Source organism: Chiloscyllium plagiosum, unplaced genomic scaffold (genome assembly GCF_037043375.1).
Source record: "Chiloscyllium plagiosum isolate Xiang-an unplaced genomic scaffold, Cpla_swu_hap1 HiC_scaffold_7, whole genome shotgun sequence".
NCBI lineage: Eukaryota > Metazoa > Chordata > Chondrichthyes > Orectolobiformes > Hemiscylliidae > Chiloscyllium > Chiloscyllium plagiosum.
In genome coordinates, this window is record NW_028270145.1 from 57,279,347 (window position 1) to 57,423,525 (window position 144,179).

The 144,179-nt window shown below is 39.9% G+C and overlaps 2 protein-coding genes across 9 annotated transcripts; one reads left to right on the forward strand and one right to left on the reverse strand.

Annotated features, from left to right (window-relative positions):
• Positions 1 to 9,775: 9,775 nt before the first annotated feature.
• LOC122551591 (tRNA N(3)-cytidine methyltransferase METTL2) lies at positions 9,776 to 58,743 on the reverse strand. Of its 6 annotated transcripts, XR_015757687.1 has the most exons (11): positions 58,700 to 58,743; positions 54,135 to 54,339; positions 53,429 to 53,520; positions 52,128 to 52,498; positions 48,187 to 48,236; positions 36,197 to 36,257; positions 35,689 to 35,831; positions 19,285 to 19,391; positions 15,958 to 16,023; positions 12,127 to 12,832; positions 11,354 to 12,001 (listed from the first exon to the last, which is right to left on the reverse strand). XR_015757687.1 is itself a non-coding variant. In XM_043693721.2 (10 exons), the coding sequence occupies exons 2-10, from the start codon at positions 54,293 to 54,295 to the stop codon at positions 11,342 to 11,344; spliced, it is 1,206 nt and encodes a 401-aa protein (XP_043549656.2). In that variant the 5' UTR covers positions 54,296 to 54,339; positions 58,700 to 58,743; the 3' UTR covers positions 9,776 to 11,341. The 6 variants fall into 6 exon arrangements, 4 of the variants coding, with proteins under 4 accessions (XP_043549656.2, XP_043549657.2, XP_087845183.1 ...); XM_043693721.2 differs by lacking the exon at positions 12,127 to 12,832 and having other exon boundaries at positions 9,776 to 11,496; XM_087989057.1 differs by having other exon boundaries at positions 11,354 to 12,829.
• Positions 58,744 to 58,882: 139 nt separating this feature from the next.
• On the forward strand, positions 58,883 to 113,460 carry dcaf17 (ddb1 and cul4 associated factor 17). 3 transcript variants are annotated; one of them, XM_043693718.2, is made up of 15 exons: positions 58,883 to 58,932; positions 61,520 to 61,809; positions 63,000 to 63,103; positions 65,528 to 65,618; positions 71,087 to 71,223; positions 75,265 to 75,343; positions 76,647 to 76,736; positions 81,479 to 81,586; positions 83,231 to 83,336; positions 83,431 to 83,573; positions 89,229 to 89,338; positions 90,387 to 90,474; positions 94,103 to 94,183; positions 102,626 to 102,781; positions 111,354 to 113,459. In XM_043693718.2, the coding sequence occupies exons 2-15, from the start codon at positions 61,624 to 61,626 to the stop codon at positions 111,474 to 111,476; spliced, it is 1,602 nt and encodes a 533-aa protein (XP_043549653.1). In that variant the 5' UTR covers positions 58,883 to 58,932; positions 61,520 to 61,623; the 3' UTR covers positions 111,477 to 113,459. The 3 variants fall into 3 exon arrangements, with proteins under 3 accessions (XP_043549653.1, XP_043549655.1, XP_087845181.1); XM_043693720.2 differs by having other exon boundaries at positions 102,681 to 102,781; positions 111,354 to 111,491; XM_087989055.1 differs by lacking the exons at positions 89,229 to 89,338; positions 90,387 to 90,474 and having other exon boundaries at positions 111,354 to 113,460.
• The last annotated feature ends 30,719 nt before the right edge of the window (positions 113,461 to 144,179 follow it).

Below are 144,179 nucleotides of genomic sequence, written 5' to 3' on the forward strand. Positions count from 1 at the left end.
AAATAAAGGCCAACATTCAATTTGCCATCTTGATTACTTGTTGACTCTCCATTCTAGTTTTTTTTGTGATTTATGCATGAGATCTCCAAAATTCCTCTTTTCTATAGATTTCCGTACCTTTCCCCATTTAAATAATATTCAGCTCCTCTATGCTTCCTGCCAATAACCCCAAATGTTCCACATCATATTTCATCTGTCAAGATCTTGCCCACTTGTTTAATCTATCTATATTACTCTGAAGATTCTGTGTCATCCTCACCATTTACTGTCCCACTTATTTTTGTGTCAATTGCAAAAGTGGCTATAGTACATGTGCTTTCACTTACACTGATCTCTGTGGCACTCCACTAGTTACAGATTGCCATCCTGAAAATGTAACTCCTTATCCCAACTCTGTCTTCTATTAGTTAGCCATACTTCTATCCATTCTAATATCCTAGTTCCAACACCATAACCTCTTATTAAATAGCCAAACATGTGATGTCTTAGTAAACACTTTCTAAAAACGCAAATATATTACATCCACTGTTTCCCTTTTAGCCATTATGCTTGTTACCTCCTCAAAGATTTCTATTAAATTTGTCAGGCATGATTGCTCCCACATGAAGCCATGCTGATTGCTTAAACATATTACATATTTCTAAATGTGCTGCTATTGCATCCGTTAAAACAGACTCCAACATTTTCCCAATAACTGACCTGTTTTTTTTTGTTCCCTACCCTTTTTAGATTTTGTTTTCACTTACAGGATGTGGGCATCGCTGGCTAGGCCAGCATTCATTGCCCAGAGGGCGATACAGAGTCAATACATTGCTGTGGGTTTAGAGTCACATGTAAGCGAAAGTTAGAACTGCAGATACTGGAGATTAGAGTCGAGAGTGTGTTGCTGGAAAAGCACAGCAGGTCAGGCAGCATTTCGAAGAGCAGGAGAATCGACGTTTCGGGCAAAAGCCCTTCATCAGGAATGTAGACCAGACCGGGGAGGATGGTAGATTTCCTTCCCTGAAGGAATTAGTGAACCGGATTGTTTTTTCCTGACAATTAACAATGGCTTCATAGTCATCAGTAGGTTTAATTCCAAATCTTACTCTATTAAATTCAAATTCTATCAACTGCCATGGTGAGATTCGAACCCAGGTCCCCAGAACATTAGGTGAGTTTCCAGATTAGTAGTCTAGCGATAATACCACTGGGCTATTGTCTCCCCACTACTTTAGCAGTTTCCCAATCCTTTGGGCCTTTTCCAGAATCGAAGAATTCTTGGAAGATTATAAGCAGTACATCCATTATCTCTGTAGCAAATTCTTTTAATATCTTAGGCATGCATCCTGTCAAGTCCAGGGGATTTATTGGCATTTATTTCCATTAGATACACAAGCATATCTTCTCTAATGATTGTCATTGTAATTATTTTCACTTCTTTTTGACCCTTGATTATGTAGTAACTTCAGAATGCTACTATTGTCTTCTACTATGAAGACGGCTGCATCCTATTTATTTGACTTCTTTGCAAATTTCCTGGGTCCCCATTGTTATTTCCCCAGTCTCATTAAGTTTGGTCATCATTTTTCTTATTATGTATTTAAAGGAGTGTCGCTTTCCATCCTGATTTTACTTGCAAGAGTCCCTCAATGTTTATTTTCTCCCTCTTTCTTTTTTAGTTGTCTTTTGCTGGTTTCTAAACCTTTCCCAATGCCCTGACTTCCCACCAATCTTTGGCACATTAGGGTATGGCTAGCATTAAGGATGGCATTAAATTTCTGCCAATTTGATGCTGGCTTTAACTTCCCTGATTAACTACGGCTGACTTATCCTTTTCCTAGATTCCTTCTTTTTCACTGGGAACTTCTTTATTTTGAGCCATGAACCATTTCCTTCCTGTTTTCTTGGTTATCTTTGATGATGAACCTCTTTTACAGCCACCTAACTCTGCCCCCATTCTTTTATAATTATTCTTATTTAAACCTAGTGGTTGTTTCCAACACAAGTTTCTCATCTCAAACTGAATGCTAAATTCTATCATATTATGGTCATTGTTTCCCTAAGGGATTTTTAAATCTGGCATCATTTATTGAACCTCCCTCATTAAACATCGCCAGATTTAAAATAGCCTGATCCCTGATTGGATCCAAACATATTGTTCTTGAAAACTCTTCCAAACAATGAATTCTTTCTTGTCGCTACCTCTGCCAGTCTGACTATCCTAATGGACATGAACATTAAAGTCACCCATAATTAATATATTACTGTTTTTACATGGGCTCATTGTCTCCTGATTTATTCTGTCCCACTGCAAAGCTACTGTTAAGGGGCCTTTAGATAACTCCTCAGTGACTTATTCCCCTTTTTTATTTATTGCCTCTACTTATTGGAATTCTACATTTTCTGATCCATGATCTTTTCTTGCTATTGTACTTATTCCATCTCATACAAACAAACGATGCCACCATCCTTTCCTTCAAAAACAGTCCAGTACAGGAACGGGCCCTTCCTCCTGCTTGCCTTTTCAAAAAATCACATACCCCGAATAATTAGTTCCCAGTTTTGATCTTCTTGTAAATCATGTCTGTGTAATGGTTATAAGATGGTACCCATTTACCATTAATCCAGATGTTACCTGCATTCAAGTAAACAGCCATTAATTTGATCCTATTTTCTGCCATTTTTCTGTGTTTGTACACCTTTTCTTTCTGTCCCACATCCTCTATCGTTATCCAACTTGATACCCTGAAATGCTTTGTACAGCTTTAGTTTTTGATTAGCTAGGACACTAGTCCCAGCATGGTTCAAGTAAAGCCCATTCAACCAGAACCATTCCCTTTTACCCTGGTGCTGTGTGCCAGCGCCTCACAAACTGAAATATGTCCTTTTCAATTTTCAAAGCATTTCCAAAATATCTGACATACAAGTCAACTGTGTATTGGAAAAAGCAATAGTTTCAACACTGGCTTTTGAGAAACACTACTACTTGTATTGATCCACACTGAAACCAACTTCTAGTTTAAAGCAAGTAGAGTTGAAAACATAATCTCTCTACCAATTCTCTTTCCATGCCAAATGAAACACATTCTTACATCTGTTTCCATAGCTCACTTTTCCCAGAGCAGGTATCTGGCCTATTACCAGAAGCTCTTGAAACAGAAATAAAAATTGAAGCAGGAATAGGGCATTTGGCCTTTGTATCTGCTATGCCATCCAACGTGATCATGGTTGATTATCCAACTCAGTACCATGTTCCCACTTTCTCCTGATACCCGTTGATCCCTTTAACTCCAATAACTATATCTAACTACTTGGTGAAAACATTCCATCTGTTTCTGTGGGTTTGAAGAGCCACACTGCATCAATCATTGCTGACCAAGGGTCCTTTCCATCCTGACCATCAGCCATAGTCATATTGGGAACATTTGCAGATTGATAATTAACTTGCTCAGCCGCACTATAAACACACCTTCCTCATACATCACCTCCTGGAGTGAGGCTCAAATTTATCATTTTGTGGTTCAGGAGCAGTGCTGCTTTGAAAACCACATGATAACAGTGCAGTTGTTTACAGTGACTGAAAGTTCTTTTAAATGTTTAAAAGATGGGAATGATAAACATTTTTTTATGAATAGTTGTCCTAATGTATAGTCTATATGAACCAAAGCATCCCAGCTTCAATCCTCAGTCTGTACTGAACCAGCTGTTATTAGCTATTACAGCATTTGGAGATATCAGAATTCTAGGATGGCAGGGAAAAAAAAAGTCAGCAAGCAATTCCACTCTTTATTTTCACCATGTGACTACTGTGACAAAGTATGCATGCATCCAAGAACAGTACCAAATTTGGCCACATTACCTTGCATAATCAATTAGAGTACTGACACTCTTGATCTTCAACTTTTGACCCAGACAAATTTGGACAAGTAATTAGGGCTGCCAACACCTTTAGAATCATATCACATGAGCTGGGAAAAGATTCAGAATTAATATTTTTTATATTTACTTTAAAAAAGTAGCAAAATCAGCCCGCTAATGTTGCATCAACAACCAGCAAAATAACAGAATCCATCATTGAGAACAAACGTGAACATTCTCTGATCATGGTTTCAGAATGAAAAGATCCCACCAGCCTAATTCGAGGGTCAATATAAGGGGCCAACATGATGATTGATTTAAAGATTGTTAGAATTAATGGAGATAACTTATGACCTATGATAATGGAGATAAGAAAACACCTTTAAAACAGAGTTGAAATATAACTAACGTTGAAATTCATTATACATTTTAAAAGGTTGAGGAAAGAAGAGAAAATCTTAATAAAAACACAATAGCTACTTTGTTTTACTCCGAGCAAGTGAAGGCATCAACAATGTTACTCTGTTCACAGTGATTAGATGTTGATGCCTTCATTTGCTCGGAGTAAATTCCTGTGCTAGATGGTCAAATACGTAATCGACTAATTGCATCCAAGGTGTTATTTCCCATTGATTTTATTGATAATGCTCAATTGTATTTCTCCTACTGACACCTGGATAGGTTTTCTGCTACCCTGAACTGCAGCGCTGATCTATTGATAAAGATCTCCTTTGCATTCAATCTTTTCTCCCCTTTATCAGGGAATATAGTTAACTCCAGAATGATGCAGATCAGGCAACCATTTGTCAGACTCAGAGCAAAATGATGTAAAAACAAAACTTCCGATGGTATATCTGAATATGAGCCCATTAACTGATCAATATTAAAGCAAATGATTTAAAACAGGGGATTACCTGCTTGGAACACTGAACCAAGCCTTACTGTGATTCCAAGTCTTGCCTTCTTAAACTGTAGCATTGGTATCTCTCATTGACTCAAAGTCTAAGACAAAAGATTTGTAGTTACATAGGAGAATGTACATTAAGTCTAGATTACGCATTGATGCACAGAAAGCCATTGTTCTGCACCACTTTCCTATGTTGTTTATTCTTGGCTGCTGGTTATCAAGTGGCCTTTTCAGTTGTTTACAAATGAATGGGGAGACATGAATTGAGGGACGGAAAGATGCGAAAAGGGTGATTTGTTGTTTACAGGACTGCTAATAGCATTGTGAACTAACAGTTAAACACCGTGTGGGGACAGAAGCAAAATGGCTCATGCATGAGATTCTAAGATAGTTGCATTGATAGAAGCAAAGTGATTCTTGCAACAGCCTGGACAACAATTAGTTCCTTTTGCTGAACAGTCAAAAGGAGATGTAGCACAGAAAGAATTCATTCTCTCCACTTAGTCCGTGCCTATAGTGGGTGCCATAGATCTGAGTTTATTTTTCAGCAATTAGTTTTAATTTAATTATGTATAATAATCAAATGGGGCATTAGTATCATATTCTGTATAACTGTTGTCAACATAAGATACCGTTGCCACACATTAACAACTTTTTTTTAACTAAGATATCTTGATAAGCTTTGGAACTCTTCAAAACATTTTGATGTATCAATTAGACATATGTAATGTTATTTAGTCATTAGCATGTGATTTTACATATCCTGTAGGCAGACAAATTATTTTGTAATGCTTTATTATCTTAGTATGAATAATAAAGTTAGTAAGTTAAATGTTAACAGCTGTAAGGTGAAAGGATGGTTCCACAAATGACATCTCAGAATACTACTCAGGAGATAACAGGAAGTGATATCAGTAAGATGGCCAATACCCTTAGGAAACCAATCAGAAATTTAGCCAATTTGAACTGATAGAGCTTTTCATTGCGTTTGGTAGAAAATTTGAATTCAGGGCTTCCATTGTGCACCGTGAATAATGGCTAGTAAGGGTTATTAAGGAGTAACTCAACAGTGCACTATAAGACAACAGAAAAACTTCAGTCAACAGAGCAAAATGAAATATGTGTGCCCTGACACTCAGAGGTTGTGAGCTGTACTTTTAACTAATCCACTGCCTTATTAAGTATCACATTAAGAGCAAAACAATACTCAACTTAATAAATTCGATGACATGTGTGAAAACATGCTTGGAGTAGTCACATAGTTATTCAGGTCTGGGAATCTTTTACAACATGATCCAACTGACCTAATTCTTATCAATTGTAATTGAATTGAAAAACCTACATCTTGCAGTGATAGTGGTGAATGCCATTCATCACCTTCTGCTTTATTTGCACTTTATAGAATACCCCAGGGTTCTATGCCTTGACCTTCCTGCAAGTTCAAACTTTACTTCTGAACAATGATGAGCTTTGTGTGGACCCTGAATGGTCCCTGCTGAATGGCATTTGTTCAACACTTACTGAAATTCAGCATTATGTCTTGTTTTGATAGACGATTGCCATATGAAAATCATTATAGTCTTCCCTGACTTGTTCTTCGAGTAGCTGAGAAATGTCATCAACCGTGTTTTAAGTGATGTCACTTGCCTCCAAGCTGCCAGCAGATGTCTTTGTATCTGAAAGCAAGGTTACCTAGAAGATGGATTGCTGAGGGACAAAAGGACCAGCTAAGTCCCTGGGAATCCTGTGCATTCACGTATTAATATAATTCTATAGCTACATACGAGTTGCACAATAGTACACTTTAAATTGATACCCCTGGTGATGTGTAGTTACCATAACTATAAGGCAAGTGTAGTGTGTTATGTCTCTGCACCTCCAGGATGCCAACTACAGCTATAAAGCACCTATTCCTTTGGATTGGTGGCATTGCAGACAAAGTTGATCCAATTACTGGCCCTGGCAAACAAGCCATCAATTAACTACTTAATGAATTTGTGGACTGCCAACTACAAGATCTTGCAAATGTCTCCAGCAGAGTCCTGAAATGACCCAGAGGCAAAAATAATTGTTGATGACTTTGGCAGTAGGTCACAAATAAAGTGCAGCTAGCTGGTAGTAGTTCTTGTTTCACCAACACATGATTACTGCCACCACCTCACACAACACCGAGCCTCCTAACACACTAATATTCTTACACATCTGGAAACCTACCCTTTGTAATTGACCTTGTGTTGTGAATATAAACTTCTACAAATTACACTTCTCTGATCATCCTCTTTCCTGTGAGTTACAGATCTATGACCAGCAGTCTGTGACTGCTGCTGTTCATTTAGATGTTCATTGTTTGTTGAATTAAGGTTGTATTAACCATATAGTATCAGAGTCCCAAAATGCAAATCAAATCTTCAAGACGAAGATGATTTCCTCCAAAGTTCATAAAGTAACTTCTCAGCCAAAGACCTGTGAAAAACCCGGTCTAACAAGCAGGTAAAATAAGCCTGTATCTGTATGGAGTATTTATGATGAACCACATTCTTGAACTGTTGCAATCCATATGGTATTACTTAGGGAGGGAGTTCCAGGACTTTGACTTAGTGACAGTGAAGAAACAGGAATATACTTCCTGGTCAGAGTGTTGTGTGACTTGGTGTGGAACTTGCAAATGGCATTCTCGACCCATATTCTGCATGTTTTTTGAAGATAGCAGTACAGTGTAACAAAACAGTTAATAAAGCAATGGGATCCTGGAGTTTATAAACATTAGCCAGAAAATTATATTAATCAGACATAAAACTTTTTTTTGGCCCTTGCTGGAGCATTATCCAATCCTGGACACCGCACTTTAGATAAGACGTGAAGGTCACAGTAAATCAACAGGCATTTTCCGACTAAGGAAAACAAGAGGATATCTGATCAAGGTGTTTAAAATCAGGATAGAGCAAACAAAGATACCACTTACAACGGCTGAATAGATTATAATAAGGAGGAAAAGATTTCAGGTGATTGGTAGAAGAATGATATATGACATGAAGAAAAATATTTTTATGCAATCAGTACACAACCTAACAGTATGTTGGATACAAATTCAGATCACAGTAAACAACAAAAGTGTACTGAGTAAACACTTGGATCAGAAAAACATGCAGGGATATATGGGTAGTGTGGGAGGTGACTCAATGGATCAGAATTACCTCTTTCTGTATAATAGACTGCGATCTTATCATTATTGGCATTTCTCTGATATGGTTTCAACCATTTTCGCTATAATCCGCTCATTGTGCTATCACTGGTGACCTCCAGGAAGTCCAAAAACCTGTAAACTCAAAGTTAAACTTCAGAGTCAATCTCATTATCTAACGAACTGAGCAATTCACATATGCTCATTGCAAACTGTTTCTGCTCTCCGGCTGCTCATACATAGCCTAATGCACTACAGTGATAATCGGATGGAAGGATTGAAGGCAACATCAGGAAGAGAGGAGGACATGCCCCTATCTATATTGACAGAGCTGAGGCGCAGATGGTTGATTGTCAAGTTTGGAGGAAGATGATAACCAACAACCTGTCCTAGACCTCCCACATCGGTGTGACGGTCAAGAAGGCACATCAGTGCATCTTCTTCCTCAGGTGGCTGAGGAAATTCAGTATGCCCATAAGGAGCCTCACAAACTTTTGCAGATGCACCATAGAAAGCACTTTATCTGGGTCATAGCAGCTTAGTACAATAGCCGCTCCGCCCAGGACCATAAAAAAAACTACATAAAGTTGTTTGCACAGCCCAGAACATCAGGGAAGCCAACCTCCCAAGACTCCTCCCACCCTGGTAATACTCTGTTCCAACCTCTCCTGTCAGGCAGAAGATACAGAAGATACACGCACAGGTTCAAAAACAGCTTCTTCCCTGCTGTTATTAGACTGCTTACTGGACCTCTCTAATATTGATCTTGCCATTTGCACCTCCTATGCAGCCATAACCTTGTATGACTTGCTCTATCTAAGCATCTTATGATCCGTGTATCCTTGTTTGCTATCATCTGCCTGTAGGATTTGCAAAACAAAACTTTTTATTGTATTTAGGTACATGTGACAACAATAAATCAAATCAAATCAAAAATGCTATCAATTTAGTCAGTTTTAATTCCCATCAGCTTTCAAATTATTATATTTGGCCACTTTAAAATCCAACTCCATAATTTAACAGTTGCAAATAATACCAAATTGGAGGTAGCAGGAAGCAGTTGATTTTAAAGCAATAGTCAAAAAACTACACAAAGTTTGTAAATAGGCAGAACTACTGCAGATAAAATTCAACTTAGACTAAGGTAACCTGTTACATTTTGAAAAGAAAGTGGGACTTTTTTGAAAAGAAAGTGGTTTCACAATGTATAGTGTTCTGGGTATCAATACATAAAGAGGAATAGCAGTCAGGGGAATGAACATATAACTGATCCTCAGATGATTAGGTTATGTTACACCACTAAAATTGCAGATTCCTTAATGCTCAGGCAAGTGTGAGGAGATTGTAAAAAGAGAAAAGATCAATCCAAGAATTATTTCAAGTCACACCATAACTCTAATGTAAGAAAACAGGCTTTAAACTCAGTTAAGATATGTTCAGAACACGTTAGGAACTAATTCTCCATAAGAAGCATGATTAATAACTGGTGCTGTCTTCTCCGTAGCTTGAAGAGATAAAATCTCATTTCGTTCATGAAGAGACTGAAGGTCTCATGCTGAGAATGCAGGTTTCTACAGGATAAACTACAATGGTCTCATTGACACTTTTCTTTCAGATAGGAATGTAACTTACAAAACTTTCTTTCAGTTACTAGTTGGCATAAAAGAGGGTAAAAAAACCTCAAAAATCAATTGTTAGGTTAGAAAAAGCAGAAAGACTTGAAATTGACTTTGCAACAGCATTTTCTGACAAGAATAATTCTCAAAAAGTATTTAGCAAAATAGCACTTATGTAATTGTCTGCATATAAAGGGTAGAGCTAACCACAATTAAACAAAGTTAAAAATCACACAACACCAGGTTATAGTCCAACAGGTTTAATTGGAAGCACTAGCTTTCGGAGCGCCGCTCCTTCATCAGGTGGTTGTGGAGGACACAATTGTAACACACAGAATTTATACCAAAGGTTTCCAGTGTGATGTAACTGAAATTATACATTGAAAAATACTTGATTGTTTGTCAAGTCTCTCATCTGTTAGAATAACTTCTTTCATATGGCAATCACAAAACTCTTTTTAAAAGTTACATTCTCAGGTTAACTGTAACAATTGGTGTCAGGCCAGATAAGATGTTGGTGTTAGCCCAGTGTTCTATTGTCTGTGCCATAATGTTTAGACTGATTCTAATCTAAAAAATGAGTTAACAGAGTCTTACATGGATTCATGCAGTTTTTGAGCAAAGTACAATGTAACTCTGCAAGTACAAATTCACCCCACAAATGTATATGTGCATGTGGGTGTGTGTGGGTGTCTGTGAGAGTGAGTGTATATGTGAGTATGAGAGTGTAAAGGGGTCGGAGTCTGTGAGGGTGCATGTGAGAGTTTAGGAATCGGTGTCTCTGCAGGAGTGTCTGCGTGTGTGTGTAGTCACCTGTAGTGTGACATGAACCCAAGGTCCCGGTTGAGGCCCTCCCTATGGGTACCGAACTTAGCTATCAGCCTCTGCTTGGCCACTTTTCGCTGCTGCCTGTCCCGAAGTCTGCCTTGGAAGATGGTCACCCAAAGGTCCGAGGTTGAATGTCCTGGACCGCTGAAGTGTTCCCCAACTGGGAGGGAACATACCGGTTTGTTGATTGTTGTGCGGTGCCCATTCATCCGTTGCCGTAGCCTTTGCTTGGTTTCCCCAATGTACCATGCCTCAGGGCATCCTTGCCTGCAGCATTTAAGAGCGACAACGTTAGCTGAATCACATGAGTACCTGCTACGTACATGGTGGGAGGTGTTCCCACGCGTAATGGTGATATCCATGTCCACACTCTGACATGTCTTGCAGTGCCAGGGTTGGACTATAACCTGGTGTTGTGTGATTCTTTAACTTTGTACACCCCAGTCCAACACCGGCATCTCCAAATCACAAGTAAACAGTTTCTGACAGCGAGCTCCACTGGCATCAACCTCGTAATTTCCCATATAGACGTTTCAAATGGATTTTCGATTCTCGACTGTAATTGAATATGGCAGTGCATTCTCCTGTAATAAACATTGGTGGGTTGTTAGGCTCTAACAATTCCTATTTGCTGCTACAGTTATTCTCTTATAACAGGAATGATAACAACACATCTCGATGCTAGAGAGGATGCACTCAGGCATGTAGTACCTTTGAGAGCGATTTGAAATATCTTGTGAACATGTAAAAAAAAGATACAGAATAACAAGAATCAAATATTTCAAACAAAATTTTAATCGCATCTTTCAGGTTCACTGTAGTATTTAAAGTAAAATTAGATTTTGAAAAAAGGAAAAAATATGCCTATACATTCAAGGAACAAAAATAAATTAACAGCATACAGTAGTGAAACTTTTCCACCTGGAGCAACATCATTTAAAAAAGATGCAAAAATAACTATCTTAAATCTTATCTTAAATAGTTTACAGACGGCTTTAGGTATTTGCATTGCACCCAAACACGATGCATTGCAATTCTTTTTTTGCGGTTAACTTGAAGTCGTCGATCCATTAAGTTTTGAACTTCCTTCAATCCAGCTGAAATGAATATATTGGAAATTTCTTCTGTTGGAGAAGAAACAAACTTATTAAAATTTATTACATTTTTAAGTTGCATAAAGTTAGCCTGGTTAAAGTAAGTACTTTGTGCCTATAATTATGCTTTAAATTCTAAACTAAATTATAACCTTAAACTAGATAAACAATTAGTGCGAGTAAGAAATGTGTCTGTCTGTGTGTGTAAGAGTGCCTGTGTGTGTGTGTGTATATATAGTGCAATGGTAGTCACCTGTAGTGTGACATGAACCCAAGGTCCCAGTTGAGGCCCTCCCTATGGGTATGGAACTTAGCTATCAGCCTCTGCTTGGCGACTTTTCGCTGCTGCCTGTCCTGAAGTTCGCCTTGGAGGATGGTCACCCAAAGGTCCGAGGTCAAATGTCCTGGACCGCTGAAGTGTTTCCCAACTGGGAGGGAACCCTCCTGTCTGTTGATTGTTGTGCTGTGCCCATTCATCCGTTGCCGTAGCCTCTGCTCAGTTTCCCCAATGTACCATGCCTCAGGGCATCCTTGCCTGCAACGTATAAGATAGACAACGCTGGCTGAGTCACGAGTACCTGCCACATACATGGTGGGAGGTGTCCCCACATGTAATGGTGGATACAATGTCCACACTCAGACACGTCTTGCAGCACCTACCATGATAGGGTTGTATGGAGTTGTCCTAAAAGCCGGGCAGCTTGCTACGAACAATGATCTGTTTGAGGTTTGGTGGTTGTTTAAAGGCAAGCAGTGGAGGTGTGGGCAAGACCTTGGCGAGGTGCTCATCCTCAATGATAATGTGTTGCAGGTCACGAAGAACATGGTGTAGTTTTTCAGCTCCTCGGAAGTACTGGACAATGAAGGGTACCCTGTCGTTTGCAGCATGTGTCTGTCTCCTGAGGAGGTCATTACGGTTCCTTGCTGTGGCACGTCGGAACTGGCGGTCGATGAGTTGAGCATCGTACCCCGTTCTTGTGAGGGCATCCCTGAGTACTTCCAGATGCCCGTCACGTTCCTCCTCATCTGAACAGATCCGGTGTATGCGTAGGGCTTGTCCATATGGGATGGCTGTTTTAATATGTTTTGTGTGGAAGCTGGAGAAGTATAGCATTTTGAAAAAAGGAAAAAATATGCCTATACATTCAAGGAACAAAAATAAATTAACAGCATACAGTAGTGAAACTTTTCCACCTGGAGCAACATCATTTAAAAAAGATGCAAAAATAACTATCTTAAATCTTATCTTAAATAGTTTACAGACGGCTTTAGGTATTTGCATTGCACCCAAACACGATGCATTGCAATTCTTTTTTGTTTTGAACTTCCTTCAATCCAGCTGAAATGAATATATTGGAAATTTCTTCTGTTGGAGAAGAAATTTGCGGTAGTGTGGTGCTGAGGTGTCCATCCTTGTTGGAGATGCATGTGTCCAAGAATGAGACAGATAATCGAGAGTAGTCCATGGTGAGTTTCATGAAACTTGTTGATATCACTGTGTAGTTTTATCAGTGACTCCTCGCCATGGGTCCAGAGGAAGAAAATGTCGTCAATGTACCTGATGTATAATGTTGGTTGGAGATCCTGCATAGAGAAGACGTCTTGTTCGAACTTGTGCATGAAGATGTTGGCATATTGGGGTGAAAATTTGGTCCCCATAGCTGTTCCGCGTGTCTGGATGAAGAACTGGTTGTCAAAGGTGAAGACGTTGTGATCGAGGATGAAGTGGATGAGTTGTAGCACAGTGCTCGAAGATTGGCAGTTGTTGGTGTTGACTACTGAGGCTGTTGCCACGATGCCATCATTGTGGGGGATGCTGGTATAGAGTGCTGAAACATCCATTGTGACGAGGAATGTTCCCAGTCCGTGGGTATTGAGTATCTGTAAGAAATCCGTAGTGTCACGACAGAAGCTGGGGATCCCCCATACAATAGGTTTCAAGATGCCTTTAACGTAGCCGGAGAGATTCTCACACAGGGTCCCATTGCCTGATAAGGTGGGATATCCTGGTGTGTTGGCTTTGTGTACCTTTGGAAGGCAGTAGAAGTCACCTACACGAGAAGTACGTGGGATGAGGGTGCATAGGAAACTCTGAAGGACTGGATCCAAAGTCCTGGTCAATGTGTTTAATTCACGGATGTGTTCTTTGCTCGGATCAACTGGGAGTTTTTTGAAGGAGTAACAAAGAAGATTAATGAGGGCAGAGCAGTGGATGTGATCTATATGGACTTCAGTAAGGTGTTCGACAAGATTCCCCATTGTAGACGGGTTAGCAAGGTTCGATCACATAGAATACAGAGAGAACTAGCGATATATACCTATCCCTGCCCATTGCTACTGTAAACATAACCGAATCGTGGTCACTATCACCAAAGTGTTCACCTATCTCCAAATCTAACACCTGGCCGGATTCATTCTCCAGTACCAAATCCAATATGGCATTGCCCCTTGTTGGCCTGTCTACATACTGCGTCAGAAAACCCTCCTGGACACAATGAACATAAACTGACCCATCTAAACTACTTAAACTATACTATTCCCAGTCAATGTTGGGGATGTTAAAGTTCCCCATAACAACATTGACAAAGGGTCAGTTAGACTCGAAGCATTAGCTCTTTTCTCTCCTTACAGATGCTGCCAGACCTGCTGAGATTTTCCAGCATTTTCTCTTTTGGCCCCATAACAACTACCCTGTTACTCTCGCTCCTATAGAGAATCACCTTTGTCATCCTTTTCTCTGCATCCCTGGAACAATTTGGAGGCCTACAGAAAACTCCCAACAGGGTGACCTCTCCTTTCCTGTTTCTAAGCTCAGCCCAAACTACCTCAGTGGATGAGTCGCCGCATGTTTTCTCAGCTGTAAGACTACCCTTGATTAACAATGCCACCCCTGCACCCCCACACCCCACCCCATCTTCTCAGTTCTTATCGAAACATCTACATCCCAGAATCTGCAACAACTATTCCTGTCCCTCCTCCAGCCATGTCTCTGAAATGGTCACAACATCGAAATCCCAGATACCAACCCCATGCTGCAAGTTCACCCACTTTATTTCGAATGCTCTTTACATTGAAGTACACACTTTCAAACCAACATCCTGACTGCCGGTGCCCTCTCATGACCTTTTAAACCTATCCCTGACTTCACTACCCCCAACCTCCTGTACACTGGAACTACAATTCAGGTTCCCATCCCCCTGCTGCATTAGTTTAAACCCTCTGAAGAGCATTAGCAAATTTCCCCCCAGGATATTGGTACCCCTCTTGTTCAGGTGAAAACCATCCTGTCTTTAGAAGACCCACCTTCCCCAGAAAGAGCTCCAATTATCCAAGAATCCAAAACCCTCCCTTCTGCACTATCCCTACAGCCACGTGTTCAGCTCCGCTCTCTCCCTGTTCCTTGCTTCACTAGCACATGGCACGGGCAACAAACCAGAGGTAACAACTGTTTGTTCTCAGTCTAAGCTTCCACCCTAGCTCCCTTTTAAGGTGTCTTAAATGAAAAATGAGGAGTCAAGGCAGAAAAGTGTAGAGAGTGAATTTCACAGTTTAGGGCTTTAGCAGCAGCTAAAGGCAGAGCCACCAACAACGAAGTGGCTAAAATCAGGGGTGCTCAAGAAGCCAGATCAGAGGGAGGACTAATTTTGAAGATTGGAAATGAAGATGATTAAAGAGGGAGAGTGATAGTCATGGAGAAACTTGAAAATAAAGATAAAAGACAGACATTTGGAAAACTGTTTTACACAATGTTGAGTTCAAATTTTAAATGCACTGTCCGATAAGGTGGTGAATACAGATTCAATTATAACCTTCAAAAGGAGATAAGTAAAATGCAATGTGGAAAGAACAGGACAGTCAAATGAAATGAAAGAGTCAGGGTAGGTATAAGCTGGAAGGCCCTCTTCTGTATTGTAGTATTCTATGACTCGACGTTGGTATGAAAATATATTTTGCTGATTCATGTAATACCAGCAATATGATGAGTGGTTAATTACCACTGTTAGAGGAGTTTATCCACTAATATTGACAAGAGTGATTTCTCTTGAACGGTGTTCAAATGAATTCGCAGTATCTACATATTAAGTTCTTGCCAAGCTCAGGATCCAGTGTTATTTCAATGAAGTTGCAGTTAAACCATTACCTTTGTTTTGCAACTCAAGATAGTCTGTTTCAAGCCAATTTTGACATGAATGTCATTCTTCCATCTTCACTGGAAGAATTTAACATTTCAACCACAGATTAGCAGACAGTAGACAGGGGGCTTATACTACCCAATGAGAGCTTTTAAAACACTCTTTGCTTGTGTTAACATTTTCCACGGAAGATTTATTTGGCTTTATTATGAAAAGTATAAGTAAAAATTTAATGAAAACACTAAATTATTTATGCCCTTGCCATGTATTTGTTCTGAAGAGCTCTTCACTTGGGGAATATATGTTGTATGTCTCTCAATAAAGCATACTGTTTCAACTTCTCCACTAAAATTCATACCTTTTGTAAAGAAGTAAACACAAGTACCATCTCCCCGAACATAGAAGTTCCCAAATAAGCAACGACCTAATAACAAAATTTAAATATTTAGATTCTTGAAATTAAACTGAAATAATCTTGAGTAGCTTTTGCACATACATTCATATTGCTTCAGCAAAATATTTCTGATGAAGTAACATTTATCACTCAGTGTCCTGATATGGCCAAAGATTCCTACTGGGTGAAACAAAACTGAGATGGTATGACATAAATGCAAGGATTCCTTACAATACAATTTTAAATTAGGATATTAAATGATGATACAATCACAAGTGCACCAATTGCTACACACAAACCATGCAAAGCAGGGTTTTGATCTTAATTTGTGAAAAAATGTGAGATCTCAGACTACACTTCTACAATTCACTTTACACTCGTAGGGTAGGAAGTAAAAGAAAAACCTGCAAGAACTCTTGAGCCTACTGTTACCCAGTGACTTTTGCTAGGGGTGATGTGTGTCATTTCTTGAATTGGACTGGGCTCAACAATGATACTCCTAAACTGAAATTAATCGTATACACCCATTGCTCAAACTCTTGTAGGAAAGACAGTTATTTTGATAGAGCTCCTGTTTAATGGGAAATTGTGCAACAACCAGCCAGTGGTTTGACCAGAATTATTTAGAAAGTTACAAACATCTTGTACAATATTATTCCCAAGCAGTAGTTCTGCAGCCAGATCTCCCATTCATCTAGGTGTAGATAAGTATAGCTTCAACTGTGCGACCAGTTAGACCAACCAGAAAAGCCAATACATTTATTTGTGCTGGGGCAGCCAAGGAAATTTCTGGGAGAAGTATAAGTGTACCCATATCACACGGCAAAACAAATACCAGCCATGAAATCTTTGTTTAGGAACTGCTGATTGTGTATTCTTTTCTCGCTCAATAATTATGGCAAATACTAAATGTGGAACTCTTTTGGAAAACAAAACAGAAGAGGGGACATGCAGATTTTTACTATTGTTTATTGTTATGATGCCATAAATCAGCTTAATTGATGAAATTTAGCTGGCAAAGCAGGGGTAGTTCAAATATGGATTTCGCACATTGTGAGAAGAGTTCTGATTGCCGAATTACCTCCAATAAAAGACTGGAAGTCAGTAGGGATACAACAGTGTTTTTTTGCAGAAAGAAGAATAGGTATCAGGTCATGTAAAAAGAGAAAACAATTATTGAAAATAAGTGCCAAATCCAAAATTTTGCACAGAAATCTTAAGACAAAGTATAAACCTTGCCAAAACACAAATTCAATTTGCTATGTCTGCACAACGACAGCAACTATTTCAATGGCTTCACCTGCTACCTGTACCTGAAAACCTGAAACCTGTATTCCTGATAGCTTCAGAACTCATGAAAATAGTCTTTAAGTCAGTGAAAGCAAGCATGAGTGCAAGAGACAGTTTTTCATTCATCGTGTTAAATTCTGACTTTTGAAAAGCATTTCAAAGAAAAAAAGAATCATTTTGGCAACGTCTGTAAATGGTATAGATAGAAGTGACAGAAGGTGGTCAGACAATAACATTAATTAAAATGAGTAATTTGCTGTCTTTCAAAGAGAAAGATGGAAAATGCAGGCATTAGAAGAATAGGCTTCATTATCTGACAAAATAAATACAAATGGCCATGAAATAGGAGCAAAGTTTTGAAACCTTGGATTGACTTAAATTTAATGTTCTATGTCAGCTGGAAAACATATCCATTTCTAAAAGGTACAATTATACGATCTCTCACTGTAGAATGAACCAGCATGCATCACAACTGACAGCTGAAGTATGATTGGATCAAATCCAGAATTTGCTTTTTCAATACAATTGCAGATATTACTTTAATAAGTTTTGAACATGTCAGAAAATTGTTCTGAATTTTGCAATTGGGGCATCTGGTAGGAAAGACTTCCCAGTGCAATCTGCACCCTTGGAAGAACACTAGTGGTATAACTAGGCCAGCAGAAACACAACCACTGAAATAACAGGTGGAACTTTCAATGCAGACATCTATTTCAAAATTACTTATCTTTGCTATGCCTAGCAACAAGTTTTAGCTAATGGTGACATACTACTTTATGCAGCAGCAAATCTTGATGACGACCTGCTGAGGTATTGTTTTCCAAAGAGCTTTTATATCATTGCAAAATAGGCAGTTATAATTTGAAAGTTGCATTATTTTTTTAAAAAAAGGTCCTTAGTTTATTTACATACCATATAATCAAACTTTGAAAGTCTGTTGTTTATTGGATATTTTACTGGCTAATAGGAATTTGGTTGTCTAATGTTTCATTAAGAGTATTGGACTGGGACAACACAAACATCTTAGGATAAGCCAAACAAAGACACACAAGAATTCCTACAAGCATGGCATTCTAACCGGAACTCTATCAACAAACACATCGAGTTAGACCCCCATCTACCACCCCTGAGAAAAGGAACAGGAAGTGACTTCACCATAGGAAATAACATTACCAACGCAAATAAACCCAAACAGATAATTTTCAGCATTGCTTCGCTTCAGGCCCACTGAAGATGTTACCTAGTAGGGTAACAAAATGTCTGGAAATGAACCTTCCAGCTCAACAAGCAAACCTACCTCCAAAACCTCTACATGAGCTACAAATCTTCTCAAAACCCGCTATTGGATATGGTGTTTATTTGCAGTTCATTATTACAGTGCTCCAAAAGGACTGGAAGGATTTAGTTAGGACACCAGAGACAAAAGTCCTTCAATGCTTAAAGAATAAGGAGCTGTAACGGCAGGTTACATGAATGTATGACCCGGGTAAGATGATTAACTTGTCTCATTTGCACATACCTTTGTGGTCATTGTTAAATGTAAAGATCTATAGTTGCGTGTAAGTTCTCATTTATTCTCTAAATTTTGGAATCTGAATGATCTTGCTGAAACTAACCCCAGAAAGAAATTATTTTGTTACAATAACTTTATCAATGATTTATTTTTTAAATCATGAGTAGTAAATAAAATTTTAGAACCATTTTAATGAATATTTGTTGTGTTCTTGCCACTTGAATTTCAGTTAGTCCTAAGAACAAACCCTTTATTATGTGATGACAAATGGTGACCATCTTTTCAATCACTAAATATTCTAGATTGCATCCCAAAATTCAGGGACCATCATTTCAGAATTGCAGCAATGTTGGAGTCACCACCAAAAAAAGGAAGAGAAGAAAATGAAGATATAAATTCACACAAAATGATAACCTAATTGCAAACATCTAAAATGATTGACCTACAGAATTTTCATAGAAATTTTAAATAAAAATTTAAAAAATTACCTTTCTTTAATCTTAGTTGAGTCATATCATATCTGCCATAATCCCGGAATAATATCATCCCTCCAGGTTTAAGCAATTTGCTTAGTCGATTTACGACATTCTGCATTCTGAAGGCATGGAAATAAATTTCAGTTAAATGTGCATAAATTAAATGATTGATAATTTAACTGCAATAAAAATGTATTTAAAACATGATAACTATTTGGTACAAAAAATGATTTGGTATCAAAATATTGCACAGAGTTCATTTTGAAGGATGCAATTCCTTGAATTATTTTGAAAAACTCGCAAGAATGTTTTTAATTTACAGTGAAATTGCTAGAAATCAGACTATGTAGTTAGCTTCTGCACTTTTTTGAAGACTTGCATGTTGTAAGCATTGGCTGAAAATGGGAACTTTGTTTCTCCCTTCTTAGATGTTTGCTGAATCTACTGTATATTCACAGCACTGTTTTTAGAAAACAGTCCACTTTTCAAACTGACATTAATTCTGTATGCCATGTTGAATATTTAACAAAAATCAGGAAAACAATACAACACAAAGTCACCCCTAGAAATATGAAAACACACATATTTCTTAAAGAAACTTTAAAAACAGCAACCAGAAATTAATGAAAATAAATATGAAAATGTAATACAAGTTAACGAAGTGCGTATGCAGAAGTTACGGAACACACAAAAAAATGGACTTTTGAAAATAGTTATATTTCAATTCTTTACTCACAATTAAACTAGGTTATACTGGTCTTTAGCAAGTATAAATTTATCCTTTGTCCTACTTTCATGTCATTTATTTGCCGGTTCAACAATACATGAAATGAAGTAGAAAAATAACTGGGAAAGATTAATGCAAAGTGTTCAATGGGCAAAGAGGCCAATGCAGGCTCAGTCGCTCAGTTTCAAACCTTTGATTCATAGTGATATCAAAATTTATCAAAGTTATCACATCTACCTACGCATATCTATCAAAGTGTAAGCAGATCTAGCATGGCATTTTCATAGAAAAGGAAAGGAAGTTTGTGGATTGCAACAATGTGGTTTTGTACGTTTAGATCATAACAGAAAGATAACCAAGATTGGAAAGAATTGGGATCTAGTGGAATGAATAAAAGTCAGGAACATTTGTGGTATCGATAGATTGGGGGGTATCTGGTGTTTTGAGGATGAGGTAAAAGGAGAACTAAGGATATAAGTCTTCATGAATTCTAGGAAACCACAGAAGTTTTGCAATAATCTGTTCCTCAGACTGATCTGGTCAGCCAGCTTTAGTTAAACAAAATCCTAAGTGTGTTTATGCTGTAGTTGCCAATGTTACATCAGTAATATCAACATAAATACATGTAAGACTTTTAAGCAGTTAAAATTACAGCTCCAGATATTTCCTATTTGTATTAATGTAAAAAAATGCAGATTGATAATTCATCTAGAAAGTTGTTAATATTTTGGCTCAAATTTCTTCTACCAACTGCAGCAAATCATGTTGGGTATTCATTCAGTAACAACATTTAGAAAGTAGAAATGAACTCAGAAATAAATGTTGCAAACAATTAATAGACATATGGGAATTATATACTATTATTTTGCATGCGATGTGACTGTGATGAGTTCTTCAAAAATCTTGCTCAACTTCATTTGAATACTCAACAGAATTTACAATCTTCTGGTTATCTTCAGGAATCCAAGTTAGCTGCAGAATATCTTTTAATTAAAGCCATATAATCTGCTTTTGAATTATGTTCTTCTTTAGTGTCAACAGATGTCATACCATTCTGTCTTATGTTGCAATTTTGCATTGTAATAATTGTGATTTTGTCTTGAAGGCAAAATTGTTATATAGAATCCTGTAATAGACTAATTAGTACGGCAGTGGTTCATTGTTTCCTTGAATTTTGCGAAGTTGGCTGCAGAAGACGCATCTTTAAAATTATTTCCGGCTCTTAAAAAGGTTTAAACACTGAAATTTTGATTTTTTGCAGTTCAATAAGCACTTTTTTTTTTACATGAAATGATATACAAGATATCTTCTACATTTTCCACATGGAAGCAAAAGTTAAGATAATGAAAACTCACCAATGAAGAAAACATGCATGGAATATATAACCATCATTGTGAATACAGTCTCAGCTACGTGACACACAGTGTAGTGAGAAGTGCAAAAGAAAATGCATGGTGTGAAGCGCAAATGTAGTGATGTTAGCCAAGGACAGCTGTCCTACGATGATCATGTAGAAAAATTATTTTCTGTTAGATAGTTTATAATGTTATAATACTAGATTCAACATTTTCCAACAATAAAGTAGCAGCCAGTAATTAATTTCAACAATACTGTTTTGATGGTTACATACAATTCCCAACATCACACCATTGAGAGATGACTCACTGTGATATCTAAAGCTTCATTCCCTCCGCCTTCCTTTGCACAATCAGGGCATATACCTAAGGTATACAATAGGGAATTTCTTACTCGCACATGAAAAAAAATTCACCTCAAGATAGTAACATAAAACATCTGGTGGACTGAGTTCCCATCTCTGACTTAAAACAGGGAGGGAACAGAAAAAACTAATAAAGGAACTGTGCCTCACTCTCTCAGAATCAGAGGTGATGCGTGTACTTGCAACAGCAGCCTGAAGCTGTACATATATTAGAAGTTGTGTATAGTTTTACTTCAGAAGCTTAGCTGCAGGTTAACTAATTTCCAAAGTAGTAATAGATTGCACCTTGATTTTTTTTTAACTGAGTACAGGAACAATGAATGTCTTCCTTATGAGAATTACATCCCCTTCATTCATGTTTTTATGTGCATGAACAAGTTAAATGGTTTGAAAAAGTTAAGTATTCTGAACATGAAATTATTACAAATTATGGACAAAATGATGGGAAGGAAAAGACCAGCTAGACCATCAAGCCTGCCCCATATCCACATCATGATTAGACACCCTCTATCTGCAATGAATCTAATAATCTCCCGAGTAAGCCAGAAACCCAATTTCAATTGGGGGAAAAAAAATCTGCAAAATTCCTCTCTGACTCAATAATTGAAACTAGTTCATATTGACCATAGTTTTATCACTTGGCATTTCATTAACTTTTTGTCAGGTTTGCTCTCCATCCCAAATAGATATTGACTTAGTTGTCGCTTAAACTAACAGGCACAGTGGCTCAGCGGTTAGCACATTCGCCCTGTGTCTTCGTGGGTTTCCTCTGGGTGCTCCAGTTTCCTCTCACAATCCAAAGATGCGCAGGTGAATTAGCCATGCTAAATTGTCCATAGTGTTAGGTGCATTAGTCAGGGGTAAATATAGGGTAGGGGAATGGGTCTGGGTGGGTTACTCTTCGGAGGGTCGGTGTGGACTTGTTGGGCTGAAGGGCCTATTTCCATACTGTAGGGAATCGAATCTAATCTGAAGTATGGAGAGTCAGCAACCTAGACCATAGGGCTATCATAACCTTAAAATGAACCCAGCTATGTCCTTGTGTAATTTTGTATGTATGACCACAGGCATTCCCCAGTCTATCAAAATGAAATCATCTCAGAAGAATTACAATCAAATATTTATCTATTTGACGCAGCTCTATCAAATCACCCTGAGTCCAGTCATTTTTTATGTGAATAGATACAGCTTTATAAAGCATTGAGTGTAATTAGGGGTACTGGGAATCATTCTTGTAGACCTATTCAACAATTCAGCATCCAGGGAACAGGAGATTCGACGTTTCGGGCACAGGCGAAGGGCCTGTGCCCGAAACGTCGAATCTCCTGTTCCCTGGATGCTGCCTGACCTGCTGTGCTGTTCCAGCAATAAAGTTTCAACTTTGATCTCCAGCATCTGCAGACCTCACTTTCTCCTTAGTAGGAGTGACCACTGTACAATCCTATGGAGGATGAAGTCTATCTGACAATGTGAAACAATGCGCAGGTATGTCCTGTGCACAAAAAGCAGGGCAAATTCAACCTCGCTTTTAAAAGAAAATTACACCCTACTCTCCATCACTGCAATGTGATCAAACGTATTATGAACAATATTATCACCTGGCACTTGTTCAAAGATGTTTTGTATGGATTCCACCAGCGTCACTCAGTACCTGAACTCATTACAGCATGAACAAAAGAACCAAAGAGGTGAGATGAGAGTGACTGCATTGACATCAAGGCAGTACTTGAATACGACCCTCCATTGTCTGGATGAATGAAGCTTCCATAACACCCAGGAATCTTGAGATGAGGCAGGACAAACTATCCCACTTGACTGACATCCCATCCAGCACTTTGAACATATTGCCCATCACCAGTAATGAACAGAGGCAGCAGTGTGGACAATGTATAAGACTTAGTGCGCTAATTCACTCTTCCAATCACACCTTCCAAATCCTAACATGTATTAGCTACAAAGAATAAGGGCAGCATAAATATGGGAATACCAAAATCCTGTTCAAGCCATACACCATCTTGACTTTGAAATATATTACCATTCCTTCAATGTGACCTGGTCAAGATTCTGGAACTTCCTTCCGAATAGCACTGTAGCTACCCTTACATCTCAAGGACTGCTGCAGTTCAAAAAAGCAGCTCACCACCACCTTCTCCGGACAATATGGACAGACAATAAATGCTAGCCTAGCCAGCAAGACCTACATCCTATCAATAAATTAAAAAAAGAAACTCAGCAGATCTGGCAGTTTCTGTGCAGAGAGATACAGAATTAATGTTTTGAGCTCAATATATTCTTTGGAACTACAAATGGTGGAAATGTGAATTCATGGAATGTTTTCTGAACCGTTTCTTTCAGCAGCACTTTTTTTTTTATAGATATTTTTATTAGAAATTTAACATTTTTACAAGTTTACAAAAATAAACAAAACTCTCAGATATAAACATTGATATACAATTAGCTCAAATATACAATAACCAAAATTTGACAAAAAAAACGAAAAGAAAAAAAAACACAAACAAACAAAACTCAACTATCTACTAATCTAACCTACAACTAACCAGGGTGTATATTTAAGTCTCTTACATGCTCGGGATGTGTTAACATCAGATATGATAAAACCCGTATTCGTGCGGGATTCCTCCCCCGAGGGGCCGCGGACCAGCCAGGTTTGTAGTCTCAATTAAATAAAAGCCCTTGTTAGGATAGCCGAAATATCTGTATTTATGTAATTCAAAAAGGGCTGCCATATTTTATAAAATAATTCGGTCTTTCGGTGCACCATATTTGTAAGGAAGTCAAGGGGAATACATTCCATAATTAGTCTGTGCCAATTTGAAAGTCCAGGGGGGCCCTCCGCCACCCAGTTCATCAAAATATTTTTCCTTGCACAGAAAGAAAGAATAGAACATGTCCAGGGAGGGAAAGTTCGAAAAGCCCAAGAGGAGAGATACGGGGTCCACTTTTATTTCCATTCCTAAAATTTCTGTCAGGGTGCTTGCTACTTTAGTCCAATATCTACGGATCTTATGACAGGTCCATAAGCAATGTACAAGATTGCCCATCTCTATTTTGCATTTAGGACACATTGGAGATGCTCCTGCCTTAAATTTTGCCAATCGAACCGGTGCTATATGGGCCCTATGAAGTATCTTCAACTGGATAGCCTGGGTTCTGTTACAAATAGTAATTCTTCTAGCATTTTCCCAGATATCATTCCACGTTTCTGTGGAGATTTCTAGTCCCAGATCCTGATCCCATGTTTTAAGCAGATTATCCATATCTCCCGATACTTCATCATGTAGCAAATGATAAATATTACTGACGGAAGATACCCCCACTGGTCGTAGGACACTACATTCTCTATCGGATTTATAAAGACTATCTAATAACGTAGTCTTCTTCTGTATAAAATCTCGAATTTGGAAGTATCGAAAGAGGTCTCCATTGGGTAATCCGAATTTCTGACGCAGCTGTCCGAAAGACATCAGGACCCCATCTTTAAATAAATCCCTGAGACATGAGATACCCCTGGATCTCCAGAGTTTAAAAGTGGCATCTGTTAACCCCGGTTGGAATCCCCATGCTCCCACTATCGGTGCATAGGGGGATGTTTTATGTGAATTACCCTCATTTTGCCGCATTATAATCCAAGCCTTGATTGTATTCAGTATTATAGGGTTTTTACAGTGATCTGTAATGATTTTCCTCTTGTCTGAGAATAAAAGGTTAATAAGTGGGTATTTTACTTGAGAAGCCTCGATGTCCAACCAGATTGATTGTGGATCAGACAAGACCCAATCAGCTATATAACTTAATAGGGAACTTAATTGATATTTCCTAAAATCTGGGAAGTCCAATCCACCCCTTGCCTGTGGAAGCTGTAGCTTCTTCAACTTAAATGAGGGGCCGCCTATGGTTCCAGATAAAGGAACTCAGCCAGCCGTATAATTTACCTAAAGCTGTCCTCGGCAGCATCACCGGAAGCATTCTCATAGGATATAGGAGACGGGGCAGGATATTCATTTTGATTAATGCTATTCTACCCAACCAGGAAATTGGCAGGTCTCCCCATCGCTGGAGGTCCTGCCTTATCCTTTCCAATAAATACACAAAATTAGCCTTATACAACTGACCAAATACTGGGGTAATAAAAATGCCTAAATATAAGAAACCCTCCAGGGACCAGCGAAAGGGAAAAAGGGAACCGTCCGCTAAGCGGGGTATCACAGCAAGGCCACCCATTGGCATAGCCTCCGATTTTGAAAAGTTAATTTTATAGCCTGAGAATGCGCTAAATGTATTAATAACTTGGATTAAGTGAGGTATGGACATCAGAGGGTTACTGAGGAATAGAAGAACATCATCTGCATAAAGGGTAATTTTATGTTTACCTGTACCAATCCTTGGGGCCACTATATTAGGATCAGCTCGTATAGCTTCTGCTAGTGGTTCAATTATTAGCGTGAATAACAATGGCGAGAGGGGACATCCCTGACGGCAGCCCCTACCCACACTGAAGCTATCCGAGCCTAATCCATTGGTAACCACAACTGCTTTGGGATCACTATACAATGTTGAGATCCATTTGGTAAACACCTGTCCAACACCAAACCTCTCCAATGTGTAAAACAAATATGACCATTCGACCCTATCAAATGCCTTTTCCGCGTCTAATGAAACCACTACTCCTGGTATCTTTCCCTGATGACAAGCTTGAATCATATTCAGAGCCCTTCTAACATTATTGGATGATCTACGGCCCTTAATAAACCCCGTCTGATCCTCCTTTATAATATGTGGCAGTATCCTTTCTAATCTCAGTGCTAACGTTTTAGAGAGGATTTTAAAATCTACATTTAGCAAGGATATTGGTCTGTATGATGTACAATCTTCTGGGTCCTTTCCTTTTTTAAGGATAAGAGAGATATTTGCCTCTTTCAGCGAAGGCGGGAGACAGCCCTGACTATTTGCATAATTATACATATCCATAAGTGGACCAACCAGTATTTCTGTAAATTCTTTATAGAATTCAGCTTGGAAGCCATCTGGGCCCGGCGTCTTACCATTTTGAAGGTGCCTAATTGCATCAACTATTTCTTGGGGTGTAAGAGGAGCATTTAGGACCGATATTTGTTCCGGAGTTAGGTCTGGAAAAGTCAAATTTTTAAAAAATGACTGCATCCTCTTCGTACTATCTTCACAATCCTGTGATTTATATAACTCAGAATAGAATTTTCTAAAGGTCGCATTAATCTTTTTATGATCATGAGTCAAAATACCCGTACTTTCCTTGATAGACATAATAGTCAGAGGGGCCTTTTTTTTCTTTGCAAGAAATGCTAAGTATCTACCCGGTTTGTCGCCATATTCATATAACCTTTGCTTTGCAAATAATATTTCCCTCTTAGCCGTTTGAGTAAGTGTAGTATTTAGAGCTGTCCTAAGAGCTGTAATCCTTTGCAATTTAATAATAGAGGGTCTATCAGTGTATGCTGTTTCAGCCGCTTTTAAGCGGGCTTCAAGCAGACGCTGTTGTTCTCCCTTTAATTTCTTCTGGGTCGCTGAGTAGGAGATGATCAAGCCTCGCGTGTAAGCTTTGATGGTCTCCCACATCATTGACGGGTTGCTAGCTGTACCTGAATTAATTTCTAAAAAAGTTTTAAATTCTTGAGAGAAGTACTTTACAAATTTACTATCTTTCATTAAGAAGGGGTCCATACGCCAATGCCGAGGGGATGTCCCACTGTTCCTCGCCTTAGTTTCCATATATACAGCAGTGTGGTCAGAAATTGCTATATTACCTATTTTACAGGATGATATGGAATTTAAAAAAATTGAGGGGGCAAAAAACATATCAATTCTGGTGTGACATTTATGTGGATTAGAGTAGAAAGAAAAATCTCTACCCTGTGGATGAAGACATCTCCATACATCTACTAATCCTAATTCTTTGTTCAGATCCATCAATTGTCTAGATCTGGGAGATACTCCTGCAGTACTCTTGGGAATCCTATCTATTTCCGGATCCATAATACAATTAAAGTCTCCCCCTATAATTATATGACGGGCATCAAAAGCCATCAATTTTGAAAAGGCTTCCGTTATAAATTTAAAGGGGTGTGCCGGGGGGCAGTACAAATTTAAAATCCCATATTCCTCTCCATTTATGAGAGCTTTAATCAAGATATATCGTCCAGATTCGTCTTTTATCTGCTTTAGGATTTTGAAAGGGAAATTCTTCCGAACAAGAATAACAACTCCCCTGCTTTTTGAGCTAAAAGAAGAAAAAAAAGCCTGATCAAATCCGCCCTGTCGTAATTTCAAGTGTTCTTTATCTGACAGGTGTGTCTCCTGTAGGAGAGCTATATCAACTCTTTCCTTCTTAAGATTTGATAATATTTTCTTCCTTTTAAGTGGCGAATTACTCCCCTTGACATTCCAGGTGCACCACTTAACCGATTGATCAACCATAATCCTCTGGGCCAATCAGAGACCCCTCGGGAGGGGGGACCCTATCCAGAACATCCCGAGCATGGAACATGTAAAATTTACAAAAATAAACCCTCTTTAATACACCCACAACAATACAGTAAAAAACTATTTCTAAATAAAAAAGATATAAAACGTATCTAAGTGGAGACTTTCCCCCTTGTTCCCAGGGGGCATCACTTCCTCTCCAAAAATCCCTCATATCCTCTCCCAACCAATGCCCCACCCTTGACCCAGGCACTCCTCAATAAAATGAGGAAAATTCAAATATAATACAAAGCTAGAGTTAACAGTGAGCACCTCACCCCCACCCCTACCAACACCTGGGTATATTTGGTAATGTTAATACCATATATAAACATATAACTATAAAATTACCAGTTCAACAAATAATAATTAAATATGATAATACAAAATAACGAAGGGAAAAACAACCCCGCTCCTAAAGACAGAGGTAAAATCGAATAAGGTAACCACCTCCCCCCACCAACATTAACCAAATCCCCCAGCTTATATATACATATATATACATACACATACATATATATATATACATACATACACACACACACACACATATACATACACCCCTCATATATACATAAAATAATAACAGAAAACAACTCCAAGGGGGGGGGGGGGGGGGAGAAAATCAAATCCCTCTCCCCACCCCCCATAATAATATTAAGCAATAAGGTAAGAAAAAAAAAGGGAGGGGATATAAACCAAAACGGGGGGGGAAGGCAGACCAACATCCATTATGTCCTACAGTTTATCTAAGAGAGTCCAAGAATTCCTTAGCCTTTTCTGGTGATCCAAAGTTATATACAGATCCTTCATGGTTAAAGCGTAACATCGCTGGGTAGCGTAAGGAGTACTGTACATTTAAGTCCCTTAAACGCTTCTTCGCCTCGTCGAATACCTTCCTCTTTCGAACCAGAGCCGGGGAAAAGTCCTGAAATAGCATGATCTTGGATCCTTTGTAGATCATAGCTTGGGGGTCTTTTCCGAGATTTCTAGAGGCTTCTAGGAGTATCTGCCTCTCCCTGTAGCTCTGCAGCCGGAACAGGACCGGGCGTGGGCGCTGGTTCGAGCCGGGCCCGCGTATTGCTACCCGGTAGGCCCATTCCACCCTTACCTGGCCTGATCCAGCTTGCAGATTTAAAAGTTGTGGCAGCCACTGCTCCAGGAATGCTGTAAGCTGGCCTTCCTCTTCCTGTTCGGGAAGGCCCAGCAAACGAATATTTTTTCGACGACCTCGATTATCGAGGTCGTCAATATGATTTTCCAAGGTCCGGACTCGCTGCTCGAGAGTCCGGACCTGATCCACGGCCGATTGAGCGGTTGTCTCCGAGGTCGCGGCCTTTAGCTCCGCCCCTCCGACTCGGCGTTGAATTTCTTCAATTTCACGGTCGTGCTTCTGCAGCGCGGCCGAGAGCGACTCCCAACGATTCCTGGATTCGACGATAAAGGCATCGATCTTCGAGTCAAGCTTGGAAAGCATTTCTGCAAGGCTTGCTACTGTAGGTAAGTCCCCCGGGGCGGCTGTGGACGCCTCTGCTGCAGCTGGAGAGTGTGGGGGAGGGGTTCCTGCTTGCTGAGAGCTGCGGGCTCCCTTCCCTTTAGTCATTTTAACTTAGGATAAAGTTGCTTAAATGTAATATTACACAACTAATTGAGTTACTAAACTATTATAAATGATTTATAAATGATTTGGTGAGCTTGGTAGGGGATAGGTGACCCACTGTGCCCAAGTCTTGGGAGGAGCACTATAGACTCAGTCTTACTGGGTCGCCGCCATCTTGGATCCCCTCAGCAGCACTTTTAAGAGCCAACGAACAGGCTATACTAGGTCTGGCAATGTGCAATGAGACAAGATAAATTTATGACATAATAGTGAAGGCACCCCTAGGTAGTAATTATTATGAAATGATCGAATTGCACATTCAGTTTGACAGCAAGAAGAATCGATCTAAGATTATTTAAAAAAAATGATTTAAGAGCAATCTGGTGAAGTTTGGTGAAGTGAACTGGGAAATTAGGTTAAGGGATAGCTCAGTAAAGCTGCAGGGACAGACACCAAAAGAGATACAGTCGACCCCCAGCCCGCAGGGAATGTGTTCCAAGACCTACAGCGGAAGCCTGAAACTGCAGACAGGAGCGAATCCATTCACGTAAATGGGCAATTTACCTTCCTGGCAGCCCTTTGTTCCCCAAATGTTCACTGTTATATGTTCGGGCCATGGTAAACCGCGAGTACTGGAACCGTGGAAACCAACTCCACGGATACAGCCGTCACCCTGTATTTCTGAATACCCAGTACAATACATTCCATCGAGTAAGAAGGATTCTAACAAAAGGAGACATCATCTGTGGCTAACTGAGGAGTTAAAGTTAGTACAAACTGAGGGAGAAAACATATTTCCATAAAGCTGAGTGGGATGTCCGAAGATAGGCCAGGATATATAGAACAACACAGAATAATTAGAATACTTATAAGGACAAAGAAATCAGAGGACAAGAGAAAGCTATAAGGAAATATAAAAAGAAAGTAAGAGTTTGCAACAGAAAAAAGAATAAATCAAATGAGTGCTGGTTTTCTAATGCGTGTCTGGGAAATTAATAATGGAAAGTAAACACTTGACAGATGAATTGAACACATTTTTGCATCTCTACTGAGTCCTTGCCTGAAGAAGGGCTTATGCCCTAAACGTTGATTCTCCTGTTCCCTGGATGCTGCCTGACCTGCTGCGCTTCTCCAGCAACACATTTTCAGCTCTGATCTCCAGCATCTGCAGACCTCACTTTCTCCTCTATAAAGATAGGGTGCTTTGCTAAAGTTCTAAAGAGCAATGTTGATACCACATCTGGAAAACAATTTGCAACCACGCTCTCCTTATGTTAAAAATGATATAAATTAATTTGAAACAGTTCAGAAGGCGGCTCACTTGACTGGCTCCATTCTGAAGGAGGGTCACTGGACCCGAAACGTTAGCTCTTTCTCTCCACAGATGCTGCCGGATGTGCTGAATTTTTCCAGTAATTTCGGTTTTTAATTGATACCTAGGATAGAGGTGCTCATACAGTGGTGAGACATTGAACAGGGCCTGTATCCATTGAAGTTTAGAGCTTACTGAAACTTGCAATAGCCTGAAGAGAAAAAAAAACAAGAACTTTAGATGATGAAAATCCAAACATAAACAGAAATTGCTCGAGAAACTCAGCAGGAGTAGCAGCATCAGTAGAGAGAAAGCAGTTGCTCACAACATGGCCCCCTGTATATTAAAGTGATGAAACACAAACTGAATAATGTATGTTTGCATAATGTAAAACTTATCCCGAGCTTTTAGTTGCCTACCACTTCAATACACTACCGTGCACTCTGGCAACATTTTTGTCACGGGCTTGCTGCAGCGTCCAACAAGGCTCAGGGCAAGCTGGAAGATCATCATCTTTTGTTCAGCTTGGGAACCCTGCATCTTTCAAGACTCAATATAGAGTTCAATAATTCTAGGGCCTTCTTCTCACACCTCCTTCCATGTACATTTGAAGCTGTAACACTATATGGGCTGTTTTCAGCACAGATAACCCATTTTCATCAACTTATAGTCCCCACTGTAAACTTTGCTCCTTTTCTGGCTTACTATGACCCATCTGTTTTTCTGCATGTTGCCCTCTCCCCCGCTTTGGGCTCCATCTCCACCTACCCAGTAACTCCTCCCCTCCCACACCGTCATTAGCATAATTACCACCTTTTTCTAGCTAGCAATTCTGAAGATGCATCAAGGGACTCAAAATATTAACTCTGCTTTCTCTCCACAGATGCTGCCAGGCCTGCTGAATTTCTTCTGCAATTTCTGTTTTTGTTTAAGTTCCTGAAGGGACTTGACAGGTTGGACGCTGAATGAATATTTCCTATCGGGGGGAGATTAGGACTAGGGACAGAGTTTGAAAATATGGGGTCGCCAACAGAAATGAAGCGATTTATTTTTCTCTCAGTGGGTCATAAGACTTTGGAACACAATTACCCAGACAGCAGGGGAGGCAAGGTAAGTGAATAGGCAAGGTAAGTACATCAATATTAACTAACAGAGAAGTCAAAGTTTATTTCTTGTTGGTTGGGATATGGAGTTTAGTCCCCAAACAGAAGTTATTTAGTGGAATAAAAAGTTCAAGGGGCCAAATAGCCTACTTCTACTTGGTTCATAGTCCATGTTATGAGGTGACCAAAACAGAACACAGGCGTAGTTAAAAAGAATCAGAATTTCCTGGTTAATGCTTTACATCCTAAATTTGAGAATAGTGGTACTTTTCTCTTGGCTTCTACAGTAACTAGAGATCAGCAGTGCAGGGAGAAAGTGCTGCCAATCTTTAATTTAATGGGTAACATTACCTGTGCACTTCAAACATCAACTTTGTTTTGAATACACTGTGAAAGTTCACATTTAAAATTTGAGGACTTATGAAAGTTTGAGAAAAAAATGGATCTATTTCAAGTTTGTGGAGATACCTTGATTTTATTTTCAAAAGAAGATCAATGAAAAAACAACTTGTAATTCTTTTCTCAGAATACGTGGCCTCAGCTATTTGCTTAGATGTACTTCTTACAAATAACATGCCAAGGTTTTACAGCTGTCATATATGAGAAGTGTTTTTCTTGACGATAACTTGGTTGCCAGTTGAGGAAAAGGCTATTCTGCTCATCTCTCTCCTATTTCTGAAACACTCTACTTGTGCATTCCAATGTGAAACCAGATTGCTCAGATGAAGCAAATCCAGAAATCTCAAGACTACTTCCTGAGCAAGCAGCATATGCCAAGACCCCAGAAGAAAGTGCACATATCTAGGGACCCATCTACATGTGCCGGAACTGTAGCCTATGAACATTCCAAACCGTATCATTTCTCTTCCTTTGAGAACTAAGTATTATTGGCCAAAAGTGTTTTTTACTCTGAATCTTTTCAGAGATATATCAGCTTTTTCCCATAGTGTGGGTATGGTTTGGGTTATTTAGAGGGGGCAAACATTCATTTTTGCATATTACAAACTGCTAATCTGTTTTGCATTTTCATTGAATAAGTTTTGTTTATAATACATCGATAATTTTGTGTTCATTAAAGAAAGCTGGTTAATGGATCTTTTATTTCAAGTCTAATATACAGAAAACATATGATTGGCCATATTTGGAACCGGGTAAAACAATCAATTTATATTGGGATGCATGGATTGGTTGGACTAGTAAAAATAACAAAGAACATTACAGAGCAGGAACAAGCCCTTCAGCCCTCCAAGCCTGTGCTGATCCATACCGTCTCTCTAAATCTAAAAAAACATGCACTCTTCCCATTGTGCTAAATGGGGAGCCAGAGGCAGGCTGTTCTGCAAGCAAGAGCTCACAATGCACCCATTCTCATAAACAACGCAAGAAATATTATATGGAGACACTTACAAAGAATGGCTTAGACAGTGATGACAAAGAAACTCTGAGGTAATGCATAAAGCGTAGATCACAAAGGAGCAAGATGGAAAAGGAAGAAAGAAACTACTTCAGAAGAAAACATTTTCTGCTTTATTCACATTCTATGATGTGAAGGCTAGAGCAGCTCCACTGCTACTATCTATTACTTTACATGAAACATGAAAAAAGGCAAAGCAATAGACTTAACATAATATGCAAAAAACATTAAAAGCTTTCATATAGCCACTTAAACTCAAAATCTTTCATCATATAATAGTTCCATCTTGGAATTTCTTGACAGACAGCAAGAATACCAGAAAGGAACAGTAAATATATTCCCAAAAAGCAAATTGATCAGTATCACGAGGCATAATTCAAAAGCCAGATTCTTCTGTCAATATCATTTCACTGATATTCTTAACTGTCACAATATACTTCATTTTTGAGAACATCAAAATATCTGCATAGTAATATAAAACTTGTATTAAAAAAAACAGACATCATAAGAAATAGAGATTTGCTATTATGACTCAATTATTTGTGATATTTTTCAAACACCCATAATTTGACTTTACAAAACTGCTAAGCTGTTAAAAAAAAACACATCACAATTTGTTTCATTTATTGTTGTTACTCTTTTCTCTTCCTCCCGCCACCACAATCTATTATTTATGTTCGACTACAAAATTCAACATATGTATATCATTGGTTTTTTTTAGTAAACCATGGTCAACATGCACATTATCATGTTAAGTCCTTTAAATGAGTACCATCAAAATCTCAGTATCTTTTTAAAATGGTTCTTTTACAACAACATATCTTAAGTTGAAATATGAAAACCAAAACATCATATTTATTGAATTTTTGGCTGTTTAAATGAAAGCGACAGGAGGAAACAATCAGTAAACAGTCGTGCATTAAATGCAGAAACTGAAAGTAAATTGTAAAACTGTAATTTGGTTGCAGACATATATTTATAGATCTGAAGGAGCTTGTGGCAGATAAAGACTGTTCAACTATGGCAGAAAATTTTCAGGGTGTGATAACAATTTGATGCTGGCCAGCCAGCAACACCCATGTTCCATGAATAAATAAAATAAAAGCTTCTTTAAATTTTTCTTCTGCTTGTTCAAAGCTACCAGCATGAATAAAAGCTCTAAAAACACTAGATAATAGCAATCTTTTAATAAAAAAGAGGCATGTCTGTTTCTGGGATCCAACCGTGGTACAGAAAAATCACAGATGAATTTGAAATTCAATTATGCCTTTAGATTGATACCATGCTCAAAAGCACGAAAAATGAATTCAGTGTAAATTTAATGTCAAGAATGACATTTAGATTAGATTGATTACTAACATTTTCAATTTTAAAAGCCATTTCTTAGCAGCTTTAATTGACCTTTGTGATCTCATTGATTTTGTCATATTGATAAAGTATTATTTATTATACTTCTGTATTTGATTTCTAGTTATGGAAAAAAGATAAATACAGGACTTTGACTATGGATGGCCATATTGTAAAAGCCGTAGATTTCCTCAAGATTCTACAGTAGTGCAGATGAATAGTACTCAGATTTATACTGCTAAAATGGTTTTGGTCATTTATCGTTTCATTTTAAATCTACTAAAATACTGTCCAATACCAAGGCTTTGTTCTCATTCTGGCTTTTGTCCAAATCACATAATCATTATTTCAACTGCTGTCACATGTCATCCTGTACAGCATACACAAAAAAAACAGTACCTTTGTACATTTGCTGGATCATTTGCTGGATCTTTTTTTTTTAAAAGGTATCTTCAGGAGTTCAGTTTCAGCTTGCAAATAAGTGTACCAATGCATAATAGCTTACAAATTATTTTTTAAAACTATTTATTCAAAACATTTTTCTTAAGTCTTCTCTGCTTTTTGAAGCAATAATTGATGTGAAATGAAATTCTATGTTTCAGCCTAATTTTGAATGAAATAAACTCAGATGATCAATGAGCTGAAGATCTTTGTCGTGGCCCTTCATCTTTACCTACCTCTTTGGGTGAATAGAAGAAAGCACAAATACAAGAAGAATGATATCAATACTTCCATCAGGAAACGGGTAAGTGGCGCCTGCTTCATTGCACAGATCGTGAACAAAGGCATAACATCGGGTTGGATTGTATGAGGGGTGAGACTACAAAGCAATGAGACAAACAAAGGCTAAAACAGCTAATTATTCAGATATAAATATTTGTAATTTATCAAACTGGTATTTCATACGATAGTGCGATTAGAATCCAGAGAAACATACATAAGGCACAATTTTTTTTGTATTGTCTGTTCCAAACATACAAAATTAACTTAATCTGTTTTACATTTGCCAGTTTTCTTTTACTAAAAATACAAATAATGATTTACTTAACTTAAAAAAATCTGTAACCATGATCATAACGTTCCAGTGTAGAATTACAGTATATTTGACTAACTACAATTGTTATTGAAAGTGAAAGCAAGGTGATTTATAAAATTATACAAAAAAACCGAAAATCAGATTTGTACCTTCACCAGCTCTACTGCACACTCTGAGAAGTCACAGCAATAAAGGAATGGTCTGGGATTGCTGCAGTGAACAGAGAGAAAAATATTAAATCTTTTCATTTCCTTCACTATCATTCCACAGTTTTCATCTGTATGCTAAACAATTATGCAACATGTAATCATTAAACCAACGAAAATTAGAGGAAAATTTTTCAAGGCATTTTTCAAGGTACAAAATTCCAAATCGCTATGAAGTTATTATGATGAAAGTTTAAATCTACAATTCCCTAAAGATTGCAAGTTGGCATCATGGAAGAAATGTCAGTCTGGCTCCTTTACAGTACCTTGGCTTGCAGCAACTAAGGTAAAGATCTGAGAAATAGGATATCCACCTATCCTCTGATTAGGATAATGATAGTTATTCCAAAGAAAATAGCAGGAAGGGATGAAGGGCTTAAAAATAATTTATGGATCAGTTGATCAGGGACAAGAACTATAATCTGATGGAGAAGCAGCAGTATCTCTGCGATAGGCAAAGTACTAACTTATTTACCCAGAGAGCTCTACTAACCTTTTATTTAAATTCTCTGGTGTTGTGTTCGCAATGTATGTGCGCTAACTGACTCCACTAACTCATATTCGAAGGTGTGATTTCACCACAAAATAGAGTTCCAAAATTTAACTATCTTATTAAAATTAGCTTTTCCCAACTATGGCTTCTTGCTGCACAAGGAACATACTTCAAAATAACTGAAATGCAAAAAATGGTGATATCACTCTTGTTGTACTATTAAATATTTAATAAAATACACCTCCTGGGTTCTTAAAGGTTATACGCCTCGTGTGATTCGAGACAAACCTTTTTATCCCTCAGCCATAAATGTTTACCATGAAAACGTGCATATAATAAACACATAATACTCTTACAGCCTTTACAAAAACTCAGTGCCGTAAACAAAAATGTCAGAAGTTTTATACTGAGGCCACATGTCATATAGCAAAGGAAATGAAATAAGTGCAATACAATTGTTAAGGCAAACACAATCCAGGACAGTTTTCCAAGCAGGTACTAAAAAAAACCTGAAACAGATGAAGAGGGAGATGGCATGGGGCAGGGTGACATGAGGCACATGGACACACAAGATGGCCACTGAGCCAACAGTTGACCAACTTGACACATAAGATGGCATGGATTAGAGTGGTGCTGGAAAAGCACAGGTCAGGCAGCATTCGAGGAGCAGGAAAATCGATGTTTCGGGTAAACGCCCTTCATCAGATGGCCGTCGGATCACAACACTGAGAGAAACAGCAGAGCAGATACAGACACTGCCCGAGGTCACCAGAATGCGAGCACAATGCACTTGATTAGTTTAAGGCAGGTGGGGGAGTACCCGAGTAACGAATACTGCTTGCTGAAATGTCTGGGTCCAGCCAGCACCTCTTACAGAAATGCTAACAACTTGATACAGACTCAGTACGAAATGTTAACGGCCAGGGCTGCAGTAATTGCCCTTCTCAGAAAGGGTGATTAGCGCCCATTACTAGCACCCATTCCATGCAGATATTGAAACTGACATTGTTTACACTGGAACTGACAATGACTGCACGGAAATTTACAAAAGCTGTGCTGGGACTGAAAGACTGTATCAAAACTATCAGTGATTCTGTAACGATTACTACAAACAAACCATGTTACAAAGACAATAATCTCATTACTGACGTATTGTATCACAATATGTATAAAAATTTCTCAACATGTGCTCCGGGTCAAGAGAAGACTCGCAGCTGACTTCTGTGCTGTTGGTGTATTTCTCTCTCTGGAGCTCCGGTGTTTTCTTATGCAATAAACTCTGTCAATGAATCCAGACTCTGACTCCAAGACTGGTGATTTTCCCCACACCACAGGTATGAAGGTTATAATTTCAAAGTTGAAAGTAAGTTCACACATAGTGCATTAAAAACAACAGAAACAATGCGGGGATTCCTGTAAGTCTGAGAGTGATGTCGTCTAAGGGGAGTCTAAATTGGATAACCAGTGCAGTGAGGCCCATATTAGCATCAGTTGCAAATTATGCCACCTTTTACACTTTTTTGCAAGTAGTGTCCCAAACTTCTTGCTTGACAGAAGCAAGATGCCAATTAACGGAGATTAGTGCTTGTTCAATACCATGTTAACAGCACAGCTCACCTCATTAATATTCAGCCTCCTGTCTTACCAAATGCACCGAACAAGCTAAACATCATGAAAACCCAACAAGGAAACCAGAGCCAGCATCTGGAGATTCAACTCACTGATTGATCTGAATGACTGAAAGGAAAGACTGGTAGGTGTAGAGAATGCTGGATGACTAAAGAAATTGAAGATTTGGTTAAGAAAAAGAAGGAAGCATATGTCAGGTATAGACAAGATAGATCGAGTGAATCCTTAGAAGAGTATAAAGGCAGTAGGAGTATACATAAGAGTGAATCAGAAGGGCAAAAAGGGGACATGAGATAGCTTTGGCAAATAAAGTTAAGAAGAATCCAAAGGGTTTTTACAAACACATTAAGGACAAAAGGGTAACTAGGGAGAGAATAAGGCCCCTCAAAGATGGGGCAGATACTAAATTTTGCATCAGGATTTACTATTTACCATTTTGCATCAGGATTTACTGTGGAAAAGGACATGGAAGATACTGAATGTAGGGAAATAGATGGTGACATCTTGAAAAATGTCCATATTACAGAGGAGGAAGTGCTGGATGTCTTGAAATGCATAAAAGATTATAAATCCCCAGGACCTGATCAGATTTCCCTGGAACTTTGTGGGAAGCTAGGGAAGTGATTGCTGGGCCTCTTACTGAAATATTTCTATCATCGATATTCACAGGTGAGGTGCCAGAATACTATAGGTTGACTAACGTGGTGCCACTATTTAAGAAAGGTGGTAAGGACAAGCCAGGGAACTATGGACCAGTGAGCCCGACGTCAGTGGTGGGCAAGTTGTTGGAGGGAATCCTGAGGGACAGGATGGACATGTACTTGGAAAGGCAAAGACTGATTAGGGATAGTCAACATGGCTTTGTGCATGGGAAATCAAGTCTTTCACACTTGATTTTCTTTTGAAGAAGGAACTAAGAGGACTGTCGAGTGCAGAGCGGTGGATGTGATCTATATGGACTTCAGTAAGACGTTTGACAAGGGTCCCCATAGGAGACTGGTTAGCAAGGTTAGATCTCATGGAATACAGGGAGAACTAGCCATTTGGATACAGAACTGGCTCAAATGTAGAAGACAACAGGATCTGGACCAGATGGGCCAATGGGCTGAGAAGTGGCAGATGGAGTTTAATTCAGATAAATGTGAGGTGCTGCATTTTTGGAAAGCAAATCTTAGCAGGACTTATACACTTAATGGTAAGGTCCGAGGGAGTTGTTTTTCAGACTGGAGACCTGTGACTAGTAGAGTTCCACAAGGATTGGTGCTGGGTCCACGACTTTTCATCATTTATATAAATGATTTGGATGCGAGCATAAGAGGTATAGTTAGTAGATGACACCACAATTGGAGGTGTAGTGGACAGCGAAGAGGGTTACCTCAGATGACAACAGGATCTGGACCAGATGGGCCAATGGGCTGAGAAGTGACAGATGGAGTTTAATTCAGATAAATGTGAGGTGCTGCATTTTTGGAAAGCAAATCTTAGCAGGACTTATACACTTAATGGTAAGGTCCTAGGGAGTGTTGCTGAAAAAAAGAGACCTGGGAGCACAGGTTCATAGCTCCCTGAAAGTGAAGTTGCAGGTACTTAGGATAGCGAAGAAGGCATTTGGTATGCTTGCGTTTATTGTTCAGAGTATTGAGTACAGGAGTTGGGAGGTTATGTTGCAGCTGTACAGGACATTGGTTAGGCCACTGTTGAAATATTGTGTGCATTGCTGGTCTCCTTCCTATTGCAAAAATGTTGTGAAACTTGAAAGGGTTCAGAAAAGATTTACGAGGATTTTGCCAGAGTTGAAGGAGTTGAGCTATTGGGAGAGGCTGAACAGGCTCGGGCTGTTTTCCCTGGAGGCTGAGGGGTGACCTTATAGAGGTTTACAATATCATGAGGGGTGTGGATACATAAAAAGACAAAATCTTTTCGCTGGGGTTGGGGGAAGTCCAGAACTAGAGGGCAAAGGTTTAGGGTGAGAGGGGCAAGATATAAAAGAGACGTAAGGGGCAACTTTTTCACACAGAGGGTGGTACGTGTATGGAATGAGCTGCCAGAGGAAGTGGTGGAGGCTAGTACAATTGCAACATTTAAAAGGCATTTGGATGGGTATATGAATAGGACGGGTTTGGAGGGATATGGGCCGGGTGCTGGCATGTGGGACTAGATTGGGTTGGGATATCTGGTTGGCATGGACGGGTTGGACCAAAGGGTCTGTTTCCTTCCAGTACATCTCTATGACTTCCACTCTGGAAACCATGCACCAACATTTCAGCATGTGCTGCAAGGCCAAATGCACTCAATGTCCACAGATACTGACTTCCACTATGCATCAGCGTTTAACAGCTCTCCGATCCACAGGATACTTCTGCAGTTCAATGCTGCACCTCAGGCTTCAAATGAAATGATCATTGGAATGCTAACAAGGACACTGCGTGCAGAGGGACACATACCTGGTCCATGGCTTGGATACACCTCTGGATTCTTTGTTTTCATAGTGCTCACTCATTCTGAGACCACCCAGATGCTCACAGCATCCCTGTCATGCATTGCCTTGCGTTTTTGCATTTTCTCCCCCTCAGCCATAGATTACTGTTCATATTACTGCTTGAGCATGTCATTTAGTACAGACACAAAGCTAGGAGGTTTGTTAGAGTTGTCAGCAGGCTGTCAAGTCAAGGAAAATAAGTGGTAATGTAACAGAGATAGAGTTAATGTGACATACTGGAGAGAATGCACTGTAGCAGAATAGAGGAAGGCACTGGCTTTCTTCTTACAGTGTCAGGCATTCCCCAGATGATTGAATCTGCTTTAACCTGGGTGCAAATCCCAGAACAGGCAGACAATGGTCCAGTCTTGTAGCCTCCACTGTTGGTTCTTGGGGAGGAGTGCTGACATGACCCATCCAGAAGGATCTCCCTTTCTGCAATGTGGGGTGCCGATTTCCTCATCTACTATGTCTGAGGCAAATCTCAGCGACTGTGCAGGACAGCTCCGGCCTAACAGTGTTTGTTCAGGTACACAATAGCTTTTTAACAATGGCATGAATGCAAGGGATGCAAGTCAATTCTGGGATATTACTGAGTGCAAGTTGCTGCAGGAACAGTACATGGTAAAATATGGTAGAAGTTGGGCATGAAAGATGCCAGAGAGGTATGGGAGGTAATGAATGAGGCAAGTTTACTAAGATATGGCAATAGAACTTGCAAGGTCTCTCCGGGTCAAATTCTCCAAAGATTCAGCCAGTGGATTCAACAGACAATACACTGACACTTTTCTCTAATATCCAATTCTATCTCCATGTCCTAGATTACTCCAAGGCATCTATCTCAGCATTGCTGCTATAGTCTCTCATAATTATTGGAAACTTGGATTATACAAATGGACAGAGCCATGCACAACTTTAAGTTCTTTTGCATTTCTATATTGTGTGCCTTAAGAAAGTTTAATTTTTGAGTTCCAAGAGTGGTCACACATTGGGAATTTTTTGCATGACTTAAATGAGGCATTTAAAAACACCTTTGAGATGAATAGTTCTGGGTTTTTTGTATTCACTTGTGGGATGCAAGTGTCATTGACTGGCCTGCATTTATTGCCTGTATAGCTGCGCATGAAAAAAATGGAGGTTTAGAATAAAAAGTAGTAAAAAAGTGAAAAAAAAAATTGGGCTGTTGCACAGCAACAAGGCATCCTATGAATCAGGTAGATAGAAGCAAGTTTTCTGCTAGAAAGACTGATCATCTAAAAGATTAGTGAGTGGGTAGATTTTTTTTTCAGAAACACAAACAGATCATTCAAAGAGAAAAAAGGCACGGAGGAGGAACAGTATAGTTTAGCAGTCTCCCAAAAGAGTCAGGGCAGAAGAAAAGAAACCATGAATGAAGTAAGGCACAGAAAAGCTGTAGCAAAGAAGGCGGCATTCTCCACAGCTGTTCAACGCAATTTAATGCGCATGTTAAGAAGCAATTGAGCTGTGTTAGCTTTTTGTTAAGGTTCTCTTCTAGAGACATCGACTAAACATCGGAACAGGACTAGGCCATTCAGCTCCTTGAGCCAGTTCTGCCATTCAATGAGATCATGCTTGATCTGTGACCTAACTTCATATGCCTGCCTTTGGTCCATATCCCTTAGTATCTTTGCTTAATAAAATACTTTTAATATCAGGCTTAAAATTAACAACTGATTTAGCATCAACTACTGATTACAAAAGAGTTTCAAACCTTCATCACCTAGTATGTGTAGAAGTGCTTCCTAACTTCCCTCGTGAAAGGTCTGGTCCTAATTTTTAGACTATCCCTAGTTTTCAAATCTCCAACCAGCGAAAATAGTTTACCTTTATCTACCCTGTCTTTTTCTGCTATTATCCTGAAGTCTTCGATCAGATCGCCCTCTAAGTTCTGTTTAGGCCTAATTTGCATAATTGCTCCTCATAGCTGAACTAATGTCCAGATATTATTTCTATGAACCTACATTGTACTCCCTCCCCAAAGGCCAATATATCCTTCCTCAGGAATGATACCCCAAATCTATTCTCAGCACTCCAACTGGAATTAAACCAGGGTTTTGTACAACTGCATCAAAACCTCTGCATTCTAAACTTCAGCCCTCTAGATATAAAGGCCAGCATTCCATTAGCTTTCTCGATTATTTGATTAGAATAGATTAGATTAGATTAAATTACTTACAGTTTGGAAACAGGCCCTTCGGCCCAACAAGTCCACACCGACCCACCGAAGCGCAACCCAGCCAGACCCATTCCCCTACATTTACCCCTTCGCCTAACACTACAGGCAATTTAGCATGGCTAATTCACCTGACCTGCACATTTTTGGACTGTGAGAGAAAACCGGAGAAAACCCACGAGACACGGGGAGAATGTGCAAACTCCACACACAGTCGCCTGAGGCAGGAATTGAACCCAGGTCTTTGGTGCTGTGAGGCAGCAGTGCTAACCACTGTGCCACCGTGCTGCCCATGCTGCATCTTTTGGTGACATTTTAAAGATCTATTTATCTGGACTCCCAAGTTTCTTGAAGATATCCTTGAGTTAATGGAGAAGTTTGTAGGAAGAAACCAGTATAGCTATGCTAACTTAACAAGGTGACCCTACACTCAGGACTGAGCATCTGTAAAGTATTTGTTGAGAGTTGAAGAGTGGAATCCTTATTTCTGATATTTCCAATATGATCTTTTCAATGTTTGAATGTAATGGAATTTTTTAACTGAGTGTGTAATAAAGTTGAGTCTTTGTTAAAAAGTACAATAGCAGCCTCTTATGAATGTGTTTAGCGACTGGCCAACATGGATAACAAATTGCAAAAATATCAAAACTAATTTGGGGATCTGATATATCCATTATTACCATCAGCTGGGAACGCAACTATATGTATAGAGTATGCGCTTCCGCACTTGGGGATCTCCTACACAACACCACAACTCCATTTCCCAAAGGGAGGAAGCTGAAGCTAAGAAAGCAATTTTTTTTTCTGCTTCAGATACAACAACTGAAAAATGTTAATGGGTATAACATCCTCTACTAGGTTATGGTGCTATAAATATGGCCAAAAAATACCAAATAAATACGTAAACATTGAAAACACACAAATACATTTTGTATCCAAACATTTTATCCCTAGAAATCCATCTTGCAAAATATCTTGACTTGTGGAAGCAGTATTTATGATACATCTGAATAAAATTTGGATTAGCAAATTTTATGGCCAGAGTTATGCCTATAGTAGTAAAGGAATCCTCTCCTATCATAGAGTGAAACAACTGACTTGGTAGTTAGCAAGTCACTTCCATTAGACACATTTTATGCATGCAACACCAAATGGTATAGGCTTGTTACAAGTGTAATAAAAATTCATTCTAAGGAAGACTGACACTTCTGTCAGTACTGTATACATAGATGGATATACGTGCCATGAATACTGGATATCAAGTAAATCGGTTGGCAACTTATATCAGGTCTGCAACGATATTACATTATAATGAGAAATATAACAAAATAAGAGATATGTCAGTAACATTTTTGATGATATTTATTTATTTAGTGATGAAACTTTTCTTTTCTGCACGTTCCATAATTTAGGAGTAAATAGGAATTCCAACTAATTTATAGACGTTTTCCTTTTTTTCATATAGAATTTAAAAAATATAAGTTTCACATTTTATCTTACTTCAAAGAGACACTGAACGTGAAGGAATACAGACACCAGAGACTGGCAGCAGAAACTAAATACTGGAGGTTTACTTTATTATTGTGATCTACCGCGATGTCTGAGTAGTCAGTTGAGGGTGAGAGTGAGGAGGCTTTCTGTCGGTAAGTTTCACTGAAGGCAAACTTGCATTATTATTTAAGTGATTTATGCTGTAAACAATTTATAACGGTGATGTATACACTTCTATTACTTAAGGGCCTCTTGCTGAGATATTTGTATCATCGATAGTCACAGGTGAGGTGCCGGAAGACTGGAGGTTGGCTAACATGCTAAAGGAGGATGGAACTATAGACCAGTGAGCCTGACGTCGGTGGTGGGCAGGTTGCTGGAGGGAATCCTGAGGGACAGGATGTACATGTATTTGGAAAGGCAAGGACTGATTAGGGATAGCCAACATGGCTTTGTGCGTGGGAAATCATGTCTCTCAAACTTGATTGAGTTTTTTGAGAAAGTAACAAAGAGGATTGATGAGGGCAGAGCAGTACATGTGATCTATATGGACTTCAGTAAGATGTTCGAAAAGGTTCCCCATGGGAGACTGATTAGCAAGGTTAGATCTCATGGAATACAGAGAGAACTAGCCATTTGGATACAGAACTGGCTCAAAGATAGAAGACAGAGGGTGGTGGTGGTGGAGGGTTGTTTTTCAGACTGGAGGTCTGTGACCAGTGGAGTACCACAAGGATCGGTGCTGGGCCCTCTACTTTTTGTCATTTACATAAATGATGTGGACTGAGCATAAGAGGTATAGTTAGTAAGTTTGCAGACGACACCAAAATTGAAGGTATAGTGGATAGCGAAGAGGGTTATCTCAGATTACAACAGGATCTTGACCAGATGGGCCATTGGGTGGCAGATTGAGTTTAATTCAGATAAATGAGAGGTGCTGCATTTTGGGAAAGCAAATCTTAGCAGGCCTTATACACTTAATGTAAGGTCCTAGGGAGTGTTGCTGAACAAAGAGACCTTGGAGTGCAGGTTTATAGCTCCTTGAAAGTGGAATCGCAGGTAGATGGGATAGTGAAGGCGGCGCTTGGTATGCTTTCCTTTATTGGTCAGAGTATTGAGTACAGGAGCTGCGGCTGTACAGGACATGGTTAGGCCACTGTTGGAATATTGCATGCAATTCTGGTCTCCTTCCTATCAGAAAAGATGTTGTGAAACTTGAAAGGGTTCAGAAAAGATTTACAAGGATGTTGCCAGAACTAGAGGGCATAGGTTTAGGGTGAGAGGGGAAAGATATAAAAGAGACCAAAGGGGCAACTTTTTCACACAGAGGGTGGCACTTGTATGGAATGAGCTACCAGAGGAAGTGGTGGAGGCTGGTACAATTGCAACATTTAAGAGGCATTTGGATGGGTATATGAATAGGAAGGGTTTGGAGGGATATAGGCCGGATGCTGGCAGGTGGAACTAGATTGGGTTGGGATATCTGGCCAGCATGGATGGGTTGGACTTAAGGGTCTGTTTCCATGCTGTACATCTCTATGACTATGACTATTACTCTAAAAACACACATTAAATATGATCAAGAGTTCCACAATACTTCAACAGAATATTTGATCAACTGACACACTCTTGGTCCCATTGGTGCCCGTTAATAAAAGTTTTGCTCTACAACACAAAGCGTCACAATGAGCTTGCTAGCAAGTTTGAGTCCACAGAATTAAAAGGCAAACATTCCAAAGTTGGCTGATTGACAGGAAACAAAATAATACACCAAAATTGCAGCGGCACGGTGGCTGAGTGGTTAGCAATGCTGCCTCACAGCACCAGACAACTGGGTTTGATTCCAGCTTTGGGCGACTGTGTGGAGTTTGCACATTCTCCATGTGTCTGAGTGGGTTTCGTCTCTCAGTCCAAAGGTGTGCAGGTCAGGTGAATTGGCCATGTTAAATTGTCCATAGTGTTAGGTACATTAGTCAGGAGTAAATGTAGGAGAATGGGGCTGGGTGGGTTACTCTTCAGAGGGTCGGTGTGGACTTGTTGGGCCGAAGGGCCTGTCTCCATGCTGTAGGGAATCTAATCTAAAAGTATAGGTGAGCAGTTGCTTTTCATAATGCAGGAAGATACGCAATGAGATTCCTCAGTGGTTAGCATCAGGATCACTGATTTTCGAGATATGTTAATCTTTTAGACTCAGGTGTACAAGGCAGAGCTTCAACATTTGCAAATGACACAAAACGTGAAAGCATAGTAGTTGTGTGGAGGACAATAAAAGGTCTTAGACAGACTGGTGAGACACATGGGCCTGTGGCAGAATGGAAATTCATACAGAAAAACTTCCAAACATTTGGAGGGAAGCAGGACAAGTGATAAAGTGCGATTAAAAAGTATCATTTTAAACAAGCTCAAAAGCAGTGTGATCTGGGGTTGCTATTTGTCCATATGACAAGGCAGATTCAGAAAGTTGTTTAGAATCCTGCATGGCGTTCTAACTCAGTGTGAAGGGAGAACGAGAGTAAAAATGCAAAGAAGTTATGGCAAACGATTATAAAACAATGGTTCAGCTTCAACTGGAGCGGTGTGCCCAATTCTGTTTAATGAGCTTTGAGAAGAGCGTGTCATCTTTACAGTAAGTGCAAAAAGATTTATAAGAGTGATCCCATGGATGAGGGATTTGAATTACATGGATTGGAAAAGCTGGGGTTGTTCTCATTGAGAGAAGGCAATGTATGTTTTGATTGAGGTATTCAAAATCATGAGGTACTGCACAGAGTACACATAGCAACTGTTCCCATGAGCAGAAATGTGAAGATGCGAGACAGCAGAGAACAACATTTGCCATTAATTGGAGCATTTTCTTTTGCGCCTGTCCTTTATTTTTAAATTATCTTACTTTTGTTTCTTATGCATATAGTCACATTCCTAATTTCACATAGCACTACCTTTACCTTGATTCTCTGATATGATACCTTATGAAATCCATTTCAGAATTCAACAGAATCCACAGCATTTTTAAAAAAATTTCTTTTCAAGAATATTTTTGTCTTGATCAAAAGGCCTGCTGTTTAGAAATTAATTCTAGCAGCCCAGAATAACTTAGGACTTTTTTTCTTCCAACTGTTGAGATTTTTTTCCTGTATTATGGACTTCAGCAATTCACGAGCAACTGAAAAATGAGCAAGTGGCTGATAATTTACTGGTTTAACCTCATTTTCTTTCTTGAGGGAACAAGGTGGAAAGTAAAGATCAAGTCTGCCATCCTCTAGCAAACCTTTCTGGTCCTGTCACAAAAGTAACTATGTAATTAATGGCACCAAATTATTCTTGCACTCAACAAAAGCCAGAGGAAAATTAAATTTTCCTCAATCAAATAAATCTATTCCAAATCTTCTAGCTGACAGTTAACTGTTTCATGAAGTGATTTGCACACACACACACATTTTGCTTTTGCTTCCTAACGCAAGTTAATTTTTTCATAAATAACTGCTTTGTAAAGGCAGTTATATCAAATTACTTTATACATGAATTTATGCTTAAGTGAAGTAATATTTGAATTATTGTTAATGAAATACTTTATATCAGCTTAACTCTCTATCATAATCAAAAATTTAGTTCTATCGTTTTAGACTTAATATCCATGCTTTACTTACCAAATTTCATCCAGAACAGGAAAAACACTGTTCCCAGCACCACATCCAACCTGAGGATATCAAAATCAAGTACAAATTTTCATTATTAAAATAAGCTTATTTTAATGTCATATTATTAAAGCAAAGTTCAAGTAGCATTTGTATGATTCTGAAATAAACTTCAAACTTTATAGTTCAGTAGGTGAAGACTGAATACCACATACTTTAGACTCAATCCCTAATCCATGGTTTGACAATGTGTTTCAGGCAGGAAAGCAGGGCCTACAGCAACACGTCTCGCACCTTTTGGCAGCAGACTGGCTAAAACACTACTTTTCAATGCTACATGTATCTGCATATATAAAATATGTGTGCATTATAGAAAAGTAAGAGTAACTGCGATAGTCCCAGACGGTCATAGCGCTGCTGTCATAATAGACAGCAACAGCTAATGGAGAGTTTAACCTGCGAAGCATCACGCTTCATGAGGGACAAGGCTGTGAAGGTGGGACCTTCATGGCAACCTCAGCATTATAAACCAGCTGTTCAGTCAACTGAGCTAATGGACATCCACTGTAACTATTCCAGTGACCAACACTGATAAGTAATTTTGTGAAAGAGAAGTGAGCACAGAATTATTTTTGGCAACATAGTGACATTCGGACATGAAGAATCAATGATCAAATAAACTACCAGAGAGCTTCTGAAGCTTGCAGAATCACGAGTCAACGACATTAGTACATCAGGAGAGTAAAGGTCACAACATTAATTTTAAAACATTGGCTTTTTTTATTTATAGGAACAATAGCACACAACAGTCAATAACAGTAAAGGCCAAGCAATCCCACAGGCAATGGATCAGATCCAACCTCTGCAGTCTAGCCACATCCAGCCATGAATTGTAATACACAGTTAAACAACTAATTCTCCACAACTGCCCACTCTCAAAGATGGGGAAGCCAAGTCTTCAATCAATATGATTCACTCCACTGATATCAAGGAACAATTCATTCCACTGATATCAAGAAACAGAAGGCACAGGTGTGTCGCACAAGTTACTGGCCCCGACAACATTCCAACAAATAGTACTAAAGATCAGTGCTTCAGAACTATTTGCAACATGAGTCAGGCTGTTTTTGTACAGATACAACACTGGTATCTACCAAGAAATATGGAAGACTAGCCAGGTGTGTCCTGTCCACAAAGTAGAATAAATCCAAACCAGCTAGTTAACGTCCCATCAGTGAATTCTCAATACATCTTTGAAGTTCAGATCTTTTAACCATGCCTGGACCAGAGGTGAGGTGATAATTACTGCCTGTGATATCAAGGTAGCTTTCGACCAACAACAGCATCAAGGATCAGTAGTAATACTGGAGATGTTAAGAAATTGGGTAAATTCTCCACTGATAAAGGGCATCAATTTAAGCCTGAGAGGAGGAGGAATTTCTTCTCAGTGGGTTGAGTTTCTTTGGAACTCCTTGTCACAGACAGCTGTGGAGTCAGAGTCCTTGTGATGATGATTGTACTTTCTGGAGTTCCAGAACTTCTCTGCATTAGCTCCTCACGATATAAAAAAAATTCTAGTCAACCTATTCTGAGATATTATTACATACCACTGGAGCACGTGGAAATTAATCTCAGGCTCAAAGATGGGGATACTATCACTGCACCATAAGTGACCCTAAGTAACGTCCTACGCCTCACCATCTTCAGCTGCCTCACCAATGACATCCCCTCCATCATAAGGTCAGAATTGGAGATGTTTACTGATAACTGCATAATATTCGGCACCACTCACAACTCCTCAGATTCTGAAGCAAACTGTACATATGCAGCAAGACCTGGACAAATTCCAGGCTTGGCCTGATGAATAGCAATGACCATCTCCAACAAGGGAAAATATAACCATCGCCCCTTTGACGCTCAATGGCATCATCATCACTGAAACTCCAACATGCTGAGGATTACTACTGACCAGAAATTGAACTGGACTAGTCACAGGAATACAAGAGCAGGTTAGAGGGTCTGACTGTGCAGCAAGTGAGTCACCTTCTGACTCTCCAGTACCAGTCTACCACCTATGTCAGGGATTTGATGAAATACTCTAAACTTGTTTGGGTGCGCAGCTCCAACAGCATCCAAGAAGCTCAATATCATCCAGGACTAAGCAGCCTTTGTGAATGGCACCATAATCACCACCTTCAACATTCACTCTTTTCACAACCAATGCATATTTGCAGCATTGTGTACAATCTACATTATGCACTGCAGCAACTCACCCAGGTCCTTTTGACAGCATTTTCTAAACCCATGACCTCCCAATTAGAAGGACAAGTGCAGCATAAACATAGGGACATGAAACCTGTAAGTTTGCCTCTAAAGCTATATCACCATTCCTTGACTGTTGCTGGGCCAAAACCATGGAATACCATTCCTAACAGCATGATGGCATTTATGTCACCAACCCCCCAATACTAGCTGAGATGAGCAAGAAGGCCCTGTTGTCTCAACTTCGCCCACTGCCCGAGGTGTGACGACCTTCAGGTTAAACTGACGACCAAATATCCCTCTTTAATGAGAGAGCAGTCGATGACTCTCTGGTACAATGGTAACTTTCACTTCACATTAAGAATCATTAATGTACATAAAGTCAGCCTTGTTTTGAGCATTTGACACATTAAATCTACCATCGTTAAATTCAATGGAATTATAAACCACCAGGCCTGAACAAAATGTTAACATAATTATTAATAATTCAGACCTCTAAAACAGCTACATGGACAAATACATGAACAAACAATACTCAGATCAGAAAACCTTGCTGTTGTTTCTGGACAATCCATAAGAGTCAGCTCTACAAACGGAATCCAGATAGAATGCATTTGTTTTTGAGATTGCTCTATCAAACTGTTTCCAGTAAAGTTTCTTCTATCTTTCCCTACTTTAAATTTTCTTTGTGCATATAAAATCTTTTTCCTTTAAACCAAATATTAAAACAATGGAATGGACTTGAAGGTCTGAATGGCTTACTCCTGCTCCCATTTTTTACATTCTTAGCAGGGCCTGTGGGTTAATCATCTCACTATGTAAAGTACACAAATCAAAGCATTTGCAGAATGCTAACTAGAAGGAAAACCAAAAATGACAAGAGATGAAGTTGCTGTAGTAATACAATTATTTTCAAAATAAATTAAAGCAATAGTGGGCGAATGTATTCTTTCTCCCTTTCTTTGAATCCTAACAAAAGCACAAAAATGTTCAGAGCTGAAAGTATAAGCAAGTTATCTAAAACATTATAAGGCAAATGAGAAAACTTAACTGTGATATATACATAAGCTTCTTCAGTAGTTACCATTGGAATGCCACATTACAATGAAAATAGCACATCCTTGAGTTCAGTTGTAGTGTGCAACTGTGATTTATATTTAAACTATTTTGGTCAACTGCTATTTTATTTACTTACATGGCTTGCTTAGGCATATTACACCTCTCGACACTCCTTCCCTCTAGCAAATAGAACAAATATATGCAATAATATTCTGTAACAGCACCAAAACCAATCATACACTCCAGTAGAACCACAGCTGAGATCAAATACCTCAGCACATACCAAAAATTGAAGCGGAGACATCAAACCAGTGAAGATTTAATTTTTGAAAAAAAATCTTTATATTGGTCTTTTTGGATTTCTTTGCACTTAATTGCACTCCAGCAACTTTGCAACTAAATAGTAGAAGATTCAATAAAGAAGTAGGGACATTTTATATCCTTGCTTGTATGAATCACCAAAATCCTGCTTGGCACTACTTCGTAACAGCAAAGCTGATATTGAGTTATCGTCACATTGGGATGGAATAAGAGCATTGTTTTCCAAAAATGCTTATATTAAACTGAACATGCAAGAAGCTATTGAACATGGCTGAAAATGCAGATAAGTTTACTCTGTTTTGCAAAGATACCTCAAAAATTCTGAAGTTGAAATCAATACCAGGAAAATATTCTGGATTTTTCCACATGCCTGTCCTCCTCGTGTCTTGCTTCATATATTCCAAGTTTTTGCCACTCTTTGTTTGTTTTACAGGATTTTCTTTCTGTACAGTATCAGCAATATTTTGTTTATCACATGTCTTGTTAAAACAATCCAACTTTGCTTGACCCAAACTTGCAGAATTATGTGTTGATTCCTCGACCCCTTCATTCCCATTGAATGCTCTATTTGGAAACAGTTCAGGAAACTCCTGGAACAACCATCTACGATCTTTGAAGAATTTATTTTGATGAGCTCTGTAGAATTTGTCCCAGTAGACACTGGCATCTTTGTCATATTGGACTGCAGCAACAAATTGTAGTAAAAGAAAAATGAACAGGTATCTATTAAAGCCTGAAGTGTAGAGGATCTATGGAATTGTAACATGGCATATTAAAACATGGAACCACTAATAACAAAGGATTATGATCATGATGGAATATATAAAAGATTATAAAACTATTCTTAAATTTAGACAGTATAAGTTACAGTTTCTCCCTTAGGAATATAATTTAATGCATCCATAAAATAATTCCGAGGTTACAAAAAATGTTTTCCCATTACTTTCTACACATTTTAGAATAATTTGCAATCATTTCATTTAAATGCACTCACCTGTACATTTCCATCTCATTACACATATCTCATTTAGTGTATTTGGAGGTCCAAGACAAAAATTACAGTAAAAGTATCATTTGTCAAGAATAATGTCCATAACTGGATATCTGTTGACTGCCAGGATAAACTGTGCCATGATTTATATAAACCATCCCACCAAAGTTTCTGCTGCATATAACAAAGTTGAAAATGTTTGCCTTAAAATTTACTGAAATGAAACTGCATATATTTTGCCAATTTGTTGACATTTTTTGACATTATCTAAACATTTCTGTTTTAGCATTTTTGATATAAAATATTACTTTCTTTTTGGCCATAAGTGTTGCTATATACATACAACTTGACACTGATTCCTTTAAACATAGATAAAATAATCTCTGCATGTGTTTAATTTGACTATTCTATCTGATACCGAATGTTTCGACAAGGTTTAGTCTCTATTAGAATCATCTTGAAAAGCAAAACTTAGTTGCAGCACTCCATATGTACACTATAATGAGAATAGATGTCTGTCATGATTATTCTATTACAGAGTACCATTTGAACCTATGTCTTCCACTTGTTGCACCTCCAAAGAATAAACCACAGGGTTCAGATAAAACTTGAATAATTTACCTTGGTCTTCCATTGAAACTTTAATGCTGGAATTTTCTTCAGCTTTTTGTCTAGCAAGCTCTTCCTGTTCAGGTGTCCACTGGATGTGATCCCTAGAGAAAGAAGTTCTTTTTTTTTTTAAGGATTGTAGAGGGAGCTACACACGATATAGAGTTACAGGTTTATGTTCTTCCCATACTGAAATAGAAGACAAAAAAATTTGGAATGTTTTGGGCGAGTTATTTGCCACCCTCTTGTTTTATTCATAAAACTTCCTACATGTAGAAGAACTGGGATCATTTTGTGAGAAATTCATTAAAAAAGAGCTTGTCCCAACACATTCGAGAATATTATTAATTCATCTGATTGTAGAAGATTAACATAAATTGATACCACTTTTGCTTATGTTAATGACTGTCATATCAATGTTCAGACCTAAAGAACATAGCATTAAATTTCATTACGACATAACTTCCTTCAGAACATTTTAAGCATGGAAAAAATATAAACTTCAAATTCAAATTAATAACTTGATGAAATCATATTAAAAGTTCTCACATTGGTGTTCATTTCCATTTTGAGCAAAATGACCAACAAGGGAATAAATGTTGCATAACTAAGGTTTCCTGTAACACGTAGTCTGAAATTACATTTTGACATCAGATTTCCAGCATCCGGAATATTTTGCCTTTGTAAATACAATCTGGTTTGGAAAACATGCACTTACCACATATTATGTTCATATACTTTGCTAGGATCAGATAAAATCCGGGAACCAAGAGGAGCAGTTGGTCGTCTACCACTTTGGAATTTACACTGCAGGCCAAGTTTCCTCAGCAATGCTAAATGCAGTGTGTGAATTAACCCCACTTGTGATCGCCTCTTCATATTGATCTAATGTCCGTTCCAAGGAATACAAATATATCTAATTACTGAAATCAAAAAAGATCCAAAACAGTTAAATGTAATAACTGTGTTTTGAGAAACAAAACTTAGCAAACTGAAGTGAAAAAAATGATCCTTCACCTCATTTTCAACAACAGAAAACAGCAAAGTATTATGATGCTTTCCTTACACTTAAAACTTATATTCATAAGGAATCACAGAGAGCTGGGTGCTTGGATGTAAAGAAGCTTATTTGTCTTCGCTATTGCTCAAATAATCTATCATAAGGCGTTTTCTTCTTACCAATAAATAAAGACCAGCTGCTTAATTTTAGTAAGAGGCAAATGAGCCAGTTGTAGTCAGACTCACACTTTTGATATTGGAGGAAAGATTTACCTCAAGTTCTAGTTTGCAAGTGCTCTAACATTGGTATTTATGTGTGTTGCAGTAGGTGAAATGCATGTGTGCTGCGGATGTTGCCCTTTTCCGTGGTAGCCGTTTTGAGTTTGGAAGGTGCTGTTGAAGCAGCCTCGGTGAGTCGTTGCAATGCACCATGTAAATAGTGCACATCACAGCCATTTTGTGGCAATGGTGAAAGGGTACATTTTACTAGGCTGGTGCATTGATCAAGTGGACTGCTTTGACCTTGACTGTGTCAGGCTTCTTGAGTTTTGTTGACTCTTTACTTATCAAAGCAAATGGGATATATTTCATCACAGCTTGCACTTTTAATGATGGACAGCCTTTGATGTGCAAGGACACGAGTTACTCACCACAGACAATTCAACCTTTGATCTTCCCGCATAAACAATTTATTTTTATAGCTAGTCCAGTTTGGTTTCTGGTTAAATATGGACTCTAGAGTGTTGATTTTGGAGATTCCATATTAGTGATGCTGTTGAATGCACCAAGGGCAGATGATTGTTGTTTAGTAAATACCACTTAATAGTACCGTTGTTTACATTTTCCATAATTTTGTTGATGATTAAGAGAAGACTAACCACGTGGGAAATAGTTGGACTGGATTTGTCCTGCATTTCAGACAGAATGTACTTGGGCAATTTTTCACATTGTCAGGTAAATTTCAGTTTTGTAAGTTGTAGAGAAATAGCTAATTTAGATGTGTGGCTACTTTTGGAGCACAAGTTTTCAGCCAGGATGTTGTCAGGGCCCATAAATTCTGCTGCGCCCATGAAGTCAGCCATTTCTTGATATCACAATTTAATTGGATGCAACCTAGCATCTGTAATGTTAGGGACCCCAAGAGGAGGCCAAGCGAGGTCATCCACTGGACACTTCTGGTTGAAAATGGTTACAAAGGTTCGGCTCTGTCTTTTGCAATCACGTACTGGATTCTCTATATCACTGAGGATAGAACGTTCACAGAACCATAAATGAGCATCATTCAAGTGGGAAAATTGTGGAGACCTGACATATATCCTGATCCTTTTATTGCTGGATTGCTTAACTATCTGGAGCACATTGGTTTTACTGTTTAACGTCCATGTATTCCTATGTTGTAGTTTCACCAGTTTAGCACCTCATTATTAAACATGACTGGTGCTACGCCTGGCCTGCTTTCCTACACTTTCCATTTAAACAGGATTGATAGCTTAACAGTAATCGTAATATGGCAGTTCTGTGGACCATGAGGGCAAGGTTATGGTGGAACACAATAATACAGTTGTTGGCCCATTGCCACTTGGTTTTTCACTGCTAAATCTGCTCGGCAACTATCCCATTTTAGTACGTGAGCAGTATCATACAGTGCAGTATCTGAACTATTGTGGAAGCATAGGTTAACAAGAAAGAAATATGTTTTTATGAAATGATAAAAGATTTTTGAGCAGAAATTCCAAGCTCAAGCAACAGATCCCCATCATCCCTTAGAAGATAAAAAGTTTCTTCCAGAAGGCAGACTTCCCACACAATGATAGAAAGAGGGCCATTGAGGAATAGGTTAATATTTAAGGAGCGACATTTTCTGGATTTATCTAATAGATATGCAGGGCTTAATACATATGGGATGGACAAAGAAGGTAGCATAAGGAGAATAGACTTGAACACTATGGTAGTATAAAATAAGTTGTAAAGCACATGAAAAAAAATCTGAAAAAAAAAGACAAGTTCTGGCTTTTGGAATTCCATAATAAACAGTCTCTTCTGCAATCCCTGAAGAAATACAAGATATCATTTGATGCCCTCCTGACCACAGATTGTCCCAGAGTACTTTACAAACAATACTTTGATGCCATCACTCTTATAATGTAGGAAAATACAGGTGCTAACTTGGTTAGAAGGTACTATAAATAATAATGAAATAACGACCAGGTAATCTGTTTTAGTTACATTGGTTGAGGAATAAGGTATTGGATAGGATGAGAGAAACCTACACTGCCCCTCTTTGAAACAATGCATAGTATTCTCTATGCTAACCTAAAATGGCTGATAAGAGTCTGGGCTTAATGCATCAGAAATAAGTCATCTCTGAAGCATTCACTCTGTGGTGCCTGAGTGGAGTGCTAGTCAAGATTTTGTGGTCAAATATCTGGAGGGTAGCTATATTGCTTTGGGACTGTATACAAGAAATACACATCAGATTGTGGGATATAGGTAAAGCAGTGTTACTTCTGCAATCATAATTGCTTATGCAAGGTAAATGAACTCACACCAGTGTATAATTGTTTCAGCCAAGAGCTGAGTTAACAAGAATGAAAATTATGTGAAGGAAATATATAATTGTTTTTGTATTAGCAAGAATGTGCTTGAAACGTGCCTGCAAACAATGGTAGATGTTACAGACAAATAGATAAGGTACTATAAGGGGAGGGGGGTATAGGTTAAACTAGATATGCTTGTACAAACAGTAGTTATAAGCATCTGTTTCCCAATTCTGCAAAGACAAAAAAGACCACAACCAAGAGTTCATAAGGCTCAGTATGGGCAAAGAATGGAAGGAAATATTGCTTTAGCAAGCAAGGAAGCAGATGGCAGTGGAGGAAGATATATGACAATGGACCACAGCAGGATGTGGTGAAATGGCCAAGCAGGACATACATTTTGTTATGCACAAGGACGGATGACCCCAGAGATAAACAGCCGGGTTTAGAGTAGTGGGAGATGTAAACAGGGGAGGAGCAGTAGGAGGAGGGAAAGAGAAACGAATTGTATATAAGATATGTACTTGCTAAACTCTGTGTGTCTATTTTAGACACTATGCTTGCAAGCGTATAATAAACGATACAGCTGCTTCAGATCTAGTCTCGGACTGAAATTATTGAAGTGAGTGGGTTCTATTTCCCACAAGATGAAGAAAGCAAGCATTCGGATTTCGTGGTTTGTGTAAAAATAATTACAAACTTGGTAGTCACAACAGTAAATTGCATGAAAGATGGAGCAGGCATAGGAATGAATAGAAAGGAAACATTCAACTATAGACAGGTAGGTGAGATGAAACATGGCCCTGACAAATTGGAATGGACATGGTTGGAAGTGGGGAAGGAGAAAAAGCGTTTTCAAAAATCCATTTTTATGATCAGACTTCATTGGAAATGGCAACCTTTGTTAACTTTCCTAACTCATCTCAAGATTGCGCAGTTAGTCCTTTTCTTGAATGACTGCAATCTATTGCAGCGCAAATTACAACTCCAACACCATGCTAAAGTACAGATAATTTAGGACCCAATCAAGAACCTAAAATTAATTTTCCTATTCACCCATATGCATCATATTCTAAGTGATGGAGGTCATGTGACTGGAATGTAATGCCAAAATGCTTGTGGCAAGTGGCTAATGCATCTTGTAGACAGCACAAAGTTCGGCTAAGGTGTGTTGTGAATGCTTTGGCTGAACTATCACGGTTTTTGCTTTGTCTAAGACGACACCAAACACATTTTTGAAGTCTTTTTTAACAAGTAAAACTTTTAACCTTCAAAAATTAGGAGATTGGACCACACGTTGTTATTTCCACGGAAGAGATTATAGAAAAAGTTATAGAAATTTGCTTGTCTGCATTAGGACATCTCAAATGCGCCCCCACCGCACCGAGCTATTGAGATTGTGTGAAGATGCCCTCTCGAATACTGATCCCCAGCAGGGGAACCCTCTCCCCCGCTGAACCAGCCAAAGACAACATCAACCAAGTAACATAGTAACAAACACACACAGTTGTGTTGACCCTTTGTTAGCATGCAGCAGAGAATTAATGTCTAGATACTGCACGTCGCGACACCAATGGGGTTCTGTGCGCTATGTCCCGACGAGCAGCAGGACTGTACTGGTTTTCTTGAAATTCTGCAGCCCTTTCCAATTCCCAAATGATACAAAGGCACGGCTCTGAAATCAGAATCACCCACTAGTTATCAATTCCGAAAAGCGATAGAGAACCCTATCTCCAGGAACACTTACCTTGCCGTGGACTCAGGCACGAGAACTACTTCCGCTGAAGGTCATGGCAGGAATTGTGTGACGCTGTGCCTTCTGGGGAATGTAGGCCGGACGTAGCGGAGTGTGACTACAATACCCGGCAGGCCCCGCGGCTTCCCTCAGCTGTCAATCAGGCGCGCGGGTCCTTCCTGCTCACACTCAGCATCCGGCTTGAAGACGCGCAGAGTGCAGCCTTTTTTCTACTTTGGTACTGGGTACGCGCCCAAAAGTATTTTTTTTAATTATAAACGCTTTGTCGGAATTAGAACCCTTTGGACAAGAGGACAGTGGGTATAGAGTCATCTGATTGACTGTAGAAAAAGGACAAGGAGCATTTCAGAATAAAACGTTCATTGTGCGATCGTCAGTTTCAAGAGATGAGTCCAACTGAGTGCAAGATTTCCTGGGACAGTCCTGTATACCACTCCTGGTGGTTGTCCAACTTGTTGGTGACCGAGATACATTGTGTTGTTATTTTTCACCTGTTAAACTTGTGCATGTGCAGAATTGCAACTGCCCTCCCAAACTGCCTGTTTTTTTTAACCCCCCACGGAAGTTGTTATCCTAGAGGTTTTAATGTCGTGGAATCAATGATGAGTAGTAATGTCACTGGACTTTATTGCTGGAACAGCACAGCAGGTCAGGCAGCATCCAGGGAACAGGAGATTCGACGTTTCGGGCACAGGCCCTTCTTCAGGAAGAAGGGCCTGTGCCCGAAACGTCGAATCTCCTGTTCCCTGGATGCTGCCTGACCTGCTGTGCTGTTCCAGCAATAAAGTTTCAACTTTGATCTCCAGCATCTGCAGACCTCACTTTCTCCATGTCACTGGACTTGTCATCTGGAGTCCCAGGAGAAAGTGAGGACTTCAGATGCTGGAGATCAGAGCTGAAAAATGCGTTGCTGGAAAAGTGCAGCAGGTCAGGCAGCATCCAAGGAGCAGGAGAATCGACGCTTCAGGCATAAGCCCTTCAGGAACCTGGAACAAGGGATGAATGCAGATTTCTCCTCCCCCCACCATATCTCAGTCCCAACCCTCGGACTCAGCACCGCCTTCTTGACCTGCAATCTTCTTCCCGACCTCTCCGCCCCCACCCCCTCTCCGGCCTATCACCCTCATCTTAACCTCCTTCCACCTATCGCATTCCCAACGCCCCTCCCCCAAGTCCCTCCTCCCTACCTTTTATCTTCGCCTGCTTGGCACACCCTCCTCATTCCTGGAGACGGGCTTATGCCCGAAACGTCGATTCTCCTTCTCCTTTGATGCTGCCTGACCTGCTGCGCTTTTCCAGCAACACATTTTTAAGCTTTAAGATAGGGCATTTTGAGAAAACAGTTAAACGTGCACACGAGGTCCTGACCTTTATAAATGGAGGCATATAATAAAAACAAGGAAATTATGATGAACCTTTATAAAACGCCTGGTTTATTTTCAACTGGAATACTGTGTGTATATCACATTTAGGGAGAGCATGAAGGCTTTAGAGTGTGCAGGATATTAGAATGATTCCAGGAATGAAGGACTTCAGTTATGTGGATAGAGTCGAGGAGCTGTGATGGTTCTGCTTAGATGAAAGTTGAGAGGAGATTTGCTCAAATCATGAGGGCTACACAGGATAGGACAGGAAACTTTCTATTCACAGAACAGTCAAGATGCAGAAGATGCCAATTTGAGGTGATTGGCAAAAGAAATAAGAGTAATATTTGGTAATAACTTTGGTGATAGAACTTGATCTTTTGGGCTAGAAAAGCCATTGATTGAGCCACTGGATTCAGAAACCAGTAGAAATCACCTACTTGACTAATCCATAAGGTTAGTCCTTCCTGAAGAAGGGCTTATGCCCGAAACGTCGATTCTCCTGTTCCCTGGATGCTGCCTGACCTGCTGCGCTTTTCCAGCAACACATTTTCAGCTCTAATCCATAAGAAACCTCATGTTTCCTTTTTCTGTCTTGATTGTTAATTTTATTGCCATTTTATGGCAGATTTTCAACTCTTCGTGGAAGTTGACAACATAGATTTTATAAGACTGAGGTGCTGCAGGACAGCAGGTGGTAGCTACTAGGAACATGCTGCCAAGGAAAGTGGAAGACTCAAATACGTTAACAAGTTTAAGTGCATCTATACGGGCATGTGAACAGGCAAGGAATAGACGGATATAGATCATGTGCAGCAGATGGGATTAGTTTAGAATGGCATCATGGTCGGTACAGACATGGTGGGCTGAATGGCCTGTTCTATGTCTATCACAGTAACTCACCCAATTAGGAGGTCTGTTTTCATGCTGGGGCTTGTGCCTTTCTTTTTTCCAGCTATTTTGGTGGCTGCAATTGATGCTAATCAATGCCATCTGTAACTTGACTATTTTAAAATCCATATTGTTCTCACTTTAACAAGGTGCTAACAGCTGAAGGAATAAACGAGTCTTCCCAAAATAGCTAGCATGCTTTATGCATTAAGAGCGGTTAGTATTAATTTGTGGTATAGAGCTGTTCACCTTACATGTGGGTGGTATTGGTGGTGTTACCTGTATTATAGTTTTTCCAGTTTGTTTTCTTATAGCTAACATGCATTCCCATAATGATTGCTACAGTGTTGTAATTATATTGGAATGTGGTAATAGTACCTGACCTAATTACCCCACTGAAGCTCATTCTATTATATACATTATATTTAATAAAAATGTTAGCTGAAACAATTTCTTTGTTGGAAATGATCAAAATTATTGCCAACTAAATGTGAAAAGTATTTGCAATATGTTTCAAAAATATTCAGACTTCTGCATTATTAAATATCTTTCACAGACCAAATCAACAGGGGAGAACTGGATTTCCACTTCACTGTGTCAGAAATGCTGATACACAAAACATAATCTTAAGATCCATTGAAAGGACATTTGGCAGCCATCATGGATAATTCAGTCATCAAACGACCTATAAAAGCACATGTTACAAAGAAATCTAATAGCATTTCATCTTTAAGAAGAAAAAATAATTGTTGCATTTTGTCAGCAAGAGCTCTTGGTTTGTATGGAAATGAAGATGGTTCTGTGCTCAGAAAAAACTTGACTATCCTCCGTCAGTTAGTATGTCAGGTAAGTTGTGTTTATTGTACAGAATGTTTACTCAGGATTTTGCATTCTGCATGCACTTTCTTTTTTGCACTTAAACATCTTTATATCATCACACTTTGACAGCAATAAGGGAATACAAATTAACTATGAAGAATAGAGGACGTCATTGTTTTACACCTGCTTATGAATCAACTGCATAGAAAACTAAATACAATGTTTTAGTGATTGGGACTGCTTAAACTTGAGCTATAGATGTAAAATTACATATGTAATTTGAGTAACAGAAGAAACTATTTTCTTTATACATGGGGGGGGGGGTTGTGAAGCTTTGAAGTATACAGCTTGTGCTGCTGGTTAAATAGGCAAAAAAATCAACTTTTAATAATAGGTTAGATTAGTGATTTGAGGTGAATAAAGGAACATCCGAAGAGGGCAGCCTCATGAGCTAGGACAACTGTTTATGGAAAAACTGATATGTCTTGGCCTCTTTCTGTACTATAAATTTGATGTAAGTTAAACACAAGTAATTGTACTGAACAAAAGCAAGAAAAGCAATAAGAAAATCCCCAGCGAGGAACTACTGAGAATTTGGAAACTAATCCAGAATAATCTTTACCATTAGTACTAAAAGGAACCAGATGAATTATTTAACACCTCTTTGAAAACTTCATCTGCCTTCTCCCCCTCATCAACTGGAAATTTTAATATCCAAAATAAAAGCTTTTAACAAACTAAAATGTAAATGGCTAATGTGGGTAAAAGTCCTGTATAATGTGGCTAAATGTATCCACCGGAATGAACTTTGCATAACTTTATTAAAGTGTTTCAAGTAAAGTTTTGCTATGCCCAAAAATTAGCTTGTCAGTGGAAATGGAGCAACTTTTGTGAACTGATTTAGAAGAGCCCATTGCTGATTTGAGAATAAGAGATGATGAATATGAGGTATAATCTATGCTATATGTGTACTGAGAATTTTGTAATGTGGTATTAAACCTTTTTTAGGGTTTCATACATGTTTGGAATCAATTTCTAACATAATTGCCAAGTTTTGTTTTTAAGTAATTGTAAATGCTGGAATTGATTAGTTAATTTGTGTGTTAAACTTTGAATACCCTTCTATTATTTTGCATTGTGATGCAACGCTACTTCCTAAATAAAGTTTAAAAAGTCTTTAGAAAATGATCTAGCATTATTAATATGCTATATTTCAGAAATCTACAACTTTTGAGTGTGTTTGGACAAAACAATCAAATTCACCAGTGGTTTATGAAAAAGGAAGGATTTACTTTGACAACTACAGAAGTTGTTTTTGTAGGTAAGTCAAATATCATTAACATAAAATGATGACAAAGTTTGGATCACACCACCTTACATAACTGCATGAAACTATTACCATATAGATATGGCTTGAAACCATAACCCCAACCAAGTGGAGATTGCCTCGAGCCCTACGCTATTGTAGCAGTATGCTATAGACAACTAAGCAATCCCAACAAAATGGATCATATCAAAGCTCTGCAATCCTGTTACATTCAATTACGAATGCTGGTGGACAATTCAACAATTAATTGAAGAATGTGGCTGCACAAATATTTGATCCTGATTAATAGGAGAGCCCACAATATCAGCGGAAAAAACATGGCTGAATACTTGTAACATTTATCAAACTGATGATCCACCTTGGCTTTCTTTTAAGATCCCACGGCATTACAAAATCCAGTCTTCAGCCAATTAAATTAGTTCCATGTCATGGCATGAAAGAACTGAATTCACTGGTTACGGAAAAAGCTAATGGCCTTGACAATATCTGGCTGTAGTACTAAAGTTGTGTGCTCTAGAACTAACTGTGCCTCTATCCAAGCAGTTCCAACACAGTTATGAACCAGGCATCTGCCTGACAATGTGGAAAATTGCCCAGATATATCCAGTCCACAAAAAGCTGGATAAAACCAAATGGTCAACTTCTGTTCAAACAGCCTACTGCCAATCATCTGCAAAGTAATAGAAATTGCTGTTGAGAGTGCGAGTGAGCACTGACTGAACAATAATCTTAAATTTTGTTAGGGCCTTTCCACACTTCATTAACGCTTTGGTTTAAACTTGAGATAAAGAGCTGAATTCCAGAAGTGGAAGGAGGAAGACACAAGCTTGCTCAGTTTGATGCAGAGTCTGAGATGTGAGAAAATCTGTTTAACTCAACAATGTTCCTGCAATACCTTTCATTCACAGCTGCCTTATCAATAATTATTTCTTCCCTATCAGCTGCAAGTGTATCAGCAGTGCTGTAGTGGGTAGTCCGTATACCGTCTGGGTAGTCCGTATACAGTCTTCCACACATTGTAAAGGCATAAATCATGTCTCTCAGCTAGACATTGCAGCCCATCAACTTTTGTATTCCAGCAATCATTCTGTATTTCCCATAAAACGTGCCGTGTTTGGAATTTTTGTAGTTACGATGCTTAGATGTTGACTGTGGAGCTAATAGAAAACTTGCACAGAATCATGTAGCACAGAAACAGACACCTCAGTCTAACTTGTCGACCTTTAGATTAGATTCTCTACAGTGTGGAAACAGGCCCTTCGGCCCACCAAGTCCGCACCGACACTCCGAAGAGTAACCCATCCAGACCCATTTCCCTCTGACTAATGCACCTAATGCTATGGGCAATTTAGCATGGTCAGTTCACCTAACCTGCACATCTTTTGACAGTGGGAGGGAAACCGGAGCACCCGGAGGAAACCCATGCAGACACGGGCAAAATGTGCAAACTCCACACAGGCGGTCGCCCAAGGCTGGAATCAAACCTGGGACCCTGGTGCTGGACCTTGATTAGATTAGATTAGATTAGATTACAGTACGGTGTGGAAACAGGCCCTTCGACCCAACAAGTCCACACCGACCCGCCGAAGTGCAACCCACCCATACCCCTAACCTAACACCACGGGCAATTTAGCATGGTCAATTCACCTGACCTGCACATCTTTGGACTGTGGGAGGAAACCGGAGCACCCGGAGGAAACCCACGCAGACACGGGGAGAACGTGCAAACTCCACACAGTGGAGTTTGCCTGAGGCGGGAATTGAACCCGGGTCTCTGGCGCTGTGGGGCAGCAGTGCTAACCACTGTGCCACCGTGCCGCCCACGCCTTTCCCAAACCTAGTTTCCCAAACTAAGCTAGTCCCACCTACCTGCTTTTGGCCCATCTCCCTATAAACTTTTCCTAATCATGTAACAGTCTAAATGTCTTTTAAATGTTCCTCTGGCAGTTTATTCCACGTGTGAATTGCCCTCTGTGTGAAAAGTTTGCCTCTCATGTCCTGTTTAAATCTATTTCCTCTCACCCTAAAAACATGCCCCCTAGTTTTGAACTCTGACACCCAAGGGAAAAGACCTTTGGTATTCACCTTATCCGTGCCTCTCATGATTTTATAAACCTATATAAAGTCATCCCTCAACCTCCTACACTCCAAGAAAAAACTGCCTGTCACTGCCTATCCAGCCTTTCCCTCCCATCCTGGCAGCATCCCAGTAAATCTTCTCCAAACCCTGTCCAATTTATTAATGTCCTTCCTTTAGCAGGGTGACCATGTGTAAGCTGGTTCTATTTGAGAGGATGGATGATTTATGATCAGTCTCATCAGGCTGGTCTTGGTGCTTCCATTTGATGAGAAGACTATCAAGTATATGCTGCAGCTACAAAAACCTTTGTTTTCCTTACTTTTGTCCTTTTGTGTCAGCATTGGTCCTAAGCCAACTTTGTTGTACGAACTACCGAAACTTCACAAGTCTCAGAAAATTGAGGATGCATTACTTTGTGAGTCTCCATTGGTGAGTTCCTAATTCTTCCTTTTATTAGGTACTAAGTTATTAAACTCTCTCATTAAGTCTATAGTGTTCCTTTAGCTAGACTTCCTACAAACCTATAACACAACCTTAGATATTAAAATGTGAAATACTCTTTTTGGATACTTTTGAGAAGCCGGAGACTTCTTTGATTTTCTCCGTAGGCTACTTTAAGACCTGAGAGGCCAGGCCAGATTCAAATTATGATTGAGCAATGCACCTTTGTCATGTTGCTGCTAAGATTGGGGTCTTTTTGTTGCCATTGGAGATAGAAATTTTCCATTAGAGTTTTAAAAGTTATGTTAATACCTGGCCCATCTCATTTCTGGTCTGTCTATTACTGACCTCCTCTTTCCGATTCCTCTGCCAAATAGGCAGCCTTTCAGAAAAATGGATCGGAGGATGGGGATAACACTTCAGTCTCATTAAAGTAACTATAGCACCTAGACCAGTTCAAGATTATAGGGTAAACTCAGGGAATCCTGGGCAACAATGGTAAGGCACAGAACTGACATGATGAAACTTAAGTTCTTTTTCTTTTAACCTGTGCTGTTATGTGTCCCCTATATAGAGGCAGAGGAAAATTTAATAAAACTGCTGTGCCATTGAAATTTGTGTGACCACTTGTCATTCTTCTATTAAATGTTGTGGAAATAACTAAATTGTTTTAACAATCAGTAGGTGTTTTATGAACAATATATGAAATTAGCAAATTGTTTTAAAATGAATAAAGCTGTTTAAATTAAGGCCATTTTTATGCCATTACTGTGGCTGCTTGATTAGCATGATTTGTAAGAAAATGAAAAATGTTATTGAGCCCATTCAAATTGCTAAGGGAAAGAGGGACTGATCATTTTTGAGAGAATACTTCAATTTTCATTTTGCACCAGAACCAAGTCTAAGTCTTAACACTTAAGTGGGATCATGCTCAGTTTATATTGTGCTGGGATAAAAATAAGTTAATTCTTTGAGGTTAGTGGCAGTTTGATCTTTGTTTCTTAGATCTTCAATTGCAGCTCAGATAGAAGCTTCAAAGTGGAAATAAGTTTAATTATATCTACTTATTAGCCTTGCAGTGGTCATATATGAGATATGCCTTGAAGTTTCACAGTGGAAATATAGTATACAGATGTTTAATGTGTACTTCACATATTCCTGTGCCACTTAGTTCCATGAACATAGACATAGAACATAGAGGAGTACAGCACAGAACAGGCCCTTTGGCCCACGATGTTGTGCCGAGGTTTAATCCTAATATAAAATATAGTAACTTAACCTACGCATCCCTCAACTCAGTGCTATCCATGAGCATGTCCAGCAGTCACTTAAATATCCCTAATGACTCTGCTTCCACCACCACCACTGGCAACGCATTCCATGCATTCACAACTCTCTGCGTAAAGAACCTTCCTCTGATATCCCCTCTATACCTTTCTCCTAATATCTTAAAACAATGACCCCTCGTACCAGTCAATCCTGCCCTGGGAAATAGTCTCTGGCTATCGACTCTATCTATGCCTCTCATTATCTTGTATACCTCAATTAGGTCCCCTCTCCTCCTCCTTTTCTCCAATGAAAAAGTCCGAGCTCAGTCAACCTTTCTTCATAAGGCAAGCCCTCCAGTCCAGGCAGCATCCTGGTACACCCTCTCCAAAGTCTCTGTATCATTCCTTTTAGTTGGACAACCAGAACTGGACACATTATATCAAATGGGGTCTCACCAGGGACTTGCAGAGCTGTAGCAAAACTTCGCGGCTCTTAAACTCAATCCCACGTTAATGAAAGCCAAAACACCATATGCTTTCTTAACAACCCTATCAACTTGGCTGGCAACTTTGAGAGATTTATGCACTTGCACACCCAGATCCCTCTGTTCCTCAACACTGCCAAGAATCCTGTCTTTAATCCTATATTCAGCATTTGAGTTCGACCTTCCAAAATGCATCGCTTCGCATTTATCCAGGTTGAACTCCATCTGTCATTTCTCAGCCCAGCGCTGCATCCTGTCTATGTCACGCAGCCTGCAGTAGCCCTCAATACTATCGATGGCACCTCCAACCTTTGTGTCATCTGCAAATTTACTAACCCACCCCTCAGCCTCCTCATCCAAGTCATTTATAAAAACTACAAAGAGCAGAGACCCAAGAACTGAGCCCTGTGGGACCCCACTTGTCACTGACCTCCAGGCAAAATACTTTTCATCTACAACCACTCTGTTTTCTGTCAGCCAACCAATTCTGAATCCAGATAGGCAATCTCCCTGTATCCCATACTTCCTGACTTTATGAATGAGCCTACCATGGGGAACCTTATCAAATGCCTTGCTGAAGTCCACATGCACCACATCCACTGCTCGGCCTTCGTCGACCTGTCTTGTCACCTCCTCAAAGAACTCAATAAGGTTTGTGAGGCATGACCTGCCCCTCACAAAGCCATGCTGACTGCCTTTAATCACGCTATGCTTTGCCAAATAGTCATAAATCCTGTCCCTCAGAACTCTTTCCAAAACTTTGCTGACCACAGACGTAAGACTGACTGGTCTGTAATTGCCAGGAATTTCCCTATTGCCCTTCTTGAAAAGAGGAACAATATTTGCTTCCTTCCAATCCTCCGGTACGACTCCCGTGGAGAGTGAGGAGGCAAAAATCCTCGTCAGCGTCATAGCAACCTCCTTTTTCACTTCCTGGAGCAGCCTAGGATAAATCTGGTCTAGCCGTGGGGACTTATCAATCTTAATGTTTTCCAGACTTTCCAGCACATCAACGTCATCAATCTTGATCTGGTCAAGACTGTATCCCGACTCCTCAAAGATTTCATTCACAATAACGTTCCTTTCCTTAATGAAAACCAAAGCAAAAAACTTATTTAGGGCTTCCGCTATCTGCTCAGACTCCACACACAAGTTCCCGACGCTATCTCTTTTTGGCCCTATCTTCTCCCTGATCATTCTCTTATTCCTCACATATGAGTAAAATGCCTTTGGGTTCTCCCAAATCCTTCTTGCCAAGCCTTTCTCGTGCCCCCTCTTGGCTCTCCTCAGTCCATTTCTGAGCTTCTTTCTAGCAAGCCTGTAATCCTATAAAGCTATGCTAGATCATTGCTTTCTCCACCTTACGTAAGCTGCCTTCTTCCTTTTGACGAAAAGCTCCTCTGTTCTCGTCATCCAAGATTCCTTAATCTTACCCCTTCTTACCTGTCTCAGAGGAACAAATTTGTGCATCACTCGCAACAGCTGCTCCTTAAGCAGCCTCCACATGTTTGCTGTGCCCTTTCTGTGGAACAATTGCTCCCAGTCTTACTTCCCAACTCCTGTCTGATAACGTCATAACTTTCTTTTTCCCCAATTAAATATCTTCCCTCGGTAACTGCTCCTTTCCCTCTCCAAGGCTATGGTAAATGTGAGGGTGTTGTGATCACTGTCATCGAAGTGTTCTCCCACTGTGAGATATGACACCTGTCCTGGCTTGTTGCCAAGTACCAAATCCAAAATGGCTTCTCCCCTCGTTGGTCTGTCTACATACTGAGTAAGGAAACCCTCCTGAACACACCTGACAAAAACGGCTCCATCCAAACCATCTGCACTAAGGAGGTTCCAGTCGATATTGGGAAAGGTGAAATCACCCATAACAACAATCCTGCTATTTGTGCATTTTTCCAGAATCTGCCCGCCTATGAGTTCTTCAATGAAGATGTCATTTCATTTCTAAAGGGTGAACAAGTTCTCTAAAATTGAAAATAGAGAGTGGAGATTAATACGTTTGATGTTCCATGGTCTTATTCTATGTTTATTTGTGTTTACTTGTTCATCTGAACCAGAAATGCTGTAACCTGAAAGGCTGTGAATCGGGTGCTGGGAAGTGGGATGAGAATGGATGGCTAGTTAATTCAGGCAGCACGGATACATACACTGAATGGCCTCTTTTTGGGCTGTAACTTTCATATACTTCTCTTCTGTTGTTAGCCTTCATTATTTAGTGGTTCTGACACATTGACATGGCTCATCACAAAAACATTTTCAACACTTAGAATGGAAATGTTAGAAACAAGTTTCTTTGTATGATTTGGCCACTTATGGAACTCTGTAACTATGAATTAATTAAAAGTTTAATGTAAAGGAGAAAATATGATTGATCAGTTGCAAAAGGTGACAATAATTATTTTACTTAGTTTTCCTACAGTTCCATTTATCACAACAAATCCGTATCAATTATGAGTAATGTTTTGACAACCAACTTTGACAAAGGACATGTAATATTTATATCCCGTCGTTTTTTATTATTTGTTCGTGGTATATGGATGCTGCTGACTAGGCCAGTGTTTATTTCCCACTCCTGACTGCCTTTGAGAAGGTGGTGGTGAGCTGCTTTCTTGAACTGTTGCAGTCCTTGGTGTGTAGGTACACAGGAAGGGAGTTCCAGGGTTTTGACCAAGTGGCACTGAAGAAATAGCAGTACAGTTTCAAATGGATTGGAGAATTTGTAAGTGGTAGCAATCACTTGTATCTGTTTTCCTTGTTCTTCTAGCTGGTAAATATTGTAGGTTTGAAAAGTGTGACCAAAGGAGTCTGGGTGAGTCATTGCAGTGTATATTGCAGACGGTACACACTGCAGCTATAGTGTGGTAAGAATGAAGGTGGTGAATGAGGTGACACTCAAGTGGCAGCTTTGTCCTGGATGGTTTTGAGCTTCTTAAGTGTTGTTGAAACTGCACCCATTAGGCAACTGGAGAGTATTCTATCACACTCCTGATTTCTGCATTGTAGATGGTGGGCAGATTCTGAGATGAGTTACTCCACTTTGAACTGCTCTCATAGCCACAGTTCATCATTTGGTCAGTGGTGATCAATGTAATGACAATCTTAAACAAAAGAACATCCAAATGCCTGCCCTTTATCTTCAACAACATCGCTGTCAAGTAGCAAACTGTCAGTATCTTTGGGAAGAAAGGGTGAATTGGTGACAAGAATTTAATAAGTATGGAATGGATATTATTTGTGGAACTTTTATGAGGCACAGCGTTGTTATCTTGAATTTGCAGTTGTACATTTTGTTATCAGTATTGATACTGCCTCCGTGCCCATCGTCATTTCTGCATCTTTAAAAACCTTGGATTTATTCTGAATATTTTTACTCGACCGAATAATGCACAAAGTGGTGTGGCTACAACAGAATTGTGGAGAGATTCTAGGAAGATGGGGTAATATTTGAAAGCAGTAATATTTATTGACTTATTCTTTTTCACCCTTGACCCACTTTTCCAAAGCCTTGTCATCTCTTTTTTTTCCCTAAACCCTACCATAACCAGACCATGTCACCTCGGTGCCACATGATTTCATATGTGTTTTACTGTAACAGTGTTTTTTTGTTAGGATTCTTTTGTTTGTATAAAGTTATAGTGCATAAACATTAAATTTTAAATCATTTTCAGAATTCAATTTTTTTTTAACATTTAAGGGAGAAATGTTGCCCAAACCATCAGACCATGTACCATCACTTCTCGCTCTGACTGCAAACAACTGGCTCATTCGTATGTCAATTAAGACTGCAGAAATTCTAGAAAAAATCTACCTCTCGTCTCAGTGGAAATTCAGGTATTCAAACTATCGTTTCTTGTAAAAGATTTGTTTGAGTGATAAAGCATAATTTGTTTCATTATGCAGTCCAATATTTGCTGTTGTAGAATAGCTTACTATTTCTTCTACTTATTTTCTTCAAATTTAAAAACAAGGAACATTTCATAGGTACTTGTGGAGTCTTTATTCATTTGTGCCAATTCAAGTACATACATAGAAACAGTCTATTCAACATAGCACAGAATGAGGCCATTCACTCACCATGTCTATGCAGGCTCTTGGAAAGAACTATTCAATACTCTGACACTCCTGGGTGCAATTTACCTTTTTAAGTATATCAGTTCCCTTCTGAAAGTTATAGATCTGCGTCCAGTCCCTGTTCACGTGTGTGTTCCAAATTGCTGTTTGAAAATAAACTTCCCTGTACTTTGCCGAATAACTTTAAATTTTTGACCTCTCCTTCCTGACATTTCTGTCAGCGGAATCAGTTTCCGTCCAACTTACCACATCAAAATCCTTCTATTAAATCTCCCTTTTACCTTGTTTGCTTCATGGAAAATAACTCCTGCTTCTTTCATTTCTTCATGTAAATGAATTTGTGCTTCCATTCCAATTAATCGACACTGAACCCTCTTCCAAAGCCTTGCTGTTCTTCCTATATTGTGGTGTCCAGATTTAGCCACACTACTCTGAGTAAGACCTGGTGAAACTAAGAGAACAAAAAACAATTAAAGACATAAAATAGAAAGGCTAACATAACTGATAAAGAAATCAAACTGAGAGCATAAACCTTTGATCTGAATAGCTTGCTTCTACATAACAACAACATTTGGCAAAGAGATGGCAGCAACATTACTTATGTACAATGTATTAGAAAAAAATATAGTAAAGAAAGCAGCTACTATGATTCCATACATCATAAAGGATATAGGGAGCAATTTTACCTTTTTTGAAATGTGTTGGGGTGGGCATGTTTGGTGCCTAACATGCCAACCTCAGTGCTGAGAATATGCAACTAATTCTGCTCCTTTCAGCTTATTAAATGCTGGCACGTAAGCACGGGTGAGTTTCCCAGCTTATTGCAGGCCTTCTTACTCGTTTTGAGATTGGCTAGCAGCTTCTGGAACCTAAAGACAACTGATTGAGTCCTATTCTTTGGTGGATCCATTGACAGGAAGCCAGGTCTATGTTTAGGGAGAGGGGAGTTGGAGTCAAAGGCTGGTGTTGGTTAGCCCTCTGATTGAGCAACTGGAGGCCTCTCCACTAACCCAGTAGTCAAGTTATCCTTTGAAACTGGTCATCAATCCCACACGCCAGGAAAGCAGGTGATCAGGGAGGTGGTGAATTGAGGCCCGTGAGTAACCATTAATTGTGGACCTTAATTTGTGGTGAGTCAAGTACATCATGGACCTTATCACTCTGTCTCTCTCTCTGCTTCTCTGACTGTCTTTCTGTCGCTGTCTATCTCTCTGTCTACAGGAAAACGTGACCAATTATTTTCCCTTTTGACACCCTCAATGGAGGGGAAAGTTTCAGCCATAAACTGAATTCATGAAACTATAGATGAGTTAATTAAGCATAAGTGGTAACAAAAAAATTAAGGAATCATTGAAACAGATGTAATAATAAAAACTAGAAACCGAAAATACAATGGAGATTATTTTCAACGGAGAGTGCTATGCTCAACCAACTTTTTAGAATTTTACAAAGAACTAACAGATTAAACAAGGATTGTGTAGTGGATGTAATAAATTTGAATTCTAAAATAACCTTTGATAAGTTCCACATAATAGACTTGACTTAGGGTCAGTCTATATTGAATCAGGATTGTACTTGTGGCACAGAGGTAGTGTGACTTCCTCTGGGCAAGAAGATCTGGTTTAAGTCCCACCTGCTCCATAGATGTGTCATAACATGTCTGAATAGATTGATTAAAAATGTCTATAGGGAATCAGGCAAAACATGGCAGAGTTAATAGCAAGATTTCTACAAGCAGAAACTGAATGTAAAGGTTAAGCTCAGCTACACAGACTGGCAAAAGATGAGAGGTGGTTTTTCGTTGCTTCTAGGAATCCAGCTGTTGATGATTCATGTTAATGGTTTAGCAAAATAAGCTCAAAATCTGTGAAGATAATAGACCAAAGTGTGACAAAATGGTGCTTAAGATGGTGCTTAACTGACAAATGAGTTTTGATCAAATATGGGTGAGACAGATCATTTTGGTAGATAAGTCAAAGCTGCCATCTACTGCTGGATATTAACATTCTTAATGGGCAAAAGAGCAAAGAGATCTTGGGTTACCAAGATCAAAACTACCAATGCAAGTTAATTAGACCAAGCAAACCAATCACTGAGTTTCATTGCTAGAGGGATAGAACTTAAAAACAATAAATAATGGAAACTTTATAAAAGTTTGGGCTACAATTGGAAACGGAGATACATATGTATGTAGAGTATATAGAGTCAGCAAGGCTCTGTGGTACAGTGATAGTGTCCCTGGTAGAGCCGACGTTCATGTCATCTTCTTCTGAGATGCGTCAGAACATACCCAAACAGGTTGATTTAAAAATACATAGATGACAGTTGCTTTACTATACATCATGCATAGTGTTAAAAAGAATGTAGAGGTATTGGAGAAGGTGCAAAAAAGATTTACAAAGATGATACTAGAATTGAGAGGTTACAGATGTTAGAAATAGGCAAGGTAAAAGATTTTGGTCCTTGAGGGGAATTCAAAAATAGGTAGAAATAAAAACAGAAAGAAGCTGTTCCCTAAGAAATACAATTGGGAATTCAGGGGAAAAAAGCTTATTTACCCAACAGATGCTCAATATATTAAATGTGCTACCACATGGAGTGTTACGACATGGGCAGTGAACACTTTTGTTAATTAGACCAAACATCCAGAAAAGCTCACCTTGCCTCATAAGCTGTTAAAATAGAGAACTCCCAAATTCCAGTATTTAAAGAAAATAATATAAATTTATTCTTTAATTCTAAAAGTGAACATTAAACAACAACTATTTACAACTGTTAGCTCCCCTTTCTCTTAACTGCTTATTACCTGCCTCCAACTCTATAACAATATACTGTTCGAATAAAACACTTATTAAAATTACATCAACTTAATTTCAAAGCCATACCGCGGCAATTGCCTTCAGTGTCTTTCTTCTTCAGGTTGAAGATCTCCCTGGGTCATCATCTTTCTTTTTACTGTGAAAATGTTTCATATGAAAAGGTACCTTTTGATTGAGAATGTTTCAATGTCTTAGGTTTCTCTCAATGGCAGTTGTTTCTTTCTGATTTTCAAACTGCCTGCCTTTTTTATATCCCTAACATCGGATCATATCATTGGTTCGATGTTGGCAAAACAATAAATTCAAACTTGATTGGATTGTAGTATCTTGGGGTATAATTTAATCTGATTAAATTCAAATTGTTGTCAAAACAGCAACCAACCAACTCAGGTATCTATTTCACAGCCAAATGTTACATATTTTCAATTTTCCAGTATAATCTGAGTCTGCTGTTGTAAGCTGTCAGTGCAGAACAGCATTCACTCTCTCTTTAAACATACAGTACACACCTTCAACTTCATAACAAAAGTAATTGAAACACATAACCTAGATGCAGTAAGGGGAAGCTAGATAAATACATGAGAAAGAAAAGAATAAAAGAGCATGATTTAAAGCAATGTTTCCCAAACCTTTCCTCACAGTGACCTCAGTTCAAGTCTTGAAAATTCTTGTGATACCAGTCAGAACTGATGCCTGGGGAGGGAGGGTCTGGATGAAGGTGTCTGTTAGTATGTGAGCACAGCTGTTGTAACGGAGTCAGCTCCATAGTGGCCGTTGCTGCCTTGGAGTTCATAACCTTGTGTAGGGTCCCAACTTCCATTTCAGAAAGCCTTAATGTAAAGGTTAAACTAACAGTGATGGGAGGAAGCTTTTGAGGATCTAACATCAACATGGACTAGTTGGGCCAGATTGCCTTCTTGTGTTTCAGACTCTGTATAATTTGATGTTCTATGATGTTTGTACAATTAATTATAATTAACAGGTATTTGACTTGGGACGATACTCAAGAGACAATAGTAGCCAAGACTACACAGAATAAAGTTACAGCTGTAGCTAGAGCGGTGAGTTGTGGCGATGATCTACAGTGTGGAGGTGATGATTTAAGTGCGATCTTGGTATAAAACTACACTGAATTTTCTGGAATTCTTTGCTTCTTGGTGTTGCTAATTAGCTGCTGTTGATAGTCAACATTTATTTTGAACATGCTTGGAGGAAAGACTTTTGAAATGACTAAGTTGTGAAAGACTTTTTTTTGTTTTTGCTGTAGTGCTACTTATGTTTTTCTGCAGATGAAGATTAACAATGTTGTTAGCAATCCTCTACAAAGCATTTGCTACCTATAATTGCAATATGCACTCAATAAATATCACTTAATTTTGATGAATACTGGCTACTGCGTCAATTTAATGGCAGTTTTTTTTAATGCAACCCATTTCAGAAAATTGGTAAATTTCCGAACGAGAATGAGAGTTGTTCTTTGGCAGTATTCGACCAATTCGTAATGATTACACCAGAATGTTTAATCCTAATGTGCGGGGTGGTAACAAACAATGAGTAACATTAAACAATACCTTAAGGAAATCAACTTGGCAAAATGTTTTAAATAGATTAATTAATTTGGCCAAATTGCTTTTGAGCTATCTGCAGAGAAAGCATGTTTAGACTTTTTTTTTGCATCAGGGAACTACTTTGCTTCCAACTAGGGAATCTATCACTACTTTGAAATTACTGGATTAGGTATTGCAGGCTATAGTTACTCTTGTCACACTGTGGTGCAACTCATTAATGTACAAATGATTCTCATTACTTGGCCCTTGAAGGCATTCTTAAAAAGACCTTCCTTTTCTTCCTATTACGTGTTTGTGGTGTTTAATTTTAAACCTACGTTTGCACAGCTTATTTATTACATAAACTGGCTTTAGTTGTGCTATTAAAATGTTCTAGTTTTAAAGTAAAATAAGCAGATAAATTATTATACAAGCTGACTGTACTAGAGTTATAACTCAGCACCCTTTCACATTTTATGTATATATCGCTTACCGAGAGTAGCAACATGGGGTTCAGTGAGCCAATACTCTGCTTGATTTGTCGGGTATGCAGACAACACATCTGCACTGGTACTTAATTTAACTCCTGGTATGTTTAAAATACATTCAAGAGATCCCTTGTGATACCCAAATTGACATGACACTTGCAATGTTGAACCCAAATGAATTATCTGCCTGAGGATATTCTCTTTACTTCTCTTGGGACAAGGTGATCCCTGATTTAGAATTGTTGAATATTGGAATGGTTCTTGCTGTACACAAATTGGATTGTTTTCTGTTTGCCTTACTTTAAATAACAATTGTTACTGTCTTTCAGGCTGGAATTCAACACTCAGTTCTTTTACATTTAGCTCTGTTCAGAGTTCTACCTCTTACATTTGTAGGGATGCTGGCTATTGATAAAAATGTAAGTTTCTTTATTTTGAAAGGATCTCTATATTGTAATTTGCATTAATTACATCAAAACTACTTCCTGCACGTTTTCTGTCCCTGATTTAACAATTACCCCAATAACTGAATTGTTTAGATCTGAGAATCCATAAAACAGTAAATTCTCAATGTTGTAAAACTAGCTTTTCTCCCTGTATCTTCTCATGTATGTCATGTATTTGTCATGTATAGGATTTCATCCAATTTATGTCTTGTCTGCAGCTCTCAGTAGTTTGTGCTGACCATCTGCACATACAAATCGCTTATACTTGGCTGATTTTTATTCTGTGCGTGTGGACTACACACTCCGAGCTGCCTGTTGTGGTTAGACCTTGATCCTAGCAGCTGGACCCGACTCATTTCTGAGAAATAAATTGTCATTCAGTTATTTCGTGCATGCCCTCCGTTTCATCTCATTGAGGCTCAAGTCTACCGCCTCAGACTGCCCATATCCACCTCTCTCACATCAAGACTTGGAGTTCCTCACTTCATTATCATTTGCTTCTATGTTACTGAATTGTTTAAAAAAAACTTGTTATTCTGCATGGTCTTTTAAATTTCACCTTCAGGTGACTGTCTTTGTGTGGAGTTTTCAAATTCTCCCCGTGTCTGTGTTGGTTTTCTCTGGGCGCTCTGGTTTCCTCCCAGTGTGCAGGTTGGGTGGATTGGCCATGCTAAATTGCCCATGGTGTCCAGGGATGTGCGAGCTAGGTGGATGATGGGAAATGCAGGTTAACTGTGATAGGCTAGGGGGTTGGGTCTGAGAGGGACAGTTTTTGGAGGGTTGATGTGGACTCAATGGGCTGAATGGACTGCTTCCATACTGCAGGGATTCTATGATTTTATGATCAGATTTCTTCCCTAAAGGAAGTTAATAAACAAGATGGGCTTTTACAACAATCGATGATAGTGTCATGGTCACCATTAATGAGACTAACATCTGATCAAGATTTATGAATTATACTTTAAATTCCATCAGCTGGGATAATTAATTTGAAACTCTGTCCTGGCTTTTAGATTACTAGTATAGTGATGTTATCATTATGCCACTGCTTGCATTCAAATAATTAAGTGACTTAGCGAACCACTGTTCACACTGACTGAAGGACCTCGAATTAGAGGTTCTACTATACGTTTTTGGGTTTCCTTAGATTGTTTAGAACATTGAGTTGGATAAACTATTGTTTTGTGATATGATCAGTGCCACTGGAAATCTGCTTGCAGTATATAAAATTTCAAGATGAAATCATTAGTCTTATGTTTGTAAGTATGGAATAACAATGTGGCGAATTAATATTGAGTTTGTTCAATAATGTAGGTTGTCTTTGGAAGATTGTGCATCAGTTTGCAACAGTGAATTGATATTAGACAACCTGAAAGTTACCTTAAAAAGAAAGGTGCTGTTGAAACTTTTCATTTTATATTTAACAGGGCATGAGCAAGATTGCAAATTTCAAAGGGAGTGAGAATTTGTACTTTGAGAACAGGATGTTGCTAGGTTGATTCTTGATTGTTCTAGGTATTCAGATTAGATTACTTACTTACAGTGTGGAAACAGGCCCTTCAGCCCAACAAGTCCATACCGATCCGCCAAAGCGCAACCCACCCATACCCCTACATTTACCCCTTCATCTAACACTACGGGCAATTTAGCATGGCCAATTCACCTGACCTGCACATCTTTGGACTGTGGGAGGAAACAAGAGGACCCAGCCATGTTATGCCTGTATGTTGGACTGTAAGTCCCAACATTTGGCCGATCATATCAAACATCATGTTCCTTCAATCAGTTGCAATAGGCAGATTACTGACAGTACACAGCTAGCCAGTGCTTGTAAAACTCAGAATTTAGGGCAGAATATTGTTGGGATTTCAGCAAAATGGACTATGGTGAGATGTGTGGCCAAATAAGATAACAAGTGCGGTGATACCCATCTCAACCATCTTTTATACTTTTTCCAAGCAGCATGGTGAGATTCTCCCTAGGTAGAGTGAGTTGCCAACTGACTGATTATTGGTTGTTAAAATGCCTGCAAACAGCCCAATACGCCTCATTAATACTTAGCCTCCCAACTTAGCAAATTTGTCAAACGAAATGCGATGTCAGGACACACTGCACTCAGGGACACGCATCCAATCCATGGATTGGACCATACTACATCTTCGGGCCCTGTTTTTGTTCTCATAGTACTCTCTGTCTCACACTCTACCGAGATGCTCATAGCACCCTGCTTTACATTGCCTTGTCTTGACCTTTTTGCACTTTTCCCCCTCAGGCAAAGATGCCAGGCTTACATTACTGTTACCTTGCTATGCTGACTAGTGCAGACACAAAGCTAGGAACCTTGTCATCAGGCCTCAGTCAAGGCAAGGGGTGGGGGTAGCCTTTGCTCAGGCATTTAGGATAGACAATAAATAGACAAATAAACACACCAGCCAGGGGTACTCACATCCCATAAGTGAATAATAAGATATTCAGTTTGTATGCAGACACCTGGTCCACAGTCTATGAATGTATATAACTTCTAGCAAATTAAGTGAGCCATATTGTGAGCCAGACTCATCATCTTAAATTAGTTGTTAGTGTAATTCCTCGACCGCCTGGGATTTTTCAGCAGGTGTTTCCAAATCACAGAATCACATCTTAAATTAGACATATTAGACTGAATCTTTTTTGGTTAAGTCGGAGTTACATCATGCTTTTTTGAAGGTTTGTTGCCGCCAGTTTTCTCCAACCTCACCTCATTAATTTTCTACCATGTTCCTATGGCACCTCTCACTTCCAATTTCTATTCCATTTTACTATGCACCATTCCTGGAACAAATCACCTCCCAAATATCCCAGAATTCACCATCATCCCTTGCATCTATGCCATCTTTAAAAAGAAAATTCTGCATCTGGACAAGCGCTGTCAGTCCAAAGCTTCCCTGTGTGATTCCTGATATTTGCCCTGGATGTGCCGGACAGATGGAATTCAGTAGCCTGCTTTGTGGACAGGTCATGGAATTCCTGCTGGAGGGATAGTGCAGCTATGGAACTTTCTCCTCTCCCGGGACCAGTAGTGGATGTCATGTTAGCCTGTTCAGAGGTTGCAATCCATGTTGAAGCAGTCTCAGCATCTGGAGGAATGCTCAGTGCTGTAGGAAGAAGGTCAACATCCTTCTCAAATCCTCCAGAGTAAGTGCCACCATCCACTCTCCAATACCCACACTCTACTACTACATCCAACTCCCACCAAAACTCATGCTGTCACTCTCACTATTGCATGCAACATCTTCTGTTAATTGCTCACACTCACCAATATCACTAACATTGCATGGACTCTGTTGCTGCCCACTCATTCATGCTGAGTATATCCCCTTCTGCACTAACAATATTAGCTGTGTCACCCACTTTCATCTCCTGTAATATCTGCCTCTAATTTCATAAGGAAAATAGGGTGGAAAGGGTCAAGGCAATCTGGACTGGTATTGTAGGTTGCTCACATTCTGTGAGCTGCGTTCCTGAACCATTAATCCTTATGCTTTAGGTAGAACCACAAAAGCTGTTTGGAAGGGAGTTCCAGGATTTTGCCCCAGTGACACAGAAGGAATGATGACATAGTCCGAAGTTTGGATGGTGAGTGGCTTGGAGCAGAACATGAAGGTGGTAGTGTTTCCAAGTATTTGCTGTTGTTGTCCCTCTAGATGGTAGGGGTCATTGGTTAGGAAGGTGCTGTCTAAGGAACATCCAGGCATTATGCCTTTTTAGGGTTAAGCAAAAGAGAGAGGGGCAGTGGTGCAATCTCCATGGTAACCCATTAGCAAATTTACTGCCTGTGAAATTTGACATTCTTGTTTGTTCTAATGAGTCAGAAAATGTCAACAGCCTGTGAATTATTCAGCAAGACTGAATGTAGATTCAATCAGGAGAAACTCAGCTGGTCTGTAAGAGTCTGTGAAGAGTGAAAGCAGAGCTTAACCTTTAAAGTTCAGTGACACTTCTGAGTCCTTCAGACTCTTCATCTAAATAAGGGTCACTAAACTTGAAGCATTAACTCTCCACAAATGTTGTCAGATCGGCTGAGTTTCACCAGCAAATCTTGTTTGATCTCCAGCATCCCGTGTTCTTTGTTTTATTTTAGAATTCAGTGAGGTACTATTGAAGACTGACATTTCCACGATGCAGAGAGAATTGAAAAGTTTGGGTTTTACATCAAACCGTACAACGGTTATAGTGTGCGGTGAGGAAGTCTTCAGAATTACAAAGTGTTACACTGAGATAAATATGACAGTTTCTAATGGTCCTTAGGCTGGTAATGAAAAATTTCAAATTTAGCATTAAAGGGTTGGGTTAGAAGTCAGAATAAAAAGAATTCACCCTAGAGTCTAAAAGCTGACATGGATCAGTTGAAATGAATGGTTTGTTTCTGAATAATTGTGTTTTACAATTCTATTGCAGCTGTTTAAAACATGTGACTATGTAATGTATGTTAACGACTTATGGGCGGTGGGTTGTATTTATACATTGACACTACATTTTCCAAAAGTATATTTCTGGCCAAAACTAGGAGTTGCACATCCATGAATTAAAGTTGTTTCAATTAGAAAACCAACTCAATTTTGTAACATTAAATACAACAATGAGTTCGACAGAGTTCAAATAGTATGCCAAAATGTGATGCCCATGATTGATATAACTTAGTAAAATGTTTTAATACTGTATTCTTCAACTTATAGATTTTTGGAAACAATGTAACCGATGCCACAGTTTCTCATGGTTTACTCATTGTGATGTACAGCATGGGATTGGTCAAGCTTTACAGTTTGCAGTGGATTATTGAGAAGGTAAAATAAGAATACAGTGTATATTGGAGAATGCTGAATCTGTTGAGCATGAAGCATATTAGTTGGAACAGCTCTGCAATCTGAAAAATCATAGCTTTATTCAAGAGGTTTACAACAATGATAATTTAACCACAGAGAAAGTTTTGATTGACAAGTGCAAAGAGCGTAATCGGGGTAACAGGTGAATAAAGTGAGGTATTGTATTAGGTCAAGGGCAGATTAAACAAAGGTAAACTGATACTCTTCTGGATTGGACTTTGATATAAGAATCATTTCCCAAGGTGAAGTCGAAGTGCTAAAGAACTGAAAGTTGGGTCTTAATGAGAACAGGAAATGAAGTCAGGATACTTTTGATGGAAATTCACAACATTTGAGATGTAATAAATTTATGTCAATAAAATAGTGTCTCTTTTTTCAAGTCTGTTTCTTGAGTTCTAGTAAGCACAAGGCAAATGCTTCAACCTCTATCTCTTTTCAGCAACATTTAATTTAGTACAATTACAGGCTAATGCTATTAGAATATTGGATGTTCCTTTGACTTAAATGTCTCATTGGAAGGATATTATCTTCACCTTGGGCAGCACTACTTTTGGAGAATACTAGACTATCAACTTTGTTTGTGCTTAAATTCCAAAATGCAACTTGAATCCACAACCTTCTGATTCGAGAGGCAACTATGTTACTTATTCAGCTATGTTTCATGTATGTTAATAAGTGATTCCTTTCACCTCTAACCTTCGATTTCTTCCAGCAATTCATTGATATTTTACAATATATGTACTTTCTGGTTCCTTCTATGTTAAAAGTATGGTTCAACTTCTTTCTCTCTCACTTCTCACAACACAGTATTAAGATCAAGGATCACCACTGTTTCTCTCTTGAGACTTTTTTTAACATTTCAGATGATTCTCTCTTACAACCTTTCCATTTTTAAATTTAAAATGAGAATACTTAAACACATTTGATTTTGTGATGTTTTTCCTTTCACTTTTTATTTTCAGTTTTGGCTGTATTCTGTACCATCTTGGTTCTTTGCCTTAGTTTCTGAGTAATAGTTTTAAAGGTCCTGGTGCAGTAAAAAACGTAAAAAAATAAAGTTGAGCCTGGCCAAATGTTTCAAAACAATCTTCCCATGATCATAAAAACTACAGTCAGTTCTTCTTTAAGGTGATGGTTGCATTCTTGTGCAACCCTGCTTTATAGAGAAATGGTGCTTTAGAAACAACGTTTAAAGTGTTGGCGCTGTAATTGTGTTACAGCCAACACATGTTTTAAAAGTTTGCACTTTAGAAACAGTGTCCAGAGTTCGTCAATCACATTACTGAAAATTCGTGTTGATGAAATATGCGTTATAACAGAATGACGTGTACTATTTGTGGTTTTTGTTACTTTGTAAGAAGTTATTTGTAGAGCATGGTTATTTTATCTTGTATATTGTTTTGGTTTAACTGTTTTATAATTTGTAGATATTAAATAAAAGCTAAGAGAAATTTCAGTGTACCATTATGAAATCTATGCTCGATCACTTTGTTTTTTTTAAAAGCATATAACAACTTTGACAGTTAGAGCAAAAATCAAAGTATTTCACTTAGCAGACTGAAATGTTCTTTACAAATAAATATCAACATTCTTGTCATTACATAGTTTACACAGAAACAGTGTATTCTTGGACAACATTGTGAATGGAACAACACAACCGGAATTGTGGGTGCTTCTCCATTTGGAATTCCATGTAATATTAAAATAACAGGTATTTTAAAAAAACTTTTCGAATTTGTATTGTGCAGAATTAGGACACACAGGCAGCCCTATCGAGGTAAACATAGGAAATCCTGTTTTCACAGATTGTCCGCCTGTCCTATTTGAAGTATCTTGTCTTAAAAGTGCACTGCAGATTGGAGGACATCCCTGGCATTATATCATTACTCCTAATGAACGCAAACAGGAAGGCATCTACCACATTTATTCTTTAAAGGATAAAAAGCTGGTAATGTATCACAATTGTTTTGGTATTTGTTACAGAACATGGTTTTGTAGTTGGGTCACATATACAGAAATTTCTCATCTTTGTTTGTAAACCAATCTGGAACCTGATCAGATTTGAAAACAGAAGGAATCCATTTAGTTCATCTTGTTCCAAGAAGCTTCACTCAATTCATTCCTGGGTTGAGGGGTTCACCTTATGAATAAAAGAGTGAACAGTTTATAACCTATATCCATTGAAGTTTCGAAGAATGAGTGGTGATTTCATTGAAACATATAAGGTCTTGAGGAACCTATATAGGGTGCATGCCTGGAGAATGTTCTTGTTGTGTGGGATATTAAAACTAGGGACCTAAGAATGAGGAGCCCTCTTTTTTAAGAAAGAGATGATAATTTTTTTCTCTCTGGGGGTGTGGACCTCTTTTCACCAGAAGATAATAGAGTTTGAGACTTTAACTTTATTTAAGACTGAGTTAGATATGTTAGATGGACAGTAAAGTGGAGATGTAACCACAACTTAATCAGGTTCTTATTGAACGGTAGAGCAGGCTTAAAGGGCCAGATGGCTTTCTCCTATTCCTAAGTCTTTGGCTTATTTGCTGACTTGTTAATCAATCTAAAACTAATCTGCAATCCTGCTTTCTTCCTTTTAGACCTGATTCCAACTATCTTAAAAGATGTAATTCTATCCATCTCAACTATTCTTTGTAACAAATCATTTATTTGTTCGAGTAACACTGAGCAAATAAATTCTTCTTAACCTGTCCCCCACGTGTAGTGAGAATTTTAAATTTATATCGTTTAAGTCAGTGATTCCCATATAGAGAGTGTAGGGTGTTCCCATTTATGCTCAGATCTTGTTAAGGGTTAGGAGCGTGGACATTCCATAGATAAGAAAAAAATGTGGTTAGCACTAACGCCCTCTCCTATGTACTGCAAAGGACCATGCAATATTTTCTGAGGCAGACTGTGTATGGACCTGAACAATACAATGGGAAAATTAAATAAGGACTATGGGGCCGACTTCGCGAGTAAGCAGATCCGTGAGTAGCAAATAAGCGGATAACAAGGACTGGGTGTACTTAGTTCTCTCAGTATTCTTTTGTGCCTTTGAAAATCCACTGTCAGCTTAAGTCAATGTTTACATCTGTCGTTTCCCACTCTGAGCATAAAATCGGTGAAACTAACTTTCACTTTTCTAGTTCGATTTTTCCGAACTGTGAATCAAGATATGAGATTTTGGGGTCACAAACTCTGAGGCAGCAATAGCTGTTATGGATCTCTGACTGAGTCAACAGGACCACTTGAAATCCTAGTGGTTTTTAATGGAGGGCACTACCTCACTAACCAGCCTTTTGAAGCTGGACTCCGGATCCAAAAAAGCTGGAAAGAATAGGGCCTTAAAAGGAACATGACAATTAACCAGTAAGCAAACCAACACACACTCGCGCTCACATGCACAAACGTTCTCTCCCAGATCCAGAGTTCCAATGCTCATGCTTGCCAATTTTAAAATCTTACGATGGAGTCACAATGGGAAAAAGTTTGGGAGGTGCTATGGGGATATCTAGAACAGGAGTTTGAAAACTGCACATAGTTCTTTCGCTATTGTCTGACAATGGCCGGCATTTTCTTCTGCAGATTTCTCAGTCCTGTTGTCATGGTCAGATAAGGGGTCAGAAATCCTCCCTAGCTCGAGTGCAACTGAAATCTTTTTTTTAAAATGCATAAAGATGGATAAATGCTAGGTGGACCTGATAACTTTGTGGGAAACTAGGGAAGTGATTGCTGGGCCCCTTGCTGAGACATTTGTATCATTGATAGCCACAAATGAGGTGCCAAAAGGATAGACTTTGGCTAATGTGGTGCCACTATTTAAGAAAGGTGGTAAGGAAAAGCCAGGGAACTATAGACCAGTGAGCCTGACATCAGTGGTGGGCACATTATTGGAGGGAACCTGCGAGACAGGATTTATGTATATTTGGAAAGGCAAGAACTGATTAGGGATAGTCACATGGCTTTGTGCGTGGGAAATCATGTCTCACTAACTTGATTGAGATTTTTGAAGAAGGAAGAAGATTGATGAAGGCAGAGTGGTGGACTTGACCTATATGGACTTCAGTAAGGTGTTTGACAATATTCCTCATGGGAGAGTGGTTAGCAAGGTTAAATCTCATGGAGTACATGAAGAACTAGCCATTTAGATACAGAACTGGCTCAAAGGTAGAACACAGAGCATGGTGGTGGAGGATTGTTTTTCAGACTGGAGGCCTGTGACCAGTGTGTGCCACAAGGATCGCTGCTGGGTCCATTGCTTTTTGTCATTCATATAAATGTTTTGGATGTGAACATAGGAAGTATGGTTAGTAAGTTTGCAGATGACACTATCTCAGAGTATATTAGGATCTTGGTCAGATAGCCAATAGGCTGAGGAGTGGTAGCTGAAATTTACTTTAGATAAATGTGAGGTGCTGCATTTTGGAAAGACAAATCAGGGCAGGACTTGTACACTTAATGGTAAGGCCCTGGGGAGGGTTGCTGAAAAAAAGAGACCTTGGAATGGAGGATTGTAGTTGCTTGAAAATGGAGTCCCGGGTACATAGGATAGTGGAGAAGGATTTGGTATGCTTCCCTTTATTGGTCAGTGCATGGAGTATAGGAGTTGGGAGGTCATATTGTGGCTGTATAGCACATTGGTTAGGCCATTTTTAGAACACTGTGTGCGATTTTGGTCTCCGTACTATAGGAGGGATGTTGTGAAACTTGAAAGGGTTCAAAAGATTTAGAAGGATGTTATCAGGGTTGGAGGGTTTGAGCTATAGCGAAAGACTGAATAGACTGAAGCTATTTTGCCTGGAGAGTCCGAGACTGAGGGGCATGGATAGGGTAAATAGACAAGGCCTTTACCCTGGGGGGGGAGAGTCCAAAACTAGAGCGTATGGGTTTAAGGTGAGAAGAGAAAGATTTTAAAGGGACCTAAGGGATAACTTTTTCACACGAAGGATGGTGAATGTATGGAGTGAGCTGCCAGAGGAAATGGTGGAAGCTAGTACAGTTACAACATTTAAAAGACATCAGGATAGGTATATGAATAGGAAGCATTTGGAGGGATCCAGGCCAAATGCTGGCAAATGGGACTAGATTTATCTGGGATAGCTGGTTGGCATGGATGAGTTGGACCGAAGGGACGGTGTTCATGCTGTACAACTCTGACTCTTTGACTCTAAGTCTTCCCTGTGTGAGGACCTGTTACCTGGTTCTGAATTTCTGCCTGTTGGCCAATTAATGTTCAGAAGGAGACAGCACCATCCAATTAAGGATGGCAACAGGTTCTTGAAGTTGGCAGGCTAACAGACCAATAAAAGCAACAAGGTGAGGAAGAGGACACTCAAAGATGGAGGTGCCCTGTCTCCAACATTTTTAACTTACTAGTTTCAACACCAGACCACAATTTTGGAGGGATGTTCCACTCATAGGATGACCTGTGAATAAAGTCAGAAAGCCATGGAGTAGCTTTAAACTGGCTTGGAGTTCTGATCCTCTACTGCTCTTATCACCAGGAGGTAGCTTGCAGGCAGTAACACTGTTTGCTGCCATGCTCTTGGAGAACAGGGAGGCCAGTAAGAAAATGCATTTGATCTCTGACAGTAAGCATAATTTGATAGTTAATGAGGTCAGTTGGCTAGCTTTTGTTTTCAGGAGAATATCACTAAGAATATCATTTGCAGGGAAATGGCTGGTGGGAGGGAATGGATGGAGGTGGGAAATTAAGCTTACCTGCCACTCAAAATTGTTGCACATAACTGCCTTCATCTAGCCAAAAAAAATTAAACAGATGTTTTGTATAAATGCATCTTTACTTCATTATTTCCAGCATGATGTTTATTTCACAGTATAAAACTAGGGAGGTCTTGTGAAAACTATACAAGGCAGAAGTTAGACCACAGCTAGGAACTACATACTGACATTGGAGGCAGTACAGAGCAGGTTCACTATGTTGATTCTGGGTGTGGACAGATTCTGAGGAGAGGTTGAGTTGGTTGTGTTTGTGCTCATTGGAGATTAAAAGAAGACGACACTAGGACCCAAGGACCCAAAGCCATAATATTAGAGTAAGGAGGTGCCCAGATGAGACAGAGATGAGGAAGAATTTCTTTTCTCGGAGAGTGGTGTGTATAAGCCCTGCCCTGATTTGCCTTTCCAAAAAGCAGTACCGTATAGGAGTTTGGAGGTCATGTTGTAGCAGTACAGGACATTGTTTAGGCCACTTTTGGAAAATACATTCAATTCTGGTCTCCCTGAAATAGGAAGGATGTTGTGAAACTTGAAAATGTTTAGAAAGGATTCACAAGGATGTTGCCAGGGTTGGTGGGTTTGAGCAACTGGGAGAGGCTGAATAGGCTGGGGCTATTTTTCCTGGAGCATCGGATACTGAAGGATGACCTCATAGACGTTTATTAAATCATGATGGGCATGGATAAGTGCGAATAGCTAAGGGTTTTTTTCCACAGGGTGGGGAGTCCAAAACTAGACAACATAGGTTTAAAGTGAGAGAGGAAAAATTTAAGAGGGATCTAAGGGGCAACTTTTTCATGCAGAGGGTAGTGCATGTATGGAATAAGCTGCCAGAGGAAGTGGTGGAAGCTGGTACAATTACAACATTTAAAAGGCATCTGGACAGATACAGAAATAGGGAGGGTTTAGAGGGATATGGGCCAAATGCTGGCAAATAGGACATGATTAATTTAGGATAACTGGTTGACATGGACGAGTTGGACCAATGCATCTGTTTCCATGCTGTACAACGCTATGATTCAATGACTCTATGGTGAATCTGTGGACTTCTTTAACCGAGAGGGCTGTCGAGGCTTAGTTCTTAAGTATATTTGAGGCTGATAAAGACAGATTTCTAATCATTAATAGAAACAAAAGTTATAGGGATAAAGCAGAAAAGTGGAGTTGAGAATTATCAGATTAACCGTAGACCTCTTGGGCCAAGTGGTCTACTCTGCTCCTATGTTTTAAGATCTCGTGGTTTCATCAGATCTCGACAGCAATTTTTTGAGATTGTGTGCAAGTTCAAATCATTTGTATTTACTAAGAATAAAATTGGTCTAGAATTAACCTTAGACTATTTTCTCCAATACAAACAAAGTCATTTTATTGCTATTTTCTTTGGGCTGGATTCTCCTGACTGAATGAAGACAGGATTGGAGATGGTCCTGGCTGTTCCCTGCTTTATGGAGGTGGGCAGCCTAATAAGGCAGTTGCAGCCACACTCATGTCATTTTGCGTTTGTATTTTACCAATGTTGGAGTGGCCCCCTCTACTCCCTTCAGAATAACCAATGAGAGTTTTACCGTCAGTTGGACAAGTGGTGTCTCTGTTAGTTTTGTACTGTATTTCAGAAGCATTGTGAATGGGAAACCAGAGTTGTATACCCATTTTAGATGGCCATTAGGTGTTTCCTTTAAACAGTCTTAAATGTAAAAACATAGCACAGTGAGAAAACTGCATACAAAAGTGCTTAATTGTTAATTAAAATGATCAAAAAAATGACATTGCCCCCATAGTAAGATTTCTATTCTGATTAGTTTGATTATTTTTGATTAAATATTATGAGGGGCACAGACTGTCAAATGTATTTTTGTCCAATTAGGCAGAGAATGGAATTCAGGAGATGCAGTGTTGTTCATTAGATACTGATTGGATATATTTTCATCCAGATGATTCTGGAAGGATCATGCACATTGGACCAACGCAAATTAAGTAAGTTTGTATAATTTCTTTAATCCTTGTTCAGCAAATCTGGCTGGCTATTACTTTTAGAGAATGATCTCCATGTCCTCTCAAATACAACCTGTTTTCAAGCAGATGTGGATGGAAAATGGGGTGAAGAGGCCTCTTGCTAAGAAATAATAAGGAATGTGTGCATAATCAGCCTCCCAGAGAATACTGGAAGACCAATACAAATAATAAATGATAGCTGATCTAAGTTGCTGCAATTTTTGACTGGCTAAGAAATTGAAAAAGAACATCACTCAGAAATTTGAAATGTAGGATTGTTAGTTAAATATACAAGTGAGAAATGAGACTAGATTAACTCAACCTGACAAGTATGATCAGTGGACTTTAATACACAATGCAATTTTTATTTTTATACTACACGTTAAGGAGATTGGAATTTTGTAATGTATTGTAATTTTCGTACAATTGTTTATTGCAAGGTTATGAATTATGGTTACAAGCTTTATTTATATCATCCATCACAAATTGGCAGCAAAGCTATAATTATTTTCAATAAACCAATGATCTGCCTGGCATTAGATGGATTTGAGAGAATCAGTCGTGAAGTAAGTTTCCGGATTTCACAGATGAGATATCCAGATGTGAATAATGTAAAATAAACTGAAAGCAAACATATAATCAGGCTAATGCAGCAGCATAACCAGCCACAGTTAATATTAACTGAGAACAAGAGACATTTTGGCTGTTTCCCAAGATGAAAGTAACAGATGAATATCCCTAGCAGCAGCAAGAAAGAATTATAAAATTTAAAGTCAATTTAGAAGTAACAGTAAGACTAATGTTAAATGTCATCAGTTTTTTTTAAGGTACTTTTTCTTATTCCACAATCGGGCTGATTGCCAGTCTATTAATGAGGATAACTTGATGTGAATTTTTCACCGAATTGAAAGCATTTAATGTTATTGAAAAGCTTTAAATATTAAAAAAAGTAAATATTAAGTATCAAAACATATTTCCTTTAGGACATAAATTAACATGTCTTATCACTTGTGCTAACACTGCTTGCCAGTGTGTTGCAGCTGTCTGAAAAATCTGAAGGTTTACAGAGATGGCAAGTTTTCCGAGCCTTTACTATTTATTCTGCAAGAGAAAGAGAGGTAAATCATTTTCTTCCACCTTTAATTGCATTGATCCATTGTGAAATTGGGAAACTCCTCAGGGTTCCAAGGCAAGTAGCAAACCTCCTTTCAGATAGCTAGTGATGTCATTGTTATCAATTCCTGAAGCCTCTGAGTCGAATCTTGTGTACTATGTCAGGGCTTTGCTGGGCTTCATTCTCAGCCAATGCAGGGAGGCGATGGGGAATTTCTTTTACTACGCTTGCCTTTTCTAGGAACAAGCAAGACTTTGTTGGCTGGCTATGATATGTGTTTTTGAGGAGAAAGTGAGGTCTGCAGATGCTGGAGATCAGAGCCGGAGATGTGTTGCTGGAAAAGCACAGCAGGTCAGGCAGCATCCAGGGAACAGGAGAATCGACGTTTCGGGCATTCCTGAAGAAGGGCTTATGCCCGAAACGTCGATTCTCCTGTTCCCTGGATGCTGCCTGACCTGCTGCGCTTTTCCAGCAACACATCTCCGGCTATGATATGTGTTTGCATAGACAATTGGATTTATGCATTGCTATAACCCATAAACGATTTGAAACTAGATGATCCTGTATATTCATCCTTTAGAAGAAAAAAGTGCTTAGTTTCTTGTACCCTTGTTTTAAGAATATGCTGGATAGGGAATGTTCTCTCTGTTTCAGGAAAGTTAAGTCTTTTTCCAGCCAGTTACACTAATTCAGTCTTCTGGACAATTTTAAGATATAAAAGAATAAGATTTATTACTTAAAGTGACAAGTGATATAATGTTCAGTTCTTCTCCCAATTACACCAAGGATGACTAAGCTCCTTCTGATGGTTGCTGCCTAAGGCAGACTCTGTCCTGTTCCCCTTTGCAAGGGGAATGCTTAAATTGAGGACCTTGTAATCCTTTTCAGAATATTGAGTAGTGAAAATGGAAGTTATGTAACAAAATAAACATTTCAGATTTCTGAACTGGAAAAACATTGGTCCTGTAAACAATTTTGAGCAAGTAAAATAGGTGGGGTCTGGTTAGTGAGTTAAAATTAAGTAAAGGGAACATTTGTATGTGGTGGAGGGGAGGAGATGTTAAGAGATCGGATGAGAGAAATGAAAGATGTAATTTGATATGGCACCAAGGAGCCTCAAAATTAATCACTATTGGTGTACGGGAATGGGGATAATTCTCCAGTGATTGGAGTCATACCTCATTCTAAGAAGCATGGTTGTGCTTTTGGAGACAAATATCTCTCGGGAGTTCTTCAGGGTACCGTCCTATGCTCAACCACCTTCAATGATGTTCCATCTAGCATAAGGTCAGAAATTGGAATACTTAATGATCATTGCATAATTCTCAGTACCATTCACAACTCCTCAGATATTAATATTGTCCATGCTCATATTCAGCAAGACAAAAATAGCACCAGCCTTGGAGTTAATAAGTGGCAAATAACATTCTCAGCATATATATGCCTGGCAATGATCATCTCTAAAAAGGGGAAACCTACATTCAATGTCATTCCCATCACTGAATTCCCCCATTATCAATATCTAGGGGGTTACCATTGATCAGAAGCTGAACTGGAACAGCCATACAAATACTATTGACTAAAAGGGCAGGTCAGCAGCTAGGAATTCTGTGGGAAACTTATCTCCTGTCTCCCAAAGCCTGTTCACCATCTACAATGCATAATTCAACAGAGTAATGGAATACCATCCACTCTGTTGGTTAAGTGCAGCTCCAACAAAACTCAAAGCTTAGCACAATCCAGAACAAAGCAGTCACTTGATTGGCACTGCATCCACCACTTCAACCTTCACTGCCTTCACTTCCAACTTGGCAGCAATGCGTACCATCTCCAAGATACACTGTAGGAACCTATAACAACACCTTCAAACCCGTTACCTCTACCACCCAGAACAATAAGGCAACATATGCATGGTACTGTCACCAGCTGTAAGCTCCTTGCCAAGCCATGCGCCATCCAGACTTGGAATATATCATTGTGACTTCACTATCACAAAGTCAAAATCCTGGAACTCGTTCCTGACTGTCCTCTATACTCCAAAGACTGCAGCGATTCAAGAATGGAGTTCACCATTACCTTCCCCAGAGCAATTATCATTAGGCAATAAATGCTGGCCGAAATAGCAAAACACATGTCCCATGAACAAATTAAAAATAGAGTTTGGGTTAGTAAGTGGCAATTGCCAGGCAATGACTACTGCAACAAAAGAAATCTAACTGTCTTCCTTTGACATTCAATGACATAATTGACGCCTTGGCATAAACTGTTCTCTAAATTGTATCCTACCCATTTTTGAATACTAGAGCTTTTCACTGATGTTATGATGACCAATTGGAAGAACTGCTGCAATTATACCAATGTATGAGGAATTTTATGAGCAAATATGAAATTACCATCCAATTTTAAAAAGCTATTATTTAGCACTTCGTAATCTCCAGATATTCTGAAGTGCATTTTAGCCAATGAAATACTGCTGGAGCACAGTACTATTTATAATACAGTGAAACAGAGCACCCGATTTTCACAAAATGCAAATTGCAACGTGATGAGGATCTAATTATGCTGGTGATGACTGAAGTACAAACATTGGTCAGACTATGTTATTCAATTAGTGCCATTGAACCTGTACACATTGATATTGACTTAATGTCTTTCATCAGTAGGTCATTTACTTGGTGCACTACCCAAGACCGGGTTTGATTATGGGGCAAAATCTTTGCAGTGCTATCCAATGACTGTTGATAAAATTAGAGCATAGAATGAGCATGTTGCATGTGACAGGATTGTTTTCAACTGAGAATATTCCATGATGGTCATAGTTTCATCAGAAGGAGGAGATAATTCTCACCAAAATAAATTGTAAATATGTCACTATTACTATCTGCTCCCCTCATCTCACACTGATGCAATGTACCCTTCCCAACCAAGGGAAAGATATGGACCAATTTCCAAGGTATTACTGATTCTTCTCTATAATCAGCTTTTGGACTGATTAGAACATGTGTTAAACTTATTGAGAAAATGAAGCAACCCCAACCCTTCCACGTGCTAGTTACCAGAAATAATTGCCACCCATTGAAGGGAGCCTTTCCTTTCCCTCAATAAACATACAACTGTGCGACATAATCTAATCCAAATATTTCCGTTTATGCCTAGAAGTGATAAGAATCCTCAAGATTCAATTAGCATAATTTTGCATCCAAAATCAAGAAAATTGGCCATGAGAGAAATAAAATTAACACAGAATGGAAATAAGCAAACACCAATCATACCTTAAAACATAAAAAGAATAATAATAATCTAAACCACCACTGAACATACATAGATCCTATACCATAGCCAAGCCCCAGAGAACTGAACAAAAACAAATTTCTCTATACGCTTAATACATCCTTCCCCTTGTACATACACAGCCATGATAACAAAGCTAATTTACTATTGTATTCACCTTCCCAGAAATATATCTCTTGTATAAATAAAGATATGCATCTGTGCTCATAAAATTTATTGAGTCGAGTGATTTTAGGACGTTTGCTGACTTTGTAAAGAGTTATGCTGGTATAAGATATAGATGAACATTTAACAAAAAGAAAGTTGAATTTTAACTGTTCAATAAAATGTCCCTCTTCAAGGTGGAGAGCTCAGTGAGAGTGACAGCTTATGGTCGAGTTGTGAAGAGAAGATTTTCTCAATTAGACGATGACAAGTATGAGGTAATTGCTGATTTAGAATGCATTAATATGTAGGGCTTACTTATTTATAATTGGCAGGTCTTGAAACCAGTGGAATTTAATTTGAGATTGACTATCTCTGTAAAAGTACCTATTTGAAACCACTCAGGGAATCTCTGATGGACTCTCCGGTTCATCCCGGAGATCGTACTCTGTGGTAGTCTGGAATATAAACCTCTTGCAGACAATTTAGTTCAAATTATTACCTTTTATTTACCAATGGCATCAATGTTACACTATATCACAGATATCTACAAACCAGGCTTGAGCTCAGATTCTAAAACCATTCGCAGAGTATCGGCGCCAGCTCTTACCCCTAAGAGCTTTCTCAGGCTACTCCCTTTATTGCTGCAAACAAGCTGTCTTTTTACAGAATTTGGTATTAAAATTACAAAAATGCCACATGTCCTTAATCAGATAAGCAGCAATAAAATGGCAAAAGTTTGCAGAGGAAGAGAAACTCATTGGTCGGTCTATGTACACTTGACTAATTAAGTTACAGGCACATCAAAATGGGAAACCTAGATCCAGCCAGGCCAAATGGTCAGTTTGCTTTGGCTAGAACATCATAATGAGGGATTGGTGAAAAAGTCATGAGGTAACCTTGCTCAGCTAACATGTTCAGTACTATTGTCCTACAAAATGGCTTTTTCTTTTAAAATCATGTTGGATTCCCAGAATGCAAATTAAATTCGTCACATTCTCGGATCTTGAGCTCCTGGGAATAACACACAAACATTCAATCCACGACAAGCCAGCATTCATTCAAATCAGACCATAAGGGGTTAATTTTCCACCAGCTTCCGTTCCCCCCCCCCCCCCCTCTCTCCCCCTCTCTCTCTCTCTGTCCCTTGAACCCTTCAGTCAATGGATGTAATTTACAGAAGAATGTCTTCTCTCTCTCTCTCTCTCTCTCACTCTCACATAAACATCTTCCAATTTCCTTACTATGTCAGTTTTTTCCTAGCCTGTAAGGGTAATGAGACATTCACATTCAGCACAGTCAAGATGAGGGAACTGAGCTTCATAAATTCAAATTTGCTCAGTGTGGTATACATGAAAATCTATCAGGATTGTTCTATTACATGCATATTCCAGTTATTAAATTACAAGTTCTTTTCCTATTGAGTATGAATTTTGTTAAGAGTCTTTGATGTAATCCAGCAATTTAGTTATTCTACATCCTATTGTGAAATACACGCCTCCAGTGTGAGAAGGAAGTACAGCCACACATGTTATCACCTTATTTACACCGATCCATTGACACTAAGAACAGATGTCCCCAATTCCTCTGAAAAGCCCTTTTCCACATTCTCTGCAGCAAATGTGTCACATTTATGGCTACATGCTTTCTCATCTCAGTATTCAGTTTTCACTATAATTTAGTATTCCAAATGTGAAATGTTCTCTCCTAAGTCTCCTTTCAATTTAAAATGCCCTTTACATCTTGCTTATCATTTATTCATATGAAATTGATTACTTTCTGAATCTGATCATCATAACTTTTTCTAATGCATACAATCCATGTGACAGATTTGTGTATAAGAGTTTTATTCCATTCTGAATTTGGATATTTTTCATGTTCGTTCCACAGGAATTTATGAAGAAATACAGTTACATGGAAATTAATTTACAAACTCTTCAGAAATATAAGTTAACAGTTGAAACAATTTTTAATCACTTTATTTTTGGCAAGTCAGAAAGTAAGTTAGATTCTATCCTGGAAGAAAACTTATTGGCTGAATATTTTAAAATCTTCAGTACTTCAAAATACCCTCAGAGTCTTGCTGAGCCGCAGGATCTAGCCCTCTCAAAAATTCATCTCCTGCTTATTACTCAATCCTGTAATTCCCTTCTCAGTGCTCACAAATTCCGGGAATGTCCTCCAAGAGCAGCTTCATCCCATACTGTTTATGTCGCTCCACAATTTTGAGAAGTACCAAATAAACTTCAGCTCCCCCATCCCCCATCCCCATACTGCCCTTGAGTATAGACATTGTAGATGAAGCAGGCTAGCTCTTGACCATTGTGTTCAATGGCTAGTGAAGTGAGCGTTCTGTTGATGTATGTGTGAGAGGATGCTTAAGCTCTGCTTAGAGCATCATATCTGCTTGATACCAGAACAATTGAGGATGAAAATGACACCCCAGAAATACTGCAAGGCAAAACTACCAAATTACCGTGTTTGCAATCTAAGAGTTTATAGCACAAGGTGTCTGTAAACCTGTTCTGTTTCTTATTTGCCCTTAACTCTTTACAATCAATATTATTGACTTAAGTAATGAGAACAAGTGTGTTGTAGCCAGATTTGCTGATAATATAATCATTAATAGGAAACTACATTGTGAGGACATCAGAGTCTGCAAAGGGATATGGGAGGGGTTAGGTGAGTTAGGCAAAACCTTGGCAAATGGAATATAGAATAGGAAACCTTGAGGTTGTGACCAGTAGAATAAAAAAATCAAATATTATGACAATATGTAATACAATACAGCACAGGAACAGGCCCTTCCGTCCACCAAGCCTGCACCAATTTCTAATTCTTACTTGGACCTGCTACTTCTTGCCCATACATTGCTTCGATCCCTCCATTTGTCTCGCATTCATGTGTCTATCAAGATACGCCTTAAATATTCCTAATGTGCCTGCTTCCACCACCGCCACTGGCAATATGTTCCAGGCACCCAACACTCTCTGTTAAACATTTTCCCTGCGCTTCTCTCCTAAACTTACCCCCTCTCACCTTGAACCTTTGCGCTCTTGTCGTTAACTTTTCCTGGGAAAAGGCCTCTGACAATCCACCCTATCGATGCTCTCATAATTTTGTAGACTTTATCAGATCACCCCTCAGCTTCCACCTTTCCAGTTAAAACAATCCAGATTTATCCAACCTCTCCTCATAACTAAAACCCTCAGACCAGGCAACATCTTGGTAAATCTTCTCTGCACCCTCGTCAAAGCATCCATGTCCTTCTGGTAGTGTGGTGAACAGAACTGCATGCAACATTCCAAACATGGGCTGACAAGTTTTATACAGCAGTAATATAACTTGCCAACTTTTATATTTGATGTCCCGACTGGTGAAGGTAAGCATGCTGTATGCCACCTTGACCACCTTATTCACCTGTGTTGCTACTTTTAGGGATCTGTCGACCTGAATGCCCAGATTTCTCTGCATGTCAGTGCTCCTGAAAGGTTCTGCCATTTATTGTACAATTCGCACCTAAATTTAATCTTCCAAAATCCGTCACCTCCGGCATTTGTCCGGATTAAACTCCACCTGCCATTTCTGTGTCCAAATCTGCAATCTATCTATATCCTTTGACAAACTTCCTCACTGTCTATAACTTTGCCAAATTTAGTCTGCAAATTTACTAATCTGATCACTTACGTTTTCCTCCAGATCATTTATTAACAACAAAGGAGGAAGTGAAGTGTCTTAAAATTTATTAAGGTAGACAAGTCCCCAGGGGCAGATGGGATCGATCCCAGAATATTGTGGGAGGCAAGGGAGAAAATCATTACAAACAACAAAGGTCCCAGCGCTAATCCCTGCGCAATACCACTAGTTCCTGAACTCCATTCCGAAAAGCAGCCTTCAACCGCCACTCTGTTTTCTACAACCAAGCCAGTTTTGTATCCATCTAGCCACCTCGCCCGGATCCCATGAGACTCTTTCTTTTGTAACATCCTGCTGTGAAATACCTAATCAAATGCCTTATTAAAGTCTACCGCCCTTCCCTCATCATTGTCACCTTCTCAAAAAACTCAATCAGGTTGGTGAGACATGACCTTCTCCATACAAACTCATGCTGTATATCACTAACCGGTCCATTTGTTTCCAAATGTGAGTATATCCTGTCATGCATTCAACAGCTTGCCCACTACTGACATTAGGCTCACTGGCCTATAATTACATGGATTATCTCTGTTTCCCTTCTTAAACAAATGAACAATATTTGTCATTCTCCAGTCCCCTACAACCTCATCTGACGTCAAAGAGAATGCAAAGATATCTGTTAAGACCCCAGCTATTTTCTCCCTTGCCTCCCACAATATTCGGGGATCGATCCCATCTGCCCCTGGGGACTTATCTACCTTAATAAATTTTAAGACACTCTTCACTTTCTCCTCCATTATGTTGTCCTGCCCAAGAGTATTCCTATACACTTCCCCAACCTCAACATCTTTCATGTCTCTCTCTTTGGCGAATATCAATGTGAAGCACTCATTAAGAATCTTGCCCATTTCCTGTGGCTCCACATATAACCTCCCTTCCTTTATCCTTGAATTGCCCTACTCTTTCCCTAGCTACCCTCTTGCTCCTAATATATATATAAAACTCCTTGGCCTTCTTCTTAACCCTGCTGGCTAAGGACATTTCATAGCCCTTTTAAGCCCTCCTAACTCCCCATTTGAAATCCTTCCTACTTTCTCTATATTCTTCAATATTCTTTAAGGATTTGGACTGTTTTCAGTTGCCTAGACCTGAGGTCTGCTTCCTTTTCTTTTTGACTAAAATGATAATTTATCCTGACATCCAATGTTCCCAAATCCTGTCGTTTCTGTCCTTCATTTTCACAGGAATATGCCTGTCCTGCACTTTAATCAAATGGCCTTTGAAAGACTCCAGCATGTCAGATATCGATTTACACTCAAACAGCCTCTCCCAATCCACATTCTCCAATTCTTGCCTAATTTGGTTGTAGTTGACCTTCCCCCAATTTAATACCTTCTTCTGAGGTCCACTCTTGTCCTTATCAATAAGTATCTAAAAACCTAGGGAATTATGGTCAGTATTCTCAAACTGCTCCCCCACTGAAACTTTGATTACCTGGCCCGGCTCATTTCCCAATACCAAGTCCAGAGTAGCCCCCTCCCTCATTGGACTATTTCAGAAAGGCTCTCCTGGACATACCTAACAAACTGCTCCCCATCCAACCCCCATCTAAGGGAATCCCAGTCAATATGGGGAAATAAAAATATACCTACCACAACAATCCTGCTATTTTCACATCTTTCCAGAATTTGACTACATATTTTCCTCCACCTCCCACTGACAACTGGGAGATCTGTAGTGCATTCCCAGCATTGTGATTGCACCCTTTCTGTTCCTGAGCTCCACCCATAATGCCTCACTGTGAGACCCCTCCAGGTGTCCTCCCTAACCAGTAATGCAACTCTCCCACTTCTTTTGGTTCTTCCTCTGCCTTGTCTAAAACATAAATATCTCAGAACATTAAGCTGCCAATCCTGTTCCTCTTTCATTCATGTCTCTGTGATAGCAACAACATCATAATTACGTGCATTAATCCAGGCTTTAAGTTCATCTGTTATACTTCTTGCATTGAAGCAAATATAGCCAAGCCTCCAGTTCTGCTGAGCTTAGCAACCTCTCCCTGATTGCTCTTCCTATTAGATATATTTGCCCTTGTCTCCAGCTCTTCCCCAGTCTCTACATTTAACAAGCTGCTTCTCTGGTTCGCAACCCCCTGCCACACTAATTTAAACTCTCCCAAGTGGCACCAGCAAATCTTCCTGCTAGGATATTTATGCAACTTGTCTTTCTTGTACAGGTTCCACCTTCCCTGGAAGACATCCCAATGATCTGCATATCTGAAGTTCTCCCCCCACACCAGCTCCTTAGCCCTGAGGCTGTTCCGAGCCTCAATAGCACATACCATGGGGCGTTATCCTGAGATTACTACCCAAGAGGTCCTGCTTTTTAGTCTACTACTTAACTCCCTGAATTGTCATTGCAGGACCTTGTCACTCTGCCTACCTATGTCATTTGTGCCAATATGGACAATGATTTTTATTTGTTGACCCTTCTGTTTCAGGATCTCCTGTACCCATCCATGACTGTGGCACCATCCTGGAGTCTCTCTCTTGGCCAGAGAAGCACCTATCTGTGCCCCTGACTTTTGAATCTCCAATTGCAATTGCTTTACTACGCTTTGTCCCTTCCGTCTGTACAGCAGGGCCAGCCGTGGTGACACTGCTTTGGCTGCTGTTGCTGATGTCACCTGCTGGGCCAACCCCCTCATCATTATTCAAAACAGAATACTTGTTTTACCAGGGGTTCAGCTGCAGTGGATTCTTGCACTGACTGCCTACCCCTTCTAGCAATCACTAATCTCCAAATACAGCGCATTTATATTCTGCTATTTCCGCCACCTAAATTCAGACCCCACCATCAGAGATACATTTCCGTCCCCACCCCTATCAGTGTTCCGCAGAGACCATTCCCTCTGCAAATCAATTGTTAGGTCCATGCCCCCACCACCTAACCTCCACTCCCAGCACTTTCCCTTGCAGCTGCAAGAACTCTAAAACCTGCACATACACCTCCCTCCTCACGTCTGTCTAAGGCCCCAAAGGATCCTTCCATATCCAGCAGAGATTTTCCTGCACATCCAAACACCTCATCCACTGTGTCTGTTGCTCTCGATGTGGTCCCTCTACATTGGGGAGACAGGATGCCAACTCGCGGAACGTTTCGGGGAACATCTCTGGGACACATGCACTAAACAACAACACCACCCTGTGACAGGCAACTTCAACTCTCCCTCCCACTCCGACAAGGAAATGCAAGTCCTGGGCTGCCTCTACCGCCAAATCCAAGCTACCTGACCCATGGAGGAAGAACTTATCTACCGCCTTGGCAACAATGTCAATTTCACAAGTTTCCTCATTTCCCCTCCTCCCATCTCATCTCAGATCCAACCCTCTAACTCGACACAGCCCTCCTGAACTGTCCTACCTATCTATCTTCTTTCCCACCTCTCCATTCTACCTTCCTCTCCGACCTACCACATCACCTTTATCTACATTTCCCAGCTACCTTGCCCTCCCCTCCCTGCACCCCCCAACCAAGCCCCACTCCACTCTCCTATTTGTCTCTCAGCTCCCCCATTCTTGATGAAGGGCTTAAGCCTGAAACATCGACTCTTCTGCTCCTCGGATGCTACCTGACATGCGCTTTTCCAGTGCCATACGTTTCAGCTCTGATCTCCAGCATCTGCAGTCCTCACATTTTCCTTCTAGTGGTCACCCAAGTATCTTCCTGTACCTTGGGTGTGAACACATTTCTTTAAATTCTACCTATGACACACTCCGCCATATGTGTGTTCCTTACTATCTCCAACTGCTGCTCAAGCTGATCCACTCTGTTGGTGAGCAGCTGAAGCTGGGTACACTTCCTGCAGATGTAATTATCTGAGATGCTCTCAGCATCCATGATTGACACATCTTGCAGGCAGAATACAAAGCCCCACCAACTGACATGATGAACCCTCTGTTGGCTGTTAGATTACAAGTTAAATTTTAATTAGTTGCTTAAACATTACAGTTATTACTTTCTAACGAATAGCCCCCCGAACTTACTATTTAACTGACCTCCCTATGCTAACCAGAAAATGGACCAACTGTACTAACTTAGAAAGACTGAGAGACACTTACCCTGTACTGCAGTGAGACTACTTCACCTGTAGCACCAGGGGAATGAAAGGGTTAACACAAACTAGCACCTGACCAGCACTGGCCAATCAGAAAATGGAATGAATCTGCACAATACATGAATTACAACAAGTTAGCATGCAGGTACAGCAAGTGATTAGGAAGGCAGATATAATGCTGGACTTCATTGCAGGGAATTGGTTTATAAAAGTCTTGCTGCAATTGTACAAGGCATTGGTGAGGCAGCACTTAGAACATTGCATGCAATTTTGGTCTCCTTATTTGAGGAATATTCTTGAATTGGAGACAGTTCAAAGAACATTCACAAGGTGATTCCTGAATTGAAGGTTGAGTTTAAAAAGATTTGAGATGAGGGAAGTTTTTAACGTTAGCTTCTAAAATCAAGAGTGTAGCCAACTGGGCAGGCAGATATGTGATTCATATACATGAGCTCTTGACTACCCTAAGTATCTAATTTAAGTTGAATATATTTCTCATTTTTGTTATTATCCTAATATTAATTGTGTAGCATAAATAGATTTTTAAGAACCATGAATGAAAATTACATATCCCAATCAATGCAGATTGTATCTTTCACACAGATGAGAACTATCTATTCAATCTGATTAATCAACATAATTCTATCTCATGGTTCTTCATGTTATGGCCTTCAGTCTATTTGATTTTTAAAATGCAATTGACTCATTGTTTAATATACACTTAAAACATTGCTCTTGGAGAAAAAAGTGACCTTAGAATAGAAAATCAATTATACAAATTTATCTGTATCTAATGTCATTGTTATAAGTTTCTAAAACACTGGCATATTTACTGTACTACCATATCTTAGTCTATGCAGAACAATGTTCAGTATGAAACCCTCTGCATGGATTGTTCCATTTAATCTGTGATTTGTAATTACTACTGAATGATTCTTATCCCTTTATTGCTTTGTCACTTTTTAAGACTTTTAAAACAGTAGAATACGAGGATGAACTAGAACTGTTGACTGTTTTGGCAGTACCTCCAACAGACACCGAAGAAAAAATTCATCTCGATTTTTATGACAACCAATCTGGCATCTTAATTAAGAGTGTTCCTTTAAGAGAACCATGGAATGTTGTAAGTATGACCAATAAACTGTCATTTAGTTTAATGTAATATTTGCTTCAGCACCAGAGACTTTGACATGTTCATACTTTTGGTTCTCCAGATATTGAGTTACAAGGCCCAGTCATGTCACCATGATAGACAGACCAAACACTTCTTCATGGAAGCAGGATAAACGAGAGTAAAGGTGATCAGGAGCTAGTCTGATCCACTTCTACATGCCTTTTGCCACTTACCAGAGCTCCATTAATGGAGGCCTGGGAATAGCTTTGTCAGCTTGCCCTCTTTAATTGTGAATAGAGGATTCTTTGGGAAAATGCAGAAAGGGAAATGAGAAGAAGAAACCTTCTTGTGCTTACTTTGAAATTGAGTGGGAAAGATGACATCTCTTTAGTATTAGATATCAATTAATATGGAACATCTTAATTTATACAGCTACTTAATTCCACTTCAAGAACTTCTGTAATGTTTATACCAAAAATTAAAGTTATTCTTATGGTTGTTTGGAAGGACAGAATTTGAGTATTGCCAAAAAAAACATTGTCAGAGCTTTTTGTCTTGCCCTCTTTGAGAGTCATAGAGTTGTACTGCACGGAATCAGACCCTTCGGTCCAAATCATCCATGTTGATTGGATATCCTAAATAAATCTAGTCGCAGTTGCCAGCATTTGGCTATAATTGTTTTCCTACTCATGTACCATCAGATGCCTTTTAAATATTGTAATTGTACCAGCCTCCACCACTTCCTCTGACAGTTCGTTCCATACATGTACCACCGTCTGTCCAAGAGAAAGGCGGTATTAGTGAGTACAGTGGGTTCTTTCTTGATTATATGTTTTTGGAGATAAGTCTCTTCATTAAACTTAAAATGTAAGCCATAGCTCTTAATTTAACCTGGTGCAGTGTTTTGTAGACGAATAAGATGGTGTTATTTTCAGGGTCTGTAGATTGTGAAGGAGCAAAAATGGCCTTTGCAGTGATATGTACTTCTTGTCAGATGTGGGAGTTTAAAGAGAGTTTTAAGGGTTACTGCAGATTATATCTGCCATAAATGCTGTTGGATGCGAATCTTATCAGATCGAGTGGATCGGTTGGAGAGACAGATAGAAGCGATGAGGAATTTGCAACAGCAACAGTATGTGATGGATGGCAGTTATAGGAAGGGAGGAATGTCTCAGATACAGTCACGTAGATGGATTAGCTCCAGGAAGGGTAAGAGAGGTCTGCACCAAGAGCAGGAGCCTTTTGTGGATATACCTATTTCAAACAGGTATGCTGTTTTGGAAAATGTAGGGGGTGATGGATTCTCAGAGGAACGTAGCACGAACAGCCAAGTTTCTGGTATTGAGACTGGCTCTAATGCAACGAGGGGTATGTCTGGTTCCAAGAGATCAATTGTGTTAGGAGATTCTGTAGTCAGAGATACAGACAGCAGAGAAAAAGTGGAATGGTGTGTTGTTTCCCTGGTGCCAGGATCAAGCATGTCTCCGAGAGGGTGCAGAATGTTCTCACGGGGAGAGGGGCCAGCAAGAGGTCATTGTCCACATTGTTAACCAATGATATAGGAAGGGAAAAGGTTGAGATTCTGAAGGGAGATTACAGAGAGTTAGGCAGAAATTTAAAAAAGAGGTCTTCAAGGGTAGTAATATCTGGATTACTCCCATTGCTACAAGCTAGTGAGGGCAGGAACAGGAGGATAGAGCAGATGAATGCATGGCTAAGGAGCTGGTGTATGGGAGAAGGATTCACATTTTTGGATCATTGGAATCTCTCTTGGGGTAGAAGTAACCTGTACAAGAAAGACGGATTGCACCTAAATTGGAAGGGGACTAATACACTGGCAGGGAAATTTGCTAGAATTGCTTGGGATGATTTAAACTAGTAAGGTGGGACCCAGGGAGATAGTGAGGAAAGAGATCAATCTGAGACTGGTACAGTTGAGAATAGAAGTGAATCAAACAGTCAGGGCAGGCAAGGACAACGTAGGACTAAAAAACTAAACTGCATTTATTTCAAATAAGGGGCCTAACAGGGGAGGCAGATGAACTCAGGGCATGGTTAGGAACATGGGACTGGGATATCATAGCAATTACGGAAACATGGCTCAGGGATCGGCAGGACTGGCAGCTTAATGTTCCAGGATACAAATGCTACAGGAAAGATAGAAAGGGAGGCAAGAGAGGAGGAGGAGTGGCATTTTTGATAAGGGATAGCATTATAGCTGTGCTGAGGGATGATATTCCCAGAAATCCACCAAATCACTTCCCTGGATGTAACTGAGAAATAAGAAAGGGATGATCGCCTTATTGGGATTGTATTATAGACCCCCTAATAGTCAGAGGGAAATTGAGAAACAAACTTGTAAGGAGATCTCAGCTATCTGTAAGAATAATAGGGTCGGGGATTTTAACTTTCCAAACATCGACTGGGACTACCATAGTGTTAAAAGTTTAGATGGAGAGGAATTTCTTAACTGTGTACAAGACAATTTTCTGATTCCGTATGTGGATGGATCTACTAGAGAAGGTGCAAAACTTGAGCTACTCTTGGGAAATAAGGCAGGGCAGGTGACTGAGGTGGCAGTGGGGGAGCACTTTGGGGCCAGCGACCATAATTCTATTTGTTTTAAAATCGTGATGGAAAAGGATAGACCAGATTTAAAAGTTGAAGTTCAAAATTGGAGAAAGGCCAATTTTGACGGTATTAGGCAAGAACTTTCGAAAGCTGATTAGAGGCAGATGTTCGCAGGCAAAGGAACGGCTGGAAAATGGGAAGCCTTCAGAAATGAGATAACAAGAATCCAGAGAAAGTATTTTCCTGTCAGGGTGAAAGGGAAGGCTGGCAGGTATAAAGAATGCTGGATGACTAAAGAAACTGAAGGTCTGGTTAAGAAAAAGAAGCATATGTCAGGTATAGTCAGAATAGATAGAGTGAATCCTTAGAAGAGTATAAAGGAAGTAGGAGTATACTTAAGAGGGAAATCAGGAGAGCAAAAAGGGGACATGAGATAGCTTTGGCAAATAGAATTAAGGAGAATACAAAGGGTTTTTACAAATATATTAAGGACAAAAGGGTAACTAGAGAGAGAATAGGGCCCCTCAAAGATCAGTAAGGTGGCCTTTGTGTGGAGCCACAGAAAATGGGGGAGATACTAAATGAATATTTTGCATCAGTATTTACTGTGGAAAAGGATATGGAAGATATAGACTGCAGGGAAATAAATGGTGACATTTTGCAAAATGTCCAGATTACAGAGGAGGAAGTGCTGGATGTCTTGAAACAGTTAAAGGTGAATAAATCCCCAGGACCTGATCAGGTGTACCTGAGAACTCTGTGGGAAGCTAGAGAAGTGATTGCTGGGCCTCTTGCTGAGATATTTGTATCATCGATAGTCACAGGTGAGGTGCCGGAAGACTGGAGGTTGGCAAACGTGCCACTTTTTAAGAAGGGCAGTAAAGACAAGCCAGGGAACTATAGACCGGTGAGCCTGACCTCAGTGGTGGGCAGGTTGTTGAAGGGAATCCTGAGGGACAGGATGTACATGTATTTGGAAAGGCAAGGACTGATTAGGGATAGTCAACATGACTTTGTGCATGGGAAATCGTGTCTCACAAACTTGAGTTTTTGAAGAAATAACAAAGAAGATTGATGAGGACAGAGCAGTAGATGTGATCTATATGGACTTCATAGAACATAGAAGAATACAGCGCAGTACAGGCCCTTTGGCCCTCGATGTTGCGCCGATCCAAGCCCACCTAACCTATACTAACCCACTATCCTCCATATACCTATCCAATGCCCGCTTAAATGCCCATAAAGAGGCAGAGTCCACCACTGCCGCTGGCAGGGCATTCCATGAACTTACGACTCGCTGAGTGAAGAACCTACCCCTAACTTCAGTCCTATATCTACCCCCCCTTAATTTAAAGCTATGCCCCCTTGTAATACCCGACTCCATACGCGGGAAAAGGTTCACACTGTCAACCCTATCTAACCCCCTAATCATCTTGTACACCTCAATCAAGTCACCCCTAAACCTTCTTTTCTCTAATGAAAACAGCCCCAAGTGTCTCAGTCTATCCTCATACGATCTTCCTTCCATACCAGGCAACATCCTGGTAAACCTCCTCTGCACCCGTTCCAGTGCCTCCACATCCTTCCTATAGTATGGCGACCAAAACTGCACACAATATTCCAGATGCGGCCGCACCAGAGTTTTATACAACTGCATCATGACCTCAGGACTCCGGAACTCAATTCCTCTACCAATAAAAGCCAGTACGCCATATGCCTTCCTCACCGCACTATTTACCTGGGTGGCAACTTTCAGAGATCTGTGTACATGGACACCAAGATCCCTCTGCTCATCCACACTACCAAGTATCCGACCATTAGCCCAGTACCCCATCTTTTTGTTATTCTTCCCAAAGTGAATCACCTCACATTTAGCTACATTGAATTCCATTTGCCACCTTTCTGCCCAGCTCTGCAGCTTCTCTATATCCTGCTGTAACCTGCCACATCCTTCCTCACTGTCAACAACTCCTCCGACTTTCGTATCATCCGCAAACTTGCTCACCCAACCTTCTAACCCCTCTTCCAGGTCATTTATAAAAATGACAAACAGCAATGGTCCCAAAACAGATCCTTGCGGAACACCGCTAGTGACGGCACTCCATGAAGAAACTTTGCCATCAACTACTACCCTCTGTCTTCTTCCATCCAGCCAATTCCTAATCCAAACCTCCAACTCACCCTCAATGCCATATCTCCGTATTTTCTGCAGTAGCCTACCATGGGGAACCTTATCAAACGCCTTACTAAAATCCATATATACCACATCTACCGCTTTCCCCTCATCAACCTCCTTCGTCACCTTTTCAAAGAATTCAATAAGGTTTGTGAGGCACGACCTGCCCTTCACAAAACCATGCTGACTATCCTTGATCACATTATTCCTATCCAGATGTGCATAAATCCTATCCCTTACAATTCTCTCTAAGACTTTGCCCACAACAGAAGTGAGACTCACCGGCCTATAGTTACTAGGGTTATCCCTACTCCCCTTTTTGAACAAGGGAACCACATTTGCTATCCTCCAGTCTTCTGGCACTACTCCTGTAGACAAAGAGGACATAAAAATCAAGGCCAATGGCTCTGCAATCTCCTCCCTTGCTTCCCAGAGAATCCTAGGATAAATGCCATCAGGCCCAGGGGACTTATCTATTTTCACCTTTTCCAGGATTTCCAACACCTCTTCTCTACATACCTCAAAGCCATCCATTCTACTTATTTGTGACTCAGTATTCACATCGACGACAATGCCCTGTTCCTGAGTAAAGCGTTTGACAAGGTTCCTCATGGGAGACTGATTAGCAAGGTTAGATCTCATGGAATAAAAGGAGAACTAGCCATTTGGATACAGAACTGGTTCAAAGGTAGAAGACAGAGGGTGGTGGTGGAGGGTTGTTTTTCAGACTAGAGGCCTGTGACCAGTGGCGTGCCACAAGGATCGGTGCTGGGCCCTCTACTTTTTGTCATTCACATAAATGATTTGGATGCGAGCATAAGAGGTACAGTTAGTAAGTTTGCAGATGATACCAAACTTGGAGGTGTAGTGGACAGCGAAGAGGGTTACCTCAGATTACAACAGGATCTGGGCCAATGGGCTGAGAAGTGGCAGATGGAGTTTAATTCAGATAAATGCAAAGTGCTGCATTTTGGGAAAGCAAATCTTAGAAGGATGTATACACTTAATGGTAAGGTCCTCGGGAGTGTTGCTGAACAAAGAGACCTCTGTGCAGGCTCATAGCTCCTTGAAAGTGGAGTTGCAGGTAGATGGGATAGTGAAGAAGGCGTTTGGTATGCTTTCCTTTATTGGTCAGAATATTGAGTACAGGACTTGTGAGGTCATGTTGCGGCTGTACAGGACATTGGTTAGGCCACTGTTGGAATATTGCCTGCATTTCTGGTCTCCTTCCTATCGGAAAGATGTTGTGAAACTTGAAAGGGTTCAGAAAAAATTTACAAGGATGTTGCCAGAGTTGGAGGATTTGAGCTATAGGGAGAGGCTGAACAGGCTGGGGCTGTTTTCCCTGGAGCATCGGAGGCTGAGGGGTGGCCTTATAGAGGTTTACAAAATTATAAAGGGGCATGGATAGATTAACTAGATAGAGTCTTTTCCCTGGGATCGGGGAGTCCAGAACTAGAGGGCATAGGTTTAGGGTGAGATGGGAAAGATATAAAAGAGACCTAAGGGGCAACGTTTTCATGCAGAGGGTGGTACGAGTATGAATGAGCTGCCAGAGGATGTGGTGGAGGCTGGTACAATTGCAACATTTAAGAGGCATTTGGATGGGTATATAAATAGGAAGGGTTTGGACAGATATGGGCTGGGTGCTGGCAGGTGGGACTAGATTGGGTTGGGATATCTGGTCAGCGTGGACAGGTTGGACTGAAGGGTCTGTTTCCATGCTGTACATCTCTATGACTCTTCTTGAAATAGTTGCCCCTTAGGTCTCTTTTAAATCTTTCCCCTCTGACCTTAACTCATTGGAATATTTTGCAAGAATAAAGATTCAAGGAGAAAACAATACTTAAATAGCATGAGAGGAAAGCACTGGTTGGCAAGTGGATTTTGATTAATAGAAGCATTTCAGTGGAGAATGCACCATTAATGGTGATTGACAGTTCACAGCTAAGCTTTGTTAAATTTTAAAGCAGGCAGATTCACTCTGATTGGTCAGGTCATTGCCCTGAGAAATGAACCAGGAAATGGCTGTCACTTATTTTGTTGAATTGGAATAGGTGTGGTGTGTACTTGTTATTTCTATCTTGGAAGAGCAGGATCCTGATATTAAAATATGTAGGTTCTAATTGGCACAAGTGTGCCACACTGGCCCAACAGACAATCAAAATTACTTGTCAGTGTAATTTATGGCATGTTGAGAATTATCCAGCAAATGTTGCTCAATTGCAGAAACATGTCAAGTGTTTGGAACTGTTTGAGATTTTGCATTCATGAGCTGGTTGAGTATGGTCATTACCTTGCTGTTGTGAACAGCTAAAGGGACCTGCTGTTCTATATAATCGGTTAGTGTTGGGAACGTATGTAAATCCAAGCTTATTTTCAGTATTAGTACCTATAGCCAAGCTGCTGTAACCACTGGCCATGGTGGTGTATGCCAACCCACAGAAGCCTTCAACATTTTCCTGTCAGCTAATGGTGCCTGGTTGGAATGAATTTTGCCAAGGGCCTTCACGCCATACCCATAAGCATTCTTGAAGCAGAGCTTTGGATGTCCTACTGGTCATCTGGCTTTGTCTACCTCAGCATTTAGAAGGTTCTTGGGCATGCAACTGTCTTGCAGCCTGTGAATGTGCTTGAACCTACAAGATCTACTCTTTGATGACTTCTAAGGAACTTCTGAGCTCTGACTTTACAATAGCTGCCAGATTTGTAACTTTGTCCTTTTCAGGATTTCTCAATGTACCACAATATAATCAATTGGTAATTTCCAATTGTACAGTGATACAGTACAGAAATGGGCCATTTGACAAGACAGGACCACACTGGCATTTTGCTTCACATTAATCTAATCCTTCCCGTTCCCTTTTTTATTGTTTATTTCAAGCAACTATGTAAAATTCCTAAGGAATATTAGACATATTTCATAATGGTTTGTCGCTGAGAACTTCATACTTTAATTACCCACTGAAGAATTGTCTAAATTCCATTAAATTTTAAAATTACCTCAAATTTGTATCTACTTACTGACAATGAGAGCAAGGTTTACTTGATAACCTTCATAATTTTGATAGTCTCTCAATCTTATAACCTATTAGCCTTTTCAGTAATGACAAAAGTCTAAAATACTGTGGTCAGAATCATGGAATTCACAGAATGGAAATGGTCTTTTCCAACACCAGCCATTTTTATTTTAAAGTTCTTCCTTCCCTTGATCTTCTGCAGATCCTGACTCCTTGCATTGCGTGTGGTTTCATAGAAATGTGAGGCTATTATGTGGGATTTGGGATAGCTGTGATAGATTCAGTTGAGACAAAAGCAGCAGAGCTCTCACTGACCTCACCCTGTAAGATTAGAATGAGAATATTGCTTAACATTCCTATGACTGATCATTATCCAGAAATGCATATGTGTTTACCAAATGAGAACAAGATTGGGTTCAGCTACAGTACCCTCTTCAATTGAATACACAGTACAATTGACAAACATTATTTGTATGTAACGAGTTCAATTGCAGAGATTCCCGCAGCTGAATCCAATCGTGTTCTTACCTGGTAAACACGTATGCATTTCTGGATAATGATCAGCCATAGGAATGTTCAGCAATATTCTCATTCCAGGTCTGAAAGGTGAGGCCAATAGGAAATCTACTATATTTGCCTCATCTGAAGCTGTCACAGCTGTCCCAGCACAGAATCGGGATTATACCTGCAACTTTTCCAATTTGTTATTTATTCTTTGGATGAAATTGTAAAACCAATGTGAGTGAAAAAAAAATGGAAAAATACCTGTGGTTTCTCTTACCTGTTTTGCAATTTTGTTTTCTTAAATTTGCAGACCTATAGCCATCAATTGTTCTTCGACAGAGACACTATTATACATATACAACTGCTGCCACCTCGAACATTTTGCTGTCATGTTTACAAAATGGATCAACATATGGATGAAGATGGAGATTAAAATAATGAATGATGCATCCAAGTTTGCTAATCTGTTACTTAGAATGAAGAGCCGTTAGATCTGGCCTTTTATTTTTCAATTAACTTCATTTATTGCCACAGCACCACTGTAATGGCAAAGTCTACGATGATTAAACTGTGGGGATACTGATTCATAAAATGGCCAACAAGTAACTTCAGATGTCAATAAAATCTCTTCAAGCAAAATAGCATTTTGTAAAAACAAAAATATTTTGTGCTCGCAGGGTTATATAACTGAGAACTGTGAGGCACCAGTCACTTGCGACAGATGGTTGGAAATGTGTCATAAGATTGTAATGCTTGCAACATTTGGATGAGATTCTAAACCAGAATATCCAAACTTGAATGTTTTATACAAACATTGGAACACTAAGAAAGTGACACAGCTTTGGTTGATCCCATGAATCTTTGCAACATATGTAAAGCTTAGCAAAGGGAGATTGCACTTCCTATTATCTTTGAGCTGTTTTTTCATAGCATTGTTTTATGCTGGTTCTTGAAGCAGGATTTCAGTTGTAAAAGAGAGCATTCAACAGGAATGTAGTGCAGATTTACAGAGAACATTTCAGCACCGGTTGTATAGCTGTACTGTGCAAACACTAAATATAGCCTGACAATTTTTAGGACCTTGTACATAATAAATGTGTTCTTATAAAATCTAAGCTAGTAATTTTCCAATTTGAGAGGTTTCTCACTTCATTTAAATAAAGCATGTGATCTGATGGCAATAGATTATAAGTAAGTAGCTATTGGACAGACCTCAGTAAGTCTTGTACATTTCTATGAAGTTGTTACACATGGATAAGACCAACTTTCAACTCATCTTAAAAATTATTGTTTAATTAAAAGTTTTTGTGATCAGAGGCATCTCTCTCCACAACACTGTCGGCAAAGCCTTTGCTTGGGTCATTTTGACTTGCCTGCTGAAACTGACAGAACGTGTATATCCAGAGTCAAAGTGCGGCTTCTGAGCTAAATGGTCAACAGTAGTCATGATCTTCTCCTATCATCAACTGCAGGAGAAGTGCAGAGAACAGAAAATGCCCGTGTGTCACTTTCAACGACCTCATCAAGACATTCGACCTGGTCTGCAGAAAAAGCCTTTACAAGGTTCTGAAAATCAGCTGTCCACCGAAACTGTTGAACATGATAGAATCCTTCCACAGTAATATGAAGGGGATAGTGCAGTTCAACGGCAGCTCTTCCTAGCCCTTTGACATCTGAAGCGGCATTAAACAAGGCTGCATCCTTGCTATGCTCCTGAAACATGACTTTGGCACTGCATCGGAGGGGATTTACCTGTGCACTAGATCAGACAGCAGGCTCTTCAACCTGGCCTGCCTCAGAGCAAAGACAAAAGTAAATCTGGCACTCATCAGGGACATGCTGTTTGCCGATGATGCTGCAACTGCAGCACACACCCAGCAGGAACTCCAGTTACTGATAGACTGCCTCTCTCATGCTTGCAAGGATGTCGGGCCGACTATCAGCCTGAAGAAGACGAGCGTCCTGGGACAGGGCACAGAGGCACCACCGGTCATCATCATCAACGGCTACGAACTCAATGTCGTCCATCAGTTTACGTACCTTGGCTCTATCATCACTGACAAACTCTCCTTGGACACAGATCGACAAGAGGATTGGGAAAGCAGCCTCAACTCTTGCTCGCCTCACCTCCAAAATCTTTCAATCGATTAAAATTCAAGAAAAAACTAATACTAATGCCATCTCTGACCATCCTGTAACACTGTACAAGACTGGATTATTTTCAAAGTTCAGACCCATTTCTTTATTCTTTAGCAAGCCACTTTGGGAGGATTTGTAACCATAAATATTTCAGAATATTGCTTTAGAGCAGGAGAGGTGTTGAAAAAATATTTACAGAATACTTAACCGGAAAGAGAAAGCATGGAAGAAGAAACAAAATAAAAGCCTTTTTCAGATCCAATCTGTTATCCTGCTGCCTTCATAGACAGTGCTATTGCATTCCCTGAAGTTTGTTATACACCAGTTAATTATAATTTGATTACATTTTATCTTCATTTCTTTTCCACTGGCACTACAGAACGATGTAACCTTGATCTCCCCTGCACTCAGTACATCACTGTCACATCTCTCTTAATTTCTACCACTACTACAATCGCATCTATTTCATAGTGATTTAAACTCCATCTGCTTTCTTAATAATAATAATAATACAAGAGAATATAGTTTGTTCTGATGGTGAAAAGAGATTTTTTTCATGACCACCTGGCGTCTCAAAGTGTGTTACAGAATTTTGAAGAGGTGTCTTCACTGTAATGTGGGAAACTTTGCAGTTGATTTGCACAGGACACTCTCACAATGTGATGATAGCTAGTTCAGCTATTTTTGTGATGTTGAGACATAAATAGACACCAGACATAACTGTCCAACTATTTATTCAAAATAGTGCCTTGGGATGTTTTCCATCCATATGAGCAGGTAGGTGGGGTCCTGGTTTAATGTCTCATCAGAGTGATGTGACTACTGACGATGCAACACTCCCTTTGACTGTTGATGAGTTGGATGAAGTAATTCTCTTCCATATTCTAATCTCCAGTTTATAGTTGGTATTCCAAGTAAGTTTAAGATATGAAGGGGCAGATTAACACCAGAATGTCCATCTTTGACATGGAGCGTTATGGGCACTTCATGATCTCACATACACAAAGTACCAATGGCTACAAAACTTAGGCTTCAGATTTGGAGCTTGACCAGAGGTTAGAGTCACATGCGTCTGTGATGCAGAGCTATATGGACAGCACAATTAGGGAAATGGCCACACTATAGGATAGGGAATGGATGACAACAGGCAAGTAATGCAGGACTCCTCTGAGATCATTTTGCCCACTAATCAGTTTCCCGTTTTAGATACTAGTGAGGACGATGGTTCCTCAAAGGAATGCAGCAAAAGGCAAGTCCATGCCACTGGGGGTGACTTAGCACTACAGCCAAGAAGGAGGAAGAGTGCAAGACAGCAGTCGTGATAGGGGATTTGTTAGAGGAACAGACAGGTGTTTCTGCAGCCATAGACATGACTCTGGTTTGATTTAATTTACACCCTGATGCCAAGGTGAAGAATGTTGCAGAACATTCTTCAAAGGGAGAGTAAATAGTCAGTTGTTGTGGTCCACCTTGGTACCATATAGGTAAGTAGAGGGATGTGATCCTGAAGTAAGAATTTAAGAATCTTGGGAGAAGGGAGATTCAAGATGATGGCAGTCTGAATAGTCTGCTATGTTGGGCTCTGTGCCATACCCCAGGTAACGTAGGCTCCCACACCCCCGTTCCCTCCACCATTTAGTCATCCCTGAGGAAAATTTATAGTATAAAGTAGGTAGCCCACCTGGACCCCCTTTAAATTAGGATTTGGAGGATCTGGAGCTGAAGTGAAGACATCTAAAGGAAAGGGAGCTTGGTGAGTGCAGCAGGCAGGGTATTCCCCTACTATGTTTGGCACAGCGGCAGCCACTGCCTTGACTCCTGTGGCAATGCCTTTAAGTTCAGTGGAGCAGAGTTTGCAAAACTCTGTGGAAAAATCGAAGGAGCGCTGGAGCCGATTATTATCATGCCAACAAAACATAAGCAGGAGATCTGTGCTCTGGATCAGTTCGTAGAATTGGTGGAACAAAGGATCGTAGTCTCGGAGGCCACAATGGAGAACTCCGAGGGGCGGGTCCGAACCTTGGAAGGCCAGGTTTGGGCTCTACTGGATCAAGTAGACCTCAAAACCGAGGTCGAAGAAAAACTTGCATGTCTTTGGTCTTCCGGAGTGTGAGGTGGGTGAAAACCTTGTTGAATTTCTCGGGAGGTGGCTTCCAGAGTTTCCGGGGCTGGAGATCGAATCAAACCGGGTGAGTGTGGAGTTGGCCCACTGGATCACGATGCACAGATCTGGGCCAGAACACCATCCCTGCCTGGTCCAGTGCAACTCCAGCACTATAAGGAAAACCAGTTAATAGAAGCAGCCAGAAGACTGGGCGGAGATCCACAGGCTTTGGTTTATAAAGGTTTGAGGATGATGTTTTTTCATGACTTTTCTTGGGCCATAATTAAGAAAAAGAAGACATTTGATGATGTAAAGAAAAAAATAAGAGGTTTAAACACTCAGTATTCTCTGAGATACCTGGCAGGGCTATGTTTCAATCATGAGTTGTCTACAACTTTGACTCGGTGGAAAAAGTAAAATAATTTTTGAACTTGCTAAAATAATGGACTTTGAATGAGGGGAAAAGAGGAAAACATGCGGACAATGGCATTTTTTTTTAATCTACTCTTTCTTTGTTCTTTTTCTTTTTGGTGTCTCGGGCCATATAGGCTTGGTATTGCTTTGGTGAAAAATCTGGTTTGTTTTATATTATATCCATTTGGTAGTTTACTGTTCTGTATTTCCGTGCGGGTTGTTACTTCTTTGGTGTAAAGTTGTGTGGGGTTGAGATGTGGAGGGAGAGGGGTGGGCATCCATTGTTAACCTGCAGGAGCGTAAATAACATGTTTTTTCCCATTGCTTGGGTTTGGGGCGTGGCCTTAACTGGAAGGTGCCAGGATGGCGGTAAGGTTGGGAGTGAATGCCCCCTATGGGCAAGGGGGGGAATCTCTGGAGATTTGTGATTTTTGTGTTTATTTGTTCAAATTAGGAGTAGTTGTTAATTGCTTAGTTTTAATAGTGTTTGTAGGAGTAGTCTTTAGATTTGATAAAGTCTGTATTTTTTCCACTCATTGCACATTGAATGAGCTTCTTCCTTTTGGGGGATTGCCGGCTGCAGTGTGTGGTCATGGCTAGCGATCTGTTCAAGTGGTGCACCTGGAATACAAAGGGGAGCCACTCCCCCATTATAAAAGGAAAAAGGTGCTCTCAAATCTGAAAAAGGAAAGGGTTGACATCGCTCTGTTGCAAGAGACACGTTTGACCAATAGGGAACATCTGAAGTCACAGCAGGGGGGATTTGGTAGGTATTCTCCTCCTTTAACTCCAAAAGCAGAAAAATGGCCATACTGGTACGAAGGAACCTCCCATTTCAGGTGACAGATCAAATCAAGGATGAATATGGACAGTTTGTCATTCTCAAAGCTCTGGAACACTGAGAAGAGTATGGCATTCTGAACATTTACTGTCCCCCAGCGCATCCTCTTAAATTTTTAGTTGATGCAATCCGTAAATCAATGGCTTGGGGGTGTGCCATAAAATTATAGAAGGAGACTTTAATCGTCTCATGGATCCTGGGGTAGACAGGATGCCTATGGGTCTGTCGAGTACACAGTCTAGACAGTTAGCAGACTTGTGTGAGGAGTTTAGGCGAGTGGATGTGTGGAGATGTCTCCACCCGAATGGGAGGGACTTTACCTTTTACTCCGACCTGCAAAAGTGCCACACAAGAATTGATATGTTCTTTGTTCCGTCAGTTTGTTTGGACTTGATGTTGGCCTGCAGGATTGGGCACATGACTATTTCGGACAATGTGCCAGTGTATTTAGATGTTAAGACCAAGGGTAGTGGAATACGCACGCGGTACAGGTGCATGGATCCGTTTCTTTTGAAGGATGGCAACTTTGTACGGTACATTACAAGCACGTTTAGGGCTTTTTGGGACATCAATTGAGGTACGGCCGGTAATCCATCAGTGCTCTGGGAGATCAGAAACGTTCTTAAGGGGTCTGATTATTTCATATTCGATAACGAGAAGGAGGCAGAGAGGGGAGCAGCAGCGAATGCTTGAGGCCCGGCTGAAGGCAGCCGAGTCGGCATATTATACCAGACCATCTGGGGTCAAGTTACAACAGGTCATGGCTCTCCGGGCTGCTCTGGACTCAGTGCTCACACAAGCGGTGAAGAAAGGGGTCTTTTCTGCAAAGCAAAGGCTGTTTGAGTAGGGGGATAAGTCAAGTTGATACCTGGCTTAGCTGGCTTGGAAGAAAAATGCTCCATGTCCATTATGTCTATCAGGGAGAGAACTGGCAACATCACTCGCAAACTGAAAAAGATCAATGCAAGAGTTTGAGAATTCTATTCAGAGTTATACCGGTCAGAGGGCTGCCAGGATGGAGTAGCGAGAATGAAATCCTTTTTTTGAAAACCTGGATCTCCCTGGTATAAATGTAGATCAGGCCTCCCTTTTAAATGCACTCCTGACGGTACAGGAGGTGCAAGAGGCAGTAAGGCAGCTTCAAGTTGGCAAGGCACCTGGTCCAGATGGGTTCCCAAGTGAATATTACAAGGAATTTATAGACATTAGCTGAACCACTTCTGGAGATGTATCGTCATTCGTATAGCCAGGACTGCCTTCCGCCCTCTCTTAGGGCTCCTAATTTTAAAGAAAGGGAAAGACCCCAAGGATTGTGTGTCGTACAGACCCATCTTGTTGTTGAATGGAGATTTCAGGATCTTATCAAAGATATTGGCTCTGAGGTTGGAGAAGGTGCAGCCCATTATTATAAAAGGGGACCATTTAGGTTTTATCAAGGGCTACAGCTCCTCCAACAATATCAGACGGGTACTGAACATAGTCTCTGATGATATATTTGCACTGATTCCTGGTTTGGAGGTCTCCCCAGCTGGAGAAAAAGCCTTTGATCAGGCGGAATGGTTGTATCTCTTTGCTGTACTAGATCACTTTGGTCTTGGAGGGGCCTTTGCTAGGTGCGTGGCAGTGTTATATGAAGACCCCAAGGTGGTGGTTATCATGAATAGGGTTAAATTGAGCAACTTTGGTGTGGGGCGGGGCAGCTGACATGTTCCCTTTCGCTGCTGCTGTTTACCTTGGTACTTGAACCGTGGGCGGAGGCTATCCGAAAGGGCTCTGACATTGTGTCACTAAAGGTGGGAGTTGGAGAACACAAAATTACTCTCTGTGTGGATGATGTCCTTCTGTTTTTGGATAACCTCAAAAAGTCCATACCCGGCTAATACAAAAAAATTAGTAATTCGGCAGCTCTTTGGGATACAGGATAAGTTTTACAAAGTTGGCAGTCATGTCCGTGGGGGGATTGGTGAAAGTACCGAAGCTGGAGGACGGAATGGAGTTTCCTTTTAGATGGTCACAGAAACGTTTTCTCGAGCTGGGAATTTTTATTACCCCTACCTTCCAGCAGCTGTAGAGAGCTAACTTTGGATGGTTATTTGAGAGGGTAAAGCAGGACTTGAAGCAGTGGGAGGGACTACCCATATCATGATTAGGCTGTATAGCCTTGATTGAAATGAATGTTCTTTCTCGGTTGTTATATCCTATGAGGATGCTTCCGTTGTTATTATCTCAACAGGTGCTGCAGAGGTTTGCGGGATGGCTTGGATCATTTATTTGGTGCTGTCGGCGCCCCCTAATTAAATTTACAAAGCTGCAACTTCTGCAGGGTATGGGGGGCATGGACCTCCCATATCTGAAGAGATACCAAATAGGCGCCCTGTTGTCATATTTAGGAGAATGTAATGACTCAAAGTCGATATGGCTTGATGTTGCGGCCTTGCAGGCGAGATGCCCCCTCATAAACTTACTATTCCTGGATAAGATGAAATCTGTAGTTGAGCAGTGTGAGAGGCCGATTATTATAAATACAGTGAAAGCATGGAGGATAGTGTGGCAGAGTGAGGGCAATTTGCCTAAGACTTCGCCGTTCACCCCATTAGTAGGAGCCCCAGGATTTAGACTGGGGTCAATGGACTCCGGCTTCAGAGCACGGGAGGGTAAGGGAACCTCCAGTCTGGGAGATTTTTTCAAGGGAGAGGTCTGGACGCCTTTCAATCAATTAGGTCAGACATATGGGATCCCTGATTGGGATCTTTTCTGAAACTTCCATGTTAGGGATTACATACAGAAGAAGACCACACTCTTGGCCCAACCCTACAAGTCGGATATAGAAAGAAGAGTGCTCCGATGTGGGGGTGCTGTCTCAGTTAATACCATATATCATCTGCAGAGAGGGAACGTCTTGGGGGATATGGAGTGATTCCAAGAGATTTGGAATCAGGAGTTGGGGGAAGAAATCTCATCGGAAACATCCAGAGTTATACCGGTCAGAGGACTGCAAGGATGGAGGAGCGAGAATGGAATCCTTTTTGAAAACCTGGATCTCCCTGGTATAATCGTAGATCAGGCCTCCCTTTTAAATGCACCCCTGACGGTACAGAAGGTGCAAGGGGCCGTAAGGCAGCTTCAAGGTGGTAAGGCAGCCGGTTCTGACGGGTTCCCGAGTGAACTTTACAAGGAATTTATACATATGTTAGCTGAACCACTTCTGGCGATGTATAGTCATTCGTATAGCTAGGGCTGCCTTCTGCCCTCTCTTAGGGAGGCTAATAGCTCCCTAATTTTAAAGAAAGGAAAAAAATCCCAAGGATTGTATGTCGTACAGACTCATCTTGTTTCCTCCCATGGGAGGATATATGGGGGCATGTAATGAAAATTTCAAGATGCAATAAGGCACAGGCGATGCAATTGAAGATCCTCCACAGGGCCTATATGGCACTAAAGAGGTTAGTTAGGTTTAAGAAAGGATTCTCTTCAGGATGTCCCAAATGTAAAATCAGCGTAGGCACCCTTACACATTGCTTTTGGTCCTGCTACAAGATTCATCGACACTGGGGTTCCGTAGTGAATGAGCTAGAGAAGATCCTGGAAATGGAAGTTAAGGAAGATCCAGTTACCCTCATTTTGGGACTACCGAATCTGCCCTCCTTGAGTGAGCATGGGAAAAAGTTATTCAATATTCTTACACACAATGCGAGGAAGAACATCCTAATGAACTGGATATCAGAAAAACTTCCAGGTCTTGCAGGGTGGCGCAGACTTGTGATGCAGCATGTCCCTCATCATCTGACAAGTATGGTGCACTATGGAACAGAGCAATTTTATAAGACATGGCCCTTTCTTAATTACATAGACATGGACCTGTCGGCGATATGGATTACGGCTTTTATATAGCAATGACGGCCGTATATGGTGGTCCAGGGACCCCGGGGGTGAGGCCTAGTAAATACGAGTATAATAACTGTTGGTCCCATGGACAGGAGCTTCAATGGAGGAGCACCAAGTGGAGCAATGTAATGTAGTGCAATGTCATTTTAGAGGATTGCAACTTAATGTTATTTTATTTAATTTGCATTTATTTTAACTTGGGTTAAGTTAAGTAAGTATGAGATCACTGTATCTTGAAAAGAAGTAGGCAGTTTATTGTGAACATTACTGTAATATAATAGTATGATATTATTTCTACTTTTCTGTACTTTTATAACTTTTCGGTTTTTTTGTAAAAGTGAAAATTTTTTCAATAAATATATACATTAAAAATAAGAACCTTGGTAGAAAATTAGCAAGCAGGCCTCCAAAACTAGTAATTGCTGTAATCCTCCAGTGTCACATGCAACTGAGTGCAAAAACAGGAGGATAAGACTGGATTTTGATTCCTGGGAGAATGGGACTGGCTCTGGGGAAAATGGGTCTGGGAGACAGTGAGGTCTGCAGATGCTGGAGATCAGAGTGGAGAGTGTGTTGCTAGAAAAGCGTGGTGATATTGGTTAAGGAAAGCATTATAGTTTTGGAGAAAAGGAGGGTTTAAAGACAATTATTTTGGCTACATCCAAGGAATAAAAACGTTATAATATCATTGCTCACTGTAGTCTTTAGGGCACCAACTAGCTAGAATGATATAGAGGAACACATTTGGACTGAAATTACTGAAAGGGGCAGAAGTTATAGAGTAGTTATTTTGGAGGAATTTGGTTATCTAAATGTAGACTAGGATAGAAGTGTAAAAGACAGAGATAAGATTACTTATAAAATGATAATATGTGTCCAGTCCAACATGAAAGGAGGCACAGCAATTCCTGTTCTTGGGAATGAACAGGGGCAAGTAGATCAAGTGACAGTGTAGGAAAATTTAGGGGACACTTGTATCGTAACTTTTTGTTTGATAGCGGAAAAGAATAATGCACTGCAGGAAAGCCGACTTCCAAGGTACAGAGCTGGGCCAGATAAATTACAATGGAAGGAAGGAATGGAGCTGGACCAGCTGATTACAATGGGGAAGGAATGGAGCTGGACCAGATAGATTACAATGGGGAAGGAATGGAGCTGGACCAGATAGATTACAATGGGGAGGGAATGGAGCTGGGCCAGATAGATTACAATGGGGAGGGAATGGAGCTGGACCAGATAGATTACAATGTGGAGGGAATGGAGCTGGACCAGATAGATTACAATGGGGAAGGAATAGAGCTGGACCAGATAGATTACAATGAGGAAGGAATGGAGCTGGACCAGATAGATTACAATGAGGAAGGAATGGAGCTGGACCAGATAGATTACAATGAGGAAGGAATGGAGCTGTACTAGATAGATTACATTGAGGAAGGAATGGACCTGGACCAGATCAATTACAATGGGGAAGGAATGGAGCTGGACCAGATAGATTACAATGGGGAAGGAATGGAGCTGGACCAGATAGATTACAATGGGGAGGGAATGGAGCTGGGCCAGATAGATTACAATGGGGAGGGAATGGAGCTGGACCAGATAGATTACAATGGGGAGGGAATGGAGCTGGACCAGATAGATTACAATGGGGAAGGAATGGAGCTGGACCAGATAGATTTCAATGGGGAAGGAATGGAGCTGGACCAGATAGATTTCAATGGGGAAGGAATGGAGCTGGACCAGATCGATTACAATGGGGAAGGAATGGTGCTGGACCAGATAGATTACAATGAGGAAGGAATGGAGCTGAACCAGATCGATTACAATGAGGAAGGAATGGAACTGGAGCAGATGGATTACAAAGAGGAAGGAATAGAGCCGGACCAGATAGATTTCAAAATAAAATGTAGGGGAATGGGTCTGGGTGGGTTGCGCTTCGGCGGGTGGTTGTGGACTTGTTGGGCCAAAGGGCCTGTTTCCACACTAAGCAATCTAATCTAAAAAATAATCTAATTTCAATGGGGAAGGAATGGAGCTGGACCAGATAGACTACAATGGGGAAGGAATGGAGCTGGAGCAAATGGATTACAATGGGGAAGGAATGGTGCTGGAGCAGATGGATTACAATGGGGAAGGAATGGAGCTGGAGCAGGTGGATTACAATGTGGAGGGAATGGAGCTGGACCAGATAGATTACAATGTGGAGGGAATAGAGCTGGACCAGATAGATTACAATGAGGAAGGAATGGAGCTGTACTAGATAGATTACAATGAGGAAGGAATGGAGCTGTACTAGATAGATTACAATGAGGAAGGAATGGACCTGGACCAGATCAATTTCAATGGGGAAGGAATGGAGCTGGACCAGATAGATTACAATGGGGAAGGAATAGAGCTGGACCAGATAGATTACAATGAGGAAGGAATGGAGCTGGACCAGATAGATTACAATGAGGAAGGAATGGAGCTGTACTAGATAGATTACAATGAGGAAGGAATGGACCTGGACCAGATCAATTTCAATGGGGAAGGAATGGAGCTGGACCAGATAGATTACAATGGGGAAGGAATGGAGCTGGACCAGATAGATTACAATGGGGAAGGAATGGAGCTGGACCAGATAGATTTCAATGGGGAAGGAATGGAGCTGGACCAGATCGATTACAATGAGGAAGGAATGGTGCTGGACCAGATAGATTACAATGGGGAGGGAATGGAGCTGGACCAGATAGATTACAATGGGGAGGGAATGGAGCTGGACCAGATCGATTACAATGAGGAAGGAATGGTGCTGGACCAGATAGATTACAATGGGGAGGGAATGGAGCTGGACCAGATAGATTACAATGGGGAGGGAATGGAGCTGGACCAGATCGATTACAATGAGGAAGGAATGGTGCTGGACCAGATAGATTACAATGAGGAAGGAATGGAGCTGAACCAGATAGATTACAATGGGGAGGGAATGGAGCTGGACCAGATAGATTACAATGGGGAAGGAATGGAGCTGGACCAGATAGATTACAATGAGGAAGGAATGGAGCTGGACCAGATAGATTACAATGAGGAAGGAATGGAGCTGAACCAGATAGATTACAATGGGGAAGGAATGGAGCTGGACCAGATAGATTACAATGGGGAAGGAATGGAGGTGGACCAGATAGATTACAATGGGGAGGGAATGGAACTGGACCAGATAGATTACAATGGGGAAGGAATGGAGCTGGACCAGATAGATTACAATGGGGAAGGAATGGAGCTGGACCAGATAGATTACAATGGGGAAGGAATGGAGCTGGACCAGATAGATTACAATGAGGAAGGAATGGAGCTGGACCAGATAGATTACAATGAGGAAGGAATGGAGCTGGACCAGATCGATTACAATGAGGAAGGAATGGTGCTGGACCAGATAGATTACAATGAGGAAGGAATGGAGCTGAACCAGATAGATTACAATGGGGAAGGAATGGAGCTGGACCAGATAGATTACAATGGGGAAGGAATGGAGCTGGACCAGATAGATTACAATGAGGAAGGAATGGAGCTGGACCAGATAGATTACAATGGGGAGGGAATGGAGCTGGACCAGATAGATTACAATGGGGAAGGAATGGAGCTGGACCAGATAGATTACAATGGGGAAGGAATGGAGCTGGACCAGATAGATTACAATGGGGAAGGAATGGAGCTGGACCAGATAGATTACAATGGGGAGGGAATGGAGCTGAACCAGATAGATTACAATGGGGAGGGAATGGAGCTGGACCAGATAGATTACATTGAGGAAGGAATGGAGCTGGACCAGATAGATTACAATGGGGAAGGAATGGAGCTGGACCAGATAGATTACAATGGGGAGGGAATGGAGCTGAACCAGATAGATTACAATGGGGAGGGAATGGAGCTGGACCAGATAGATTACATTGAGGAAGGAATGGAGCTGGACCAGATAGATTACAATGGGGAGGGAACGGAGCTGGACCAGATAGATTACATTGAGGAAGGAATGGAGCTGGACCAGATAGATTACAGTGGGGAAGGAATGGAGCTGGACCAGATAGATTTCAATGGGGAAGGAATGGAGCTGGACCAGATCGATTACAATGATGAAGGAAGGGTGCTGGACCAGATAGATTACAATGAGGAAGGAATGGAGCTGAACCAGATCGATTACAATGAGGAAGGAATGGAACTGGAGCAGATGGATTACAAAGAGGAAGGAATAGAGCCGGACCAGATAGATTTCAAAATAAAATGTAGGGGAATGGGTCTGGGTGGGTTGTGCTTCGGCGGGTCGGTGTGGACTTGTTTGGCCGAAGGGCCTGTTTCCACACTAAGCAATCTAATCTAAAAAATAATCTAATTTCAATGGGGAAGGAATGGAGCTGGACCAGATAGACTACAATGGGGAAGGAATGGAGCTGGAGCAGATGGATTACAATGGGGAAGGAATGGTGCTGGAGCAGGTGGATTACAAGGGGGAAGGAATGGACTGGACCAGATCGAACTAGAACTAAGAGTTGGCCAGAAGCTGAATGGTGAGCTGCCTTCAAAGAAAAGTTTTCAGGCACAGTAAAGGTATATCCCTCAAAAGGGATAAGTAGCGCAGACAAATCCTGAGCTCCCTGGATGAAAAAGCATGCTTATATCAGGCGGACATTTGAGAATCAAGCTGAGTATAGAAAATTCTGAAGGGAGGTAAAAAAATAAATAAAAGAAACAAAGAGGGATAGTGAAGGTACTGGCAACTAATATAAAAAAGGAATTGCAAAGTCCACTATAGATACACAAATACTAACAGGATGGTAAAAGGAGGAGTAGAACTGTTTTATTCATGAGTGAGAGCATTGCTAGCTGGGCCAACATTTATTGCCCTAATTGCTGAGATGAAGTTAAGAGTACACCCCATTGCCATATTTCTCGAGTTACATCTATGCCAAACCAGGAAGGACAGCAGATTTGCTTCCCTAATTGACATTCATGAATCATTTTTTTAGAGACAATTGACAGTGTTACCTGGTCACCATTGGGCCAGCATTTTATTTCAGATTTTTTATTGAATTCAAATTTGCCAACTGCCATAGTGGGATTCGAACCGTGTGTCTAGAAAATTAGCCTGAGGTTTTGAGTGACTAGTGCACTACATGTTCCCCTTCATTAGGGACCAAAACTGAGATTTATATTAGAAGGAGATGGTATGGCTGAGGTAGTAAATACACATATCTGTCTTTACCAAGTCCAGGTCATTCTGTTACAACGTATGTTTTGTTAGTGCAAATAGGCTATAACGTGATTGACAAACTGTGAATGTTGTTTGCATAATGCAAACTTTCTGCTGAAGGGGTATAGCGATTTCTTATTAGCAATCTTCTACAGCGCGATTTCCAATAATAGTTTTCCATAACGCAATTTCTATAGCACGCGATTTCTATAGCACGCGGTGTCCAGGCCATGGTGATAGAGGTAGAAATGCAGTCACCAGAAGGGTTCCAAATTGATGAGGACATTTGAATAAATTGTCTGTACTTAAATTTGACAAGATACTGTGACTGAATGAGATGCATCTGGATGGAGAGATTGGAAATAGTGAGGAACTGGCCATAATTATTCGGTGTTCCTTAGACTTGAGAGTTTTGCTAGAGGATTTACGAACTGCAAGCAATATACCCTTGTTCAAAAAAGGGTGTAAGGATAAACCCAGCAACTGCATATAGGTAGCTTCGGTGGTGGGGATATTTGTTGAAACAGTCATTTGGAGTAGAATTATTCATCATGTGGCCAAATGTGAGTTCAGTAAGAACAGTCAGCGTGGACTTTGTAAGAGGAAATTGTATTGCTAACTTGCGTGGTTTCTTTAAAGAGATAATAGAAAGTGTTAATGTTAATAATTCTTTTGATGTGTACATAGAGGCACAACAGATGTAATCAAAGTTAGAGCTCTTGGAATAAAAGGGACTTCGCAATGTGGATATAAAAGTGGTGGCACTATAAAAAACAGAGGAATGGTTTTATGGGTGTTTTTCACCTGAAGGAAGGTTTGTAGAGGAGTTTCCCAAAAATGTGTATTAGGACCCTTACTTTCTGATTTAAACAAATGATCGAGATTTTGGGGGACGTTGGATAATTTCAAATTTTGCAGATGATTAGAAAAAATGAAGCTTTATGAATTGTGAGAAAGACAATGTAGAACTTCAAAAGAACAATTTGATGGAATGGGCAGATAGATGGGCAGAAGAAGTTCAGTGCAGAGAAGGGATATGAGCTAAATGCTGGCAAATGGGATCAGGATATCAAGTCAGCATGGGCAAGTTGACCGAAAGATCTGTTTCTGTGCTGTACAATTCTATGACTCTAATTGTGAGATGCTACATTTAGGTGGAAAGAACATAGGAAGGCAGTTTAAAATAAAAGGGGACCACTCTGGGGAGTGTACAGGAGAAAAGAGACCTGGCTGTATATGTGCATAACTCATTAAAGGTGGCAGAAGAGATGGAGAGAGCAGCTAATAAAGCAGACTGTACATTATGCTTTATCAATAAAGATATAGAGTACTGGAGTGAGGAGGCCATGCTGAACTCCTAAAAGAAACCTGTTTGGAAGTGAGCAGCTGACCTATATTTGGTATTTCTTTTAATGAAAAATGGAAGTAAGATCAGCAACACATGGTTTAGTGTAAGATTATTAGAACATTGAGCATAGAACAGTAGAGTTCAGGGCATCACACTTCATTGTGAATGCATTGGAAAGAGGGTAGAAAAGGTTTACAATGTCTTCAAAATCGTGCACAATCTGGACAGAGGAATTAGGGAGAAACTGTTCCCACTTGTAAAAGGATCAAGAATGAGAAGTCACAGATTTGCAGTAATTTACAAAAGAAACAAATACAATAAGGAAAAATAAACTTTTTTCACACTGAGAAGTTAAGGTCTGGAATACATTGCTGGGAAGTGTAGGAGAGAAATTCTCAATTGAAGCATCTAAAAGGGCATAGCATGATTATTTGAACAGAAACAACATGCAGGGTTATGGAGAAAAGGCAGGAACATGGCACTAAGTCACAATGCTCATTCAGAACTGGTGCAGACATGATGGGCTGAATGGCCTTCTGTATCATAACAATCCTGTCATTCTGTTAACCTTGATTTTTGTCTTGGAATAGGACTTGAACTTGGAATTTTGTGACTCAGGCTAGAGTGCTACCATCTAAGCTGTCTAAGCTGATATGAGAACTAAGGAAATGCAGTTCTCAGCTAACAATGTTGAAGTACAAAACAAATGCTGGAAATACACAATCAATTAAAATTTAGACAGGAAATATATAATAGTTTGAGTGAGACCTGTTGGAAGTGAGCAGCTGGCCTATTCTTGGTATTTCTTTTAATGAAAAATGGAAGTAAGATCATTAATATATGGTTTGATGTAAGATTATTAGAACATTGAGCATAGAACAGTACAGCACAGGAATGGGCCCTTTGGCTCTTGATGTTGTGCTGAATGTGATGCCAAATTAAACTAATCCTTTCTGTCTGCCCATGGTCCATATCCCTCCATTCCATGAATACTCATGTGCTATCTAAAAGCTCCTTAATTGCCCCTATCGTATCCAGCTCCACCACCACCCCTGACAGTACATTCCAGACTCCTACCACTCTCTGTGTAAAAAACTTGCCCCTCACATCTCCTTTGAATTTCCCCCATCTCAACTTGAATGCATGCCCCCCAGTTTTAAACATATCAACTCTGGGAAAACGATTCTGATTGTCAACCCTATCTATGCATCTCATAATTTTACAGACTTCTATCAAGCCTCCCCTCAGCCTCTGCTACTCCAGATAAAATAACCTGCATTTTTCTTGCCTCTCCTTATAGCTTATACCCTGTAATCAGGCAGCCTCCTGGGAAACATCTTCTGCACCTTCTCCAAAGCCTCTACATCCTTCCTGTAATGTGGCGACCAGAATTGAACACAATACTCTAAGTGTGGCCTAACCAAAATCTTATAAAGCTGCAACATGGCATCTTGACTCTTGTACTAAATACCCCAACCAATAAAGGCAATTATGCCAATCACCTTCTTGAACACCCAATCTAGTTGTGTGGCCACTTTCTGGGAGCTATGGACTTGAACTCCAACATCCTCTGTACATTAATGCTGTTCAGGAACCTGCAATTAACTATTTACTTTGCCTTAACATTTGCTTTCCCCAAGTGCAGTACCTCACACTTACCCAAATTAAACTCTATCTGCCAATTCTCCCCCAATATCTACAACTGATCTGTGTCCCAATGTATCCTTTGACAACCTTCTACACTATCTACAACTCCATCGATCTTTGTGTCGTTTGCAAACTTACCTGCCCATGTATGTTTTCATTCAAGTCACTTATATATATCACAAACAGCAGAGGCCCCAGTACAGATCCCGACGGAACACCACTAATTATGGATCTCCAACCAGGAAAACACTCTTCCACCAATACCTTCTGCCTTCTATGGACAACCCAGTTCTGAATCTAAGCAGCCAAGTCACTGTGGATCCCATGCACCTTAACCTTATGGATGAGCATACCATGAGGGACTTTGACGAAAGCCTAACTAAAATCCATGTAGACAACATCCACTACGTTATACTCATCGTTCACCTTCGTCATCTCGAAAAATTCAATCAAGTCAGTAAGACAAAACTTGCCCTGCACAAAGCTGTGCCCACTGTCCCTAATTCAGCAATGCTTTTTCAATGCACTTAAATCTTATGGCTAAGAATCCTCTCCAATAGCTTCCCAACCACTAATGTGAGACTCACTGGTCTATAGTTTCCTGGATTATCCCTACTTCTCTTCTTGAACAGAGAAACAATATTAGCTACTTGCCAGTCTTCTGGGATCTCTCCAGTGGCTGACGAGGATACAAGGATCTTAGTCAAAGGACCGAGCAATCTCCTGTCATGTCTCTCAACAACTTGGGGTAGATACCATCAGGCCCTCGAGATGTATCCACATTAATGCTCTAGAAGAGACCCAACACCACTTCTTTCTTGATCTCAAAATGCTGTAACATATTAGCATGTTCCACACAAATGCCACTATCCTCCATATCCTTCTCCCATGTGAATACTGATGCAAAGTACTCATTTGGGATCTCATCCACATTCTCTGCCTCCAAACACAAGTTTCTTCCTTTATCATTGAGTGGTCCTGCCCTCTCCTTAGTTATCCTCTTAGTTCTAATATAGGTATAGAATGCCTTTGGATTATCTTTAACACTACTTGCCAAGGTAATTTCTTGGTCCCTACTTGCTCTCCTAATTCCCTGCTTGAGTTCTTTCCTGCTTTATTTATATTCCTCATGGGCCTGTCCAATTTTTGCTTCCTAAATCTTACATATGCTTCTTTTTTCCTTTTGACTAAACTCACAATCTCCTTCATTATCCAAGGGTCTCTTATTTTGCCATTCTCGCCCTTCCTTCTTTACTGGAACATGCCAATCCTGAACTCTGATCAGTAAGTCTTTGAACAACTCCCACATGTCAAACATTAGGATATTAATAAGGCTATTAATACTTAACCTCATTAGAAACCCTTCTCCCGAGAGAGGGAAAACTTGAAATAGGGCGCAGTGTAAAAAAAGATGCCAAGGCTGGAGATTTTTTTAAAAGGTCTTACTGCAACTAAAAGATAAAAGAGCCTGAAGGCTGCTTGTACGAAAGATATGAATGGAATGCATAATGCCTCTCTCTCTCTCGCTCTCTCTATATATGTGTATAAAAGACCATAGGAAATAGAAGGCTTGAGAAACAATAGCGAATACAAGGGCATTATGTAAACATGTCAGGCTAGCAACGGCCACAGTATGTTTACTTGATTGGTCAATGAGAGCATACTCAGGGCATGATCAACATTGGGCTGAAGATGATTGGGAAGAGGAAGCACTTAATTGATTTAGTCTCAGAATAAAAGAGATGTTTCCAGTCAGTGCACACTGCAAAATAAACTAAAAGCAAGAAGACGAGAGAGAGAGAAAGAGAGAGAAAGAAAGAAGCAAGCTTGAAAACCAAAGCTAAAAGTGGAAAAGTCCCTACTGAATATAGGAAGTATGTTGCTCATGTCAGACAGTATGACAACCTATTTAGAGGTGTTATGACACACCCTGTGGAACAGATAGGACTTGAATCTGGGCCTCCTGGCTCAGAGATAAGGACACCACTATAGTGCCACAAATTTGTTGATACTTTCAATTCATTCTATTCAGAGATGTCATTGCATACCCCTGGACCATGTAGGTTTTGAAACCATGCCTCCTTATTCAGAGATAGGGACATTACCACTGCATCACAAGTGCTCCTAAGTTTGTTGACAAATATTTTTCTAGTCAATCTATTCAGTAATGTTATTGCACACCTCTGGAGCAGTTGGGACTTGAACCCAAGCTTCCTGGCTCAAAGGTAAGCACACTACATAATACCATAAAAGCTCCTATGTTGTAGGTAGGTATTTTCTAATCCACTTGTTCAGAGATATTTTTGCACACCTCTGGAGCAGGTAAAACTTGAACCTGGTCCTCCTTGTCCAGAAGGAAGCAACATTACCACTGCACCACAAGAACCCTGGCCTACATTTGTTAATATAGTTTACCTGAAATTGTAATAAATCTGTTCTTAATTATTAAGCAATCTTATGTCCTAAATTTGTGGATACCTATAACAATGACAGGCTCAGAATCCATGAAGCCTTAGTTGCCCTTCACACCATGTTGATGGTGACTATCTGTTTTGGCCTGGAAGAGACTGCAGCAGAGACGAACTGGAATGAAATCTCATCACTAAAGTTAACTTCTGAAAGAAGATTGCACAAAATAGGATTTTAATCCCTGGAATTTAAGAGTTTAAGCACTGACTTGTGCAAAGTTTTCAAAATTTTAAGAATTTATTTAAACTAGTTGGAAAACTGAGGTCTAGGGTAACTAATCTAAACATTAGAAGCAGGTCAGTTAGAATATTAGGAAACATTTTTGCACATAGAGGTCTTAGACATTTAGACTCTCTTCCACAGAAGACAAAAAAGGCTGCATAAATTCTTAATTTTAAATCTGAGGTATCTGATAGATTTCTCTTAGCCAGTGGGTAATAAGGAACTTTCAAGGATAAGTACATCAGCATGGTCTAGTTGGATGGTATAATGGTTTGAGGGGCTTTATGGCCTAATGCTCATTCATTTTATGGCCTAAAGGAGTTATTGTGCTCCATTTGGCTGATACGGAAACCCAATATAATCTTAGTCTTATGCCTGCATGTCTATATAAAATGAGAAATTAAAAATAGATCCTCTGCTCTACTTTAAATTACCCACCTTGTTATAATCCCAGCCCAGACTGCCAAAATTATATTCAATCTGGCTCGAGGCCAGTAACTTTTTTTTAAAGTAGTAAGTTCCTTGGATCTCACACTTTGTCTAAGATAATAAAACTACAAGATTTTATGGGGGTTTTGTTCAAGGAATAATAAACTTTAAAACATTAGAACAGCAATACAATTTGCAATAGATGTAGAGCTTATCTTGAACACTTGGAATTAAAATGGTAAATATGGCTAATAGAGATCAAACATTCCACAACACATCTCAAATGGCAAATGTGATCAAAACAGATCCTATTGAGTTCTCAACAATTTTCCCTCAGATGTTAATGACACAGTGGATAATTAAATCAACTTCACAAGGGATCCCAATCCTTTACTTTTTTGGGTCTGGACATGAAACTCCCTCTCAAGAGCTTCTTCATCATAGACTACCTCAATTACTGTTCATGTTCTGGTCAATCACCTTCCTTTTCCTAGGTCGAAGCTCATCTGGACTTCAAACTGCACTCCAGCATTCATCTACAAGCACAGCTCTAGCTCTTCTCTGGGCATTATCTGGGCCAACGTGGCACCTATTGTTAAAGTTCACTTGAGAATGTAACTTTAAGAAAGTTCTGGGATTTACATATGAAAGAACTGAAGCATGCCCATTCTAAAAGATGAGAGACTTAACAAACAATGCAGGTCTTTTTCAATATATAATTTCAGTTCCATCACACTGTAAACCTTTGCTATAATTTCTGTGTCCTACGATCTTATGCTCCACAACCACTTAATGAAGGAGCAGCGTTCTGAAAGCTACTTCTTCCGAATAAAGCTGTTGGACTGTAACCTGGTATTGTGTGATGTTTAACATTGTACACTCCAGTCCAACACCGTTACCTCCAAATCATTATATAGATTGTTTGTTATTCAGCTAAGTTCCCTGTATTACAGTCAACATCAGTGCCCCCAGCACGGAGCCTGCTCCTGTCTCTGCCTCTTCTCAAAATCACTGGCTGTTGCCTTGAATTCCTGTCCAGTGACCTCTGACCTATCCTGAGTGACCTATTGAAAACATTGCAATAAACAGAATTGACCAAGCAGCTCAGAATGTTACAGTTCACAGTGTGCCAACTTGCTCAGTACAAAAAATGGATACAAGTAGAACATTTTACTACAATCCATGCAGCTTTCTTCAGCAGACATGTTCAATGTTGTGGTTCTGTTCGCCAAGCTGGAAGTTTTTGTTGCAAACGTTTCGTCCCCTGGCTAGGCGACATCATCAGTGCTTGGGAGCCTCCTGCGAAGCGCTTCTTTGATGTTTCCTCCGGTGTTTATAGTGGTCTGTCCCTGCCGCTTCCGGTTGTCAGTTTCAGCTGTCCGCTGTAGTGGTTGGTATATTGGGTCCAGGTCGATGTGTTTGTTGATGGAGTTTGTGGATGAATGCCATGCCTCTAGGAATTCCCTGGCTGTTCTCTGTCTGGCTTGCCCTATGATAGTAGTGTTGTCCCAGTCGAATTCATGTTGCTTGTTGTCTGCGTGTGTGGCTACTAAGGATAGCTGGTAGTGTCGTTTCGTGGCTAGTTGATGTTCATGTATGCGGATTGTTAGCTGTCTTCCTGTTTGTCCTATGTATACACATAGACAAAGAAGAAACCATGATATCATTCGACGTGACGGCACTGTTCACTTCGATTGACAAAACCCTAGCCAGAGAAACAATAGCCAACCTACTGGACATACAGAACAGAAAACAGGACGCTGAACCTATCACAAAAACGGCATACTTAAACTACTGGACTTGTGCCTCACAACACACTTCACATTCAACAACCAGATATACGAACAAATCAACGGAACACACATGGGATCACCAATCTCAGGACTCATAGCAGAGGCAGTTATGCAAAGGTTAGAACAAACAGTCCTACCAAATTCAACCCAAACTCTGGGTCAGATATGTCAATGACACGTTTGTAATCATTAAAAACACGGAAATAGAAAAAACACACCGGATCATCAACGCCACACTCACAGGAATCCGATTCACGAGAGAAGAAGAAAAGGATAGCCAACTCCCATTCCTAGACGTGATGGTACAGAGAACACCAGACGGAGAATTCACTACAAGAGTATATAGGAAAGCCACACACACAGACCAAGTCCTAAACTATGAAAGTAACTACCCAACACACACAAACGAAGCTGCATCAGGACACTATTCAAAAGGGCCACAACACACTGCAGTACACCAGGACTGCAAAAAGAAGAAGAGGAACACCTATACAAGGTATTCGCCAAAAACGGATACCCCCACAACTTCATCAGCAGATGCCTAAGAGAAAGACCACGGAACGAGGACATACCACAACCAAAAGGACTAGCCACACTACCATACATCAGGAGCATCTCGGAACTGACTGCCAGACTACTGAGACCCCTAGGACTCATAACGGCACACAAACCAACAGCCACGCTCAGACAACAACTCACCAGAACGAAGGACCCGATACCCAACATGAGCAAGACGAATGTAGTGTACAAAATACCATGCAAGGACTGCACTAAACACTATATAGGACAAACAGGAAGACAACTAACAATCCGCATACATGAACATCAACTAGCCACGAAACGACACGACCAGCTATCCTTAGTAGCCACACACGCAGACAACAAGCAACATGAATTCGACTGGGACAACACTACTATCATAGGGCAAGCCAGACAGAGAACAGCCAGGGAATTCCTAGAGGCATGGCATTCATCCACAAACTCCATCAACAAACACATCAACCTGGACCCAATATACCAACCACTGAAGCGGACAGCTGAAACTGACAACCGGAAGCGGCAGGGACAGACCACTTTAAACACCGGAGGAAACATCAAAGAAGCGCTTCGCAGGAGGCTCCCAAGCACTGATGATGTCGCCTAGCCAGGGGACGAAACGTTTGCAACAAAAACTTCCAGCTCGGCGAACAGAACCACAACAACGAGCACCCGAGCTACAAATCTTCGCACAAACTTTGAAGACATGTTCAATATTTGGCCTTAAATGTGTGAACATGAGTAGTGCCAAAGAGTAGATTTTATAATATATGTTCATCTTGAATGAATGAGAAATATTAAATCTTCACCTAACTGTACAAGGCTAAGATACTTTAGAGTAGTGTTTATTTTCCTCCATAATATGCACAGAAAACCTCACTGATAAAAGCTTCAGATAAGCTACTTTCAGTTTGAATTATCAAGGTTGATAAATAGCACATAAAACGCTACAACACAAGAAAAGGCCCTTTGGCCCATCATGTCTGTGCCGACCATTATGTTATTCCGAGCTAATCCCATCTGCCTGTACTCGGTCTGTATCCCTCTATTCCTGCTTTTTCATGTGTCTGTCTAAATGCATCTTAAATGTTGCTATTGTATTTGCTTCTACCACCTCCCCTAATAGTGCATTTCAGGCACCTACAAAAAAACCTTGCCTCACACATCTCCTTTTAGATTTACCCCCTCTCTACTATTTGACACTTCAACCCTGGAAAATAGACTATCCACCCTATCTATGTCTCTCATAATTTTATTTGCTTGTATCAAGTCACCCCTTAGCCTGTAGCACTCTAGTGAACAAATTCAAGTTTGTCCAATCTCCCCTTAACGCTAATACAACCCAATCCTGGCAAACCTCTCCTGCACCTTTTCTAAAGCCTCCAGGTCTTCCTTCGGTGTGGTGACCAGAACTGCAAACAATATTCTAAACATGACTAGCTAGAATTTTAACACCTGCAAAATGACTTGTCCACTTTCATACAAAATGCCCTGACCAATGAAGACAAGTGTGCCATATGCCTCCTTAACATCTTTTTCACTTGTATTACCTCTTTCATGGAGTTATGAACTTGCACCCCAAGATCCCTCTGCATATCAGTGCTTCAAAGGGTCCTCTCATTTACTGTGTATTTGCCTTTTGCAGTTGATCTCCTAAGATTTATCACTTCACACTTCACACCATGTGCCATTTCTCCACCCAACTGATCTATATCCAGCTGTATGCTGATGACCTTCTTCACTATCTACAACTCCATCAATTTTCGTGTTGTTTGCAAATCAGACCATCTACATGTTCATCCACATTATTTATATAAGTTACAAACTACAGAGGTCCAGCACTGATCTTTGCAGAACACCATTGGTCGCAGAGCTCCAGTCAGAGAAATACCCATCAGCAACTATCCTCTGACTTCTATAATCAAGGCAATTCTGTATCCAACTTACTGCCACACTGTAGATTTCGTGCAATTTAATCTTCAAGACAAGCCTACCAAGAGGCAACTTGTCCAATGCTTTAGTAAAGTCAATGTGTACAAGCTACACTGCCCTAACCTTATCAATCACCTTTGCCGCTTCCTTAACAAACTCAATCAAATTTATAAGACATACCTCTTACAAAACCATGCTAACAATCCCGAATAAGTACATTCTTTTTATACTTCCAAAACAATCTGCAATAATTCAGGTAAATAGCAGTCATCAAATAAAATCAAAAGGAACATCTGATCAAACATATTTGGAACAATCCCAAAAAAAAATACGTTTGAACTTCAGATGGATTAACCATTCCCTCATTTGCCAAGCTCAGCAATATGACTAATTGTTGTAACTATTGTATAAAAATAAACTGGCATATTTTTTGAAAGTAAAGCCGACATTTCATCTCTGTGGCTACAAGAGCTTTACTATTACTCGGAAGACTACCTGTGCGAACCTGAATGCTGCTCCAGTTCCTAAATTCATACAGATCAAAAATTGAACTGAGGACATTGTGCCTGGCGCAATGACATATTGCTTGGTTCTATTTCTGATGGTGCCTTCATTTGATTGCCTTGAAGAATAATCTACAATGTTAAATACCAGGAATAAATTGTACTCAACTGATTGCTTTTCGTAAGTTATTTTAAAAATTTATGATAATTTAGAAGAAAGGCAGAAACTTAACCTAAAACATTAACTTACAAAAATGAAAAGGAAACTAAGGGCTGTGGAATAAAATGAACAGTAATGCCAGTGTGGTTGAAAACATGATTGAAGAAAACTCACTCTGTTTCCAAAGTAACGGTATACAATGTTTCAAATTGCAACAAATTGAGTAATCAAATTATTTCCTATGAATTACTGGCTCTTGGAAACAGTAGAGGTGATGATCTGTACTTTACTGTAATATATTTCACAGAAATTCAACATTCTTTGACTTTGCTCTTTCCTGTTCAGCTTCTAAAATGCATTCTACAGATGAACAACATTGAACATGTGATTGAAACTCTGGATTACCAGGATTCTGAAACGATTACAGGTGAGGATGAAATTTATTTTAAGACAGTTATGTCTCTAGATTTTCTCCAACTCTACCACAGACCAGAAATAAATAACACAAACAGTAAAAACCCTTATTATGCCACTTATTTTCTGTCAAATGTGATTTTCTGCACGTGTTGGCAGTGAATGAGAATTCCCTGAGCATTGCATGATCTATTATAATTTTGTAGACGTTTCTGTGACATGGCATCTATTGTGGATCATTCATTATCGTTGTGGAGGTCATTGAATTGTTATGTCGTAAATGACCATTTCTCACAACCAGAAAGCCTTTATTCGGTTGACAGTCCACAGATCCTTTTCTTATTTTAAACGTCTGCAAGGCATTAGTAAAGAGTAACAGTGCCCCACTATGGCAGAAGAGTATAATGACAAATAATTTGTAGTACCCCTGTTTTAACCATTCTGAAACTGGATTAAATAAACAATATCTTAAAAACAAATTTAGAGTAAGTCACAGAACTATTGTCACAAATTTTCAATATTGAATTAATTCAAAAGTTAGGATTTAATGACATACTTTGGGATCTTAAAATTATGTCCAAGTACTAGTGTCCATGTGGTTAATGTAATTCATTTTCTTGTAGTTCAAAGACAATGATTCTGAAAACTAGACTGGCTTGTGGAAGAATGGCCATAAATCTTGGGGAGCACGTGAGAAAGAGAGACAAGCAAGGCTGTGTTCAAAGAGATCAGACACAGACAATGTAGAAGGGAATTGGGGAACATAAGATTGATCTCTGGAGACTGGGACAAAAGTCAGGGATAGAGTAACTGCTGACTGGAGAGAATGAGAGAAAGAAAGAGAGAGATGACCAGAGATTTAGGAACAGGAGTTGGATTCAGCGGATAGAGAAACAGACAGAGACTGTCTGTGATTAGGACTCATGTTTGGGGACAGATATGAAAGGAAACCGGGAGTCAATGAATGGAAACTTGACTGCAGAGAGAGAGAGAGAGAGAGATGGGTAGAGTTTCTGTGAATTATTGTATCATTGTTCACTATGAGAGGAATCCAAGTATTATTGTCATTACAATCAGCAACTGAGACAGTTTCAGTAATTATTATCAGTTACTGGTGAAATCCAACATTCCACCCAACTCTGATTTTCTATGCCAAATAGCCATCCTACCTTCAGTTTTGCCTTTACCCCAATGTCAGCTTCAATTCTTTTAGCCATACAAATGCTGCGGCTACAAGAGCAGTCCAGAGGCTGGGAATTCAGTTTTTGTCTTCCTAGTGTCTGTCCACATTCCACAGGGTACAAGCCAGGTATGTAATGCAATATTCTATACATCTGGGGCAAAACAGTCTATTTGACTAGCACCACAACCTACAACTTATATGATCTCTTGCTCCACCACTGATGCACAATAGCAGCCATCTTCAAGATGCCCTGTAGCATCTCATCAGGGCTCCTTCGACAGCACCTTACAAACCTGTAATCTTTGGACAAGGACAGCTGATGGATTGACACCATCTCCCGCAAGATTCATTGTAAATCATGCACTATCCTGTTGTGGAACTATATTGTTGCTCCTTTACAGTCATTGGATTGAAGTCCAGGAATTCACATTCCAATTACATTTTTGGGTGTACCTACACCACACCACCTGCAGCAGTTCAAGAAGGCAACTCACTATCATTGTCTCAAGGCAATTCAGAATGGGCAATAAATGCCAACCTAGCTAGCAACACCCACATCCTGTGAAAGAATAGAACAAACTTTTTAGCTTGCTTGGGGTTGTCTCCTGGTTTTCACAATATCTCAAGCAGACAGTGGGCCAGAAGGCCTCGAGGCCTCTATTGAATGATTCTATGAAGAACTGCAGGCACGAAACCCTAAACATTAATACTCGACTAAAGGGGACCCATTGTAAGATGAATGCCATAATATTCATAAACAGCATATAACAAGATTGTTGGCTGTAGTGCCATGTGATCTGAACGGAGCAAGCATCCAGAGATGTTTCTAATCAGGAAGTGACAAGCACAATTTTCCAACATTGTATCCATTTAGTGGTTGAGCCCTCCATCAGAAAAGCTCGACCTTCCTTGATTCTTCAGGAGTAACAGACACTTGGGATTTATTTGTGCTTTGGTACCACTTAGGGAACTCCAAATGTATCTTTCAAGATTCAAGTCATCTGCCTAGAAATGCAATCAGAACTATTTTTTCTTGCCACAATGCAGACTTTGTTTTGCTTTGTCAATATGTGAAAAACAAAACGGCCATTTTAACACCTGGCTTTAAATAGCAATGATGAACAAGCAACCAAAGCGATAACCAGCCTGCCCAGCTCAAAACTGGATACGAATGAAGTCTCTGTTAACATTAATGCGTAATGCAGTGTAATAGACATAGAAACCCCAAGTGATTTGTGGCTATCCTGCTGTTTTCTCCTTTTTCTTGTGTTAAGGTCAGGTACGATTCTTGTGCTGGTTGACTGCATGTTGCCATAGTGACATGAACAAGTTGTAGTCCACATGAGCACTCTGTGGCTTGAAAGCCTACAGCTTATTAGCAATGATCACGTATTGCTACAGGTAGATGTTTGTCATAAGGCTTAACATGTCTCGGCGATAAATTAAATGATCCAATACATGATTTAATTGAAACCAACGAGGCAAATTTCTTATAAACGTAAGCCTGGTGCTTGCTGGAAATAAAATAAAGATTTAAATTTGTCAAAATTAAGACAATCTTCAACTTGAAGTCAGCAATGATTCAAAAGTAATGATTAAGCCTGCATTTAAGCCATTGTATTAACAAGAATTGTGCTCCTTTAATAAACTGCTTGTTTAGTATATTCACATGGTTAGATCCATAGCATTTAATGTTCTAGAGTTGTATCTCCTCGTTCAAAATATTTTAAAACCTCAATATTACTATAAGACTAGGAAGGCCAGGACCTACAAAAGGATGTTGAGTTCACTGTCACCAACTAATGGGTAATTAAATTAACCGTTCTTTCAGTTCTTACGTAGTCTATTTAACAGGTTGGCAGGATTATTACTTTGCAAGGTGCATGTTTTATGCCACCAATGTAAACCTTGCAAGAAAAACCAAAAGAGGAAAGATCACCGGACCCGAAATGTTAACTCTGATTTCTCTTTACGGATTCTGCCAGACCTGCTGAGTTTTTCCAGCAACTTCTGCCTTTGTTGCCAATGTAAATCTGCTGCGTTCATCGCTGTTGATCACTCGGAAGACCAATTAAAAAGAAAACAGGTCTTCACAGCAGCCAGCCTCAGGAATAACTGCACATTTACTGCAGGCTGTGTAAAATCTGCACCGTGAGTACTGATGGTCTTAATTAGCCATAGGAAATACAGGGTTATAAGGTAGGGGTTGGGTCTAAGTGGGACGCTGTTTGGAGGGCTGGTGTGAACTCAATGGGCTGCAGGGCCAAATACCTACCTCCACGCTGTAGGGATTCTATGATTCTAAGAGGCTTCATCAATGTCCTGTACAATCTCAATATGACATAAAAGGGACCTGAGAGGCAACATTTTCACACAGAGCGTAATTTTGTTTGTGGAATGAACAGCCACAGGAAGTGGTGGATGTGGGTACAGTTACAACATTCAGGTACATGAATAGGAAAGATCTCGAGAGAGATGAACCAAACTTAGGCAAATGGGACTAATTTAGTTTGGAAAACCTGGTCAGAATGGACAAGTTGGACCAGAGGGTCTGTTTCCATGCTGTATAACACTACGACTCTATGAGTGCCAACTGTCAGACACCTGTGACTATCTCCCCGGAACCATGATCCCACCATTGAACTTCAAGTTATTGTTTCCATAACTGCCCCTAAGCTCATCTCACCCGGGGATGTTCCACCCCCAGCCTCCAATCTCACAGCCCCTTTACCCAAAGAGCCCCCTTCTACATTCTTCCCAAAATCCACATTAGGACTTCCCGGGCAGACCCATTGTTTCCGCATGTTCCTGCTCCACAGAACCTTTCTCTTCCTACCTTGACTTAATTTTTTTAGCCTTGTCCAGTCCCTTCCCACTTTACATCTGTTTGAAAATGTTCACGGCTCCAGCCACATCCATTTCACCATGGACATCCAATCCCCCCATCAGGAGGGTATCCAAGCTCTCCACTTCTTCCTGGAAAAAAGACCTGAACCATCTCCATTCACCACTACCACTACTGACCTCCATCTGCCCAAGCTTGTCCTCACTTTGAACAACTCTTCCTTTAACTCCTCCCACTTCCTTCAGATCAAAGAGGTGACCATGGAAAAGAAAAAAAGTACAGTTAAATACATGACTAAACAGCTGGTGTAGGAGGGAGGGCTTCAAGCATGTGGATCATTGGGATGTCTTCCACGGCAGGAGGGACCCGACAAGAAGGATGAGTTGCACCTAAATTGAATGGGTATCAATATCCTGGCAGGTAGATATTTTAGTGCCATATGGGAGAACCAAAGCAATAGGGCAGCAAATAAAATGACTGAGGAGTAATCAGAGACAAGGTCAGTAAGTTGAAGAGGAAGAACAGACAAGGGGAGATTACTGAACATGATGGGACTGGCTGTCTGAGGTGTATTTATTTTAATGTGAGGAGTATGTGAGGCAGATGAACGTAGAGCTTGAATTAATCCAGCTATAATGTTGTAACTATTACAGAGACTTGGTTGAGAGCAGGACAAGACTGGCAACTTAATGTTCTGGCTTATAGATGTTGCAGGCATGTAGAGAGGGATGTAAAGAGGTGAAGTAATTGTGTTACTGATTAGGGAGGATATCACAGCTGGAGGTTACCTTGGAGGTGTATCTAGTGAGACCACATGCATAGAATTTCAGTATTAAGAAGAATGTAATCACTTTGATGGAGATTGTGCTACAAGCCTCCCAACAGTCAGTGAGTGATAGAGGAACAGATACATGTACAGATTATGGAAACATGTAAAAACAACAGGTTTGTTATAGTGGGAGATTTTGACATACGCTGTATTGACTGGGACTTGCTTACTGCCAGGGGCTTGGATGGGATGGGAGTAGTTAGGTGTGTCCAAGACAGTTTTTTTGAAACAACATGTAAGTAGTCCAGCTAGGGAAGAGCCATACTAGACTTGGTATTGGGGAATGAGCCTTCCAGTGGGAGAGCATTTCAGGAACAGTGACCATTATAATAATACAAAGACTTTAAGATGTATATTTTGTCCTTTTATTTGAAGAGAGACAGAGGTGCTGATCTGTGTATTCTAAGCCAGTAAACAGCTTGTGAGGCCTTGGGAGTTGTTTAAAAGATAGAACAATGGAAGCTGCATGAATGGGTGGAGTCAGGTCCCCACAAAACCAGGGTTTAAGCTTAGCTTTCAGCAGTTGTTGCGGTTTGATATTGGCTGTGGAAGCTGTTACATCTCTCTCAGCCACAGCGAAAAACTAGAGTTCTCTCTGCTGAAAGAATTGCATGTGAGACAACTTGTTTTATTAATCTGCCAAGGGTCTGTTTATGAAATGTTACTATATTGGAACAGTTGCTGTTTAATAGCTAAATAATCTATTATTCTGTTAGGTTTTCCAATAGAGTTAAAGTTATACCAATTCTTCTTTCTTTTGCTTGTATTTTAAATGTAGAGTAAGAATAAAGTGTGTTTTTCTTAAAGTTGAGTAGCGTAACCAATCAATTTACATCTGGAACACAGCACCTTACACTTGCCTTTAAGATAAAAGTCAGGATGTAGATTGATGTACTTGAAAGGGGTTTGGTCTGGTCCATAACACCATAATTCTGTAAGTTTTAAGTTATTTATGGGTAAGGATAATAGTAGTTCTCAGGCAAAAGTACTAAACCGGGGGATAAGTAATAACCTCAATACTAGGCTGGAACAGGAGAGTGTAGATTGGGTGCAGCTGTTTGAGGGAAAAATCCACATCAGGCATGTGGGAGTCTATTAAAGGCTGGTTGATTAGAGTTCAGGACTAGCATGTTCCTATGAAAATGAACAATAAGGTGGCAAGATTCAGGAACTTTGGATGACAAAAGAAATTGACAGCAAAAGGAAAAAGGAGGCATACGTAAGGTTTAGGAAACTGAACATGGACAGAGGCCTTGAAGAATTCAAAGCTATCTGGGAAGAACTCAAAGATGAAATTAGGAGGGCTAAAAGGGACCATGAAATGCCTTTGTCAAAAAAGATTAAGGAAAATCCCAAAGCATTTTATACATATATAAGAAGCAGGAGATAGCTAGGGAAAGGGTAGGTCCACTCAAGGACAAAGGAGAAAATGTATGCGTGAAGCCGGAGGAAGTGGATGAGGTCCTTAATGAATAGTTTGCAATGGTATTCACAAGGGAGAAGGACATGGTGGATAGTGAGTCTCAGGAGGGGTATGCTGATATTTTAGGGCATGTCAATATAAAAAAAGAGGAAGTGTTGGGTGTTTTGAAAAGCATTAAGGTCAACAAGTCCCCATCTATTCCCAGAACGCTGAGGGAGGCAGGTGAGGAAATTACTGGGGCCTTTTACAAAACCTTTGTATCCTCTTCAGATGCAGGAGAGGTCCCAGAGGATGGAGAATAGCCAACATTAATCCTTTGTTTAAGAAGGGCAACAAGCATATCTGGGAAATTACAGGTCGGTGAGTTTTATGTCAGTGTTAGAGAGATTATTGGAGAAGATTCTTAAGGATAGGATTTACTTAGATTTGGAAAAATACGGGCTTATTAGTGATTGGCTGAATGGCTTTATGAAGAGAGGGTCATGTCTCACAAACTTGATTGAGTTTTTTGAGGAAGTGACAAAGATAATTGATGAAAGCAGGGCAGTTGATGTTGTCTTTGTGAACTTTAGCAAGGACTTCAAAAAGGTCCTTCATGGCAGGTTGATACAAAAGGTGAAGCCACATAAGATTTGTGGTGGCTAATAGATGGCTGCAGAACAGGCATGGTAATAGAACACAGTGAGTAACAATAGAAAGGTGTTTTTTGGACTGGAGATCTGTGACCAGTGGTGTTTTGCAGGGATCAGTGCTATTGTTTGTAATAGATATAAATAATTTGGAGGAGAATGTATGTGG

What these genes read in the sequence shown, in the direction of transcription:
- LOC122551591 (XM_043693721.2), bottom strand. Translation starts at nt 54,295, where the DNA reads ATGAAGAGGCGATCACAAGTGGGGTTAATTCACACACTGCATTTAGCA. An exon ending in GTATATGAACATAATATGTG is followed by an intron (nt 53,521 to 54,134) that starts GTAAGTGCATGT and finishes TTCTTTCTCTAG; the next exon opens with GGATCACATCCAGTGGACAC. An exon ending in TCAACTTCAGAATTTTTGAG is followed by an intron (nt 48,237 to 52,127) that starts GTATCTTTGCAA and finishes TGATATCCTCAG; the next exon opens with GTTGGATGTGGTGCTGGGAA.
- dcaf17 (XM_043693718.2), top strand. Translation starts at nt 61,624, where the DNA reads ATGGATAATTCAGTCATCAAACGACCTATAAAAGCACATGTTACAAAG. An exon ending in ATGTAATATTAAAATAACAG is followed by an intron (nt 83,337 to 83,430) that starts GTATTTTAAAAA and finishes CTGTTTTCACAG; the next exon opens with ATTGTCCGCCTGTCCTATTT. An exon ending in ATTCTGCAAGAGAAAGAGAG is followed by an intron (nt 90,475 to 94,102) that starts GTAAATCATTTT and finishes TCCCTCTTCAAG; the next exon opens with GTGGAGAGCTCAGTGAGAGT.